Source organism: Telmatherina bonti, assembly GCF_933228915.1.
Source record: "Telmatherina bonti genome assembly, chromosome: 7".
Lineage (NCBI taxonomy): Eukaryota > Metazoa > Chordata > Actinopteri > Atheriniformes > Telmatherinidae > Telmatherina > Telmatherina bonti.
In genome coordinates this window covers 27,213,864-27,349,248 of record NC_136625.1, presented here as the reverse complement: position 1 = coordinate 27,349,248, position 135,385 = coordinate 27,213,864, and the positions used below count along the sequence as shown (strand labels likewise).

General features: G+C 38.2%; 1 protein-coding gene across 1 annotated transcript; it reads left to right on the top strand.

Moving 5' to 3' along the window:
* Positions 1-57,495: 57,495 nt before the first annotated feature.
* LOC306758511 (uncharacterized protein) lies at positions 57,496-129,857 on the top strand (the record flags this gene model as incomplete). Its single annotated transcript, XM_079243838.1, has 16 exons — positions 57,496-57,673; positions 77,529-77,615; positions 78,710-78,787; positions 81,689-81,928; positions 87,281-88,600; positions 112,821-113,188; positions 113,737-113,928; positions 116,068-116,182; positions 117,532-117,591; positions 118,595-118,848; positions 122,798-122,857; positions 127,194-127,286; positions 128,930-129,011; positions 129,120-129,229; positions 129,439-129,631; positions 129,823-129,857. 16 exons carry the CDS (start codon positions 57,496-57,498, stop codon positions 129,855-129,857), a joined length of 3,465 nt encoding a protein of 1,154 aa, XP_079099964.1.
* Between the last annotated feature and the right edge of the window lie 5,528 nt (positions 129,858-135,385).

Genomic DNA, 135,385 nt, shown 5'->3' with positions numbered 1-135,385 from the left:
ATTCTTGCCAGTTTTCGTCTTTGTTGAGCAAAACGTTTTCATTTGGCAGCTATGGCTATTTTGGATTAAATGGAGTTCGATGATAACATAGGTCCTTGTGCACAGCTGAGTCTCATCTTCACTGATCGTGTCCAGCCGCGCGCACGTGTGATAATGACGCATCGGCCACAGGTGAGTGTTCCGCGTATTATGTCGCCAAGGCCTCATTATGTTCCTCTCATGTTTGTATGCCTCCAAAGTCTCATTGCATCTGTTAGTCTGTCTCTTTATGAACGACAGTTTCAGAAAAAAGTGGTTTCCACAAATAAAGTCAAGTCCTTTTATAAGTTGTGATACGTGCAAACTCCATCGTCTCTAGATTAAAAATGACATGATATGGCTATTTGGTGGATACGCACAGCTTTGCATGTAACTTTCACTTTTGTTTTATATCGTCTATATAAAACGAAATAATAAAATGGAAATTCCCTAGAACCTCTGGTAAAGTTCAAGCTCTCTATTTATCAACTTTGCCTGCTGTGTAGCCTATACAGAGCCTATCTTACAACTTTTGTAATTCACGTTTGTGCTATTTTTTTCGTTTTGTTTGCAGGCCATTATCCTCTGTTATGGGCTTATATGCTGTATTTAGCAAAGTATAATAAATGGTGTGTCCAAATATTTTATTAAATTAATATTCCGCTCATTTAAATTAATTTATACTCTGTTTATAAATGTGTAGCGACATATGTGATAAGACTGTTTCTAAAAAGTAGCCCAATTCCAGCTGAGTAGTCTATATTAATAATAAAATAAAAATATATTAATAGATAGACTTGTGGTAGTAGAAATGTAGTATTAATATTACTACTCACCACACTGTTCGATGCACAGTTAAACATTTTCAGGGAGCATCTCGGTTTATCCAGATGTTCAACAACAGCAGGCAGGTTCTTTTCCTCTTCCCGATATTCCTCCGCCGCCCTCGCGGAGGCAAACTGCGCGTGAGATCGGCAGATGTTTGTCAGTGACTTGGTCCACTGCAATCCCGCTTGTCAGCTGCTCTTCCCTGCTTCTCGTTTGTGTGACTTTTACTTTATTTCCACTCTCCGCTTGTTGTAAGTGTGGACCTTGTTTAGTTTTGGAAGCCCAGCGCACCTCCCACTGTGCTGGACTGACCCGCCCTGCAACATCCAGTTCATATTTGTAGTGTGAAGATCGGATGATTGTTTTTGTGTTCATTCAGGCCTGCAGGGTGACTGCTGGCTGCAAAGGTGAAGGATCAAAGCGGAGTAAATTGGTGAAAAGTTTAAATCAGTTCAGGCTGAAATCAGCATGTAATGGACAAGATTCTCAGGGGCTCCAAAAGACAGATTTACTATCACCTTTAATGGGTGCGCTATTAAACATGACAAGTGAGATTTTGTGTGAAGTGTTTAATAGAATTTCTTTTCCAACACCCATCTGGAACCAGCCAATATTTAAATTAATAGTATATTTATAATCAACATGATTCAAATGATTAATTCATTCAATTTTCCTGTTTGTGTAAATGAACAAATTTTCACACTGATTTAAAAACATAAGACTGCTGGTCTCTTAAGATTTCATTAGTATGACACATGAAGTTCAGTCTGCAACTTTTTTTTTTTTTTAAACCACGGCCCCTAATTCAGCTCTGAAAGCAGGAAACTACTTTCATCAATGTACAGATATAAAGGCAGCAAACATTATAGGCATAAATTAACAGGATTTATTCTATTCTATGTTAAGTTCATTCCCACAACCCAGAAAGGTTGCAGAAAAAATCTGAAAAAGGCAACTTTTAGTAAGATTTTCCTGTGAGAGGCATTTACCTTAAGTGAGCCAGTCTGATTTTATCTCTATTATCTTTTTCCTTTCTTGCCATCAGGGACCTTATGAAAACAGCACAGGTCTTGTTGTGGGGGCTGAATAGTATTTATTTAGACATCCACACCATCTGAGCAAATTACAGTTGTTGATATAATCCTTTAAACTTGCCGAGAGTAGATTAAAACAACAGTTTCATGAATTTAATTACTTGAGGAATGATGAACTTTAATGTTTCGCCATTTGCTGAATAGTCTGTGCCATCGAATAATATGTAGTATATTTTATGCTTTTTCAGCTATCATTCAAGGTCTTCAAATCCCCCTCACTCTTCTTCCCTTCTCCTCCTCTCTCTGCATATACCTCCTCTTTGATCATCACCTTGTCAGACTTTAAGTGAAGATGATGGCAAACCAAAGACCGGGGTCAGAAAGCACAATTAAAAACATTCTCAAAGGGCACTTTGTGAATCGAGAGGCAAGAGGCTGGGGCAAAAATCCCTTTGGGTCTTTTCTGTGCATGTATGAAACCCAAAACTCATAAAAATACACTCAAACTGTGTCCTTCAGATGGAATTCAGCAGCCTGGATGTGTTGCAGATGGTTTAAGCTTTAATAAAAAATTTGAAGAAAAAAAAAATGGAAGACATGTTTTTATTAAGATGGAGCTAAAAACATTAGCGCTACAAAGTTGTCAAATTTAGAAATGTGGCTTTAAACAAGGTATAAGAAAAACTTATTAGAGTTATATGTTTATGTATCTTCCTATGATAATCTACTAGACCTATTAGAACTCCTCATTATACAGTCTTTAAATACCAGTATTTACAATAATTAGTTCATTTGAACGTATTACTTTAAGTCTCTCGTTGATTTATCATAATTTCTTACTGGTACTTTCACCAACTTGTCCAGGGCCAAAACTCAAGTTTTATTTAGCCTTGCCACACCACATAACTCTGGACCTACCCTGGAGGACCTGCCCCCCCAGTTTGGGAACCACTATTCCATGTTGGCTGCTATATGTGTTCATTGTGTTTGAGAAGTTATGTCTGTTTGCTTGTTCTGAGATACTTCATAAACATGTGGTTTTGGTGTCATCTTGGCTCGGTCACTCAGGATTTTCTTGCTTTTATCTCTGTGAGGTTTTAATCTGGTTAAATAAAAGGAAAAAATTCTCCAATACATAGTGCTTCCAGTTAACACAAAAACTTTCAAAAGATTTTCTGCCCTTTTTAGATCATTTTTAATAATTTGATATGAATCTCAAACAGTTTAGGCATCGTAGCATTAACTTTAAAAATATCTACCCAAACTAACTTGCTGTTGTCCAAGGATTAATAATAAACATTTTATGATTCATAAAGGGGATTGAAAGTAAAATAAACACACACAGAGCTCCTTGAAGTGAAATGAGAATAAGTCGTTCCTTTCTTGCACATGCCAGATCTCCCCACTGCAGAGCTTTCTAAAGCTGTCCTCTCAGCAGGGATGCAAAATTCAGGACAAAGCATCAGGTGGTTCTTCGTTTCACCAAGAGGTTGTATATAAAAAATCTTGACCTTTTCTTAACATCACTTACAGAACCTTTGTCACAATTCAATAAGTGGTCAATCAGTGCTGTTAGAAACAACAGTTGATTTACAGCTTAGAAAAAAAACATCCTCCTGAAGTGGTTTTATTTATACGGCTTGTCAGGTAATCAGACGAGATCAAGCCCTTTGTGTAGAGATCTTAATCGCATAAGTTCACCCATTTGATTGTTCAACAACGTCTTAAGATGGTGTGAGAGGGTAAATCGCTGTCACAGTGAGGAAAGCTGCTGCTGTACAATCATTTAATTCTTGAAATATTAATGAAAACGTTCCTCAGTCATGTGAAGGACTTCTCTGAGCAGTTTTTTTGCTCTAATGTAAATGTTAGAAAATATTCAGATATTTCAGACATAAAGGTTTAAACAATTTTTATAATAATTTTGTGGTCAAATAAAGATCTATTATTGGAAAAAAAAAAAAGTCAGTAAGGACAGGTTTGAGTCATTTTTTTCACCCTCTGAACTGCTTCTCATCGTGACGTCAGGGTTCGTGAGCAGTGGCAGTGTTTGTTACTGGGCTTGGTTTCCCTCGTCAACCAAAAACATCCCAGCATCTTACAAACACACAGCTGTTTTTGGATAAATGTAGCAGTTGCTTTTGGTTTGATCGTGACATGCTGCGGCTTATCTCGCTGTTTGGAAGTGCGACGGTGCGGGCGTGTCTGTGTGTGTTCGTGTGCAAGTGCCTTTGAGATCACTAAAGTTGATGTCAGGGACAGTCAGTGTTGAAAGATTGGACTTGGCTATGTGTGCACAATCTGCTGTGTGTGTGTGTGTGTGTGTGTGTGTGTGTGTGTGTGTTTGAGAAAGTAGGAAGGAGACCACCCTCTCTGCTGCTAATAAGGTTTCCATCGATGGCCTGACACTTGGACGGAAGTGATTGGATGTAGATGGAGGGACATGACTGGAAAGTGGTGGTCCTTTCACTCTGTACAGAGGAAAACTATACAGAAGGTCACAATTAGGGAAGGCAGTGTGTATGTGTGTGTATTGCTGTGGGGACTTAAACGGGATGTGTATTTGACTTTTTTTTTTTGTTAACAAAAGTGAATAAATGTATTTCATGATCTAAGGAATATTCCAATGTTACTACAGGTCATCCTGCTCGTTCCTTCACCTTCATTTACCACCACATTAAGGCATATCTGCACTGCCTTTGTAGCTGGCCTATTCTATTGTTAGTTGCTAACGTAAATTTGGCAGTTTGTACCCCTATGCTGCCAAATTCCAGTGTGCCATCAAGGTTAGTAGTGTAGTGTTGTGTGTGTGTGTGTGTGTGTGTGTGTGTGTGTGTGTGTGTGTGTGTGACTACAGACACCATGGTATGTGCAGAAATATATATGAACCTCTGTTATGATACATGGCATGAACTTAAGCACAAGAAAATATAACCCAGCATGTATGCATTAAAACACAGATTTTGATCTCAACTTGACAGAGGCAGGCCAAATAACATCTGGTCATCGTTTACTTATACAATATTCATCTTGTTGGCTCTTTTTTTATCCCCATTGCCTCATGTGTGATTGTGTGTGTGTATGTGTATGTGTATATGTGTGTGTGTGTGTGTGTGTATAAATAATATGTAATTCTTTAAAACGTTTCCATTGAAATAACATGCACTTTGTTTCTTTGAAGGCAAACTGTTGCATGTTTACTCTATAACCATTTTTTTTTTTTTTTTTTTTAATATCAGTTACATGTTGGTATTTCATGTCTGAGCAATGGAGTGCACAGACATGAAATAAAATATGGCTCCACACATTCATTCATTCATTCATTCATTTTCTGAACCGCTTATTCCAATTCAGGGTCGCGGGGAAGCTGGAGCCTATCCCAGCCGGCTTTGGGCGACAGGCAGGGTACACCCTGGACAGCTCGCCAGTCCATCGCAGGGCCACACAGAGAGACGAACAACCACTCATGCTCACACTCACTCCTAGGGGAAATTTAGAGTGACCAATTAACCTATCATGCATGTCTTTGGATGGTGGGAGGAAGCTGGAGTACCCGGAGAGAACCCACGCATACACGGGGAGAACATGCAAACTCCACACAGAAAGGCCACTGACCAAACCAGCCAAGGATCGAACCAGCGACCTTCTTGCTGTGAGGCCACAGTGCTAACCACTGCGCCACCGTGCAGCCCGGCTCCACACATTGATTTATGAATTTTGTATTCTTTTAAACAAAACCAGCCATTTGTTTTTGTTAGTAAATTACATTTTACACAATCAGGTGATACATATAAATCTAATATATACATGTGAGAGAAATTCGGAGATATTGGCCACAAGTTGTAAAATCCCAGAATTTTCCCATCAGTGACTGCAGCAACTGATTTGCATGTGAATCCTGTTGACAAAGAAGAAATGGCTCTCCCAATATAATTCTGAATTATCCAACTCAGGAAAGAAAGTGAATATCAATTAATCTTCTTATACCTATCTGGTGCTGTTTTCAGCGTTTTGTGAGGTTGATAAGGTTTATAATGAAGTAGGAAATTCCCATATTATCGTTCATGGTGATGCATCAGAGAATGCTGATGTTCAACACAACGCATCCATATCATTGTGATGAGGAGAAAGCCATAAGAAACTCAGCAGAAAAGGCATGAAATGTTTCTAACTCTTCTAACCTCTGTTTTATACAAGGGGCGAGTTGCATGTTTGCTGCAAGAAATGTTTGAAATTAGAAGTTTTTGGCATGTTTGGACTTTTTATAGAATTAATTCTGTCAGTTTTATTTCATATTTGCTATATTTTTTTTGATAGAGGAGTGACACAAAGTGTAACTTAAAATACTTCTGTTACTCTTGAAGCAAAAGGTGTGCTTTCTCTCTTATATGAAACCATGCACAACATGCAAGACATTTTTAATCACGTAAATTTATGACATGAAATTAGAGTATACAGCTACTGTAACTAACTAGCCAGTGAGCTCATTGTGTGTGTGTGTGTGTGTGTGTGTGTGTGTGTGTGTGTGTGTGTGTGTGTGTGTGTGTGTGTGTGTGTGTGCGCGTGTTACACATGGAAATTTGTGTTTTCAATCACCTTTTTCATCTCTGCTACAGCACCCGTTTCCACGACAGAAACAAAGTACAGCAGGATTTAGGAACTGTGTTGCAGTGACAACAAAGAATAAGGCAACAGGGCCGGGGTGGAACCAGAGGAGTTCTACATCTGCGATTCATTAGCATCACTGGCCAGTGACAGAGAGCTTGTATTCGGCCATGTGACACGAGGTGAGGCCTGTTGGAGGATAAGTCTGACACAAGGAAATGACATCATGAAAGCAAACGGATGTTTTCAGGACCTCGGGGAACAATCTTGTATTTTGTATTATAGTGTGGATGCAAAGACATTTTATTTTATTCAATTTCATAAGATGTTATACTTATACTGTACAGTAGATAATTATATCCCAAAGATTAGAGAAATGTTGGTTTTTACTCCAACATTTCTCCTTTAAAACAAAATTTCACTTCTTTGTAGTGACATTAGACCTCAAATGTGACTAACCTTGAACTATTCTGTTCAAAAATGCAAAGGTCTTTTCACATCCTTCTTTTTCCTTTTTCTTGATTAAATGATACAAAACAAAAACACGTCAAGACATTAGTTGGTTTTGACCCTTATTGAGTCATCAGGAGACAGTGGGATGATGGTGGAAATCAACCAATCAGCAAAACACTGAGGACGATGATGAAAGGTTATAAAAAATGTGAGCTCAGTTATGACAGGTTGTTAATGTCTTCTGCTCTGTTGCACATGTTGTATGTGTGTGATCTGCCGTCCAGGAAAACCTCCACTCAGCTGAGATGTTATCACAGTCAGTGGAGCTTGTCTTACCTGTCATCCACATCAGAACTCAGTGGAAATTTCTGCAGTAAGTGGAGGTTTCAAAGCATTACAGCAAAGGAAACTTTTTTTTTTTTTCAGAGGCTAATGTGTTCATGTGTTACTTGGATACAGTGTGTTCAGTCTTTGGGTATAAAATGGTTTATTGCAATACGAATAGTCTTTACAGCCATTCTGATGTTTTCTCTTAAATAAATACTCAAATGCATATGTGTAAAAGCCTGTAGTAAGACTGAAATTAACAATATTGTGGTGTAAAACATGCAAGCAGACTGGTTGTGCAGTTTGAGTATAATGGAAAACAGTTACACTTATCAACGTTTGTAATTTCATTGCTTTGATCTTTGAAAACTTGACTTGAAATACATTTTATTTATATATATATATATATATATATATATATATATATATATATATATATATATATATATATATATATATATATATATATATATATATATATATATAAAATTTTGCATAAACTTAACTGCATTTTCTAGGGGTGGCAGTGGCTCAGGTGGTATAGCTGCTCGTCTTGTAACCTGACGGTCGGTCCTGCTCCCCTACATCGCTGCAAGCCTTGAGGAGGATTGTTCTAAGTGCTGGTCCCAAGCCCAGATAAATGCAGAGGATTGCATCAGGAAGGGGGGGGTTGCGTAAAACTTGTGCCAATTAACCCGAGCGAGGTTGCTGTGGTGACCTCTTCAGAGGGACATAACAAGGGCACAAAAACTTCTCTAGATTTTCTAAGCATTTCATTCTGTTACATATATATTAACAGCTCTTTCAAAAGATATTAAATATTAATCTGAGAAGCATGTGAGCTTTGAGAAACCATGTCTGATAAAGAATGAATATTGCCTGTATAGATATACAGCGGAGGAGGATGGTCTCCACCAACAACTGTGCTTATTCTCATCTGCCATGCAATGAACTGCTTTTGTGGGTTATGGTGGTGCCACTTCAGATTTTGTCACATATCTCTTTGTTTTCTTGGTGATTGAATGATGAAGATAGCCCAAAAGAAGCGGACTATGATGCTGTTGCTGTGTTTTCAAGTTTCTTTTCATTTCACTCTCTGCTTAAGTATGATTTGTTGTACTCATGTTTATTGTTGTATTAAGGAGAAATAACACACAAGATTAAAGCTGATATGTTTTAAACAAGTTGTTGACTAGCAGCTAGGAACAAAAACTAAAGAAATGGATGCTTCATACTGAACCCTTTATAGGGCACTCAATGAAATGCCTTGAAGTTAGAAATTTTAAACTAAAATTGTCCTTCTGGTATGTACCAAGACCTCCATTCTGTTCCTACATTAACAAAAAAAAAAAGTAGTTTCCTGCTAAATATGAAAGAAAGAAAGTGATCAAAAACAGTCACTTGCCCCATAAAGGGTTAATAGTAAGCCTAATATCAGAATGCAGTTGACTTTGACCATTATGGCGCTGGTGCTATTGGTATATACCGTCCACAGATAACATCTGTGGCACAATAGCTGCGTTTCCATTCCCCATGAAACGGTGCAAAATCTAAATATTGGCATAAAAAAAAACTAGAGAAGGAAACACTTGATTTTCAGACATTGTCAATGTAGAAATATATCACTAAAGTGTGATAAACTTATTATTTTTCATATTTTACAAGTCGCATGGCTTGTTAAAGATGGCTTCTGGATGGTTTATTCAAACTTATGAGGACAGTGTTAACAGCAGTAATGGGAACTGAAATGGCAAAAGGCAAAATGTTTTGCATCTCCATCCACCTCAAAGTGGACTCCAACGGGATAAATATTTTACAGGATTTAAAGTTTATTTCTAAACACCATTTAATTTTTTTGCACTATATTCTTCTATTTTTGCACAACAATGCTGTTAAGAACTTGCATTATCCTAACTGCTTAATCTGATGAAGGGTCGCAGGGAAGCTGGAGCCTATCCCAGCAGTCTTTGGGCAGTCCAGTCCACCGCAGGGCCACACTTAATCATGGGCAAGTTAGAAGAATCAATCAACCTAACACACATGTCTTTGTACAGTTGTAGGAAGCCGGATTACTCTGAGAGAACCCAGTCATACACGGGGAGAACATGCAAACTCCATACAGAAAGGCCACTGTCCAAACCCCAGCCCAGCTGAGGATCAAACCAGCAACCTTCTTGCTGTGAGGCCACAGTGCGAATCACTATGCCACCGTGCAACGTGCTGTCAAGAACAGACTGAGTAAGAACAATTGTTACAGGGAGCTTATAGAACCCAGGTCAAGGCAAAGCATGATCTTGCAAAAAATTACTATTAATTTGACCATTTGTAATGCATGTCCTGTTCGCAAACATTAAAATGTATTAGCAACTGTTAAAACTAAAACATTCAATTTACCGCTCATACTCACCTCTCTTTCTCATCATATATTGACTATAGTTGTTTCATAATGTATTTTCATGTCAAATTCTTTCCATTAGGATAATTAAAGCTGGTAATCAAAGTGTGTAAAAATTGTAGGTGTTCAGAAAGGTATATTTCAGAAAGAACTACTGATGAAGACTTTTTTAGCACAATTTTAAAGATACAATCTTGCATTTGAATCCTTTTACAGCTCTCTGTACAGCCACTGCTTTACGGTGCAGTTTAACTGAAAACAATCTGCTCTTACACACGACACATGCCTACATGCCTCTTACACATGCCTCCCTGTGTTGGCGTTGGGTGGCCTAAGGATTTTCACCATAATTTGATACCTTTTTTTTACTTTCCACCCAATGTTAATCACTTTGTAAGAAAATTACATTTTCATGGTATATAATAACTTGATATATTATTTTTAAAAAAACAAAAAAAAAAAACTAAACCTCCAGAGGATTACTCTGCTTTCTGTTCAAAGCAGAAAGGCCTTACTCTGATGCTGATTGATGTGTCTTCAGCTTCAAAGCTCTGTCTGTCAGCTGACTGGCTAATAAACAATTTCCAAACTTATTTAGACTCTTTTGTTGGTGTTGATACAACACTTTAATCTCATTTCTGTATTCCTCCGCTGGTGCGCACAGATATACCACATTAAAGACGTTGTGCTGGTTACTCATCAGGCTATGTTGAAGGATCAACAGCAGATACTTCCTGCCTGCTGTGCCTTTATTCAATGCAACTGAACTCCATCACAGAGGCAAATGTAAAAGAAGAAAATTTAAACAACAAAAACAGTGCTGAGGTACTAAGATAAAAAGTATTGGAGAATCACAGATGCTGCACGTTCTGCTGGGATGCTCCTCTGTTAGAACTACATGGAGTAAGTGCTCTTTTGTGCCGATGGTGAAGTTAAAACTCCAAAAAGGTGCTTTTTACTGCCTGTGAGGGGTTAAATTTTTTTCTGTTAAAAATATAAGTCAATGGGCTGAAAGTCAGTAGCTTACAACAACAGCCGAAGAAAAAGAATACCTGCAACCTCAAGGTTTGGAAATTTATTTCAACATCACACGGGTTGAGAAAAAGGACCCTAATTAGGTTATTAAACCATCTTTCATTAGAAACTGTAGGATGTTAAAGGTGTAGTATGTAGGATTTTCAATATTTTCTATATAAATTAATAAAATAACTACAATCATGATTAGATAGTTTTTTGTTTTTTTTTTTTTTAACATGTAGGTTCCAGTCTGTCTATATTTGATGGGTTATTAAATTACAAGTTTAATGACAAATGACAACAAAAAGCACTTTTTTTTTTTTTTTTCTGGTAGGCAAACATTTAAGAAGGGTCTTTGTCATTAATTAAACTTGTAATTTAATAACACATCAAATATGGACAGACTGGAACTTACATGCTTAAAAAAACTAACTATGATTGTAGTTATTTTTTTAGTTAATTTATTTTGAAAATATTAAATCTTACATACTCCACCTTTAAATATAAACAAGTTTGATACAAGTAGACCGTTTTCAAATTGTGGTAAGTCTTTATGAATCCAGTATTTGCAACATCTCATTCCTGATCTAGTGGGCTTGTATTCAGTATGATGTGGAAATCACAGAAGCGGCTCTACACCACGGTCGTTTTCTACAAATCCGCCTGAGAAGCTGCTTGTGGAAATGTAAATATCCATCTGTCTCATGGGACTTCATCACGACCACCAGTAATCTGAGAATTCACAGTAAAAATGTAAGCTGTAGCTCAGGAGGAAGAGCAGTCGCTTTTCAACTGGAACTTGGGAGGTCAATACCAGGCTACCTCTGACTATGTGCCGAAGTGTCCTTGCACAAGACCCTGAGCTCCAAGTTCCCCCCGATGTCCTTATTGAGGTATTGATGGGTGAATGTGACGTGTGTCATTTATTTATTGTGCAGCTAAACATTTCATTTGAGGATGAAAATGTATCTGTAAACATAAATTACTGGAGAGAAGTGTTTCTTTAAATCACAATGCATAGATAAAGAAGAGAATCTTTGGCTTAAAGCAAACTATTGATTACAGCATGCTGTTGCTTCATGACCCCCCCCCCCCCCCGTCCCACCTGCACATGTTTAACATGGGTGTTACCTCTCACTTTAAGCATACAAATGGATTGTGTTTTGCAGGTATGAGAAGGTTGTCTACAGAAGGAATTTTGCAGACCTTGCCAGGAGATCATTATTCAAAATGGCTGCTGTTTGTTTTCATAATCTATCACCAGGTAAAATGACATTTCTGTTCATGGAAACAGTTTCAGCCACAACATTTATTTAAAGCAAAATATTTAACCTACCTGATGGAGGCGTTGAATTATTCCTCCACGGTTTTATCCTGATATCGTTATAAAAAATAAGCACGTAGCCTAAATAATAACTTGTAGAACTCGTCGATTTAGATGTTCAGTGGACGTTTTGTTGGATGGTTTTGTTCACATATTTATTTTTTAGTAGAAAAAGGATGTGATATTTTTCTTTGTCTCCGGCTCTGCTAAATGCAAGCGGGAGATCAAAGCGTCTGTCAGTTTGCCGACTGATGTCGCTAAAAACCCAAAGCTTCAAGTCAGTTCTGTTATAAGAAGGGTTTCATCACTTCATCCGCTGGAGCACGCACAGCAAGTCACTACACTTTATCAAATCATATCATAATCACAACAAACTCCTTTTTATCTAAAAGTGGACTTCAAAGGTGCAGTGGAAATATTTCTGTCTTTTATTCTCTGATTTGTTTCTGTCTGTCTTTACCTCATCTGTACTTTCTTCCTCTCTTAATCTTTTTCTACCCTCCAGTTTCCTTCCTCTTTTCTCTTTTTAGCTTCTTTCTTTCTATTTCATTCATATTGCTTCTTAACCCCATTTACCTCATAGCTTTACCCATTTCTCCCCCTCTCTGCCTTCCTCCTCCTATCTGTCCCTCCATCTCTCCCTCCTGCTCTCTTTGACATGTCTCAGGGTTTCCTGTCCTTTGTGAACCCTCCTCTCTGTCACATCTTGTTTGCCTCATTCTATCCTGTTTGAATCCAGTTCCCGCCCCCTTTTACGGCAGAGTCACGCCATTGGAGGAAACGGCTGAACAGTGGCTGCTGAGTGACGAGCTATTCTGGGTTGGATGTGGAGGTAAACATAGCGAGGTAATGGAGGTAAACGTCCGGCTGGTTGGCTGAGTGGTACACAATAAGCCAGCAGGTTCTGGCTGGGCAGTGAAACGGTGAGGACAGTGTAGTGGGCAAGAAAACCCACCCATTTTACACAAGGCATGCCACTTATCACACATGACTACAAAAGCTGGCACTTAGATGTTTCACTTTGTTCTGTCTCCAAAAGGGAAAATCTTATCTTGAGGTTTGATTTAATCTCTGAAACCTATTTTGGAATGAATACATACAAAATATTACATTTGAGAATATTTCTTCAAAGCAAAGTCTCAAATGTAAAAAAACACACGTAGTTGTATTTTTGTCATCAAATGATAAACGGCATCAAAAGAAACAAAAGAATCCCAAACTAGGTTCTGTATAAAAAGTGACAACTACCAAAGTGAATATTTCATTCATACACATTAAGCATATAATACACTCTCAAAAATAGAGGTACAAGATAAGGACATTTCTGTACCTATAGGTACATTTTAAAGAAATGTTCTCTCAAAAGTACAATACTGGTCTTTAAGAGACCAGAAGCACACCTTCAGAGTACGAAAAAGGGTTCAAAATTACATAAAGTACAAATTTGTATCATTTTAACCACAAGGGTACCTGCAGCATTGAAAAATGTTTGTTGTGACAAAAACTAGTGTTAGCAGCAGTGCTATGATTTTAATTAAAAAAAAAAAAAAAAAAATTTAAAGTTACCTCAAAAGAAATGTATTAATACCGGTTTAGACCCACAAAGGTGGAGAAAAAAAAACTATTGCGGCTGTAATGTTACAAACTAGAGCAGAGTTGAGTGATGACAGTAGTACTACTTAACAGTCATTTACTACACCAGACAATGAAGGTCAGATGCTGCAAATTAAGTGTATGGCTGGTCAGTATTGTGAGTTTTTGAAGATCATTTCTAGATTAAAGATAAGATAATATTGCTAAATGGCATGGACCAGGCCTAATGCTGTAAAAACCTAAAAAAAAACATGACTTGATAAGGTGAGGTTGAACTTGATAAGGTACAAAAATAGACCAGAACTGAAGGGTACAGAAATGTCTCTCAAAAGAGTACACCCCCAGCAACAAGCATTTGTACCTTTTTAGGTACAAGCTGGTACCTCTATTTTTGAATGTGTGTATATATAACATCATAATGTGAAACCTTTTGAACTTTCAAATAACCTTTAATGTTAAAACAGCAAACCATATACACTTGAATGTATTTTGTATTGATATTTAAAGAATAAAGCTAATATACATCAACACTTTTCAGTAAGCTGAGCATTTCAGGATTGTAAAGCACAAGGTGACAAGTCCTTAGAAAGATGTCCAAGTCTAAAATATAGCTGAGTAATCGTAAATTAAAGTGTTATGTTGAGACCATAAATCACTTGATAGATTTGACCTCTTGTTTTTATTAAGGTTATTGAGACAGATGGAATATGAGTGACTGTTGACAGAGATGATGGATGGCCCTGTGCTTGATGACTGATGAAGGGCATCGCTTTAATTCAGACTTCAGCTGGCAGACAAATGTTAAAATACTACTAGTCTGGAACGTCCTGCTGTAGACACACACTCATCCTGAAGATTAGGCATCAGTTAATTAAGCCTGTGTAGGAATGGATGAAGATAAATATATATTTATTCGGTAGCTAACATGCTACGATCAAATGGCTTTAAATGATAGAGATAAAAATCTATTCTGATCTCATTTTCAGCCACAATGCAGAATTAATAAAAATTATGATTTCACATCAGTCGTATTTATTTTTATCTACCTACCTGATTTTTATTCAATGACACTAACAGAGGGAATTTAAAGACTCAGATCATTTTTAGATTTGCATTTAAATGTTTTAAACAATCTGAAACCAGTTATCTTGATGTCATTCTTCCTTTTTTTCAGGCTTATCCTGAATCCATCTTTCATCCTGGTCTACAATGATGGTCTCAATCTGCAGGCTCAGACAGATGACAAGCCGCCACTTTTGCAAGGTAAATACGGGGCTTTGTGTTCGTGCGTTTTGTGTGTCAGTGGCAAACTCATTTGTGGTGTGGTGCATGAACACATTCGTGGCCACACAGAAAGGCATTACTCAGTGATTTATCTCCATCTTTATGCAGGGTATCTGTGTGTTATGGCTGGATGCTCTCAAAGACAAGGCGGAGTTGCTGGACATTCCACTGTGGATAGAAACAGATAACACTAAACTGCTCTGATGGAGGTGTTTTCAGTTCAAATTATTAAAATACAAAAAAAAAGTTGGAGGCAGCTCAAAGCATAAAAATATGCAAGTCAGAAAAAACATACTCTTATTTTCATATTTCAGTTAACATAAAAAATCCTCTTCCATACATATCCATTCACAAGGTATGTTTAGGTTCAAATCATTTGAATTTAATTCTTTACTTTAAATTAAACTGCAAACCTTCAATCTTGTAAACATGAAACATTATAAACTGTCTCAGACAAAAAGGAAAGAATCAAGTAAATCTATCTAAAATGCTTTAAAATGAATCTGACATCAATATCCTGTGTCTGACTGGAGGCGTTAGGCCAAATGGGGCACACACACACACAGGAAGTGTGTGAGGCCCTATCCGTCTGGCATAGTGCAAGATGATTCTCTGGTAGGAATTGGACCTCATGGTAATTTATTCACATTGTTGGCCAATACAAGCCAACTTCTAAAATTACTCTGTGCAATCCAGACATGGGACAAGTCTGTGATCCTTTACCCCAACACATGAGCCCACATGCTCAAACTTCACTTTAAATCTTCAGCCACACATCACTATTGTGGGAATCACAATAAGGGATAGTTCTGTGACACTTAATAATTTGGTTTTCGATACATGCTGCTAAAACCCTTAATTTCCTGTGCAGATTGTGAAGAAAAAAGGGCATAGATACATGCAAACTGTGGAGAAAACAAAGGTGCAATTCACTCTAGCTGCAAGTTTTTGGGTTCAGGTTCTGTCGTTTATAATATCTTATGCAAATATAATGGCTTTAATGTCTTTTCAGTTTGATCTGCTGCAGGCAGAATTTCTTGGAATTTCCGGGTGCATGTGAGAATCTTTGGTCGCAGTTAAAACATGAGTCGTGTCCGTGGGGTTTTTGGTTTTTGAGGTAAAAACCAATGAAAACAAACCAAAGACTATAAAGTCCTGGCACTGCATGAAAAACTACAAGCCCTTATTCAGCTTAACCACGGAACTGGCAGAAAGCTGCACCAGAAATATAATGAGGGCTCATCAAACAAAATAGCTGAATGTGCAACACAACATTGTCCAGGCTGGTTTCTTGTTTCGTTGTGGGTGTTTTTGTTTTTCTGTTATTTTTTTGGCTGGTAAAATCAGTGATTGAATTTTTTTTAACAATATTTTAACAGACCAGGTCAAAATAAAGTGGTTTATTCCTATCTATATTATCTTTTTACCTTTATCTGAGAAGACACAAGTCAACCTGTAAATTTCTTTTACAGAAAATTAAGACGTTTGATGGCAGGTTATTCTACGATGAGAGTAATGCATGGTTTCATTGAAGCATTTGAAACACAAACCAACAATTCCATGGAGAGGATTACAAGATTAGAGAGGCAGATAGAAATTATGACTACAGATATTGCTGCTGTCACTTCTGAAATTAAAACGCCACATCAGGTCCTGGGTTCAGGACGGAGTGGAGGAGGAAAGGAGGCCAGGGGAATGAGCTGGGGGAATGAGGGGAGATGGAGAGTAAAGGAAGTAAGGGGAGACCCCAGGACCTTGTTGAAGTGTTTATATAGTGGTGGTAGGATATCCTGCTACATGATGAAATCATTACCAAACTCTATATGTGTGTGTGGGTTTGTGTGTGTGTTGAGTGATCATGCCAAAGGTTAAAACTCTTAGTTAAATCAAAGTGAAGTCAGTGTGCTGCTGAGCTGGCCGCTGTCTATGCTGCGATCTGTGCAGAGCTTCAGGACAAACTGACGGTGTGATTGAACATGAAGCCAACATAACATCACTTTGTGCGATAATGTTAGTGTTTCCTTTTTATTGATTTTTGTGATTACATACAGTTATAATTGGGAAAATTTGATTCTTTAGGACAAAAACGGAAAAAGAAAATAAATTGTCGGCCTATGCCCCTCTTGACCTCATAACCCCCACACCTCTGTTTCCTGTTCCCTGAGTTATCATGAAGTCACAATGGATAAAATTATACGTGGGGGTTGATTTTATACTTTAATTTGAGTATTGCCAGCCTAAGAGCAATATTTTCTAAGTCATATTTTAATACTTTACAGGAAATTATCCACAGTGAATAAACAGAGTAACAAGAGTTGAGATGGGAAATATATATTACAGTATGGCCTAAAAATAAATTATATGACACTAACAATATTTATTCTATACTCCATATGAATCCCATCTTTTAAAACAATGCCAATATTGAAACTGGTGCTTCCATCAGGCAGGCTAGAAAATGTACAAGTGCAGGCGTCCACTCGGCTGATTGTGTTCAAATTACAGTTTTTTTACTAAAAGATCTGTAGATGTTATTGTACAGTATCTGAGGTTTCCACCATGTAAATTATTTTCATGCAGCATAAATCCACTTAGGCGTAGTGTATGCTCTGGGATAAATGTTTATAGGAGTGTTTGTTCAGCAGTAAATAGAGGTTTATGAAAGGAAGGAAAGGCTGATGCTTGATCAAAACATTTGAAGCACAAATTTATAAAAAAAAAAAAAAAAAAAAAAAAATGTTTACATACCTTATAGCGAGAGACATATTGCATACTTGAGAAAAATGTGCACTGAAATAGTAATCAAGCTGATTTTACAAGACATGGAGGTAGATAAAATGGGCCAACATCATCTGAGACCCAGCACCCCCTGCTCATGACACCTTCAAACTCCTCCCCTCTGGCAGACAATAGTTGCAATTAATCAGGATTAATCGCATGCTATGCGATGTTCACGTTCTTTTTAGGATTCATTTTAAAATCCTTTTATTTATTTTTAAGTCTTTAAATGACCTTGCCCCGCCTTACCTCTTGTACTCCCCTTTCCGTACGAGCAGGTCAGCAGATCAGCTGATCAGCTGTTCTTGGAGGTCCCGAGAACGAGGAGGAAGCTCAGAGGGGACAGGGCCTTTTCAGTGGCGGGACCAGCTCTGTGGAACTCTTTGCCACTGCAGGTCAGACAGGCTTCATCACTGTCCAGTTTTAAATCCCTTCTTAAGAACCACCTATTTTCACTGGCATTTTACCCAGAATGAGTTTGCTTTTATTGCTTTTATTATTTATTTGTTTCATTGTTTTTATATTTTATGGTTTTAAACTTTACAGTTTTACAGTTTTATGTTTTAATATGTTAATTATGTCATGTTTAGCACTTTGTTAGCAGTGGCTGTCAGAAAGTGTTTTATAAATAAGGTTGGCTTGGCTTATGCTCACAATGGCTTTTTCTTTTAAAGTTACTGCATTTTCTTTATATATGGAGTAACTTTTGGTTTGCTAAAATTAAACAATACCAGTCAAAATAGTTCTTGTAAATCTCATCTTAACTATTAATGTTATAAAATTGATAGTTATGATGGAAAAAGTAATAATTGCTGCCTTAGCAAAACATGTATCTAACCTAGTGTTGTACAAAATCTGATACTAACTCAAATACAAATGAAAGTGTCATTTTGAAAAATCTGATCAAACAGAAAAGTAAATCTATATTATCAAAATAATTAGTTTAGTCTGATGACTTGCTGTACTTTTCGGCTGTGGGGATGGGACGAGGGAGTTGTTTGACTCATGATGTGTCGGTGGACAGATGATGTCTGATGTCAAGGAATTAGTATTTATCGTTAGTTGTGTTATGGGACTTTAATATCTACATTTTTCTATTTTTTCTTCCAGGGGATGCAAAATTTGCAAAAATTAATATTTAATTTTTAAGCAAATTGGACGTTTTTGAACATATCAAGTTTGTATATTTGGATGATTAAACAGAAACGTTATGAAATCAGCAGCTTGAGTCCACATAGTGTTTTAATTTAACCAAAACAACAATGTTGAACATCCATGTTAAACAATAAAAGCTGTGACTAAAAATTCCGGACTGTGGTAGATCATCCGCTCTGGTTACATTACACTGGTTAACTCCATCAACTACTGCTGACACATGGAGGATGTCAGTGTGTCTCAGCACTTTCTGCAAAAATGACCAGCAGGAAAACCTCCACATCCTTCTCGTGCGCCTTTAATCTCCACTGTGAAACCATTTCCAGTGTAATATTAATGTGCAAACATTCAGATGTAAAAACACAGGAAATGGCATTAAATTCTGTGGCAACTCACAGTTAATACATCTTACACATGCAGACCGTGGTCTATGTAATCCAGCACAGATCGCCTTTCAGTACAGCTGCTCCAGAGCAAGAATATGTGTATTGGTGTACTTTGAGTGAATGCATTGCTTCATCTTTATTTTTGCTTGAAGGCATATGTCTGCTGGTGTGTGTAATGTAACTGATCCATGTGTTTCTCAGCATCTGCATTCATGTGTAAAACAAAAATGCTTTCAGTGTTAGGATTTTGATGTAATGGGGACATTAGGGGAAATAAGGGGGGGGGGGGAGGAAAAGCAATCTTGTTCAGAAAATTGTGTGAAAACAACATCAGACAAAAAACAATGTATATTTTATACCTTATTATTATTTATTTATGCAAAACCAGAAAACAAATGCAGAAGCAGTTTGTGAGGAACTTTTGCTTAGTTTGCTTCATAAGTTTGAGTTTATCAAGGTTTGTGGGCATTTGTCCTTATATGGTCCCTGTAGTTCAGTTTGATTGATGACTAAACTCTGACTTATTACAGCATTGTAAATTTTCTTTAATTAATATTCTTTTTCTCAGCTTGTTTAACCCCATTTCGAAAAAGTTGAGATGCTTTGTGAAATGTAAATAAAAAATTTGCAAATCTCATAAACCAATATGTTTTTATTCCCATTAGAACCCAAGAAACATACCAGATGTTGAAACTGAGACTTTTTCATGGAAAATAGCTCAATTTAAATGTAATGGCAGCAACACATTTAAAAAAGTTGGAAGTGGCAAGAAAACACTAAATATTAAGTGGCAAAAATAAAAAAAAACAACTGAAGGAACATTTTACAACCATTTATGTTATCTGAAAAGAAGTTGGTTGCATGACTTGCTATAGAAGGAATATTTTACTGAGACTGTTAGATGTAAAGCTGAGATGAGGCTTGTCACTCTCCAACCAACGGGACTTATAAATTGTGGAACAATTGTGCATGGGATAAGTTCAAAGGACAGAACTGGATGCTTATGATCTTTGCAGCAGGTGATGGTTTATTAAAATCAGGTATGACTCTGGAAATCATTGGATGGGCTCAGGAACAGCTTTTTATCATCAAACAGTTCAAATGCCTTCATGTCTGATAGTATGGGGTTACATTGGTATATGGCACGGACACGCATCTGTGAAGGCACAATTAATGTTAAAAGTGCGAGGGTTTTGGAGCAACGTATGCTTCAGGGTAGACCTTACATATGTCAATAATGTTATACCATATACTGCATCCCAACAAGACGGGTTCACAGGAGAAGACTCATTCATTCATTCATTCATTATCCTAACCGCTTAGTCTGATTAAGGGTCGCGGGGAAGCTGGAGCCTATCACAGCAGTCTTTAGGCAAAAGGCAGGGAACACCCTGGACAGCTCGCCAGTCCGTCGCAGGGCAGGAGAAAACTCCACTTGTTGAACTGGTCTACCTGGAGTCCAGACTTTTAACCAATCAAAAAATTTTGGACCATCATGACAAAAAAATCCAGGACTGTTAAGCAGCTACAATCTTTCATCAGACAAATAAATTGGAAATATTCCTCTCATAATATTCCCATAACTGGTCTCCTAATTTCCCAGGATGCATTTACAGACGGACCTTTAGAGTCAGTGTTAAAAGAGGAGGGGATGCTACACAATTCCAACTGTTTAAAGATGTGTTACTGCCTTCAAATTCAATGTGAGCAAAAATTTTACATGAAATGTAACAGTTTCAACATCTGGTATGTTGACATGTTCCATTTAAAAAAAAGAGAATGAAAGTCATTGCATGTTATTTTTATTCCCAAACAGCAACCCAGCTGTTTGGGAATTTGTTTCAGATTTTTTGTTGTATTTGGGATTGTTGCCTTTTTTGCAGAATGCAGTTAAAGCCAAGCTTCAGCTTTCAGGCAGATGGCCACACATTTGATCATAAATTTGGTGCAGAGAGGAGTTTGTTGTACACTTTGTTACTCTAATGAAATCAATATAAGAGATTAAAACAGGGGTTTGTGGTTATCTTGGTTGAACTTATTGTCCATTTTTCCACCCAAGCTAGTTTACAGCAGATTGCACAAGATGCCTAACAGGGCTGGCAGAGACAACCCTTACTAATGCAGATGCCGGGGTAGTGTTTTGTTTTATTTAGTATATATAATTAAACGCTATATTTCTGCATTTATTACCTCCTAAAAACACTAAACTGTCAGAAGTGGAATATATTGATTGTAACCTTGATGTGGAATCAAAAGATTGCATCGCTTATTTATACTTTTTTAAATAATTTTACTAAATACTGTGTAATTTGTAAGATAACACATTTAGTCTCTCATCAAATCAGCTTGAAACATTGAAAACAGTGTTTTTCTTGATCATCCATCACATGCAAAAGAGAGAAAGAAAGAAACACAAAGAAAATGCCTTTCCTGTGTCAGTATTTCTTTTACATAAAGTCTGCACATTTCATTGAAGGCATTACTAATGTTATCTTTCTGTTCCTGTCTAAAGTGAGTGTGTGGATGCACTCTCGCACATTGCACAAACAATAGCAGGCATACTCTTGTACATTTCCTCCATCTAGGAGGAAATTTTACATTGTCACCCTCACGTCTGTGTGTGCTGCGTGGGCTGGGGGGTAAAGCGATGCCAAGAGTGGAAAGGTGCTGAAAAGCAGAGACCTGCAGCTTATTGAACAATGAAGCCTACATTACCCACTCATACCAACATGGAGCTAAAGAGGAAACCGGAATGAATGGATTGATGGAAGAAGGAGATAATAAGGATCTGTGAGTAACGGGATGCGTTGGCAAGTGAGTGTTTTATGTTTGCACAAAGTCTGACAGACACAAGCAAACCACATTAATGCATCTTGTTCCTTTGTGGGTTCAAAATGTACATACAAGCAGAGTTATCAGCAGTTGAAGAATAAAATGTGAAAAATGTATTCAGTTAAATTTTCAGAAATTAATATGAAAAACTATACATTTTGATTAACAATGTCATAAAGCTGTGGAATATTTTAGCCATTACTGAGGCTTCAGAAACGGAGGCCTGTTTTTTTTTTTTTTTTTACTTCATCACCGAACCAATAAAGGCAGAAAGGGATTTGCAAAAAAGCCTCTTTAATGAGAAATACTTTTAAAACAAAAAGGACGCAACAAAACTTTGCTCAGTAACATAAAACAAATGGCAAGTTGAATATTATTTAATCTTTTATTCCTATAAAACCATTCATGAATAGTCAGCAATTATTTATGATTAATAAATCATGAACTGGACATATTGTAAACTAAAATTACTGATTACAAATATGTATGAAGTTATGTAAAAATGGAATAAAGAATAGCTTTGAATAGTACTGACTCTTCCCTCATCGGTGCTATTAGATGTGAACCAAATGAAAAATAACACAACATAATTAAGTACTTTTATTTGTTTTTATTAAGTTTATATATACCTCTGTTTAAGGGAAAAATAATTCTGAAGTCAAAAAAAAAAAAAAAAAAGCCATGATTTCATGGTCCCATGTACTAATGTACCATGTACAAAACTAAAGTTTTGTAACCTCATAAATCTGATATTTAGTCATTTGTTTGGCTTTTTTATTTAATGGACAATATAAAAAATGTTTTCATCGTTTTTACTGACCAGATTGGTTGCAGCAACACAGCAGCAGGTAAACAACTGTGTCAGAGAAATAACTGCGTTGTCTGAACACAGTTATAGTTTTAACAGCTGGGGGTTAAGTTACTAATAAAAGCTATACTGACCAAAACACATTCTCATTTTCTCACTCATGTCAGCTCTTTTCTTACTACCATAGTTTTTGCTCTGGGTGATTACCATTTTCTTATATTCACACAGTGGCATTGACAGAAACAGACAATTAATGCAGTGATGAATGATGGTAGTAGCTCTTTTGGGAGTAACACAACATAATTAATTAAGTACTTTTATTTGATTTTATTAAGTTTATATATACCTCTGTTTAAAGGAAAAATAATTCTGAAGTAAAAAAAAAAAAAAAAAAAAGCCATGATTTCATGGCCCCTTGTACTAATGTAATTGTCAAAAACCTGACTTTAAAAACCACCACATTTCTACACCAAAATGTCTTTTGTTATTTACACGTCCAAGTCCTTTAGTTTACTTGTCATTGTGCACATAGGGGAGGTATTACTGTAGTACCCTTCACAGAATACAAACTTCATCACGTCATCTTATTTTAGACAACTGTCTTTTCCTGAGACTAAACACGACCTTTACACACTCAAAGCTTTCTGGAGATAACTTTCACAAATCTTATAGCCATTTGTCACATTATCACTTAACATCCTACTTGGCAGAGTACACCATGAGCCATACGTTTATATTTAAGCCATTTAAAAGAAGAGGAGATAGTAAAATATGGTAAAGTTGTAATACCCCTTCTTGTCCACTGAGTGGTGCTGTATGTCCATACTATGTTAGGCCTGGTTTATGGACTCCATATTGCTGTTTCTAAGTTTTAAGTGTTTACTTCAGGAAATAATGCCATAATAGTATTAGCAACCTATTAGTCTGGGATTATCTGATGATCTTTTATTTTCCAAAGCTGTCTAACACAATTAATTTATTAATTTAGTTTATTAATTTAGTTTTTAGCAATTAGTTCATCTTGGTGTCATTTAATAGTTCTTAAGTCAAGGATCAACCCATTCAGGAATACCTTTCTTTTTAATAGCAATCTATAACATTTAAATATTGTTTTCTTCTCGTCTTTTTAGTTTTTTGTTGATCATCTGTATTGTATGTGCATACAAATGATCTATATATACATATGTACATGTGTAAAGTGCAAAGTGAATTTTAACTACTGCACAAAGCCACCAGATGGCCTCACTGGGACCACATGAAGCAATTTTTGTAATGGAGTCAGATGGCAACAGGAAAGAATGACCTCTCTCTCCTTCATACACTTGTGGTGGAGCAAACTGTCACTGAAAGAGTTCTGCAGAGTAATGAAAGTGTCATGGAGGGGATGGGAGATGTTGTCCATCATCAGCAGCAGTTTGGCTCCCTGCCTCCCTGCCTACTTCGCCGTCTTAAGGGTTAATATTTATATAATACATGTAGACATATATATAGACATATATAATATTTATAAAATATGACATGATGAGCTACTTGAACACGAAGTAGACGACACTAGACACGAGAGGCAAATGGAATGTTACTATGCAAGTAACCCTAGTGAGCAGGGGCTATATGAAGAGGCTGTGGGACAGATGGATATACGCACACACACACACACACATATATATATACATATATATATATGTGTATATATATATATATATATATATATATATATATATATATATATATATATATATATATATATATATATACACATGTGTGTGTGTATATATGTGTATATATTTATGTATATATATATGTACGGTAGTGGTATTGTCTTGTATTTGCTGTGTGAACATTACTTAGGAGAAATAATACTGGCAATAAGAATTGCACCTCTGACAGCAAATAGGTGATCAATGTTATAAATATTTTAACACAGACTGATAGGTTGAAGTATCACTACTAAATAGTGTACAAGTAATTAACTGAGTCCAGATTTTTCACAGAGATTTTATCTCTACATTATAATATTATACATCAATTTTAACGTTTTGTGTATAAGTTACAGGAGAATAGATAACCTTCTAGTGAGTCTTAGTTACAATATTTTGCTGGGAGGTGTTTCACTTTAAGATTTGATTTTATGTTATTTTGCCACTTATCAGATTTTCATTGTTTCAATGATTTTCTAGTGTTTTCATATGATTTTCTAAATATAAACAAATTAAATGAACATGTAGCTAGTGTACAGTTCTGTTGTGCCGTTGTTTTATTCATAAGTAAGATACTATAATACAATGTTATAATCACCATCCGTTTCCTCCTCTACATGATATCAAGCTACACACTAAGAGCAAGCTAGACATTGACTCACTGATCCACTCCACAAGGATCTACAGCAGGGAGATCAGAATGTCATCCAGACTGGAGGAATGTAGCTGAATGGTCACAGAGAGCAGAAAGGTAGTCTGCACGGACAGCATTGCACAACCAGAGGGCAGAATAGCAGATGCTGAGGAGCGCTAAACGTACTTTGGAATACCAGAAGGCAAATGGAAAACATGAAGAGGTCACAAGGAAATACAGTCAAATATCTGCAACAAGTAAGATAAATCCTGAGAAGTCAGCTTGATGGCAAGAATGAGATCGTAGCATTTAACAGCTCTGCCCTGCCAGCGATCTCAAACTGCTGGGATGATAAGCTGCCCAAAGGAGGAAGTTCAGACCATAGATATTAAAACACAACTGCTGCTATCAGAGGCTTTACACTAAACACAAGAGCAGGAGAGGCACACCAAGCAGGATTCCAGGTACAGGTTGTGCAAAAGGGCCCCTGAAACAGTTCAGTTCCTTACAACAGGGTACAACCTAACCTAGTAGTGTACAGAAACAGCTATGTAGAATATAGACTGGAAACCCTAGATCACAATGGGAAACACATCCCAAAGTGGTGGAGAGTGAAAGAGCTAAGATCCTAAGGGACCATCAGGTACAGACAGACAAAGTGATGGTGGGCACCCAAACTGGACACAGTGATCATGGATAAGAAGCCAAGGAAAGTTGGTGTGATCAAGGCAGCCAGTCCCAACTACGGCAACATCTGGAAAAGTAAACACACGATACTGGAGAAATATAAAGGTGTTTATAAAGAACAGGGGAAAGAGCCAATTCCTAGGAAAAGCTATGACACGGTGCAGGACCCTCAAACTCCCAGGCGTCTGCTAATAGACCCAAGCTTCAGATGAACAACTAATCTCACCCAGGGGACATCAGACAGATGGGTCACAGAAAAGTTCATATACATATGTACATGTGGACAAAATTGTTGGTGAATGAAAAAGAAAACTCAATGGTCACAGAAATAACTTGAATCTGAAAAAAACAATGAAAAATAAAAATTCTATTAAATCTAACCAATGAAAGTCAGACATTGCTTTTTAACCATGCTTGAACAAAATCATATAAAAAATAAACTCTTATCAGTACATATGTTTGAAACATCAGAAGATTAATGTCAAAAGGTCAGCTGCTCAAAAAAGTGCAGTTATGCATTATCAGCCACATCTAATGCTTTCTCCTAGTACCTCTCATCATTGTCATGCTATCCTTGCTCTCCTCACCCATATCTTGCCAATAGATTTCACTGTCTGTCTTACTTTCTTCTGCCTAAAACCCAGACACCCCCTGTGTAGCCTTGCCCCAAATCCCCCTTTACAACCTTAAAACTCTCTTCTACAAACCTCTTCCAAAGCTTAAACTCCTTCAGTGCTACAAATCATCAAAAACGCTAAACCTCAGTCTCTAATATGTTTTTCATGCCTCCACACTGTGGTTGTAAAATGGCCCTTAACTCTTCAAACTCTTCCAATGAATATTATTATTGACGAATAGACATAGGGGGATGCTACCAAACACCCACTGTTAAATGTCTGCCTTTGTTTTGAAATGATTTCAAGTGCAAGAAAGGGTTAACCTGGTATGTCCATTACTGTGTCAATCCCTCGGTTAAGCCTGAGCACTGCAGGGGTTGGCTTCTTATTTGGGTCATCAGATGGTTAAACAGTTAAACTCTTCTGGATTGGTGCAGGCTAAAAAGAAAGTGTGGTATCAATTCCAACAACTGGTCTATGTGGCCTAAATCCTGCACACACCCGCATGCAAGGGTGGTAGTTCAGGCTGTCTGCTGAACTACCACATTCGTCAACATTAACAGCTTTGATTACAAATAATTTAGATGTTATTACAAAATTTAAAAGAGGTCAAATACTTAAACTCTCTGTGAATATATAAAAGAATAGTACATCTGTACTTGTATATGTGTGCTAATAGGTTGTGACTGATAAATTTGTTTTACCAAGAGAAGCTTTTGGGATTTAAAGCTTGTGCATTTTAAACAAAGAGCTTAAAGCATACTGAGAAACAAGCGGGGGGATCATGTGATCATGTGGTATGCTTTTGGGTTATCTTGCTGATATGTATCTTCCCTCAGCCGTTTTTTTTCCCCCTAACATGACTAATGTTTTAGCATCCCTACAGAATTTTTGTGGCATTACCATGTCTGACTGTGGTTTCATCCACACACTGTTTGAAATTGGCAGACTAATAATTCAGTAGTTCTTTCATCAAAACAAACATTGTGGTTTGAGACTCAGTCAGGTACGACTGCTTCCCATTACCTGCTTCCTGGGGAGGATTGGTTTCTGCCTGGCAACTCAAACAGAAAGGTCTGGCAGGTGATGTGTGCTGCATTAATACTTACTCTATTCCTCTAAAAGTTTCTCCACAGAACACTAGGTTTCATTCTGGTTGTTGTGTGCACAGTATTCAGCCTCTCCTTTTTGTTTTTCCCTTTGCTCAGTTACTTGTTTATAAACTGAACAATGACTTCACATCATTTTGGCCTGCCATAATAAAGAACTTCACGGGGATCGATGAAAAAAGAATGAATTGAACTCGAGTTTGTTTTAAGATAAGTTTTAGATGGAGCAAAATGTGAGCTCTGCATATTTTGCATGAGTGCGTGTAAACCTAATAATGACACTGCACCCTGTGAACCTGTGGTTAGAACCAAACCCTCATGTTGCGGATGCAGTGTGCTTATTTACATCATGAGAACCAAATATGATAAATTTCTCCTCTAAAGACTTTCTATCTAACATTAACTTATAAATGATTCTCAGAAAGTTTTTCATTAAACATTACTTGGCCGTAACACACAAAACATCAGCAGAATATAATAAAACTCCAACAGGCCACAACTTCTGCATCCAGAGTGGGTCTTTGTGTAGTTTTACTCTGTCACTGTTAAGATAATAATCTTAAATCAAACACCTTAAACATTTTGCTGAATGACCCAGTTATTTAAACGTAACTAAATTAAACTTGAGCCTGGCAGATTTATCAAAAAACCTATTTTAAAATTTTTTTCATTAATATCAGTGGTTATTGGTGGACTGGTAACCTGTCCAGGGTGTACCCTACCACTCGCCTGATTGCTGGTATAGGCTCCAGCTTCCCTACAACCATTGATTGGACTAAGCGGTTTAGATAATAAATGAACAAATGAATGAATTGTTATTGAGAACCATTTGTTTTTATAATCACTTTTTATTTGTGATTTTTTGACGATACACTACAACTTTTAGTTTGCTGACACTCTTAAGTTTTAATGCATACTTATGAAGAAAATATAAACACATTTAGGACCTCAAAACTTAAATGCATGTTCACTTTTTAACAAAGAAAATAGCTTAAGTCTTTCTGTGTAAGATTTAACCTTTGAACTTCCAACTCTACAATTTGGTAGACCAAACGTTTTACTGACAATAACAAATCCTATTAAAAAATAAACAGCATATTTAAAATCACCTGAGCTATTTCTATCATTTGGTTTGAGTATTTACTGCCAAAAGTGTGTGTTGTTTTATTGCCGGTTGAGGTTTTGGTCATTTAACTGGTGTTGTTGTTACTACCACATTGTTACAATATTTCTAACTCAACCATTCGAAAAGAAAAGTTGATTGTCCAAATTTGTTCATACTGTCTTCTGGTTAAAATATTATACAAACCTACCTTTTGGTGAGACAGTTAGGAAAAGAAGTTTCTTGTTTACTTTGTTTGGACTACTTCTTGTATCCTTCCTCAGAAGAGTTGTATGATGTGTCTCATCGATTATTCTAAGTTTTGCAGGACAGCAGAAGATGATTGTGACCCCCTTCTGTTCATCAGACAGCCCAAATGGACAAGTTTATTCCTGATAATGGTCCTCAGGGATATGGCCATTCTGATCCAGAGGTGGAAATTGTTAGTTTGTGAGTAGGTGACTCCGTCTTCCTCCAAATTCATGATGTGGTTTTCTCCCTGCAAAGGTTGGCCACGGTTATGTTTTTATTGTTTTGAGGAAATTAAAAAATGTAAAGACACAGTACTCTATTTCTTTCTTTTTTTTATTTTTTTTTTTCTCATTGGTAAGGTTCATAAAGGAGTCATAACCTGGTCTGTTCATGTCTCCACTGTCCTTTCAGTGTTTTTTATAATTGTTTAAAAACTTTTTAAACCAAAAAATGTTTAAAAAGTGCTTGTTTTGACCATTAATTCACAACAAAACTTTTCTCGTGAGAATTCATGTGAGATTTTGATAAACATAGATGTTAGTATAAATAATGTTAATGAGGTGCACGCTGATTAATCACTGGAAGTCCAGTGCCAGAAGGGGGGGGGGCCCAGTATATTCGATTCTAAAAACATCCAATGCTAAAAACAACAGATAGTGATTGCAAGCTGACAGCAGCAGCTTTCTGAATTCAACCATATATGTTTGAGCAGGACTCAGACTGAGAATGAAGATACTGAGATGGTGGAAGGAGCACGTTTACAACAAACTGTCTCTGAATGGTAAAGTCATCATTTTAATGTCTGCTCATCTTGCTGTAAAGTCAGATAGCATGTTGCCAACAAGGCATGTCGTTCAGGCTAATACGTCTTAATTTTATTCTGTGTTGGACCATATTTTAAACTATGAATGTACTTTTTATAAAATCCGAAGTTGGAGATGTAAAAAATGAAGTATTGTTGACACCTGCATCATATCTCCCTACCAAACTTAAACTACACGCCACGCCGAACTTACCAGCAGCCAGATAAGCACACACACATTTTAACAACACGGAACCGCACAAAGCAGCACGTTTACTTTAAGTTTTATTTACAGTCAGTGCCTATCTTAATTAATTTGCCTATTTAGATATGCTATTTTAGCCAGGAGTCTGGAAATTGTTGTGATTTCCACATGAAAGATCTTTGGTTTATTTAGCCACTGTGCAGCTGTGTTACTGTACAGATAAATAGCATAAAATTAAATAAATCGTTTAAAAAAAGCGTCACGGTTTGGCTGCAACATCCTGATGAGGCTTCCTGCTGGCTGACCTATGACCTGTGTTTTATATATACAGCATCACCTACAGTCTTTTATGTTATTCTAATTATTGTTTCTGTTAAGCTGCACATGTTGAAATTTTGCAAATAGAAAGAAAACAGGGACACAGAAAGATATTACTTATTACTGTGCTTAGAAAATAAAATGTCTCTTTTTAATTTCTCAGGTGCTCAGATGGAAGGAGGAAGCTCCAAGCTCCCCCGTGTCTGATCCAGCATCCTAGCATGGAACCTGTCTGTTTAAATGCTTTTTCATTACAAAATGCAAGAAACATTTATAAGCAGGATTGTGTACATTTACCTAGCTTCTCTTCTTTACCCAAAAAATTCTGAAACACTTAATCCACAATAGCTGTAAAAGATTATATATGTTCTTGCCATTTTATATAACAAATAACTTTGTTGCAGTCACTTAGGACAAAAGCAATTGAATTAAAGTAAATATGGACAACTACAACTTTTCCATATACACATTTCTGCATCTGACGTTTGAATGTAAAATATAAAGCTGAAGGCAAACAAAAACAGCTCATTAAAACACAATGTCTTATTAGTGTACAGAAATAAAGTCAATGCTCATTTTTAATGTAATAGAATAAAGATATTTTATAACTCTTCATTGTTGATTCTATTAACACAGTAGCTGAGTTTTCTGGGTTAAATGTAGGTAAATTTGGTGTCTCGTGGTTCTGGAGCCACTGAGCAAGCCTCCAAAGAAATCTTCCTCTTCCTCCAGACTGAATTGAGGCTTCTTCAGGGATGGCTGTTAGGACCAGGAAAGGCTGGAACCATGGTATCATGAGATGTGCAGACTCCTACATCATCATCACTGCTGTCGCCTGGGTTTCTGTTCGGCACAGAACCAGATACTAAAAAAAAATCATGTAAATCATGTAACAAAGGGCAGAAATAAAAAGTTTGTGTTCTGGTTCAGTGATAAAATCTGAGGCTATTGGAAACGAAGAGGCAGTAAGATGTACCTTTTTTTTTTTTTTTTAAATACAAATACATATCCTCCCTGATGAAATTATGCCATCATCAGACTACATGATGGTCACCATGTTAGATTAAATGATAACAACTGCCATGTCGTGGTCGGACACCGGCATCATAACAAACCATCATAACAAACCAACCATTATGAATACTGTACTTACTGTGTGGTGCAGACATGGAAAAGAAAGAAATAGGGAAGTCTTTTACAAAGGCATATGAGGCAGAGCATAAGAAAATCAAACATGAGGCTCATTTGTGCACTGCAGGAGGTTAAACCTTTACGCTTGTCCTGTTAGCATTAGCATTAGCATTATTTGCATCAGGTTAAGTCACATCTCAGTCATGGCAAAAAATAACTTTGTGTCAGTAGCAAAACTTACCAACTGCATTTATCGTGAGCTGCTTAAGGTTGCAAATGTCCATCTTTCCAGCCGCAGCAGGGTTGATGGTTTTTTCAAACATTTTTCTCAAATGTTTGTTAAATGCACAAGCAGGCCCCAGCCGGCAGAGATTCCTGTACATTATCAGCAAAAAATAATGTAATCCATCTGTCCCTGGTAGCTTGGTCCGCTGATGCAGGGAGAGCAAAAACATTCTGGTGTTAGTTTTGGCAAAAGACAACCGAGCAGTGGACATGAGACAGGTGTTTCCACTTCTTCTCACAGCTTGTTGATAACTGCGACTGAGGCAGGCCCAGCAGGTGTAGGTATTTAAGCGTAGAAGAGGGGCGGGTTTATGCATTAGATGATGAAATCCCGGGGGGAAAAAAAAACAACGCGTTTGCAAGACTTCAGCCTTGTGAACAGTTTTGCTGCAAACAAAGTGCCCAGATGGAAAAACTAGACTGTCTTCAAAAGAAAGCCTTCAGGGGATGTTTCAGGTGTTTCCTTCCGGTCAACGCCAATACACGTTTTAACTTGAAAAAGGGCAATTTCCAGGTGATGACCCCTTTAAAGGGTTAAAGAACCTGGACCTCACGAAACCTTAACTTAGACCTAAGCCGTACTCAAAGAAGTATGGGTTTGGTAGTTCTTTTGACCAAAATCATCGTGTCATATAAGTAAAAGTACAACTAAAATAGGTGAACCATTGTCCACAACTAAAATGTGCATTTTTTATGGCTAAACATTCAATCAGATGAGTTATCCAATCGCAGGTTCTGCTCATCTTCACTATTACTTTGTCATTTAATCTAGTGCTTCAAACAAATTATCTGCACAAACTTGAGATGTTGCAGAAAAAAGCTGCATGTTTAACTTTGTGTTGTTAATTTAAAGCTAATGTTGTTTCTATGCATAGGCTCTTTCTTGGTTAAAATTTGAGGACACACTAAGTTAATCTCTTGGTCTTTCTCTATCATATATATACCAGGGCTCAACCCCCAATTTTATATTTAAAAATTTTACAGGTTAACAGGAAAAGCAGTTACATCACCATCCAGGCCACATTGGCTCTTCCCAGGCCAAGTTCATACATTATGCAGAAAACAGTTTTATACAGGGCCACTTCTTTGTGGAAAAAATTGCCATGTTCCTTGAAAACATGCACAAGTAAAATCATTTTTAAAATTAAGCTTAAAAAGCACTATTTTAACAACTTTTGTTGTTATCCTTGTGAATCACAATGTCATTTTCAGTGTTATTTTGTGTGTGGATTTATATTTACAAGTATCATAACAATAGTATTTTTTAATACATAGAGCCATTAAAAAAGTCTTTAAAAAAAAAAACAGTAATTGTATGTCAACAAATCCATAAACACAGTTCAAATGCATAACTTGCCATATTTCATCGAAAGTGATATTTTTGAATTTCTGAGAACAGTCATAATAGACAAAATAAGCAGCAGGTCTGAATTTGCAAAGAGGCCTTTTAAAACCTCAGGAAACTATGGACTTTAAAACAGGATTGATAGCAAATGACTGACTTTGCCTTTATTTTAGCCTGTCAAAAACTACTTTTTTATGAAGTATAAAGAATGACTAAATGTTCATCTGGAATCTGGCTGGAAAAAAACCTCCATAGTGGGTTTATGGAAGATGAGGTGGAGGATGTAAAGATAAGGATGTAAAAGTAAAAGGAATTATATTGCAAAAGCAGAGTGACTAGAAAGTAGATGGTGCAACAGATTGAATGCAGGTTAGACAGGAGCAGAGATGCTGATGATAGGAAAAGGGAGAGGGACGTGATTTAGGCTGGCAGAAACATTACATAACCCCCTATCAAACCAGGAGAGAAGAAGGGAGGGGAAATGTAAGAGAAGACAGACTGTGACGCAGTCCATGAATGAAAAGAAGTCATCTCTGAGTCTGAACATGATAAAGAGACGGTAACACACTCCTGTTTGAGTCACAAGGAGCTCCTTCAGCATGTGCCCCCAGAGAGGACTCAGACAATGTTCAGTTTTTAGTTGTGCACTTACTATGTGTGCAGCACAAGATTTACAAAAATAAGTGACTATATTGAACATTTGTTTTGCCACATTCAGAAAAAACTAGACTCGTGAGTAAATTACAGACATGATCCAGATGAAAGCTGTCAACTAAAAAGGGATACCTCTATGATGAACAGAACGATGAAGACCACTTTTAATGCTCGTTTACGGTACACAGAATGTGAGAGATTATGGACAAACCCTCCAAATCAAATGGGAGCCATAATCCTCGATAATCCTATAGAAACCTCTGCCTCTTCAGCAGCCATTCAGTCATCTGACTAGCAGCAGACAGTCATTCAGTTGGTCATCTGCACAACCTTTAACTTCATGTAGCATCAAACTAACAGCTGAACTGTAAATCTGCAGTCATGATTTTGGTCATTTCTCTGTGGCTGTGGGTGGTCCACAAGTGTCTTCAGAGGATGTCTCCCTTCTATCACACATTGATGAGAGACTTACAAGATCCTCTCGAAAATCTCACCAAGCTTTTGTCTTTAAAAATGATGCATGTGTCTCTGGAACATGTTTGTAACCTTGTGACTAAAGATTTGGAGGAACTTTCATTCATTTCAAGTATAACTTTATTTAATGTAGTCTGTGATCATAAGGCTGCTGCATACAGATTCTTGTTCGGGCAGCATCCAATTCCCAAATGCTACAGTATGTGGCCAGCATACATGGACTCATGTTCTTCCTGAATGCAGGTGGCCTTCAGCACCCTCTTCAGTGTCTTACAAAAAGGTGACTTGCTGATACATTGCACCATTCTGATACATATCACTTTAGTACTTTTCCTCGTTTTTGGAGCATTTTATATTAATTCCATGGGAGTTCATTACAATGTATTTCATACATCTACATATAAACTGAGTAAAATAAATAAATAAATAAATTATGTTTTTACAGCAGTACGTGAACGCATCACCATCCTTTCCTGCCTGCAGATTCAGAGGACTCCTTTCTCTTTTTCTCGCGGCTCCTGATTGGCTGAGCCGCTTTGAAAGGGGGCGGGGCTTCTGTCTGCGTCCTGGCACCAGTCTTCTCCGCAAGCAGCGAAAGGTGGAGAGATTTTCCCCATCACACACTTTCACTGTCTCTTACACGCACCCGCGTATACGCGCTCAGCGGACAAACGGGACGCATACAAACGGTGAGTTGCTCATTTTACAATTTTTTTTACTCGGATGTATTATTTGTCATTGCGTGACATAGAGGTTTTTCCGTTATCTTCGCGCTGCGACATTCTCGCGTGTTTTTATAAATGACTGCTATATTCGTGTCATATTGTGCGAGATTTAGGTCTCGCGCTGCAGTGGTATTGGTGTGGGCCTATATTTGGCTTTATTATAACGTCAGACTCGTTCATAGACATTTTCTGTTCCTGGTGCTTCCCATCACAATGGAAGAGGATAGTGGGCGTGTGGCGAGGAAGAAAGGGGGGGGGGGGGGGGGGGGGGTTCTGTGTCTCACGCAGAGATCCGTGGATTCATGTCTCTTTGTTATGGTGGTGATGCCGCAGTCGGGATGGTACACCCTTCATCCTGAAAAACCAACCACCACGTTGTAGTGAAACATTCCTGCTTTGGTTCAGAGCATCCTGCAGGAATCACTTGAATGCATAAACTATAAAACATGTAATGTTCTGCAACACTTGCTCTGCTTTAATATTCCTAAATGGGACTACATTAAGCTTAAGATTATATACAGTGTGTGTATACAGTGTGTGTATAAGGACTATGTAATAGACAGTAACATGTCCAGCAAAGTCTAAACCGGTTATATGAAGTTTTTATTTGATTTTATCTATTCATCTTTTACTGATGTTACAACAGTTGTAGGAATAGTCTGATGTTCTATTGGGAGTAAGCCAGCTATCATACAATAATACCCCCCTCCCCAGTCTACACACACATGCACACAACCGCAGATAGAATCAGACTGCATCCTCTGTGGATTAGTGGGCCTACATTATGTGTTGCCTTTTCTCCTCCTATTCACTCTTTTCCTTTTGTCTTACTGTGTGTTGCACATGTGGACTTGTGGTCCGTTGTGTATTGTAATGTAATGGTACTCAGATGACCAAAGAGTCATTGATGATTCGCCCCAAATTGGAATAATTTTGGAAAGCTAAGGTCTTAATTGGATTCTTAAAGTAGAAATAGTTGTAAAGTTTGTTCTGTAAGCAGTTGATGTAGCGTGAGTTTGATTGAGGTCCTTGAAGCCTCAACACGTGGCTGCAGTGTTATGTAAAAGTGGACATATTTCTCACTTCATGCCATTCAGACATGCTCGGTATCTTTATAAACTGTCTGTAGATTTCCTGATGGTGTTATCATCATGCTTCTCTCTGCATCCATACACATGCTATACATCATATCTAATTATTTCTTCATCCTTTGGACGACTGCAAGATGGACAGCTCATTAACATTATTCTCAATTTATCAGTGTAATTGTGTTTATAGAAGCACAATTACAGGGGATGTTTCATATTTCTTGTTTAGTCCGACAATTAGTGATAGTAAAGCAATCACTTAAGTGAATTATTGACTATCACGGTTTATTTTATTAAGTTTGCCAAATAAATGACTCCTGTGGCTGAAAATGGTTTAGGACAGTTTCAAAGCTTCAAAACGAGCTATGGAGTCTGAAGGCTTGAGGAAGAAAAGCCCTGTTAACTTTAATTGTGTGACATAGTTGATGACTCTAATTAAGTAATGCATGAAAAAGATATCTAATTATTCCACACACAAGAAATCCTGCAACCTGTGCAGTACATTTCCAAATATATCAGACTAAATGAACATTAGAACAAAGGGCTTGTTGGTGTTGCAGTGGGACAGTGCTGACCTTAAACTTTATATGGTACAGCTGGGCGTAGGAAAAAATCTCCTGTTCCCATCATGTGATCTTATATGAGAACACTGCATATTCTTTCAACCCACACTGACATGACAAAGATAAGATCACAGGGTTATGATATGAAAAAAAATCTTTTAAGGATGACTTATTTCTGTTTGACTTAAAACAGTTGAGTCATTCATGAAAATAGTTAAATAAAATACAGAATTCAGTCAAATGCAATAGGTATTTACAATATGTTGTTCAATATAAAAACAGCTTTTACTAAATGTAGTGGAGAAGAAATATGTCCAAAGTCATTTAAAAATGTTGTAATAACATATATTTTCTCTGCAAAGCAGTTCCAGCTCTGTTGTTAACAATGCTTCAAGACACTACAGAACTTTTGCCATTTTTTCCCGTCACATGCCTCCAATCGATGACTAATTTGACATCCATCTTGCATCCTATCTGACCTGTTAGCTCTCTCCAGCCAGCAAAACAGGATTTTACAATGACTCTTATTTTGTCTCTTTCTCTCTTTTAATCTTTTTGCATTTCTTTGCTGAATCAGCAATGTTGCTTTTTCAAAACAGCCAGTTCCATATTATACCATGAAGCCAAACATCATGTCGTGCCCAGGTTGAGAAAGTTGTATTTTTTTTCAGCAATGCGATGTGACTCGCCAGTGACCGCTCCGAAAATGCGCTTAATGAATTTTGGTGCGCCATCAAAACTAGGGCTGTGATGATGTGCTTATGTCCTGATTCAATTCGATTCCCGTCATTTGGGTGCTGATTCAATTTAAATTGCGATTCTCATAATTCTTCGATATTGCTGATTTTTGTAGAAAATAAAAACAAAAAAAATGTATTAAACTTTTTTTTTTGCTCGTCATTTTTCTTGGCTTCAGTTAAGAAAAAACAACACAGTAGCGAGACCATCATTCTGCTGCTTTAATGCCCAAAAAAACATGTAAAAAGATCAGTAAAAACAATAAAAATGACAAAAGTTTTGTAATGGATTATTTTTATTTATTTGAAAAGAAAAATCCAAATTTGTTTTGTTGAGAAAATCAACTTTTTTGTTAAAAAAAAATTGACATCTTAAAATTGTGAAGCAAAACATCTCAATATTTGATTTTTCAATTAGATTTTCCCACCCCTAATCAAAATGGGTCAAAAACACATATTTTAAAAGTCAAAAAGTTACGTTGTGTGTTTTTGAAGCCCTGATGTACTTACATGAATTCCCCTAACATCGGATGAATTAAGTTTTATGTAGTTTTCATATCTTCATGGAACATTGTTGAATACTTTCAGAAACACATTATCATAACTTATAAAGAGTAACCCCATCAATTAGATATGTAAAGATTAGCTGGAATATTGATACTATAATCATTTGATTCATGATGGATCTGGTACTGTTCAAGGTGTTATTTTCTGCAACTACTTGATATTATTTAACCCATAATGAGAAAATCTGATTTTAGGTATGCTTATAAAAAAAAAAAAGTCAAACTTTGAAATCTTTTCTGTACAAGAAAGACAAAATCACTCAACAACATGCTTGTTTAATATCAGGTCCTTATCACTTTCTCCTGGCACCCAAATTATAAAGCATGGTAGTGGTAGTGTCGTGCTAAGATAGTGTATCTCAGAAGGAGCTCAATTTAGAGAATTTCTAATGAGATTAACATAAATCTAGTTTGGATCTCATTTAGAAATAGTTTTATTTGCCCTGTTATATTTGTTCCACTAAAGCAGATAGGCTAAAATAAAATCACTCTATCCTGATGAATGAATGGAAATGTGAACATTTTTAGTGTTGATAAAAACATAAAGTAGTAATTCTTCAATTAGGATATTCCATGGTGTCTACCAGCTGTGTTAGGTAGAGACCCTTCCAGTGAATTCTTCTTCCTCGCTGGATTTAAAACTGTCTGCAGATAGCAGTTATATTTAGTGTTAGATATAGAGATATTGCAACCAACCAAACACCTCTTCCACCCACCCTTTCCTTCTTGGGGTGTAGGAAAAGTTGCAGCAGCTGAAAAATGCCAAAGCCCACTGTTCAGCAAATATGTGATTAGTCTTTTCTGGACTACTGAAATGACACAGGAGTACAACCTGATGAAGGGGCTTTTGGTAAACTCCATAGATGTTTTTTTCTACCTTTATTGACTTTTAGTACAGAATTAATCATGTAAATGAGTTTCGACTAAAATATAAGCGCATGTTAGAGACAGTCTGTTGAACATTGTGAATGTAATTGTAGCAGGAGGTGGTGTGAATGCTCGCATCTTTGACTTGGATGGAGACAACTTCTGTGACCTTTATTCATTTGCTCATAGATGAACGCACTCAAAGCAAATGTTGAGTTCAGTCTTTTGACCAGAATCTGAAAGGTGATGGATTATGAAAGCTGTTATAATGCACAACTACTACGATGCCATAATTTCTGTCTGAGGGATTGATGAAATTACAAGCCAGGCCTCCTCTGAGTTTACAGCAGCCAAGCAGGCAGGACGTCAGCAGCCATTTAACCAGTCAACACTTTCATCATGGAGCAAATTATTAGCTAATAGCAATGGTGGAAGCTCAGTCCCCAACACATCCATGTGCTCAAGGCTTTGGGCAACACAGTGGACCCTATGTTTTTTTTGTGATGGAAAACTTCTTGAATGGCTGCTCTGCCATCATTGGTGGGTAGGTGCATGAGTGGGAATTTGTGAGTCATCCAGGCAGAAGATGTACAGTAGATATTTAACTGAACAGTGGTAGAGAGCCTCAAGGGAATGTCAAAGCCTTAATAGTAAACTGGGCTATGTAAGATTATATAACACCCTAGAAGTTATATTTTAGTGTTTCTGTCCAGGTTACATGAGGGCTGTTATAGCAGTTGTGGGGAAAACTTCCAGCAATAACAGAAAAAGACATGGAATACAGTGTACATTTGATCTTTTTTGACAAAGCTGTGACCTTTTTCATAGCCCTCAATAAAGAGGGATGAAACAGATGGCAGTACAAAAGATTATGACATCTAACGGATGATCAATATTGCATGATAAAGTACAGTATGTACAGCTTACTGAGCTGCTATTAACGACTTGAGTATATACTATAATGATTGTCATGGTTTGATCCAAGCCTGTAAATTAAGATTTCATGCTCAGTGGTAATCCCAGTGATTAAAACCCACTGGTTTAGTATCTGGAAACCAACAAGCAAAGCCATACATATATTTGGATAGCAAGTACTACTGGGTAGTTAATGGATTCAAGTAATATATTTCAAGCTGCTGTCAATGAGTGCTCTGTCCATTATACTTTTTGACTTAAGCTCTGCAGGTCAGGCTCTTGACAAATGATCAGATGTAAGTGTGAGGACGCCATCAGTGACAAATTCAAAGGGAAAAGATTACTTTCATGATGGTGGTATGTCTTGGAAGTCATTATCTCACCCCTGCTTGGTTATAAAAACACAGTAGGTTTACTTTATTCATGCTGTCTAGTTTTTTTTGCGCGTCTGAGTGTGTGACAGTCGTTAAATTAGCTTCACACTGTGCTAATGAAAACATCGACACAACTTGTTACACCAGCCGCTCTCTCGTCTTTAGAAACACTGTCAGTGTGTTCAATAAGCAATAGTAGTTTTGATCCATGATTTATGACAGTAGAGGGTTACTTACGTAAGGGCTGAGTTATCCATTAAATGCCATTTTTGTACATTCAGTGTCTGAAATCTCTGAAATATTTGTGAGAAACAAAAGAGTTGGAGCGTCATCCTGCACATCGGCTGTTAATTTACCAGCTAAAATGAATAGCTGTCTTTTTATTATGTTATCTTCCATGTTTCATACCTCAGTTTGGTCGTGTGGAGGCGATCTGTTGAACTGGTTGATCTTGAAAAACACCCTGCTTGACTTATGGTTACCAAGGTGATCTCTTTTGGTTAAATTTTAACCACCTTTGAAAAAATGAAAAATCTGTTTTAAAGTCATGTTTCACAGCTTACACACTACTATAACAGAGCAGGTTGGATGTGGCAGAAATATTCTCTGTATCCCGTCATCATAACAAGTATGGCCAGGATTGTTTTCAAAGTTTACCACAGGTTTAAGCTTTAATAAAAAAAAACATCTGTTCAATAAATTATCCAAAAATATACCAGATTTGGTAGTATTTACTAGATGTAGCCAGCTGGTTGTAGCTTACACAGCGACAGCTGGTTAACATATATATTTTCATTTATCATACATTTACATAACATGTGAACCTTTACATTGTCCTGTTACCTCCATCAAGCATTACGTCATCACAGTTTGTCCCATTGTGCTGATCATGTCCAAGATGTCCACGTGTATGGTTACCATTCAGCTATACCTATAGCTGAAGTTGACACTGTGCAGTGCCTAGCCAGTTGCCTAAGGGATGATGTATGCTAGCAGTTTAAAAAAAAAACAAACAAAAGAAATACACAGGACCATTGTCACGGTAACAGATTAGCAATGAGTTTGCAGGCTTATAAAATCCATTTAATTTTCTTACAGATTTTGTTTGATTTTTTTTTTTAAACAAAATTCTGTTTTCTATGTTTCTCTTTCTGAATTCTGTCTTATTCAGTAACCTCAATATTTCCAGGGAGGACGTGTCTAATTATGGATGTATACAATTTGAACAATTCAATAGGAAAATGTTATTTTCTTAAAGATGCTATTACTGTAGCTCCAAAGGCCTTGATGAAAGTGGTAAGACAGTAAAGGGGTTGGGAGACAGACAAGGTGTCCTGCAGCATAGAACTTACATTGACTAGTTGTAGTCTCTCTTGTCTATGTGAAGTAGTTGAGCTTAGCACCATTAACCTTTTTTTTTTATAGAAATTATTACTTAGATTTTTAATATACAGCAGTTTTTCTGTATAGTTTAGTGGACATGGACTGATACTATCGTCTCGCATGGATTTTCTTCAGGACAGCCTCCAGCTGCAGCTCTGACACTCAGGGTAAGTGAGTCACCAAAAACGGAGGCAGCTTGTCCTGTTTTTTTTACACACACTAGAATCTTCCTTTTTTTGAACAACTTCAGTGTTTCTGTCGGTCTCTTAGCCGTCGCTGACTCTCCTGGGAGATTTGAGTCCAACAAATACAGGTAATGTCAGACAGCAAGGAAGCTACAGTGATTTGGCTCAGTAGGGAAAGCAGAAAATTCAGCTCCATATCAGCAAATTCCATAATGTAACGCATTTCATTAACTGCTCCCTTTTATTGTAAAATGTCATGATTCCATACATGTTTTTATGTATTGCTGACATAATAGGTCCATAAAAAATAAATGGCACGCTCAAAGGTTTGCAAGAAAAGATACCCATCAGACGCCACTTTATTGGAAATCGGCTCTGTTATCATTACAGACCCACTTTAACTGAAGCGAATGGATATAGTGTTTTATCAAACTACAATGTTTACCAGGCAAAGTGGAACACTGTATTGAGCCAGCTGACTTGCACCATTACAATACCGGACCACATCATGGAGAAACTGGATTTGATAAGGATAACTTGGATGACAAGTTTGCCAAAGTTGCAGAAAAAGTTTTCAGTCTAATATATGTGATACCAGATGCTGTGCATATAACAGGGGTTTTGTGTCCAAAGTGAAGTGCTGCTCATCCAAAGGGTTTTCACGGTGTTAAAATCTCAAACCGGATACCGATACGAAGGATGTTGCTTGAGTCACTATACTATTTTCTAGGGAAGGGGGAAAACAAACTTTTTCAGAGCACCACAAAACTAACAACACAACCCAAAAGAAACAGTTATATATGTATATAGATAAATATATATATCTATATATAGATATATATGAAAGGGCTGCATGGTGGCGTAGTTGCTAGCACTGTGGCCTCACAGCAGGAAGATTTCCGGTTTGATCCTCAGCTGGGGGGAGGCTCAAACGGTGGTCTTTCTTTTTGTTTTCATGTTCTCCCCTTGTATGTGTGGGTTTTCTCTGGGTACGCCGGCTTCCTCCCACCGTCCAAAGACCTGCATGTTTGGCTAAATGGTAATCTAAACTGTGATTGAGTGTGAGTGGTTGTTTGTCTCTTTGTGTTAGCCCTGTGGTGGACTGGCGACCTGTCCAGGGTGTACCCTGCCTATCGCCCAAAAATTGCTGGGATAGGCTCCATCTCCCCCGCGACCCTTAAACGGACAAAGCTGTACGGATAATGAATGAATAAAGGATATATAAGAAAATACATTAACATTGGAAAATTAATGCATTATTTTAAAACTCTCTTAAGATGATCAACATCTCAATAAAATTATTACACCTGTTCAAAAAAATACACAAAAAAAAAAGCCATCAACCAAAAGTTACTGTTTTTATCAACATAAACATCCTTATCTGTATAATACTTGAGAAGAGATCAAGTGCACAGTAGAACAAACTAGTCAAGATGATCAACGCGTCAATAAAACCCTTTTGAATTTCCATTTTGAAGAAGCCTGAGAATAAATTTCACACCAGACAGGAACCTGGTCCTTCTGTATGTTTGGTGATTTGGTGCTGTGTGTCTAATAAAACACACCACAGTTATGTACAATGTGTGAAGCATTAATTTCTCACACATTATAATATTTTTCCATGCAAAGTTCTGAATATATGGGAAATTTTAGCTTTAAGTCAATCCAAACAAAGAGAAATTCCACAATTGCTACGTTTACATGGGAGTTTTAATTCCTTTTTAATTCTGAATAAAAGTTAATTCCACTTTAAACTGATGAAAAATGACCATGTAAACACTTAATTCCTAATGCAAATTTCTATTCGGAACCAAACTTAATTCCGATGTAAGTGGCTGGTTTATTCGCAGTTTAATTCTGAACTATTTAATTCCTCTGTCATGTAAACCTTACATCCGCTCAAAGTTAATTCCGGTTGTTCTGCGCATGCTCTTTACCTTGTCCTGTCCCGATGACGCGCGTTGTTTTGCCACCCGTGTTTGGTGGTCTATCTTTCTTCTCCTTCTCAGTGGCTGCAAAAAGTGAAGTAGTATGCTCGTGTTGAGCTGCTACTGCAAATTTATAATAAAAATAGTAGCGAAACTGGTACTTATTATGTAGTTTTTACAAGTTACGACTGAAAAGACAAGAAGCAGGGAGCGAACTTTGTTTATTTCCGGTATAGGTCATACGTCACGTGCACCCTCTGTCCAATCAGAACCCTTCCCAACCCGCTGCTCTAAAGTGGAATTAATTAAGGACGAGTTTCAGGCAAACGTTCATTCGGAATTATTTTCATGTAAACTCGTAGGACAATGTGTTAATTCCAAATTATTTAATTCCAAATTATTAATTCCAAATTAAAAAACAACATGTACCCATAGCCAGTGACTTTAAAGCTTGAACCGACCTGACTGTATATTAGAGGTTGGTTGAGTTGACTGAACAGAAACTTCAGAGGAAACAACAAAGGTCATCCTCTCCTGCAGTGTGAAAAGGCTGAGATTCGGATCAGACACGACATTGTGTGGCACTGCAGGGCAGGGAGGTTGGTAAATATTGTTTCTTTATATTTCTCATCTTCTTCATCTTCCGCTTCCTGAAACCTTCATCAGCGTGGGGTCGCAATTTTAAACAAGCAAAGGTCATCTCTGTCCTGCTGATTGTAGGGCGGAGATTGAGATCCGACCTGACATCAGACAGTACAGCAGCGTGAAGGATGGGGTAAGCACAAAATGGCCCCTCTATTGACTTCTTTAACGCATTCAAGTGTACTCCGCTCAGGAAGGCAGCATAGGAGATGTTTCTTTTTTTTTTGCTAATAATTTGGAGTAGACTCACAGTTTACCTTGTCATGAATCATAAAATGCTGTGTTGCTGTTAAACACCTTTAAGCTAAACTGAATTCACCAAGTTAAGCTTCTGGATGAACAGTTATTAATGAACTTTACCTAAAACTAACATTAATTTTCTGTAGAGTGAACCCACATATGTCACATCTGGTAAATATTTTATGTTCTTCAAGACTAAAAGTAGCAACATCCTTTACTGCCTCTCAACCTTTTTGATCGCTATTTAGCTTTGCACGCAGTTACTCTACTTCATGTCTCTTCATTAATCTTTCTCTGCGTGTAATTTGAATATTTAATTACCCGAATGAGGTGTCAGGAGCGCAGTTACCAGCCACATATGAGACACACAACCACAAAACAGTAAAAATATGTTTCAAATGTTCAGGAAGAAAACTCAGTGAGTTTGAAAGTAAAATATCAGCTGCAGTTGTCATTTTACGTCAGTTCTTTCATCACCCTCATAGACTCTAGTGATTTTTCTGCATTTCATCTCCGCTGTGCAATCTTGACTTTCTTGATCATTTGAGGAGAAATACACACATCAAACAGCCTAGTTTGACAGATTTGCGTTGTTAGTAATCAGGCTGGTTGATGTGCTGGCTGTCTGCTGCTTTCTCACACATACTGATGCTGTAGATGTGCATTCTTGTGTGTGTGTGTCTGTGTGCGCGGTTGCCCAGTGTGTTGTCAGCAGTAATCTAAACTGCTGCTCATCAGAGACACGTTGTGCATGTATGTGTGTGTGGGTGTGTCGGGGCCTGTGCCCGTCAAGAATGAGACAGCGAGGAGCTGCTGAGTCACCATGGTGACTGGCTGGGCTGCCATGACAGGATTCTGTTAACATGATAGATGCTGTGAATCTTAGGATGCAAACTGAGATGTAAATTTTGTACTTATTCTCATTTTCTTATTGTTTTATTAGTAAAACAATTTATTTCTTGCTGAGTTATTGTTGGAGAATTATTCACAACCTTTTTATCACATTTTTTCCCTGACATCTGGGGAGCATCTTTGTTGAAGCAGCTTTTTTGCCACATGTAGACAGAAGAATAGCAAGAGGACTTTTCCCGTAAGATGTAGGTTTGACTGACATGATGATTACAGTCAGAGTGGATGTTTGTGAACCAGTTAATGGACTCCACATATTTCAGCTGTCTAGATTGTTATGACCTAAGTGAATTAGGCTATTTATTTTCCTCTGACTCTGTCAAACTTTGATGTTGACCAACGCACTGAAAGTGTACAGTCACAATTTTGAAACGCATTCTTATTTCCCATGAAAGCACACAGATGAACTTGACAGTGACTGTACCATCTGAGCGTGGGTGATGCAGAAATAGTTTCTTGGGCTGTTCTGTTGAAACTGCACCAGACATCTTCATAATGTGTCAGTAATTATCAGGATTTCATCACAGTACAGTGCAGTGGGTTAAGATGAAGGTAGATATGTGAAACAACAGAATTGGACATGCTGAGTTATTTAGTAGGGGTGTGTACATATGATTACAAACTAAAAAGGGCTTTAAAGTCTTTGTTTACCTGAGAAGAACTGTACAGTTCATTGTTTAAGTTTGTAGTTTGATCATAATGCTTGGTTCTCAAAAACAGAGGTCATCACTTGATTTTAAGTAAACCAATGAACCCCCAGTTAGGATAAACACTGCAGTGATTCATATATTTTAGCTGAAAACAAGCTGATTAAATCTAGCTAATGCAGTGAGTAGCTTTATATGCCACACTTCTTCTTTCTACATACCTTCTACATATCTTTGGTCTGTAATATGCAGAAATGACCTTTAGTGTTCTGATTAGGTGCATATTGTTGGTTTTTTTTTTTTTTGTTTGGTTTTTTTTTTGTTTTTTTTATCTTGATTGCACTTTAACAACGAAAGAAATGGAAAATATTTTTTACTCTACAGTGAGCAGTTTGAGAAGAAAGTACAGTAGCTGCAAACTTATTAGAGCTTTAAAATCATACATTTATTTCACACTGTTAATGTCTGTTCTTATATTTATTAAATTTTCCATCGTATAAGTTAGGGCTGCACGATTCTGGATAAAATGAGGATCACGATTTTTTTCCTTAGAACTGAGGTCACGATTCTCTCACAGTTTTTTTTCCAATATAAATATTTATTGCACGTATACCGGCACATCAACTTTGCAACAGCTGAGAGTGAACATAAAAACAATAAATGTCTCTCTTGTCTTCTCTTACACACACAACCTTTGAATAATTTTAGTAGTAACATTTTTAAACAATATTTTTTCTGTGCATAAGGTGATGAGAGGTAGGTATGTTTCTTAAAACATAAACCACAGGAGGGTTGGACATGAAGCTAGAAATTTCACATAGCAGTCCTTTGTTTAAATTTGATATTCTGACATTTAACAATGGAGGACAAAAGTGATTTATGCGATGTGGGTCTAAAGGTATTCAAAATCTACTTTTTTTTGCTGTGTTAGCCTATTTCAATGGCAAAATTTAAAAAAAGAAACTTTTAAAAAAACAACAGAAAACAGTTTATTCATAGTACTAAACATATTTAGGGTGGTTTTGACTCACCTTTTGTTTCATCCACATCATTTTTCCTCTCTCCTACAAGGTCCATTACATTATATGCATATGGCCAACTATGCAAATTAGGCTATAATGTCATGAAGCGACTCTTAGAACAGCCAATAGCTACTTTCTTTACTTTGGACCAGCAAAGTGACCCAAAAAAGACACTTTGGCAGAGTTAGTTTAGTTGTTGTTTGCATAACTTTTTAAACTACTTACTGGACAGACAGTTTAAACTGGACATTAACAATCTAAATGGACCAAACAGAGACTAAAGAAATTATGGTAGTTTACATCCCACTCTGTAAGCCAGTGTGGGATGAGCGGTGGATTTGCACATGCATTATTCATTGTGACTGTGCACGTGGACTTGTGCAGGTGTCCCCTATGCTCCTCTGACCAGCTGTGAGTGCTTTATGACAGGGAGAGACTCCCGCTGCTTGTTCATGACAGTCACTGCTAAACAATATGTGCTTTCAAGTCAATCGCCAAAACACCAGAAACGTCTCTAATAACTCCAGTAAAAGTTGCTAGATTTGTCGCTAGTCGCTTTTAACAAAAAAAGTAGGCAGATTTAGCGAGAAAGTCGCCAAGTTTTGTCCTACCAGCCGGCAGCTGCGTCACGTGGTATAAGGATCCCCGTTGTCATTTTTTGAGGGATAAAGAGGAGGCGCTTGTTTTTATGCACGAGATATCCTAGTTCGAAATGCGGTACATTTGTGGGGTTTTTTTTGTTTTGTTTTGTTTTTTTTAATCGTCGTCATTTGAAAATGAGGTCGTATACGAGTATGAATCAAAATTGCGATTTCTTTTTAACGATTAATTGTGCAGCTCTACCATAAGTTGTGATGTATTAATGATGTTCTGACTTTGATTTATATAAAAATGTGTTTTTCTCCTCTGTGTAGTATTGAAAATAGTATCAAGTATTGAGCACCATCCTTAGTATTTGTATCCAGTTTCAAATTTTAGTATTGTGACAACCCTAATGGCGTCTAATTTTTTTGGAATGTGTGGGGGTTATTAAGTTGGTTGCCCTTTGCAACTTCACTGCTACATATAAATAAACATTACACTTTTAACCTGTAAAATGTATCCCCTAAAGATTTTTTTCCAGATAGGACTGACAGGCTGTTATTGCATCCAGATATTGTCCATGCCTTTTAGTCTTTCCATTACACATATATGGAAAAACTGATACTCAGAAATCTGGTGATGTTGATTGAACAACTGTCCAAAATACAGCTTCACATGTATCCATTACTTATGAGTCTATTATCATTTCCAGCAAGATTTCTTCTGTTTTAACATTTCTTGGTAACTACAGTCATTGTTAAAAAAAAACACAATATAATCTACAGCTAGAGCTTCTCTGCAGTTTCATCCTTGCAGTCTGTATGATGCTGTTTTTTCTGATGTGTCATTAAACCAGTGCAGACACCGTTCACCTGTAAATAACGGATGCAATTTAGTCTTTAACCTAATGTCCACTCATTTTACACAATCCAAATAATCAGTCCTTCTTCACTTTGTGTCTTCAAGAGATAATGAAACACTCTTGACATTATGTACATCATTCCCAGCATTAGTTCACTTTCACTATCTGTTATCTTATTCTGGTCTTTCTCTCTGAACTGAGGATGAACTTATTCGTTGACTGGAAAACCAAACAGAAATTTACACTGCTGTGCACTTGCTGTTCTTCAGTAAACTAATGGCTAAGCAGAGAGCTGAGTGTGGCTGCAGCAAAGATGTGCTTCTCGATCTGTCAAGGCAAGAGGCTTGATGCATACTATGCAGACATGATTACACTAAACAAGAACAAAAGAGTTGCTATTGTTTTGCATAACACTGTCCTGACTGCATCAGAATGACAGATAATTTGGCCAGGCTGACCCACACCACTAATAATATATTCACTAAAACCGCAGCATAAAGAAGAATATGTGATTAAAATGAATAGAATTTGTCAAAAGTAGTTGCACATGGGGTCTTCGTGGTGATTACGTTATTTCTGAGGCGAACAGAGATTTATGAATGGAGATGGAAATGATTCTTGCTTCATTTTCAGCCACCAACAAGCACCATGAATGCAAGAAGGGGTTGCTCCCCAGGGCTGCTGACCTCTCTGTTCACTGCTGTTACATCATTAGTACAGGCTTTGATATTGTACTGTGAGTCATCAGTGAGCTGAATTGACCTGCAGCCGAGCTGTTAAGCTATCTTGCATCCCACTGAGGAGTAAAACAGCTGTTTTTCGCTGTGTGGTGAGGGCTGGTAATGACTTCTGTTCTTTGAGTCCCAAATTCAACCTCATATTCTGTCAAGCTTGCCATTATGTTCTGGATTTATTTGTTACAGTGTGGTTGTTACAGACTTTTACTACCTTGTCAATAACTGCTAATTTTACCAATTTAACCTGCTTTTATGTGTTGTCCTTAGTAAAACACTATATACATATTACATTCAGGTCTGAAGTAATTCTATTCAGTTATACATACAGTAGCCAAATCAACAGACTGTCAAAAACATTCAGAGGAATATTATTAATTGAAAAGTATGTTGTGTTTGTAAAGGACAGGAAACCATATGCTTGTCTGATCAGAACCCTTAATGTTATAAAAGCATGATCCAGATGACAAAGCAGTTATAATAAAACACTGCTGGCCAATTAGCATTTTATTTTGAAAAATCTTTTGTGCAGACGTGTTATGCAGCTTATTTTGAAAAGTCTTTGTTTTTCCTGCCCTATGGTGGAGGTGACCTTGTACCAGAACCATCCTGGCAGTTCAACTCTGCAGCTCGAATGTCTTGAAACAGCTTAGGTTACCTGTCTATTCATTCATTCATTCATTCATCTATTCATTCATTCATTCATCTATTCATTCATTCATTATTTCATGTCAACAGACATGCTGTTTTCTGGCTCAACAGTAGCAGTGGTGCAGATAATCATCCAGAGTACATGGTAATACAAAGTGTAACTGCAATCAAGCTGTCCAGCTAAAACTAATGTGCTCTCAGAATAATCAGGATTTCCTGTGTCTTTTGGCATCTCCTTCCACAAGGTGTTTGAAAAAAAGAAAGATTTTGTTCACTGTTTTTAAACAGATTCATAAGAGAAAACCACTTTTCACTAACCATTGTTGCTTTGGCCAGTAAAAACACTGAACCCATTTTAGCCCTGTAAAGCCAAATGTATCATATTTGATGCATATAGTTCCTGAAGCATTTCCCATTACTTTATTGTAGAAACTTTACTCAAAACCCTGTTGTGCACTGTATGATACTGGTCTCATGTTTTGCCTCTACCTGTCCCGGTAGAGGCAAAACAGAGGGCATAACATACCAAAATATATATTTATATTTACTTAAAACCAAAAATCCATGAAGTGTTAAGGATTTTGAATAAACAAATGAAGGTTATGACTTGATTGCTTAGTTTTACATCAGTAATGATGTTAATATAACTATTTCACTGTTAAATAGAGCTTAGAGGGCTTAAAATAGCATTTTTAGATATTCTTATTACCATTTTTACTATTTACATTTTTAAGTTACCACATACAGGAACTTCTACTTTTTTATACAAAAGATACAAAAATAAATCCGTTAATTCCTACTCATAACAAAAAAAAAAGAGTATCCACAGGAAAACCGGTAATGCTAACTTGTGCAGAAAGAAGAACTAATAGGTTGATGGTGTTCAATTGAAGTGATTTATTATCCCTATGACCAATAATATCATCCACCCAGTCTTCTTTGTATTGTGATGAAACAACGACATGTTTAGTCTGTGTGCGTGTGTGTACAGGATGAACACTGCCAGTGTTGTGGAAGATGAGACGATTATGTAGATGGATTTAAACGAGCAGAGGTAGCGGATGCTGGAGCAGGGGATTGTGGGTACAAAGATAGTTTTTAATCTTTTGTAGTGCAACAGCTGTCTTACCAGCAGCAGCACCATCATCATCATTACCATCATCTCCAATTTTCTTCCATAATTTTTCTTATTATTCACATAAATACACATCCAGCCAGCCATTTACGAGGTCTGTGCAGCATTATTATTGCACATTTATACATGTGTCAAGGTAAAGTGTGGTTTGTAAATGAAACTGTCACGGTCAGAGACCGGGGTGGAGGGGTGGACCCAAAAGCAGAACGCACAGATGTAGAGGTAAATGAAGTATTTATTTAGTAACCAGTTCCTGTTGGTCTGGTCCAGGGCCAGGGATGAACATCTCAGATAACTGGAGTTCTGGTGAGAGTGGAGGTTACTGGGGTGTGATCTCTGGTTGTGGTGGGTGGTCTTGGTTTGAGGCAGGGCGAGCAGGCACAAGAGGTTGGTGAAGTTTGGCTGAGGAGGCAAAGAAAAACAAAAATGAAATCTTGAGCTATGAGTTAAAGGATAAGGACTAGAACTGGCCTGATTACCATGCAGTAAAGAGAGACAATCTGGCGAAGACTGGAGCTCCAGCTTGTCCTTAAATAGCAGGCTGTCCTAGCAGGACAATCAACCCGGAACATGGGCTCCAGGTGGTAGCAGTTGAAGCTCCAGACTCCGCCCCGAGTTCCCAAGGCAACCTGCACAAACTCAAATAGTAAACCATGACAGAAACTAAGAGTTGTTCATCTTCTCAAACAAATTGATTGTATCTCTATTAATTTGTTCTGAATATTCAACACTTGATCACAGGCATTTGAGTTGAATGGGAAAACTCTATTAACCACATGCAGCCTTGTGCTCCATTGTGTAAAGATGGAACTTACATAAGGAGGAGTTCTCTCCTGGATGTAAGAGGGAACCAATAAAGATATTAGAGAAATCTCTTCAGCTTAGTTATTTCAGAACATTTGCTGCGGCATTTTCTGATCAGCTGGGGGAGTTTCGATGAGACAGCCCAACAATAATGAATCGTAGAAGTGCAATCTAGAGATAACAGTTTGATCTGTGGCCTTTCTGTGTGGAATTGGCATGTTCTCCCCATGTATACATGGGTTCTCTCCAGCTTCCTCCACTGTTCAAAGCCATGCATATTAGGTAATTGCTTACTTTTAAGTTGCCCCTAGGAGTGATTTTGAGCACGAGTGGTTGTTGTGTGTCTCTCTGTGTTGGCCCTGTAAAGGACTGGCGACCGGTCCAGGATGTGTCTGCCTCTCGCCCCTCAGGCAGGTGTACTGTAAAAAAATTGCCCTACCTAACAGTTGATCAGGACAATAAAGGGTAAATAAATATATACTTTTTATGCACAGGGAATCACTCATGAATATGAGTCCCACCAATGAATAAGAATGTAAACCTTTTGTAAACAACTGATGCCATGTTTAGACAAAAAATTGTATTCACACATTCAAGACGGATTACGTTTTTTCCTTAAAACTCAGCGTCCAGACTTGTTCGATGAACAGTGACATCTATCGTGTGCATTTCTTGAGCCGCTGCTGCCCAGCAGCATCCTGAGGCTCCGAATCCACACTATAAAACTTTTACATCCAGGATGCAACATGATGTTTCGCTTCACGGGATAATAAGGAACTGGCTGTTTTGAACACGCAACGCTGCTGATTCAGCAAAGAAATACAAGATGATTCAAAGAGAGACTGGGACAAAACCAAAGTAATTGTAAGATTGTCTTTTCCTAACTGGAGAGAGCTTATAGGTCAGGTAGGATGCAGGATGGATGCCGAATAGCTGTCGATAAGTGGCACATGACGGGGAAAACGTCAAACGTTTCTGACCTTAAAACTTAGTGCTTCTGATTTGTCTTTGATAGAATTTCAAAATTCAATATGTACATTGCCCTGCAGTGTCCTGCTTCTGACTGTACTTAGCAACTTTGTGTTACAGTCCAGAGCATCATATGACAACTGTGTCTTGCTTTATGATACCATGTAACACACCAGCAGCTGGATATAAACATAGTAGCTGTTTTGGAGGTGCACCTAACCAGTTCAGCATTAAGACTAAAGAAGACATAATAATAAGGCAACAATCAATGTTGGGCTGGCTTTTAATCACTGGAGACAGTTCAGAGAAGAGACAGGATGCAAGACAGATGCTGAATTATCCTTTATGAGGGGGTACCAAAGTGGAAACATTTACCAAAGTTCTGTTGTAAATCTGTGCAACTTGATATGGAGTCATTTTTACATAATGATTTTACAATTGTGTGCCATTAATTTTATAAGGAAGCCCATGCTGACCTTGTTAGACCTGTTGATAAGCATTTTTTTCTTATATATTATGTAGGGCTGCAACTAACGATTATTTTAATAGTCGACTAATCTGTAAATCATTTTTTTGACGAGTAAATAAGTCACAATTTTTTCTGTCACGCCCACCATCTGTGCTGTTGGTTGATGCAGCTCTTTTAACAGGCTCCAGTTTGTTTCACCCCACTCTCTTCATTTGCATCATATAAATGTCACTCTGATTCCCAGGTAGTCAGAACATAACGTCCTTTAGTAAGTTAAAAGAATCACCCCTGAACTAGTTCAATATTAAATTTAAGCTTAATAGCTTACTACTAATTTATTTTGAAACATTCAGACTTTATTAGCTATAGTGTCATATCCAAGCTGTAGAGAATTTACCTCAAAAGGAAAACTAAATAAATAAGATATTTTAACATCTTAATTTTTGCAGAATTGCATTGAAATGATTATTTACATTTTTAAAAAGACCTGTATTGTAAGGTAAACAAGGGCCAGAATCCATTAAAAAATTCCTGAATCCAAATGGTGGTCAGGATCACCACCAAAATTAAACCATTTCTTCCTTTTCACATTTCCAACAACTCCTGAAAATTTCATGAGAATATATCCATAACTTTTTGAATTATCTTGAACACAAACAAAGATAAACGCCAGTAAAAACATGAGCTCTTTGAGAGAGGTAACAACGGCACATCACCACTTGATTATGCTTTGCCATCTGACATGCTGGAAACCATGACTCCGGGTCGCTTTTGTTTCAGATGCTCATGCGTGACTGTCGTGCTGCCGTGGTATGCCAACTCTGAGTAGCAGACGACACATTTCACCTGTTTGACACATTGTTTAGCGTGAAATATCCCCAAATTTTGGAAATAGGTTGCGCCGCCGTCAGTTTGTTTTACTTAGTTTAAATAAACAGCTGCACAAAATGACAATACTGCCCCCAGCGCTTCCTGTGCTGCTTTGCATCATTTACTTGGTGTTTAGAGTTCTGATACTCAATTATACTCCAACTCAATCTGTTGGTTTCCTTATATAGGCTATTATGAATTGGCTTTCATTATGTTTTCTTCTCTGTCTGTAAAGCGTCTTGAGATGGCATTGCCATGATTTGACGTTATATATAAATAAAGTTGAATTGAATTGAATTGAATTATACTGTCTGAAAAGCCTTGGTTGGTAAATGGCGTTAAGTTGCCTGGTGCAGCATTTTATTAGCAAAGCCGGCACCGGCATTTATAACACGACGCATCGACAATGAAATCTTACATAGATGAATTTTCATTGTCGACGTCGACTTTGTCAACAAATCGTTTCAGCCTATTTAACTTAGATACTAATAAGGCTTTTTGTATAACTATGAAATTTTGGTGGTTTGTCATTTTCCTACCTAAATCCCCAATTTAACAGAATAGCGTTTGTGTTGAGAGCGATTAGCTTGTATATGGTAACTTGTGTAAAGTAATTATATCAAGTAATTAAATCCATTGATGTGGTTAAAACTGTTAAAATATGAAACACACTGACAGGCGGTATGAGTGGGAAACAAAACAAAACAAAAAACAAATTAACCTCAATTCCATGCCCCTGAATGTTCAGGCTTTTAAAGGGATGAATATTGAGCAATAATCCATAAAGACAGCAATGGATGGTTAAATGGTTACCATTTAGGATCGGCTCATTTCTGTTTTGGAATGTTGGCATTATTGAGTGCCTCCTGCAAATGTGTATCACCATGTGATAGAGAGACAAAAACTGTACTTAGTGAGATTAATAACTTGATTGTTTTTATGCTACTAACTAAAAGTGTTCTTAGTGAGTTCACTAGAGAAAGGAGAAACCAAGAAGGAGAAACCAAGAAATACACACTTAAAGTTGAGCAATAAAAGATTAAATGGAAGTGAAATGGTTGAAGTAACAAAAATCCAAAATGCGAGCAGAAGTCGTGTGAGGTGTCCACTGTACGGTGCCCTCCCCCTGAAACAATGGCCCATAGTTCTACTCAAGGCTGGTTAACACTCTACTGTATGTCCTCATTCTGGCCTCTTGCCATAATGTGTGTGTGGGTTACATTTGCAAGACAATGACAGCTTGTTTCCTAGGAGTACGGATGGAGGGATAAACAGAGGCAGAGGACAGAAAAAAAAGACGTTTGCTGAAGGGTCAATTTGTTGGAATAAAGTGTGTAGCAGGTGTAATGCAGAAGACTCAGAATCTGGTTAAAGACGTGAAAATGAGATGCAATTCAGATGATTTACACTTAAAACTGATGCTTCATTTTTGTTATTTCATATTAGTGTAGTAACACTAACAAAATTAGTGAATTTTGTGTCCCTTATTTATTTTTTTATTTATTACCATAGTCTATCTTAATTTTATTGTTATTCCAGCTTCCTCTGTAGTAGATCAGATCCTATCAGTCCTTATTTGTAATTAAATGTTGCTGACATCATATTGCGGTTGTATTTTAGGAGTTTTATAGTCTGTTTCTGCATGGAAAGATATTTATCTGTATCATTCTCAGCCCTGGCATTTTATCAGCAGATGTCAACATGTCTTCCACAGCAACCCACTGTTGGTTAGGCTTTGTCTGCTGTTAAAATGCTGTTTTGTTGAAACTGGACAATTTTCATTATCTTCCTTACTTCACTTCATCACAAAACAGATCTTTGTTCACTTTGTAATATTTTCTTTATTTTCAAAGCAGGCCACAGCTATAGCACTAACACAACCAAGAGTAGCCCACAGCTCAGCATGTTCCACATATTTCTGATACTGCCACCAAGTGGCAGCTAAATGCTACAACGCCTATATATATACATTTACAACGCAGAACGCCTAAAGTTCAAGTTAAATCAGTGGAACTTAAAGCTGGGGTAGGTAATCTTGCTCAGAGACGTTTTTATTTTACTCTGGGTGAAGTGGTTCCTTGTCCTGATAGTAGTCTATACATTTTGGTAGTCATGAAGAATAAGAAATATAGTTAGACCCCTCAGTTTACTGTAAATCTGTAAAAACATTCGGACCGAAATGGAGTTGTTCATTTTTTATAGTTTGTAAGCTTCTTCTCCTGGCCCCCCTCATCCCCCTCATCCCCGCAGCGCATACCTGATTCCACACCCTGCATAAAAATTGCGTGTTGAGATGAAAATACAAAAGTAGTGAAGAAGAAACGTGGAAGGCAAACATGGCTGAGAAAATGCAGGAAGGATTTCTCCGACCCGGCTTGGTTTATTTGCCTCCTCCCACTAAACAGCCAAGAAAGAGAAAATCATTGGTGGAAAAGACTGCAAATAGAAAAGCCTTGGATCACGCAAGGAGCAAAACCAGAGGGGGAGGAGCCAAGACAGGGTGCCACTTTCAAATCTTGCTAGCTCCCCAACATTACCTACCCCAGCTTTAGGGCACTTTGACTTTTAAAGTTTGTGGCCTTTAACTAGTATGTATTTTACAGCAGGGCAAAGGGCCGCACAGTACAATACATTGCATTCCTTTCATGACGTTATCTTGGTAATGCAAACTGTGTGAACCTTTTCTTTTAGAATTCTACATCTTATCATCATCAGAAGTTCTGCAGGTGTGTCTGAATGAGCCATTTTATTTAGGGGAAATGAAAAACTGGTTTTAATAGCACTAAAGAGTCAAGGAAGAACACAAGTAGAAAATAAACTGTGCAGAACTGCAGTCACAGTTATAATGACTTGAGCCTTATATCAGCTGTCTATTTCTAAACAGACTCATACACAAGGATACTGCTTTGTCTTGCTGTTTTTCTTGAGTGTTTTTTTTTCTTTTAAAAAAAGAAGAAAAACAAATTTGCAAGAGATAGTTGAGGTTGAATTTATGATATTTGATTAAAATTATTTTTTGCAATGTTTAAATTCAAAATTAGAACAAGTGTTTGTAGCCGGGGGCTTGGATATTGGTCAATGAGTGATGGATGAGCATCTGAGTGTTCATGATATTACAGAAAGAAGAAAAGAAACCGTAATACCTTTAGGAATTTCTTTTCAGTGTGAAATCATTCAGGATGTGTTTTTAGTCTGACTCAGAGGGAGTAAAACAGTGAAGACATAGAAACACTAAGGATGAAATGTGTTTCCATAACCATTTCTTACAGGATTTAGAGCTGGGATTTCTCAACGAATTGTGTAAGGTGGTTCACCTGAATTGACACATTTTAGAAAAGTGTGAAGTGGTCAGGGACACATAAAAAGTGTTGACTTCAGTGTGACATACCAAACGGGGTGCTAACGGAAGGGAAGAAAAATAGCTAAAAGCAAAGAATAATAAAAGTAATGTTGTCCCTTTCCTCTCCAGCAATAGGACTATGGACTTCACCCTGCGAGATGCTCTAGGTGGGGGTGGAGGTGGGGCCCCAGCAGAGGCCCTGCTGAAGAGAGACTTTGTGGCCTCATTGGAGAAAGAGAGCTATGATGACAAGGTGGGAGAGACAGTCTCAAAGACTGACTACAGGCCCTTAGTGGATGGAAAAGACACCAAGAGCGGTAAGTGACCCCAAGCATTTATGGAAAGATGTGAAGATAAGCCGTGCAGGTTTGCTAATGTGATTCTGTGCCTTGTGTGGCACTTCCTTCTATATGACAAAACTCAGACTGAGGTGGCTGATAGGCAGTCCAGATATTTTTAATCCCCAAACTTTTTTCTAAAAAGTCTGTTGGTCGAAAACCCCCACACATTTGAGATCCCAACACCACATGCAGGGACTTGGAGGATAACTGTACAACAACTGTTGTGCAACATCTTTCATTGGGTAATCATTCGAAGTTTACATTTAAGATTAAGATTAGTAAGGTGTTCAAAATTTACAACCAGGTTAAACTTTCTGTAAAGTCTTCTGTCATCTGAGCTTTAAATACTTTAGAAATCAATAATTATATTATTAGTGTGTCCCTGCGATGGACTGGCGAGCTGTTCAGGGTGTACCCTGCCTTCGCCCATAGACAGTTGGGATAGGCTCCAGCTTCCCCATGACCCTGAATGGATTAAGCAGTTTAGAAAATGAATGATGAATGAATGATGAATCAATAATTATATAGCTAAAAACATAATGGGGTTTCATAAATCTCATAAAAAGAACCATTAAGTGTTTCCATGTAGGAGAGATGCCCCTGGAGGTCAAAAGCTCAAAACTGAAGTTGCAGAAGCAAAAATATCCCCTGCTTGCCCTTAAAAGACTGAGCCTTCCAACCAAATTAGACTATCCTTAATTCAATTTGATGCCATCTTTTATTAGATGCTTCCATCTTGATGGAAAAACAAAACATTAACATGCCATACCCTAAAAGTATACTGCAGGCTTTCAGTGGAACGTTTCATTTCAACCAAACTCCTCCAAAACCCCCAGAGAACATCACACGGCTGAATTACAGGCTCTGTTGAATGGCTCATGACAAGTAAACTGAACCGCTTGTGCAAAACTGTCCCTCAGCTTATAATTATTTTGACACCTTCTTGTTTTAAAGATGATAGATCTTTTCAGATCTCCCATCCCAGGAGCTGCAGACAAATATCAGCTGTGTGAAGGCCGAGGGCTGTCAGAGAAGTGAGATTGTACAGATAATGTCGTGTGAAAGCTGTGGAAAGGTTGATGATGTCAGTAGGTTAGATAGCAGGCAGACAGATAGAATGTCACCCCTTTGCCCTTCCTGGAAAAGAGCCGAGTTTGGGTTTCTTTTGCAGTGCCATCTAGAGGTGAAGCTACAGAATACAACTATATGAACACTGCCTGAGTGAATAGGAGAAATTAGTATTGCTGCTATTATTATTATTATTATTATTATTATTATTTATTATTATTTATTTATAAGCCTAGAGTGAGTATTTGGTTGGTGCATACTGTGGAAACATAGTACAGACCTTAATCCTGTTTCAGCATGAATACTTACAGGAGTACATTAATAGGGAACAAATGTACAGTCATCCATCCTTTTACACCATTGTACACTCATGAAATCAGTCATAAATGGCGGATTGTATTTCTACTAATAGATCACCCAAATTCTTCCATAGTGGCACTTTAACAAAATGTGAAGGCAGCACAAGTATATGCTACTTAGAATATTTTCTGATTCCCTTCTCACAGCAAGGCAAATACCTACAATACTCAAATTTATTTGTGTTACAAAAAAAAAAAACACTGGCAGTGCAAGAAAATAAGAAAAAAACTCAAGGTATGCTTTCTCTTCCCGAGGAGAACAATCCTGTGACACAAGAGAAAAAGGTTGAGCGGGGAAGTTAAGACTGATGCAATACAGAGAAAAGGATAACTGCAGTGTTTTGAGGAAGAAAAGATTGAATGATGGCAAGTAAGGAAGTTGTCTAAGGCAGAGATTTAAATAGAGCAGACACAAAAGCCCTGTAGACACAGACATGGATTATCATAGCCAATAGAGCAGAGGTTGCCAACTCTGGTCGTCAAGAGCCGCAGTCCTGCAAGTAAGAGTGTCCCTGGTCTCCAGGGGTCTTCCCTGGTAATTAAGTCAGATGTGTGTCAGGATAAAAAAACTCCTTACCTTAACCCTACAAAACTAAAGCAGCAGCTAATAGTACCAGTTTTTTGAGTGATTTTTGCATAAAGAAAAGCTTTATACTTTAAGATAGATGACCAAGATATGTTTACATTGTCCATGAACGCAACATATCGACCAGCCTACTGCATAATTGTGTGGCATTAAGACTTGAAATGCTGGAGTTGGTACACATTAACAGCAGGGATGATGAAAGCTATGACTGTTGCTTTATCAGAGTATTTATCTGATACTGAAATTATTGCCCTTCTGGGATTAAAAAGGTTTCCTGAATTAGCATCTGAATGAATCTGTTTATTTGGAGTTATATGCAAGTATAACCGTAGTCTGCTGACATGAGTAAACTTGTTGCTCCCTCATTCCTCCAGAGAAGTTTCATGCAGATTTTAGGGTTTAAATTTTCTTGTTAATTTCTTATTAACTTGTTTTATACAAATGAAAAAAAATATTAAGGCAAGGCAAGTTTATTTGTATAGCACCTTTCATGTACAAGACAATTCAAAGTGCTTTACATGAAACATTAAACACATTACAGAAAAAAAAGCATACAAGAAAATACAAATAGCAAAATCGCAATAAAATCATAAATTATATTAAAATAATTAATCTCAAAACATTTAATTAACATTCAAGACTGACAGCTTTAGCATTCAAACAATACTTTTAAGATTATAAAATCAGAATTATTACTTGATTTATTTAGATGTAAACAGATTTGTTACAGCTGAAAGTAATCTTGCTTGGGACAAAAGCTGAGGACTGATCCTCTCACAGACTTTCACCAGTCTGATTCTGTGTAACAACTAAAAAATGTTGTTGCAATTAAGTGGTATTAAATTTTAAAATATGCAGCCTTAATTAGCCATTCTCTTCCTATTACTGAGACGGATCATGTTAATAATTGATGTTGTTTTCAGCACTGTAGGGTATAGCGATCATGTTTGGCCCCTCAGCTGATTTCTGATCAGCTGAAAGTAAGACATTATGCGATTCTGATATGAGTCCAGTAATGATCCAGGAAGTCTTGTCATAATTAGAGACAAAACATGTTGATCTATTCCTGTTCCGTTTATGTGAGCTTTCATAGATTCTCCCAGTTGCTTTAAAGTGTAATTTTCACAGACCCTTTTTAGACTTGAATAAACTGAAGGACTGTGTCACTTTCTTGATCCTTCAGGCTTTTTTTCTCTTTCTTTTTGTGTCTGCTCCAATCCTCCCTTCAGCCTCCATCACTTCCTGTTATTGTTTGAGGTGTCAGCCCAAAGATAGAGCTGCTGTGGCCTCTTCACTATCACACACAATTAGCACCCAGTCTTTGTCACAGTTTGGTCCACTGAGTTGAATATTAGCCCGTCCAGTTGTTTGACATCCAAAAGTCCAAGGTTTTATAGAGCCAGTATTAAGCAGCAGCACTAATCCTTGACATGAAAAGGCATGTATAGTTGTATTTAGTCTTTTTGATCACCCAAAGCACACATTCACCCATATATTCATACATGTCCCAACCATGTACACTCACATTGCCGAATGGATCGGGGAGTATAAGGCTCAGTTTGTGGTCGCAAACAGTTTTACACGAGACCCTCGGAAGCACCAACTGTTCCATGTTGGTGATATTTACTGTAAAGATAAAACATTAACACCTAATTACATAACATTACTATTTGTGCTTCTTCTCCATTTTAGAACTAATAATGAAACCTGTCATTTAGGGCTGCAACTAAGGATTATTTTAATAGTCGACTAATCTGTAAATAAGTTTTTCGATTAGTCAATTTGTCACGATTATTTCTGTCACACCCACCATCTGTGCTTCCAGTTGACGCAGCTCTTTTTTTTTGGTGTTTAGAGTTCTTATACTGTCTGAAAAGCCGTGGTTGGTAAATGACGTTAAGTTGCCTGGCGCAGCGTTTTATTAGCATTTATGCGTTTTATAACACGATGCGTCGACAATTGAATCTCACGTTGATGAATTTTCATTGTCGACGTCGACTTTGTCGACAAATCGTTGCAGCCTTACTATCATTGGCTTTTTGTGTGTGTGTAATTTAGTGTGTTTGTGTGTGAGTGCATTGACTCAGATGGCCAGAAGACTCAGTTTACCAGCAATGAAATCATGCACAAGTTGCACATAGTTTATCATTGTTAATGGTGAAATTATTTGTCTTTTAATTTGAATGTTGATTTTGCATATTGAATAACTCCTGTTACTGTGAGATTGATCTACCTTTTTGTATTTCAGCTACATTAGTGTCAAAGCGTGATCCTATCCCCACATAAATGTTTAAAAAAAAAAGAAAAGAGAAACAATGTTTTTCACAGTCTCTGACTCAGTTAGGACGTTGGCATTTTGTATTTCTGTCGCTTGTCCATAAATTGCTGTTCATCACAAGCTTAATTTGTTTCCCAGTTTACAGTATATCATTGTCTTTTATTGACATCACTGATATACAGTCAGTGTTAGCCAACAGGCTAATTTTCAACTGTTATAACAACAAAATGGCAAGAATTGAAACGCATATGAAAGAAAATGGAAATAAACAGGAAAAAATGGTTATAAGACCTGGAATAATAGCAACTAAGGTCAAACCTATTCTACCAAAAATACAAATAAGTGACAATTGACATGATGACTTAAAGTTGGGATAGGTAATGTTGGGGAGCTAGCAAGATCTGAAAGTGACACCCTGTCTTGGCTCCTCCCTGTCTAGTGTTGCTCTTTGCGTGATCCAAGGCTTTTTTCGTCCCTCCGCCAAAGAAGTCATGTTTTTACCAGCGAGATAACTCAAAGAGTTAGGGACGGATTTCAATTAAATTTTTGCGAGTTGTTGAAAATGTGAAAACGAAGAACAGTTTTAATATAAGTGGTGATCCGGATCACTGTTTGGATCCAGGAATTTTTTTAATGCAGTACTGGAGGTTTGCCCTCTCCGAGTACTTTTTCTAGTTTGCAGCTTTTTCCACCAACAATTTTCTCTTTCTCGGCTGTTTAGCAGGAGGAAGCAAATAAACTGAGTCTAGTCATGAAAAATCCCTCCTGCATTTTCTCAGCCGTGAAGAAGTTCAAGAAACAAGAAATTAACTTCAATTTGGCCCGAACGTTTTGATTGGTCAGAGTTTTTACAGATTTACAGTAAACTGAGGGGTCTAGCTATATTTCTTATTATTCATGATTACAAAATGTATAAACTACTGTCAGGGCGAGGAACCACTTCACCCAGAGTAAAAAAAAAAGGTCTCTGAGCAAGATTACCTACATCAACTTTAACATAAAATGTCCCCATTTATTATAAATATCAGAAATATTGACACATAATAGTTATTTTAATCATGGAATAGAAATAAACAACTTGCCATTAGAATCATATGATCAAATTGTAACATTGAACTCAGGAATATTGTACATTTTGTTAAACCAAACTGGACTGTAAATACAAGAGAAACTGGGGTGGGATGAATAAAACTGTCTCGCTAACTTCTGTAGAGCTGAATCTTTGGTTATGTCAACATGAAGACAGGTTTTTTAACTGAAGTTTTTATAATTGGACATTTCATCCACAGGGAACTGCCATTTTAGGAGCCTGAAAATGCACATTTTCCTAAAATTTTTAGTTTTACATATTTCAAACTGGATCCTAAAGGATTAAATGTGAAAATAGCACCATTTTGTTTCAATTTTTTAGAACCCTTATGTGCATCGTTCCTGAATCAATGATGCCCTAACCCAACTTCTGCCTTACTCTGAATGCACAAACTCTGCCAAGAGCTACAACAATGGCAGAACAGTGTTGCATTCATGCTGCAGAAGTTACTGTGACCTGAAGCCGAATTTTCCTTCGTCAGTTCACACAACTGTCTACTTTTTAGCCTGATTCTCTTACATTTTCTTTGTCACAAAACTTTATGCTCCATGTCTTATTCTCTGATTTTGGTACATTTCTATGGCAGGATGAGCACATATCCGTGACCTGAGTTCATGGCAGCAGCTTAGCTTCAGTAAATCCTTCATTGTTATCCAAACTAAAAATTCATCCAAACTTTGTTTCCGATTGCTGCTGTTTGAACAAAACCTGTAAGTCACACAGTCTGGTTTTGTTCTGTTCTTTGTATGTGGCAAAAAATCTGTTTAGTGCTACTAATCACCACTCATTAAATTCATGTTGTCCAAAATGCATTATGCTAATGAGGTTGCATATGGACAATGAGTGAATTCCTGAGAAAGATGAGAGGGATGATTGTTGTGAGTGCTGATAAACATGTGGCATATCGGCTTAAGCTGCATGCTTTTTTTTCCCTTTAATCCTTTATGATAAACCCCTGGCGTGCTGCATCATCTCACACATCTCACCCCTGACATGCCCATGCACAGCTGGTATGATAAAGATGAACTAAAACAGACACATCCTCCGGCTGCAGGGTGTCTTTGAGTCCCTCATGTTGTCAAGATATAAATATATTTTCACAGTCACACTATGAGAGTTCCACTCGCTATAAGGGATATCAAGAAAGTCCCCTAAATGTATGTGATCAAATTTTGAGGTAAAGGGTCAATAGAAGTTCTTGTTGAGAGTTAAAGGAAATCTTCAGAAATGAAATGTTAGTGAATTTTGTCTGATCTTTGCAGTAATCAAAGCATGGCTGTGTGTTTATTTATTTTTATTTTTTTTTAACCTGTCCTGTCCAGCATCTCAGCATACAGAACAGCAATCTGTGTGCCATCTTTTTGCCAGACAGATTTGCTCTGTCAAGGGAAGCATCTCATGAAAATAGCTGCCCTTGATAATCTCAATATTTTTATTATTATGAATATTTATTTATTTATTTATTTATTTATTTATTTATTTTTTCCTTTTATCATTTTGCAATCATCGTCAGTCTTGATATGGCCGAGCTGGACCTGGCAGGGAAAGAGGAAAAAAAGAGGAAATGAAAGGAGGAAAAAGAGGGAGAGAAAAGAAAGGCGTGTCTAAGCTGCTAAAGTTACAGTATTTGCAAAACAATATAAAGTACTGAAAAAATACAACAAAACATAAGTAGGATAGTGAAAATATTCAAAAACAGACAAAAAAAAAGAAAAATAAAAGTAAAAAAAGTAAATGAATTAATAAAATAACAATTACAATACCAACTGTTATTAAACATACCTACAGAGAGTCATCAGCAACATTTAGTAGGAAGCAGGACCACGACCCGAGGTGTAGGGGAGGAAGCCAAGGTCCCCAGGGCCCAGCAAGCCCACCATGCACAGGGCCCGGGAAGGCAAAGCAGAGAGAGCCTCTGTCCGGCGAGCCCAGAGCAGTGGAAGCCTCCAGGCAGGCGCCACCCGGCGCGACGAGGCAGGGGCACCGGGTAGCACAGGGCGACGACAAGCCGGCCCGGCGGGAGCCGGGTGCCGAAGCGCAGGCCGCACAGAGAGCCGGCAGCCCACAGGCCCCAGGACCACCCGTACCCCCGGCAGAGCCCTGGCCAAGACCCAGCGGGCCCCGCCTGCCCAGAGCAAAACCATTGCGGGCCGGCGCCACCACGATACCAGGGGCGGGATCCCCAAGGACAAGGACACGTCCGTAGACCATCCCCCCAACAATCCCTCCCCACAACCCTCCCGCTGCATCCCCACCCCTCTCCCTCCCAAGCCCTACCGTCCCCAACACTGCCCCCCTCCCTCCCTCCCACACACCCCCTCCCATTCGACCCCCCCTCTCCCTCCCAGTCCCCCCCCAGCGACAGCCGGCGCCGGAGGACTGCAGGCCCCAGACCTGAACTCTCCACATTCACACACCCACACACACACACACTTATGCAGCCAACCAGAGACCCTGCCGGCCCCCTCATGCGGCCCAGGCATTGCCCAGGACAGAGGGTCCCCCGCAGAGCCCCGTCCCCAACCCCCAGGCCAGCACCAGGCCCGCACCCCGAGTGCTCCCCAATAAGAGGGGGCATAGGAAGACCCCTGCCCCCCCCCACCCGCCCGCCTTTATAGTGTGTGCATGGGTGGGTCGTGGTTGTAGTGCCAATAAAAAAAAGGGGTGGCCGTGGGGTGGTGGGACCAGCTGCTGCCAGACAGCCAGACCCACCCTCCTCAGCCTTCCCTTGTTTATGTGAGTGTCTGTGTGTGTGTTAAGTGTGTGTGCTGTTTGTGTAAATGTAATAGTGTCTTAGTTGTGAGTAAAATCGAGGGGAGAAAGACCCCAATGGGAGGGGATGGGCAAGGGCCACCGCTGCTCCTGTCTACCCCCCATGGCCAAGGCGCCTGTCTCCTCGAAACCCTAAATGTATATTGGTGTCTATGTTGCAATTAAAATTTAGTGGGGCAGGTGGCTGCCGGGGTCCATCGGAAAATGCCCCTTAGGGTTCCCGGGACCACCGACTTCCCCCGCCCCACCGTGCCCTATATGCTGTATGTATGATGTGGTGGAAGAGGAGGGGGGCATGGGGAGGGGCACAACCAGGGGAGAAGGACTCCACCCCTGGGCGACCGACTCCTAAACTGGCCGCAGTAGGTGCCCCCACCTCACCGGGACAGCCCCAGGGCAGAAGGGCAAGTCCCAGCCCGCCAGGCGTTGCAGGAAGCAGCACCCTGGTCGCCCCCCCATTCCCGGCGGCCCAGCGCCAGAACTCCAGGGGCCGGAGAGTCCCCGGTTCCCACCCAGACATCCATCCAGGTCCGGGGCCCGGTGCCACCAGCAACGCCAAGACTGCCGCCGACGGGAGGAGACAGAGCCAGAGGGAGGATCCCCTCCGCCATGGACCCTATTACTACCCCTCCCATTCCCAACCATCCCCCTCCCTCCCACGCCCCCACCCCCGTCCACCCCCTCCTCTGCTGCCAACCCCCTCCTAAACCGCCATAGGGCTACAAGGATAATGTGTGTGTTGTTGGGGTCCATGTTGATGTCACTAAGGTTCCCCAGTAAGCAAAGCTTGGGGCATGCAGGAATGCTGCATCTGAGCCATGTTGATAATTCCACACAAACCTTGTTCCAAAAATTTTGAACAGGTGCACAGAGCCATAGAGCATGTAAATAATTATCTGCTGCGTTACATGTGCACTGTGTGCAGATCTCTGAGTGATTTAGACCCATCTTGAACATTCTTGGTCCTGTGTAATGTGTTCTATGAAGAATTTTGTATTGGATGAGTTGTAGATTTGAACTGTCTGTCATATTAAAAGCATTTAGACATATTTGCAGCCAAGAAGGTTGACTGAGACTGATAGATAGGTCTGCCTCCCATTTGGAAGTTGGCAAGGAATTTGAATCATCTATTTTTGACATCGACCTGTATATTTTTGAAAGTAACTTTGGGCTACAAAGTTCCATAAATTCTGCTACTGTGGGAGGAAGTTCCAAGTCTATTTGATGAAGGAGGAATTTCGTAAGTATAATGGATTTGAGTTGCTGATATTCTAGAAATCTGCTACTATTAATTCCATATTGTGAAGATAGATTGTCAAAAGATAAAATTCTTCTGTTATGGATAATATGCTCTAAATAATTAATTCCTTTATTAATCCATTGTTTAAAGTTGATCATATTTTTATTTAGGAGAATGTCAGGGTTGTTCCAGATAGATGTGAGTTTACATGGGATTATTGATGAATTGGTTTTTTTAAGAAATTCCCACCAAGCTGTCAGAGAGGTGCTAATGTTGACGCTTTTGAAGCACTTTAACTTTTTTACACTGAAGCTGAAGAATGGAAGATTAGAGATTTCCACATTGTCACAGAATGTTTGTTCTCAGTCTATCCATGGTTCATCTAATGGACTCGGTTTAAGCCATTTTAAGATATATTGCAGCCTATTTGCTAAGAAATAATGTTGAAAGTTAGGCAAGTCTAAGCCTCCCTGATCTTTAGGTTTTTGTAACGTTTTTAAACTAATCCAGGGTGGTTTATTCTTCCAGAGAAATTGGGAAGTGTATGATTCTAGTGATTTGAACCAGGTGGAGGGAGGTTTCATAGGAATCATGGAGAACAGGTAGTTGATTTTGGGTAGAATCATCATTTTTATCGTAGCAACTCTCCCCATAAGTGAAATGGGGAGTGACTTCCAGCGAGTGAGATCGTCTTCTATTGTCTTAAGAAGGTTAGTGTAATTACATTTTATCAGTTCTGAGAGCCTGGGGGGAATATTTATGCCTAAGTATCTAATGTTACCTGATTGTAAGTTAGTGTTGGGTGAATTTCGAAATCTGCAGTTAATTGGTAGGACTGTGCTCTTAGACCAATTAATGGAGTAGTCAGATAGTGATGAGAATTTATTAATTAGTGAGATTGTTTCAGATAATGATGTTTGTGAGTTTTGGAGGAATAGTAAAATATCATCGGCATAAAGGCTTATTTTATGAATTATATTTTTGGACTGGATGCCCTTTATAATTTGATTCTGTGGAATTCTGTTTCCAGGTTATTGATGGTAGAGTAATCTATTATATTGATTAGCCTGCGCATGTTAACAGAGGAATATCTGCCTCTTATAAAGCCTGTTTGATCAGGGTGTATAATGAGTGGAGTTACTTTCTCTAATCTTGCAGCTAAAGCTTTGCAGATTATTTTAAGGTCTGCATTTATCAGTGATATGGGTCTGTAGTTAGATGAAAGTGTGGAGTCTTTGCCTGGTTTTAACAGTACAATGATGCCGACAGAGTTCATGTTTTGGGGTAAGTAGCCATTTTCCTTTATTTGTGTCACTATTTTGAAAAATGTAGGGGCCAGTATTGTCCAGGATACTTGATAGAACTCTGCTGGGAAGCCATCCGGTCCTGGGGCTTTTTTACATGGCATATGTTTGAGGGCTTCATGTAGCTCCTCTGCTGTAAGGGGGGAATCTAAGGCTGTAACGTGTTCCTGCTGTAGTCCTGGGAGGTCTATGTTATTAAGAAACTGATTAATGTCATTATCTGATGGATCTAATTGGGATGTATACAGATTTTTATAGAAGTCTCTAAAAATGCTATTTATTGTGTCTGGGTCATGTATGATATTACCCGCTGTGTGTTTAGATGTGTGAGAAAACAAGAAATAGACTATTATAGTTGACTATAGTATTTAGACCCATTGGCTGCATCCTGTAAACCATATGGTATATATGCAGACTGGCTTTGCAACAGGGCTCCTCAGATGTGTGATCTCCTACGTCAAACACACACTACAAAATCAGATGTGATAAGATTCTGTCAGGATCAGAAAAACTTTATTAGTCCTTGGAGGAAGATTGAATTGGTGTAGCAACAACAACAAATTACTAGACATTTTGTGAATTTTTACAGTTTCCATCTTATTTGCATTGGGATACACAGCCAACAAGCCATTAAATTCCAGACATATCTCACATAGATTTGATCTGAAAGGAGGTTTTTGTAATGAGAGGATCACTATGAAGCTATTGCGGACAATAAATGTATTGTATTCCTTTTACAAGCCGCAGGAATTACCTGAGATCACAGACAGATGTCTCTACTGTTTGTATTAACTGTGCTGATTTGATAGTGATAAGACTTTATTATCTATCAATTATAATATTTTGGTATAATTAGCCTTCATTCAGAGAATTTGGTTTTACACTGTAGCTGTAAACCTACTGTCCCAGAAGTCCTGGTACAGCAGTGGCATATTTCTATAGATCATTTATCAAAGCTTAATTTATTCAGTTTCTTTTTCCCTTTTTGTTTTTGCAAGTTTACTTCCTCTAAGAAAAACATATTCTTTCAAAAAGCTTCCATTGACCTTGGATTTCAAATAGTTTTGCTTTTCTCTGAGTAAGAGTGAAACTCAGTGTATTGTGGGCTCATGTAGCTGCACACTGGAGGTAAAGTTTCTGCAGTCTGGTTGTGTTACCGTCAAGCTGGGATGGAGCTGTGTTTGCTGAGGGATGATAACGCATTCCTACTGTGTGTGTGTGTGTGTGTGTGTGTGTGTGTGTGTGTGTGTGTGTGCGTGAGTGTATGCATGTGTGTTGAAGGTAGAGGGAGACCTCTCTGTTTTGACAAATTGTGCTGTGGTGTGCGTGTATGTGCTACAAGACACTGCAGTCACATGTGACTGCAGTACAGTGAAGCATCAGTGCCAGCAGCAGTTCTGGTGAGGTCATCACACACACATAACACACACACACACACACACACACACACACACACCTTGGCTGTCACTGTAATTAGAGTGAATGTATGTGCTGAGTTCAGCATATATGTTTAAGTAAATATGATGCAAGTGAAGCTTTTTTTAGCACTTGTGTAGCAGATGGACAAGCTGACATCTGGACAGATGTGACTCTTAGTGAGACAAAGAGCAACTTCTTACCTGTACCTGGCTTTGCTGTTAAAAACCTCAAGTAGGAATTTATTTGAACTTGAACTTATATGAGGAGCGTAAAAGCAATGATTAATGTCTTAAAAATGACATAATGACATGTTAATTTATATGGTATATTTAAAACGCTTTGAAAGAAGAAGAAAGAAGAAACTCTCAGAAAGATGTGCCAACAGTCTGGCCAGATGTAGGAAAGGGGTGTGTTGGAGAACTCAGAGGAGAGGCAGAGAAGCTCAGAGGAACCACAGTTTCTTCAGTCTGCCAGTAATGTAACAGAGTGAGCATAATTAATTCAGTGGTCATGGGATGACACAACTATTACAGAGCATCTAGAGTGTGTTGTAGTAGTGTTACTGTCTTTCATGAAGCTGTCTATACCCAGAGAAAATATGAATTCATTTTCCCATCCTCTGTTTTTGTTTGTTTGTTTATTCCCCTAGCTCTGCTATGATGCCATAAACAGGGAGAAGTTTGATTGGTTGTTAGGTACCTAACTTTAAATCCTAGTTATGTCATTTCTGACTGCTAACTGGTCAAGAACATTAATTGCCTTTTCTCATCTTTACTCTCAACTCTGTCCATTCTTATCTTCATCATCTCTTCACCTTTTCATCCCTCTGCTCGCTCAACACTTTCTCTCTGTCCCCCCCGCACAAATGCTTCTGTCTCTCTGGAGATGGGGACAGCTGTTATTGAAAACTGGGGATGCTGCTGTCTTTGGCATGAAGAGGAAGAGTTGGCAGATTACATGTGACATTATCAAAACAACGTGCGGCAGAAAGGACAAGGACAGGCGAAGGGCAGTGTTGCAGCCAATCATAATATGCCATTGCTTTGTAATGCTTTTTATATTAGTTTAATGATTAATTAGGTTTATTCTATACATGATAAACAAATTACGAATGGTTATATATACAGTATGAGACTACTAATATAAGAGGAGTCCATGCCGACCTTGTCACAGGAACTATAGCTGACCCAGTAAATTTATGGCATCAGCAGTTTAGCTCAGAGGTTGACTGTCATCATCTGGAAGCTGTACTCTGTGAACCAAAGTTCATCTGGGTTCATTCTTGGTGGCTGGTTTTGCCTTCACTCTTGTATGGGGTTGTTCATTGTTGCAAGAAGTGCCTTTCCACAAGAACTAAACTCACCCAGCGGCACGATGCAGCAGACAGTGCTGTGCTGTCCTCTGACACTCTTACAGGATATGTTTATGTTAGAGGCTACAGTATCTACCCACTTAAAGGGATATTCCCATTAATTGTGTGTAGAAGACAAACATAGCCACTTCATCCTCTTGTCGAAATATGATCACTTCTGTCACGATGAGTGGTGGAGGTGTGGACCCAAATGCAGGACGGGAGGCAGGAATGCAGAATGTAGTCGGTTTATTCCAAGAACTGAAGCAAGACAACACAGGTGGCATGAAAACACACAAATCTAACATGTGACTAACAAAATGAACCAGCAATGGGGAACAGAAACTAAAGGGTAGGAGTACTGAAACGCAGAGCAAGAAACAGGTGAGATGGATAAAACTAATGAGACCAGGTGAATCTAATTAACAGGAACAAAGGCTAAACAAGAAACAAGACACAAGGGAACTAAACAGGGAAAACTACAAAATAAGCAGGAAACCAGGAACTAAAGAAAACAGTAAACATCACATCATGACAACTTTTGGCTCCAAATTGTGATGTTACAGTGGTTACAACCATTTTTTATACACAGTGTTCTTTTCCTTTTCACATTGATTCTTTATTCATGCCTTAGTTTGATTAATTCTAAGCCTCTGAGATTTGTTGCCTGTCCTCAACTTCTCCTTCTTGGTCCTTCATTTGGGTCCACTTTTACCATAACTCTGCTGCTTTTATGCTCATCTTCTTCTCATCTTTGGATTGGAATAATGACTGAACTTGGTCCAGACAGGCTTTCCCCTAGTTTTTTTTTTGTTTGGTTTTTTTTTTTTTTTTTTAAAACCTGATTTCGAGCGGCTGTAGCTCAGGAGGAAGAGCAGTTGTCCTTCGACTGGAAAGTTGGGGGATCGATTCCAGGCTTCCCCTAACAGGCCGAAGTGTCCTAGGGCAAGACACTGAACCCCAAGCTGCCCCCCGATGTGCCTATCGGGGTATGAGTGTGTTGGATGAGTGTGTGCGTGAATGGGTGAATGTGACAAGTTGTGTAAAGCGCTTTGAGTGGTCTGCATGACTAGAAAAGCGCTATAGAAGTACAAGTCCATTTACCATTTACCAATAATTGCTGAGCACTGCAGTGGTTTGGCGAGCTGTCCAGGGTGTACTCTGCCTTTCGCCCAAAGACTGCTTGGTTAGGCTCCAGCTTTCCGCGACCCTTCATCGTACTAAGCGGTAAGGATAATGAATGAATGATAATAATCGCTGAACCTAAGTTTAACAGGAGAGGTAAACTAATATGAACACTGAACCCCTCAAAAGACTGCAGTGCAAGATCTCCTGAGGGATAATGTGACTGGCACAGTGAGAAGCCCTTCAGACTATATTTCCTCAAACTGCACAAAGAGGGTTATTTTTATGGCGGTTCCCCTCTTACATGTTTTGAGATGTTTCTGCTACAAAGAAGTTTGAAAGCGCTTCCAGCCCAGTGATGCAGAAATGACAAAAAAAAAAAAAAAAGCCTGGGAAATAAAGAGAGGGTGTTTGACTTTTAGACTTGATGCTGGTTGCTGTCCTCAGAGGACCGTCTGAGATTTGGCAATGTCTGCACGCACATACTGTCGCTGTGTGCATGTGAGTGCAGATGTAAAACAGGGAGAGAACAGAGGGAAAGGGAAAAAATTAAACATAAACGTGCATGAAGACCATATTTGTTAATCCATGAAGTATTCTGCATGTATGTTCACCATGTGCATAACTATAAGCAGAAAATGTGCCACTCTTCTTTACAAATCAAAGAAAATTTTGTTCCTGAACTATGATTTTTGTTGACAAGCATCAACTAAGTGGACAAAAGTGTGTATACACTCAGCACTTTGAGAAGTTCTTATACATTTACTTGACTTTAATTTTACTTCTTTGAGGTGACATTAACACATTTTCTAAAAAGTCAGGGTTGATTTTGGTCCCATTTTAGTTATTGTTCTTTAAGTAATTAAGAAATTTAAGTTCAGCCTCACATGCCTTCTGATTACCGGCCCTTACTACATTTTCCTAGATCCTCCTGCCCCAGACAGGATGGATATAACCTGTCTTCCCCTCATTATCCTCATGTGTTGCACACGTGTTTCCTTGTATTTATGCCTTCACTCTGTATTTTTGTGTGTAGTGTTCCTCCCTATGCTGTTGATATTTATTAAAAACGTCTTATCCATTGTTAGCTCAGTCTGACAGCTTATTTATTTGCAGCTGTCCCAGTATCAGCATTAGCAGCAAGCTGCTCACGCTAATGTTTGTTAAGCTAAATGCTTAAGCAAATATTTACTGAGCTAAATGCTAATGGTAATGTCTGCTAGCTAAGTACTCTAGCTATCATTGGCTAGGCTAAGTGCTTCATCTATTGTCATATAAGCTAGCCGCTCAAGCTAATGTTAGCCACCTGGACATGCAGCATGAGCTTTAGGCTCAGTATTTTGAACACAAATGTGTTGGTATCTCTTTAATTCTGAATAGCATTTTATATGCCCATAATTAGCATTTGTAGTTATGAAACAAGCCTTCTTGTTTTCCACAGCAATAGTAAATCCACCTTTTTAGCACATTGTAGTTTGCTAACACAGGGTGCTAGTACATCCCCGAGGCTTTACACAACTGACAATGAATGTCACCTTTCATGCTAAGCTAAATGTGTCTTTTGTAAAATCTGCAGTTTAACAAGCGTTTTGCAGATTAAAAACATGTTGCTATGTCACTATGTCCCTGCAACAAACTCAAACTTGTCAGGTAAAGAGTAGATGGAATAAAGGAAAGGATTTATAGAAAAAGTATTAAGCCTAAAACTCTGTGTAAGCACTCTCCGCATTTGTGAGACAGGAGATGCAACAGAAATTAGTCAAATGCTTAGATAATTTTTCAGGTATCTCCTATTCTTTAGTTAATCAGTAAATATAATGTACTTTAAAACTTTAGAGACAGAAATATTCTGCTTGGCCTATTTTGATAGGCACTGAGTGAAAAGCATGACAGTGCTAATGGAAAACAGACACAACTCTGCAGGACAGACTGGAATCTGAACAGTGACTGACACAGAGGAGAACCAGACAGACAGAGAAAAGAATCCTGCGCTGTTCTTTCTACGATGACTCTGCAATATGCACATACTCTGGCTAGCTCTCACCAGCACACCCTGATGAAATCCAGTGTGTCTAAACTTATTGCTAATGCATACGTTAGGAATTATTTAGGATGTATTCACCAGCACAGTCATACTGGCTTCATGCCAATAATATGGGGCCTCATTACTCCTGAATGAACTTGAGTTTTTAAATGTTTTTCAGCCTAAAATACTACCTGTCTATGTTAAGATGTACAGAGACCTGTCATGAGGTAGTGTCTAAACTGAAACAATTGATTTACTGTTTAAAAATTCAGTGGTAGATTAGGTTTTAGACAGGATTCTGCTCTAATCCATGATAATTCAGGACCATGGACAGATACATTGTGGCAATGGCGGTAAAGCAGTAATGATCACTGCTACACAATTAAATGACACAGTTCTGAACTGATTTAATTATTGAAGGCAAAGATTTAACAAGGTGTGGAAAATATTACCCCAATTTGACACGATAGCCACACAGAGTTCCTGCAGATTCATCGGTTTCACATCCACGATGAGAATCTCCAGTTCTGCCACATCCCAAAGGTGCTCTGGTGGATTTAGATCTGGTGTCTGTGGAGGTCATTGGAATACTGTGTCATGTTCAAGAAACCGGGAAGTGATTTGAGTTTTGTGAAATGCTGTGTTCCCTGTGATGGAGTGGCGACCTGTCCAGGGTGTACCCTGCCTCTTGCCTGATGATTGCTGGGATAGGGCCTCAGCTTCCTCTGACCCTTATGTAGACTAAGCGGTAAAGAAAATGGATGGATGGACGGATGGATGGAAATGCTCCATTACTCTGCTGATAGAAGCCATGAGAAGATGGGTTCACTGTTTTCGTAAAGGGATGGATACGGTCAGATAGGCTGTAGTGTTACAACCATGCTCATTTGCAACCCAGTAAGTGTGTAAAGAACATCACACTAAAGGATGAATCCATAATTTAGACCAGGCAATGTTTTTTTTTTTTATCCATTGTTGTTCAATTTTGGTGAGTCTGTGTGAATTTTAGCCTCAGTTCCCCATTAGTTGCTGGCAGGAATGACACCTGGTGGGGTCTTTTGCTGCTGTGGCTGCTGTTTTTAAAATTTGATGTGTTGTTCATTCAAAGACAATATTCTGCTTATCTTTGTTGTAACCTGCGGTCATTTGAATCACTGTTGTCCGTCTGTTATGACCAACCAGTCTACCCCATCTCCTCTGACCTCTGGCATCAGCAGGGCATTTAAGTCCAGACAAGTGCTGGCCAAAGGTTTTTTTTCTCCTTTTCAGATTATTCTCTGTAAACCTTGGAGATAGTTTTGTGTGAAAATTCATGTAAATGATCAATTTCTGAAATATTCCAGCCTAGGGCTGGGCGATATGTCCAAAATTTCATATCCGGATATAGCTCACTTTTTTTTTTAATCCCCATAATGACATACATAATTATATAAAAAAAAAAAAAAACTGTAATTTTGTGTATTTCATTTTTTCATTTTCTGAACCCGCTTAATCCAAGTAAGGGTCGCAGGGTAATTTTGTGTCAGTCATCACTTATTTGTCAGATGTGCTAGGCAACGGCAGCAGTGACCTCCTTCCCTCTGGGGGAACTATGGCCGTATGGCGTTTCATGGGTAAATACCTGTTGCAGCGTTTGGGTATCCTGTTCTGAAACACGTCTGCTACCATCTTTCTCGATGTTTGTTTATATATTGCAGGGTTACTACATGCTGTAAAACGCATCTTGACATAAAATACTGGAGTAAAGCACCTTACCATGGCGTAAATGATAGAGCTTCATATGAAATGATAGACTTTTTCTATCATCCAAATGATAAATATTGTCATATCGCCCAGCCCTACTCCAGCCTGTGTGGTACCAACCACCATGACATGTTTAAAGCATGTTGAAGCCCCTTTCTTCATCATTTTGAATTTCAGCAATTAGCTTATATGTGCATTTAAATACAATGATTGCTTGATTAGTTCTGTTAAAAAGCTGTTCAAGAAGTAATATATATTACGTGACCACGGACCAGGGCTGATCTCCAGTTTTTCAAAAAAGAAACATATTTTTATTTTACATTTCAATATGATCATATTTCTGTCTTTACATGTACCAGGTACATGTTGCGCTATATCACTCTAGCAGTGTATTAATTGATAACTAATACTGCCACTGTATAATCATAATAATTCAATTGTTTTGTATTCTATATTTATAAATATGGCTAAATACGGTTCTTGCTCTTACGACACATCGCTTCTGAAAGTGAAACATCTGTGTATGTACTCAACATAAATTTGATGTGCTTCTGTGATTGCACCCCGTGATGAGTTTTCCAATTTATTATTTAGTTGATAGCATTTTTTTTTATTGTTCTGATAATGATGTAATTCAAAGTGAGTTTTATTTCCCTGCTGCACTCCTGTTGTTGATGGAGGCAGTGGAGCAAATCCTCCTCTCAGTCTGGTTAAGAGATCTTCTTATCCTTTCAATTTATTTTATTATGCAGCACATAAAAGATCAAAGAAACCTCCTCCTCCACCAACGACGCCGCCTCTCAGACCGTTCTGATTATTTACAGTATTTGTCAGTGTTGTATGTCCCTGTGAGTTTGTTAAATGTGTTCTGGTAAGTGTGCTTCTGCAGTCGGTGCATATGCATCGATCCTCTAAGACACATCCACCAACAGCAAGTGTTGCCAGGGGAACCACAGATGCTGTCGTTTTTCTTTTTGCGTTACCATGGTGATAGCCCCTTTGGCGACGTGTTGTGTCTGCTTGCCTCATTGTCAGAAGATGTAACACGCACACACTCACTGTCTGAGGAAGCTGGTTTGGGGGGAAGCAGCACCTGTTTGATGAGCTGACAGAGCAGAGTGACAGACAGACAGATTCAGCTGCAGGAATTAGTCTGTCTCACTCACTACGTAAAGAGTTTTTAAAGAAATCTTTCTGCGTGTGCTTCGTTAGGAAATGTGGGTCATTCAGCAAGAGTAGCACTTACATATTATATTTGTTCTTGTGTGAAAATGTGCTGAATATGACAAAGATGGATGTATGACGGCATGAAAGGAGGGATCTCCTGTTTATTAAATGTCACAAAGTATTCAGAAAATTTGATTAATTAAAAAAAATATCACTGTTACATATAAGATGTCCTTATAACAGGTAATTACTGAAAAATAGAAAGTGTAAGAATGACAATGCATTTTTTTTTATCTCCTTCAGGTCCTGGAATGATGTCATCTATGATGTCGTCTGGTGCTCGCCAAGACCCGCCAGGACAGCCTGCCTTCGGCTCTGACTACCTGTCTGGTGAGGGTTAAAGGAGTGCAAAACATGCAGCGTTTACTCAAGGCATCAGCCAAGCACGGATTTTCTTTCTCTTGAGGATTGTGTTGATAAATGTGATTCCTAGAAAGATGCAAAGAAAATTTTACATTTAAATATATGAGGAAATTGGACTGTGACACCCAAAATGTAACTCTTAGTCAAATATGGGGAAGATGCTGACAGTTTGGTCTAATTAAATGAGAACTTTGTCTAATTATTACATTGTTACATCTATTCCTCCTCATCCTGGATGTGATGTTGACCTTTGCTAATGTTATTTTAATGTAAGTGAGAGCCTTTATTGGTTCAACTTAAAGTGAAATGAAGCTTTACTCATCTGAAAGGTTACTCGTAGGAGACTGTGTCCTAAAGGAACTGCCTTATTTTGTTCTGTGAAATCACCTGCTTGGGTTGCTATAGCTCCAGTGCAGCTCAACAAATAAATACTGCCTTATCAAACACAAGTTAAATATACATTTGACTTCTGTGCCAGATAGTCTCTCTAGCTGTATTTACTCAGGTGTGAGGACTGTTAAATGAATTTGGAGCATTTTGTTTGCATTGTGTGCATTTTTCCTTACTGGTATGTGTTAAACAGGAGGAACAGCAAGGAGAGCATCAATGGTTGTTTTTGAAAATCTGAAATTATTGAAGTTTGGGGGAAAAATGTAAAAAATTCTGTAGCTAGTTTATTCTACAAACATATCCTTTACTGCATAGATTACTATTATTATTATTGTTGCCCAAGCTCATTTTTGGGCAAAATGCATGGAACCTCAGACATTGTTTTAGTTTTTGCTGCATGCACATACACCTGCAGCTTCCTTCCCCTCATTCCAACATATCAGAATCAGCGCTGAACAGATGGAGTGATTGTCTACACAGACCTGCTGATTTGCGTTGCCCTGTTTGACATTTTCTTTGCCCATTTGTCGCTATGTTCCATCCTGTTGTTTTTTTTTATGCTGCTTATTACATTCAGCTTTATCTTCTGCAACCCCCAGTCAATTTCCTCATCTTTTTGACCCTCTGCCCCTGCTATCCTTTTACCATTTCTGCTTGTCTCTGTCTCTCAGGTCCTATGATGGGTGGGATGACAGGCCAATGGAGCCTGAACAAGACAAAGGACAGCAGCATGCCAGACTCATTTCTAGGTCTACTTTACTCTTTCAGCTATTGTGTCATTTTAACATTTAACTCCAAGCATAGTTCTACAATATTCCACTTCCATTCTACTTTGTATTTGGATCTAAAAATGTTGCACGTTGAAGAAATAATTCATATATTATATACATATAAGTTAGAACCCAGCTGGATGTAAATATTAGATATTTTTAGGTAACATTTAAATTAATAAGATTGTTTTGTGCAACTAAAAAAAAACAGGAAAGTTAATAATAAAAACTACAGAAAAAAGATGTTGCAAGCTGCTGCTTTGTAGTTGTTCAGCCTTGTTTTGCAATCCTCTGATATATACTGCTCCAGACTCACGGCTGCCATATGTACATATGTATGTGGGTCACTGCATTAGCAGCTTTATCCTTGTCCCAGAATTGCTGTTATTCTGAATACTCCCACCATTTTGTTTTCTTTTGTTTTCTGCTTTCAAGGCTGATATGAGCAATCTCTTTTTGTTGTTTTTTTCTTTTTTTAATTTGATACATCACAAACGGCTAATAATGCAAAATCAACTATGTGATCATGGATCTGATGTGTGCTGAATCAAGCTGTCCTGCTCTGTTTCCTGCTAACAGCTGCATTGATGTTACAATTTGCTCTTTTATTTATTAATCTCTAACATCTAACAAAAGAAAAATCAAGGGTATTTTTTTGTAATGAAAATTATTTCCAGATTTCCAAACATCGGTGATGAAAAAATGTTTGTGTGAGGAAGTCATGAAACAGCCCAAAACAAGTTAAAATCATAGACAATGTGAAACAGTAATAGCTGGAAAATATATGTTCAGGATGTACAAGCTGAGTCAGTACAGTATATTAAATTCACTTTTTGAAATGTAATTTCAGGCCATATGAACCTCAGATTGATCGTGTTTTATTTTATCAGTTTCATGTAATTTCATGTACAAGCATGTTTGTATTTCTGGCCTGTAACTAGACCCCTCACCAAAGAAGCTGAATGTAGTTCACTGCTCCTAATGAGGAAAAAAAAAAGGTACAGCATCTCCAATCTGTCATTAAATGCACAAGAAAATCATTGAACTATTTGGAAATGTAATGCTCCTAAAATAAAAGAAAAAAAGGAAGAGGAGAGAAAGTATGAATGCCTTTTTCACTCTACAAATGCTGTGGATTCCTTTTATTTAACAAGAGGCAAGGGCGACAAACACAGCAATGCAAAGTTACATTCACAAAAAGTGCATGTAACTTTAAACTCTGCTGCATCTCTTATGAGCCATCATAACATTGGATTGGTTTTCCAAATCCTCAGTGGAAGAGACTGAAGCTGTATGAAATGGGCTAAAGACTAAATAGAAGACACAAAAAACATACTTTGCCATGCTTTGGGATCATGTAGCAACACATTATTCCTTCAATGCAATGTATTTTCCTGGGACTTTAAGACAAGACAAAACCATATTCAGCAGATATTACCAAGGCATGACAAAGGAAGAAAAGGCAGTGAGTACTGAACTTGCCTGTGTTGCATCATTACCTGTCTACAGTGGATGATGTTTGGAGAATTTTGAACTACGCCCCTAAAAAGAAAGAAAGAAAGTAAAAAAGAAAAATGCAAAAACGATGACCCTGAACTGCTTTACACCTCAGGACGTGTTTGCAGAAAGAGAGATGCAAAATTAAACCTGAGCTCTTTTAACACAACAATAACTCAATCCCAGGATGTATTTTAAATCCAGCAGCACAAAGCAGCACAATGCAGGCCTGAAATGCATCATGCAATGGATTTGTCAAAGTAAATCAATTTTCTCTTTTTGGGCTGTCGTTTCTTTTTAGGTGTTGTCACTAAAGGCAACTGTGTTTTAGTGTGTTTTAGTGTGTGTGTGTTTAAGTGGCTACATTAAACAGGCACCAGGCAGATTATTAGTGTAGTGGCTGAAGCAATACTATTGTTTAAACATAATATAGAAAAAGTAATACACCTGGGATGAGAGCAGGTGGTGCCCGAGCTCTTTAGATGTAAAAATAAACCACTTTTATACCTTTCTATTTTTCTTTTTTCTTTTTTTTTTTTTACATGTGTCAAACAGTTATTGCTGGTTTTTTTTTTTAGTTTTGTTCCAGAATGGGACATAAAACGTACTGAGCAGCAGTTTGGGTTTCAGAGTTACTATTATTATCTTTATTTTCCCTGTTGCTTGTGCAGTTCAATATAAATTAATGGGAGCAAAGATGACAGATTGAATGACAGATATATTTGGATTTGACTTCACAAAATCTGAATGACATCTTACCTCAATTATCGAGATATAAACTCCATGTGGAACGGTAGTCTGATAGTTGTTTGTAAATCTGCATCGATTGATTTACAATTGACTTGAAATAAGTAGCCATGACATCATATGGCAGTTGCTTAGTAACAATATTGAATATTAAGTAGTGTATATTGCAAAAATCCCAGAAACAAGTGGTTGTTTTACCGGCCAATGCTGATGCAGACACTGAAGACACAACAGTATAAGTCTGCTGTCTTTTTGTTCCTATAACTCAAACGCTCCAGTAATATAGTTTATTTACAGATTTGGCTTCAAAATGTATTTTTAGTTGCTTACAGCATGTTATTTTTTGAAAACATCCCTTAATAAGACACTGTAACATAAAAAGTTATTTGTAGCAGAGCTAGCAATGTTTGAAATATAAACCCTTAAACACAGCAAGCCGCATAATGGGAACATTTTATGTATTTATGGAAATTTGATTTTCCTCATTTTATTCACATTTTGTGAAAAAAATATCTTGCGCTGCGTGGAAGGACATGGAGAAGAACACATGAAGTGGCAGCAGCATTGTGTTCAGCTTTCATTGTGTTCAACATTTATCTGTAGTTGATGTATCTCTTTCTCCCATCTCTTCATCAGGCTTCTCTCCATCTGGGATGGGGGGGACCATGGGGTCCAGCCTGCCACCATTTCAGACCAGTATGAGCTCTGTCCTTGGGCAGACTGGAATGAGTCCAGCTATGGACACCCAGAAGAGTTCAGGCCTATTTGGTGTGGAAAACAAAACTACCAGTAACGTCAGTGGGAGCAGTCCGTTTAAAACCAGTGATCCGTTTTCTTCCAGTGGCCCAGGAATCCACTCCATGGATCACTCTGCAGGTATCAGACAGTGGGTTTTTTTGCATGTGGCACCATTGAGGTGGGTGGGTTTCAGAAGAATGAGTAGAAAGGAGGAAAATGTAATAGGTTGAATCATCAGCGCTAACTCTAAAGCTATATCTTACATTTCCATGATGAAAACGATGGTCTGCAGTTTGTATGGCAGTTGAGGCAGGAGATGGGTCAAACCCTGATTACACCGGACACATTTTAACAGCAGAGGGCAGTCTTTTCTAATTGTTTTCACTAGAACAGTCCCAGCTCTAGTTTCCTCATGGTTTTACACTCTGCCTCTTGTGATCTGTTTGTATACCGACAAACTGGATCAACAGACAGATGGGAGCCCGTGACAACTTTGAATAACAAAGTGTGAGGTGGAGGGCACCCCACACTTTTATATGTTTATTATTCACTGCAGACTGAGAGGAAAGCAATTCTCAGTGGGAGAGTTAGTGTTCAGTGAGTTGTTGCCGGGTGCCTTTTATCATGAATAGTTAACACTCATAATCAATTGCTGCTTGAATGGTAAGAGTTAAACATTAGCTCATTTTGGGTGTTGCCAAGCAACAAAAACCAAACCCATGGGTGCAATACGTCATCATTTGTGGAGTCTTTAATCATGTGAAATAGGGCCTGAAGTCTCATATATGGAAACCGAACAGACTTATTTCATAATTTATGTCTAACAAGTTGTTCAGCCAAAATTTTTATAATCAGGATGTTAAAACAGTGAGCGGTAAATAACAATGCACAACTCTGAAACCCTCTGTTGAACCTTGAAATGATTCCAACTCTCCATTTTAGGTTGTACTTATTAAATATTTAGCCAGCGTTTTATATTTTTAGCTCAGATCGCCTCTGTTTTGTTGCTGGATTAAAGATGGCTCTGCTAGCTCAGAGCCAGCAGATAGCTTAGCTGGCACAATTTGCAGATCTGAAGATATAAACTGCATACGATGTCGACATCATTCATGTAAGAACTAGAGATGACCTCAGGAAAGCATATGTTCGCTTATTTTTGAAGCCACTTATGGCTGCTGTAACTAGCGCTCATTCCACCCAGTCTTTTAGAAATGACCCTAAAAATAACTTGCTACTGCCCATGAAATTTTCATGGAAAAGCTTGTTGTGATATAAGCACATGCTTCTATTTTATTCCCACTTTCACATAACATACCTGCAGACAGTCTGTTAAATCCTGTTGTATAATTTAGATGAAAACAATCTAGAATGAAACGTAAGCTTTAGATAAGCAAATCCAATTTTTGCCCTCGGCAAACATCTTTTTATGCCAGCATACAGTGGTGCGTCAGCCATGTAGTTACAGTTAATGCTGCACACAGGGGGAATACACACGATACTAAACTTATTGCATATATTTGGTGCTCATGGATGTTAAATGTCAGACCATTTTCCCAGAATAAAATTCCTTTTCCATTTTTTCATCAGAAATATAGAAATGATTTCATGTGAGGATGTTTAATTGTAGTTATCCAACAAAAATTCCACCCGATTTCAGAAATATTACAATCAGAACATCATACAACCTACTGTGCTACACTGTATTACAAGTTGTAAAGTATTGCTGCACACCTGTTAGTTTACAGCAGATCTTTTGACTTGTTAATAATTCCATCACCACTGTTTCATTTTTTCTAGATAATAATTACGTTAGGTTTGACATCAACACCAACGATGTTTAGGCATCTTTAAGATGCAGCTGGATCTTCCTGCATTTTATATGAACACACAGAAAGATATTTTTAGTTAATTCATGTGTGCAGGCAGTATATAGGAAGTTTAGATTCATGATGATTAATTTCTCACCACTTCCACCCGTCTCACGTCATTTAGTGTCAGAAAAAAACACCAAATCAGACATTAAGTCATTAATATTCTGGAAATAAGTGTGCAGATGGATCCGATAGTTTAAAAGAAATTATTACACAGACGCTTCAGTGTTAAAGTTTTAAAAATGAAGACTATAAAGTATAACTGGAACAATTTGAGAAAGATGCCACCAGACACTCCTCTGATTTAACAGATTTCTGCAGGAAGTTGATGAAGGTTTTACCAAACACACTGTATCCCCTCGTCTGAGCTTGAGGCTTAGAGTGGAGACCTTTTACCACTTATTCTGTCTGTGGAGGTGGAAGCGTCATTCTGCACACACCCTCAATATGAACCTTTTTTCTGCAAAATTCACGCTTCCCTCTCATTCTGCGTTTTTGCATTAGCAGTTTGTTTCAGCAACCATTGCTTCAACATTAATGTATTTCTCGGCAGTTTGCCGGAGTCCAGATTTAGAAGTACTCCTATTAAATACCTTATCACATTAAATATAGATGATAATACCTCCTTTAGCTGTTTATAGCAGGGAGAGCTCTGGGTGGCAGGGAGAAAATAGCAACTTCAATCAGTTTAAAAATGCAGGGCTAGGTGCCAGATTTAAAGGGGAATGCATGGTCTTCTAGATCCATTAACATACCGTGATGTAAGACTGACTAAAAGGCAAGTTGGAGGCAGGACGATAAGAAACTGAGAAGGAAAAATATTTTAGTCGGGGCAAAGAACAAATGTGTGAGTCGAGGCAGTTGTTTAGTTTCCAGGAGTTTAGTATAAATCTTTATGTCTCATGTTCATTTGTGTCTGTTTTTCATCTTTCTATCTCTGACTGTGATCTGAGAAAGTGCTTGTCAGTAAAAGAAAAAAACAAAACAAAAGAAAAAGGGCTTCAGAGGAAAATAAACCACTCCTGACTTTGATGACTTCACCCCTCCCCCCCCCCCCCCCCAAACAAGAAAAGATAGTTACCGCAAAGGAATAAGGGGACAGTTTCAGTGCAAGCTGTGTATTTATGTTTGTTAAAGCTTGTTTATGTCATCCTATGATTCTGTATCACATTTAGTGTGATATGTCATCTGCGTGTGTACACATGGAAAGTCATTGCTGTGATTTTACAGACATGCATGCATTTGATTTGATCATGCATGCTACATCCTGTATGATAGCTTGATTTATTTCAGTTGCTTCAAAGCTTTTTTGCTCCCAATGTGCTTGTTTTTCATTGTTGTGTGTTCCGATAACTTCTTGAGAGCCTGGATGACAGTAATGATGTGCTATTGAAAGAGAAACGCGGCATACATGTATTGTTCAGATAAACTAAAGCGCAGTTCAACCAGACTCCATGATTGATTTTTAGAACTGAAACTTGACATGATATGATTAATGGATTTTTCTGCTTTATTTCTTCTCATGTTACTTAATTTTGTGATCACAGAATGATTTATGTCAAAAAGAGATCTTGAATAAGCATTTGCTTTAAAAGTCTAAATATCTCAGCCACAGTCTCTAGTGGTCATTTAAAGTTTCTATAATATACCAAATTTTTATGTGCTGTTATAATGTAAAATGATTGTCTTAAATGTATCGTAAAATACATAGTTATATACACGTAACCCAGCAGTCGTTAGTGATGTCTCAAGGGAGTGTAAAAGAAATAAAATATATTACATTTTTCACCCAAATTCCAAGAAAGCTGAGACTCTGAGAGTTGAGATAATTCAGCAATGCAATGTTATACAAATCTCATAAACCCCGGTTTTATTTTGAGTAAAACAAAAACATGTCAGAGGTTGAAACTGAGATGTTTTAGCACTTCATGGACAATATTAGCTCATTTTAAATTTAATCTTTACATCTGAGAGGCTCTACCTCTCTGAAATGGTCCTTTTGAACCCAGGCATGTTACTGACCTGTTGTTAAATAAGCTAATTAGTAGTTAAAGTGCTCCTCCAGTTGGTTTCATTTGTGCCAATAATTTTCCAGCCTTTTGCTGCTCCTGCTCCAACCTGTTTGACATGTGTCGCTGCTGCCAAATTCAAAGTGAGCTAATGTTTTTCTTGAAAGGTAAAATGTGCAACATTTGACATGATGTTTATGTTCTGCCTAAAATTAAATATGCATTTATGAGATTTACAAACAATTGCATTTTTGGTTTTATTTCCATTTTTATCAAGTGTTGCACCTTTCTAGAATAGGGGTTGTATTTATAAAAGTAGGCACCATCACATACAACAGTTTTCTTTTTATCAGATGTTTAAAAGGTTGTGAGAAAAGAGGTGAAAAGCAGTCAGACTATGGTTACCATCTCTAGGGGCACCCAGGAAAGAAAAGTTAAAATTATGTTTTTTCATCATTACTTATCTTATTCTGGTAAAAAAATTAGTGCAAAAAACAATGTTATATTTAGGGTCCTCGCCATACAAAGTATGGCAGGGCCCTATTGTTATTGTAATGTTTATTATTATTATTACTTTTATTATAGTATCTTCTGCAGTACCAGCTTACTGTTCATGCTTTGCAATTCATATGCTCCACAGCAGTGTTTTCAGACTTGTTCTCCACAAAGAATAACATGATGCAAGACAGAAAACGTGTTATTTTGAAATTAGTCTCTTCAGAATAATTTACTCCTCACAAGTTACCATCACTCTTTCCAATGGCTTCTCACATATAAATGAATAAATTAAAAAAATATATATATTGTTATCTAGTCAGACAGTCTCATAAAAGTCTGCAGGCAAAGTAAAAACACCTTTCCCGTATATTAGATGAGCTTTGCTCATTTAATAACCATCTATTGGAGTACCGCTAAGTTGACAACAACTGTGACATTATGTTCAATAAGCACAGACTGGCACTGAAATATCCTACATAAATTCTCTATTGTCACAACCATCACTTTAAACCTCCTCTAATGCAGCATAAATCCTGTTTAAGTCAGGTGATGAGGGCTGGTTTTGCCACGTTTTTGAGGAAAAAAGAAAAGCATACGTAACTTGGACAATTCTGAATAATGTCCTGACCTTGCTGCTGTTACCTTATGGGGAAAAACAGTCATGACCTACAAAGCTTTGAGTCATGCTGCTTTGGTCTTAAAGACTCATATTTTAACGTTCAGGATTACCAAGAAAACCGTAGAACGAGAAACATTTGGAGACTGTACCAATGCGGAAGCTGTGACGTGCAGCTGACTGCATGTTAACCAATCACGTGTATTTGCCCACAACTATCTGCATCACGTATATTACAAAAATAGGTATGGACTGGTGTACATAGAGCTGTGCACTTGTGTTCAGGTCACCTATGATGCTTCAATAGGTATGCTGCTGGTTACAGTTTTGAGATCAAATAGTTACTGCCAAGAGACTGTCAACAAGTCAGAAAAAATTATACTAAAATACCAAACCCAAGTATAGTAACCACAATCTGATGGCTTTTTAGCTCGTGTTTATCTGACACAGTATGTGATTGGTTCCTCCTCTTATAAAAACCTCCCCCCCTCGGCAGCTCCCGTCCTCTCTCCCAGCGGCTCAGTGGACGACAGCAGTGCCACATCTTCCAACTCCGAACCCCTCAGCCCCGAGAGAGTGGGGCCGGGGGGCGAGGCTAGCAAGCAGCGACGGCGGAAGAAGAAGAGGAAGGGCCGCGATGAGGTCTACAACTTCTTGGATAACCAGGAGAATAACCTCGACCAGTCGGACAAGCATGGGATGCAGGATAAAGGCGGAAGGGAGACGGAGGAGGACGGAGATGAGGAGGAGAACTGGGAGTGGGAGATCAGAGAGAGTGGAGGAGGGGGTAGGGTGAAAGGCAGGAAGACTAAGAGTCGGGCAAGACTTCCAGAAGAGTGGGGCGCACCCCAACAGCCCATCTCTCCTACACCGGCTTCAGTTGCTCCTAAATGGGCTACAGCTGTTGACGCTGGCCTTACTGATCCTAGAGCTTCAAACTCCAGTCCCAGCCCTGCTTTCCCCTCTGCCCCTGAACAAATACCCACAAGTTTCACCAACTCTTCCCATGTTAGCCTTGTATCAGACTCGTCTCCACGTGCCTATGAACCCATGTGTGTAGATGACTTCCCTGTGTCTGGTAAAGATGGGCAAAAGGCAAATGAAGAGAAAGTTCCAACCAAACTTGAGTCTAACATGAGCTCAGCCACCAGTGCTGCCAGCAAGGGCAGTTTAACTGGCGATGTTAGCAGAAGTCTAGCACTTATGTCCGGGGATAATCTTAGCCCAGTCTCCCAGACTTTCTCTTTCCTCGATTCAGTCCTCCAGACTCCTCCGGGCTCCACCCCAGACTCGCAAACCACCACCCCTATCACCAACACCCCCACCATTGCCAGTACTTCCCTGACTAAGCCCATCCTGTCAGAGCCCACCATCCCTGCTTCAAAAGTCCATTCTGTTTTTAACCCTGCAAAGAGCATTCCAGACTTTCCTCCAGCTTTCACCTCCCCATCACCCTTAGCTCCTTCTGTAACTGCAGTTGGATCAGCTCTCAATGTTGATGCTAAGCCTTTTGTCCCCTCAGCATCACTCATGGCCTCCACAGCTGCCACGGTTGCTAGCACAGCAGCTACAGCCTTTCCTGGAACCACTGCTCCTGCAACCATTACCACCTCAGCCACCCCCCTTAGTTCTTCCTTAGCTCTCTCTAAGAATGAAGCTACCCCCTCGTCATCATCAGACCCTCCTATTAAAGGTGTAACCACGTCACTTAGCTCAGCCACACCCACTTCTTCCATCACCCAAGCAGCCCCTCCCTCTCTCCCTGCACACTCAGAGCACCGGGAGTCCTCGTCGCCACAGCTCCCCCCACTGGAAGGTTGGTGAACTACAGGGAAGATTGTAAATAACATGGGGCTGGTTTGAAAAGAAGTGATTGTAAGCTATGATAGCAGGAAGTCCTGTTTGTCTTCTTGTATGCATGGCTCTGCCTGTGGATTGAGCACCAGATCTGCTTGGTGCGCCATCCTTTTTTCTTTGTAAATGTTTAATAATAACGGCCCGACAGTTCAAATCCAGAGCAGTGTGTTTTAATCAGTCTGTAAGAGATTTGTGTTAATTACAGATTTGCGGACATTTTAAAAACAGCAATCCTGACAATTACCAGATAAAAAAAAGAAACAAACAAAACATTTGTGTTAAATATACCACTCCTCCCTAATGCGGGCATGAGTGTGGGACACAAATGTACTCTGTAGGTCGGGCCATCTATTAACAAAGCCGCAAGGGTAAACTGTTAACTTGTCTAATTTCATTTCCTTCTGCCTGCCTCTCTGTATCAGTTGCCATGATCTTAACAACTATATTATCTGTCCTGCTGCTTCTGATAGCTCCTCTGTCTCTGCTTGCTCCACTGTCTACTGTTTCATCTGATTATCAGCTGCCTGCATAACCTCCCGCTATCTCTTTTTTGGTGTATAGCAGCATTCACATAACCTGGGTTCCTGCATGGCAAAATCAGTTTGTTGTTGCCTTTTTCAGCTTCATTAAGTCCTAGATGTTTTAGTTGGTAATCTTTTGCACATTGACAAATGGAAGTAGTAATGGAGAGCTTAATGCTGACATGCCTGTAACTGGGACCATTGAAAAATGTGTTAGAAATTGGTTTATCAATTATGTAAAGCGGTTACCCCCTTTTTTTTTTTTTTATACCTGTGGAGCTTTTTAAGTTTGGTAATGTATATTTTACATTCTCTGTATTAACAAATTTAGTCATTTAAAGATAATTTCTCCCATGAATCTTCTGTCGCACATTAGATTTTAACAGCTAATCTGGAGCCTTACAATTTATGTAACTTGTGTTTGTGTTAGTAAGAGAGAGATGGAGTCAGTGCAAAAGTCTGCGTGCTACATGTTCCTCCACTTTCAGCCATACATCATACCTTAATCTGCAGTGAGGCATTTACCCGCCAAGCAGCAGCCGTCTGTGAATGCAGTTCATATTTAGGGCAAGTAAAAAAAAAAAAAAGCCGAATCCCAAAATTTGGAGGAATAGTTGTTGTTTCATCTGCTATAATTATTTATTATCAAAATTATATGAATTCAGGTTAGAAAATCTGATCTGTTGTTATAAGGAATTTTTACAAAATCCCATTACCAGCATTTGCTCCGGCTGATCTCTTTCCGAAGCTAACCAGCAGCATTAAATGTAACAGTTTAATGTTAAGATGAACGTATTCTAATGCTTCTTCCTCTGTGCTTTTATAGAACTCAATCCTGAGCTATATGACCACATCCCATAGCTGTCAAATGAAAATCTACTTTCCAACGTGATTCTCTGACCATGCTTGACTCTGAGTTACGACTTTAAATCTGATTTAAATCTTTCTGAAAGACTGACATAACAGCACTCTTATGACCTCAGCTCAAGCTGTAATAGAGACACATCCCTATGTAGTGATAAATCTTTAACTTCCAGGAACTCTTACTTGTATATTCCAAGAAACACTGTACTTCATTTAGTTTTTGTGATAGAAGTGCTAAGAATGGTGCATTAATGAAGTGTGTTAGGCTTTTTGAACTTACTGAAATTGAATCTGAAGTGACCAGAGATTGTTCTTTATTCTCTCCCCCCATTCCCTCTTGTGTTAATGCCACCGACAACGTGTCCTTCATCTACAGGTAAGACAAGCTTTCCTCTTTTTAGCATTTTATGTATAACTGAAACAATTTGGGGTCATTTTAATCTGAATAAACAAGTGTGAAAACAAAGTTAATTTGACTACATTTTCTGGGAAAAAAAAGAGTAAAAGATGAGCTAAGACATTTTTTAAGAAAGCTCTGCTGGCTACCAAAATTTTACCCCATAAGCCAATATAGTTTTTCTTGGCATCTCAATAAACAGAATGAGATTCTTCACTTGATTTAACTGAGATTAGAAATCACCTTGTAGACATAATCTAATGTAACACAATATATTACTATTGTTTCCTCAAGCCAGTGTCTTCTTACTCCTCTATGGTCATCAGAAATATAATATGAGTTATTTTTTATATTAACGATAGGGTTTAATCATAAATAGTTCCAGCCTGAATGTCTCAGAAGCTCAGACGTTTAGCAGTAACTTGTTAATATTGTGCTGTATGAAAGAAGGGAACTTTTATATACTGTTTGCAGGGTTTTCAGGACTGAGTTGCCATTTTGGGTGTACACGCAGCAGCAGCTCTGGTTCTTTAATCTTGGTTTTATTCATATTTTCTGGCAAGTAATGAAACTTATCATGTGTCTATCAAGTTGTAGCTGCAGTGGCTTCATGACCAGTACAAAAAAAGCAAGTTAACCAGCAGAATTCCTTCCATTTCATCTGCCTTGGATAAGCAAATCACAGAGAATAGTGGACTTCAGTAGAAACTTTACCAGGTGATGTGGTTCTGTCTGACCGTAGCTTGGATATAAAGGAGAGTTTTGGCGTTTTGTGTCAGAAGTTGGCAGACAGTGTCAGCTGTATAAATGGGATGATAAACAAACAGGTGTGGTGGTACAGCTGAGAAAACATGTAGAAAGAGTTACTGGCTGTGAACAAAGTCAGTATATGATTTTCCATGAAACCAATAGTCCTGCATGACACCTCCATGTGCAGATGTGAGCGTCACTTTCCTCGAATAGATTGTGATATTTGTCGTTCGCAGATCACAAGTCTCAGTGTTGTTCTGTCAGACATTCTTTACTGTTTATTCTTTTCAGACATTTCAGGGTAAAGCTGCCATCAGATCCAATACTGTACATTTTACTTACCACATTTTTTTCTGCAGTTGTTAAAACATTATGCAGATTAAAATTTGTTTTATGTTTTGGAAAATATATTAGTTTTAAAAATTGAATAAAAAGTCAAATATCACTAAGATATGAGATAATAATCACTGTATGTGTGTAGAATTGCATGTCTGCTTTTGCTTTGCTGCAAAGATCACTGGATGTTGTGTGGCTCTAACATCATTTTGTTGTTATTAATATGACATAAAAGTGGTTGGTTGCTTGCTAGAGGAAAAAGATTGCATGTGAAAATCATGAAGCACTGTTTTTAAAAATGTGTAGATGAAAAGGTTAACTGCACTTGAAATGTTAAGTGTTCAGTGTTGTATTCTTCTTTATTATTGTTATTTTCTTACATTTTTTAATATCTTTTATAATGCAGAGATAGTCTTGCAGTATAAACTGAGCATTAGCCCAAAGTAATAGTTATTCCCATCACTTTTCTCTCATCCATGCTCATTTTTGTGGCTGCCTACTCTTGGTATTTGCCAACAGAATGTATTAATGCATCATGAAATTTTAATCAAACTTTCATTTTCAGTAGCACATCTTTGTTACCAGCATTTTCCCCTTATGTCCAGGGATTATTTCACATTGAGAGTTATGGATGTTTTACTTTTTAAACACTCGATGATTCTTTCAGTGAATGAGCTCTAAATCTGCAGATCAGCAAATAACAGACAAACACAGCTTTAGGATGACCAGTGGATATAGTGAAGCAAAGCCATAATTAGATTTTCTCCTTTTTTTCTTCATAAATGCCTTAATAAGACAAGAATTTAAACTTCCAATAGTAAATACCTGTAATTCATCACATACAGGTCCCCTTAGTGTTGTTGATCACGGCATAGGTTACATTATTTATTTAGGTCATTTGCAATATCTCTTTCAATTTAATAAACTCAAGTAGAAGTTTGTCAACATTTCAAACAAAAAACAGCAGTGACCAGAAAATTGAGGAAATTTTTTATTCCGACACGATGTGTGCCAATTTGTGATTAATGTTATCACGGTGTGTGTTTTTTACCTGTTTTAATTTGAATAATCAACATGGTCTTAACGCAAACATTTATGTGTTGCCATAAATGTAGCTGCTGGTGGTTGTTGGAAGCCAAAAGTATGAAAATTAGAGTGCTTTTGCTGTCAAATCAGCATAAGAATTAGTGAAGTGTGTCATTCCATCTTTTCTCTCTTGTCGTTCACTTGTCCTTATTTACAAGCCTGAAACGCTTACTTTTCTCACACACATATAATATTAATGTCTGACTTTCTTCCCACATTTTCACCATATGTACATTGCCTATAAAATGAAGAGAAAAATTGTCATGTCTTCTGTGTGGTCTTTATTTAGTCACAGAAACTCAGTACACGTGCATGAGAAATGGGGAAGGGCAGCCATCTTTTTTCAAGATCCACTGACCTGGTTTTGTCCTTGCGAGCGAGCAAGTGAGACTGAGTCTAAGTGGATTCTATGAACTGAAATAACCACAGAGGACCCAAGTGTGTTGCGGTTGGCAGTGTAAGGTAGCAGAAAGATAATCTTGACGCAGTGTGTGTCAGTGGAAACGCACAACGGGAGCTTGCAGTCTCAGCCCTGCTTGTTGGCACCATCAGGTGTCTGATCAAGGAACTGCATTTGTAGCAATAAACGTGGTTGCTTGGGGAACAATAGGATTGCTGGGGTTTAATAATTTACTGTCTTATTGATTAATTAAGTATTTAATTTTGATGATAATATGCCCTGGCACACTGTGTTTGTTTTGAGTTATGTGTTGGAGCTCGTCAGTATATTTAAAACCACTTCTCTCTTAGTTACATTAGAATCTGGGAAAATTTACCTAATTTTTCTAATCAGTTTGGATTGTTTGTTTAGAAAAAAAACATCTTTATGAGTCAGAAATGATCACTGATCACATATTCTGAAGAATATTGTACAAAGCCTAGTAGTATAGTAAAAGCAATGAAAGCAGGCAGATAAATCCCCCTTTGTACAGTGTTAACAAAACTTCAAACAGTACTTGGATGCACATTTATAATTGTACACCAAAAAATACTGTTTCCTGCAGCCAACTGTAGAATGCAACACTTCTTTACTTTACTGCGGCTTTGTTTTTCCTGCACAGACAGAGAGGACATTGGATAGACGCTCACCTGTCTTCAGATCTCAACTGTAGAATGTATGAGTGCTAAGAACCAAGCAGTCAGTGCACGCATATTTCTGAGAGCACAGGCCTAGTAGATAACAGCTTTCTATGTTTGAGGAAGTGAATTATTAAATAATGTAAACAACAGTCTCATCAAGTTATTTGTACGGACAGATTTCACATGTAATTCGCAGCACATTCTGAGTACATCCCTGCCCCCCGTCTGGCTTCCTCTCCTAGAAAAACCAGTTTATCTTCACTGGCCTGATTAAGCAACATCACCGTTCCACATCGACTACGCTGAAGCTCAAAATTTAGAAGGGAGCTTTGTGTTAGACACATATTTGGTCTGTGGTCAATAACATTAAATGAATCCTAAATATTTCCAGTGATGTACTGGAACTGATGGACTCTTGTGATGTGTTATTTGGAGAATCTCTGAAAGTTCTTCATATATCAAGCTTTTCTGACACAAAACATACACTTCAATATGGAGACAAGATAAAGCAACCAGATTTTTTCTTTTTGGTCTTTAGAATATAATCACAGATGAAATACGTCTTTTATCATCTCTTATTTCTCATATTGAATTTGCATGTTGAGCTTTCGAACTAAACCCAAACCACGGAAACCCAGATTCCAGTCAAGGCTAATAGCAAGAACTGGGCTTTGGAGACAGTTTGGGGAATTATTTTTCCTTCTTGTCCTCCTTTTCCACCCCATCGTATTGCCTCCCTCCTTTCACCCCAATTTCTTTCCTAAGATGAACATCCGGCTCTTCTCTCTGCTGCCTCATTTCTTTATTCCGTTTTACCTTTCTCTGTTTCCCTTCATCATTAAACATCTTTAGCCTTCCTGTCTTCTTCCTTCCATCTTCCTCATTCTCTATGTGGACCTTCCCTCTCTTTGTCCTTTTCTTTTTCTCTTTTAACCCTCCTTTGGTTGCTCTACCCTCCCTCTACCCCACCTCCTTCTCTTTGGCCTTTCTGTCTCCTCCGCCAGTCACGTCTTCCCCTCTCTTGCCGAGACTCCCCGTGTTGCTGCCGCACCGCAATAATCACCACATCGATGATTTGGGTTTGGATGTGGGAATGTTGGCGGTGGTGGAGAAGGGCGTTGTCAGGGAGATGTGGGTGGCGGTTGCCATAGAAACAAACAGACTCTGCAAGTGAAGGTTGGAGAGATGGGGAATGGGTAGACAGGGTGTGATAAGCAGTGGCTCGAAAACTAAAAATAGGCACGCTGTGACAAGATCCTCCCCCTCCTTCTCCCCTCTCCCCCTCCCCACACCTCCACCACCATCACCCTTGCTCACTTCCTCCCTCTGCCTAGCACCATAGGCAACCAGCTAAAGTGTCTCCTCTCTCTCTGTTTCCTCCATCTCCAGCTGATGCTCTACATGACCTTCAAAAGAAGGACCTGTTATTTTTCCCTGCATACAAAACAGGAAAACGAAGAGAGTTAATAGTCTTTGCTGCTTTTTTTTGACAATAGGATTCTACAAGGTCTTTTTTTTTTAGCATTTGCAGTGTTTCTGTGTTTTTATATTTGTGGCTAGACAGCCTCTATTGTCCAACTTCTTGGTTGCAAAAGTTTATGTCGAGTATTTCCCACTTTCAGTGGCAGAAGTGTATTTAACAGCCTCAAATCTCAAATCATTAAACCTCTGAAATGTAATTCATTCTGTCTTACATTAGCATATTGATGAAAAGAGAGATTGGAAGTGACTGGAAAGGTGGAGAAAGGAATCAAATGTGAGCATACTGCTATCATTTCTCCTTGAGGATCTACAGCCCAGTTTTGAGACATTATCTTATCTAGCTTTCTTCGAGACTTTGTCCATAAAGCCGTAAAAAACAAAATTATATAAGAATACATTACAGTAAAAGAAATCTGATGAATGTGAGGAAAGGAAGCTATTGAAGTCTGAACAATGGATAGCTAAAGCATGACGAGCAGTGTGCTGCAGAGGCCACATGTGCATCAATGTGGGAGCTAATTGCATCTATCAGCCATGCTTACAGCACTACGACGTTTTACTTTCTAAAGACACGAGAGGCTTTGAGCTGCATATAGTGGCATCAGTGCGAACACAATCGCAGTGATTAGCATTTACTATTTAACATATTGGGTCGATTCGGTCCAGGCTGTGATCAGCATGTCTCCTGTGCTACCCAGTCCAGTTTGATCTAGTTTTGGACCTACAGGACGATTTTGTGGATATTCTGAGATGTTTAAGTAAAAACCATAAACATCAACAATGTGATTGTACCTGACAGAAGGCCATCTTGTGGCCACATTTCATTCAAATAGATTTAAGGGGTTTGAGTCAGAATCACTGACAAACAATGCAGTTACTTCTCATTTTTTGTTTACATGCAGGTAGGATTGATTTACTTTGGTCTTTTTCTGTGTTTTACCAACAGGAAGTAAAGAAAAAATATGACTGATTGAGTTTTTAACACATTTTTAGATACACATTATTTATTAAATATTGATCATAGGGGCCATTTGCTCTCTCTGTGGATAATTATACTACCATAAAATCACAGCAATTAAAATGTACTGTCCCTTCGTGATATCTAAATTGATCCAGAGTCTGGTTCCAGGCGCTCGTCAGCTGATTAATAAGTCTACCTGCATGCGGAGATAAAAAGAGGAAAATGACAACAGAAAAAGCAACGGCGTATCTCCCATGCATGAACTTTGGTACAGCTGTGCAGGTTCTTGTGTTTTATGTCTCCCAGGTGGGTGTGGAGGAGCTGCAGGAGGAGAAAACTATGTTAGACAAATACAGTAAACGTGGTGAAACTGATGCCTGAACCTGACAGTTCTGACATTTACGATTTTATGTAGTAAACTCTAAATTGGCCATTTGTTTAAAAAAAATTGGAAATCAGAGTTGGCAGGGAAGCAGCTGTGCGTTTTTAATTAAAAATCTTTAGTTATGTTTTTTTATATGATGTGAGGTTATGCTCTCTTCTTGTGTCACAACCGGGACTGAACCTGATTTTTGCTTTTAAAACTGCAGCGTTACATTTGTGCAAACCCAAACCATTTGAGATACACCTTTTATTTTAACACTACAAAAATGGTCATAACTATGTGAACATCTTATAAATAGTTTTATACTCAGTGTTGGCAAGAGAAAGTATATGAACATAATGTACTTAAACTGACAATGGCAACAATTTGTATCCTTTGGTGCACACTTATTTAAAAAAACATGATGAAGTTGATGACAGGTTGAACCCTCTTTGGAAGGCGATGCCTCCACTGAGTGCCTCCTATAAGTTTAGCTCACAATCTAACTTGTGTTATTCACCCATTAAAGCATTTTCCCTGTTGCTAGTAGCAATGGTTTAGTGTCCCACTATGGACTTTGTGCGCCATGATATGCAGGTGGTAGACTTGGGAAAGGCGATATTAAACAGCTCAAGCTTCTTTTGACTAATTATTGTTCTAAACCTAATAATTATTTTCTTGTTCATGGGATAACTAATATAACTTGACAAATCAGATGGAGTATTAAACGTCACTGCCACAGGCTTTCAGATATGTCAGCAAAGAAAAGAAAGACCGCCTTCATATCAGCATCACACAATGTTGTTTGATCCATTAGCACATCGAAATGATTGTTGTGTGGGAACAAAATGACAGAATAAATGGATTAGTCCTCTCATTACATTAACTTTTAAATGTTCACATAGCCACTTCTGAGCCTGACCCAATGCTTAAACAGAAGTACTGCTTGGATTTCTTGCATAATAACCATCCTGTCCAAGTCTCTTGAAACTAAACAACAGTCTAATGTCTTCCTTTTCTCTCTCTCTGGCTCACTGTTCCTCCGTGGTTACAGTAGACAAATTGTTTTTGGAGGATTATGTAATAACGCTCATTCATTCTCAGTCAGGCTTGACAAGCTGCTGCTCTTGTTTTTTTGGCACAGGCCTCGGGTGTGTTTGGAGGGCGAAGTGAGGTTTGTGCGAGACACTGAGGGAGACATGTTGTAATTTCGTTGAAGCATTGTTTTCTCTCTAGAAATGGTGTTTAAGATGGACAGTTGACATCTATAGCTGGCTTGGTGATGCTTCCTGCCTCTGTTTAACTTCCTGCCCCTGTCTTCTGAGAGCATTAAATGCTTTGTCCTCTATTTTACATTGGCAAAATCTCGATATTGTTCTAAAAATAGAACTGGGATTTGCTTAATTGTTTTTGCCAGGACTTCTGACCATTTTACCAGGTCATGGTATATTGACCCTCTACTGTAAGAAATTAGTAGTAAGCTATGACGATTAAATATAATAGTTTTATTCGTCTTGTATTATCCAGGCGCTCAGGTCTTTACACTTGCATATGACTCCTGCGTACATCACACTGACTGACGATAAACGACATACACAGCTGATAAAACACAGCTGATGTCACGAACATAATGAGATCAGTGGTGCATATTTTAAGATTAAACATTTTTTGAACATGACGTTGGTCCTTCAGAAAGGTTGCATCTTGCTTAAAGCAGCCAGAAGAATCTACTATAAATCCTGTCAAGAGAGAATACTGGATTCCACATGGTTGCATACCTTGAAGGCAGTTTAAGATCTCTGCAGAGCACAAAGTGTTCATGATACAAGTGCCACGCAGAATGCCGTGTTGGAAACTTCTGTAAAATCCCTAGAAAATAGCTGAATGTTCCATTTGGACTGCTGTAGTGTGCAGCTTTGGGTAAATATGATACCAGTAGTAGGCGTCTCTTGAAGTCTTTCTCACACACACTTAGGTTTTCGTTAAGACCTGGAAGTCTGTGCTTTGCAAAGAGGAGTTGATAGAAGAGACACATTAAGAAGGATGAAGCAGTTTGCCGTCAGAAGAGTCTTAATCCATTTTGCAAAGCTGCAGTAAAATCCCAAGCAGTGTCAGGGATTACTGCACCATTCATAAAAAACACACATTCAGTCTTTTTAGGATGAAGGTGGCATGGTTTCCCAGTTATCCTTATTTAGACAATAAATAGACTGTAAAAGGGGCATCATGGCTTCACAATCTTCGGGAATCGTATTGTGTTGACTTCACAGTAATTTAAGCATTTTCTATAAATAAATGCCTTGCCTTAAATCTGTCCTATGTGTTGAAAATGTTGTGACTCCACTGGGACACTCAAAGCAGTAATGAACGCACCACTGCTATAATAAGAACAATAACTGCATGAACATGGCTAATATTTACATTTTTGAAGCTCAAGTTGGAGTCTTTATTAACATTTTAAATCTAGCCCACGTGGTGTCACTTTTTTCATTTGACCAAATCCATAGGGTTCTTCCCTAAACCTCAGTTGCACATTGATGTGACATCCCTAAATTTGGGCTTTTGTGGATCAAACACACTGTAAGTGTACTTGTTTCTATTTGAAGCAACAAGTTTCTGACCCTGAAACTTTGCGCTTCTGACTCATTTTGATGGCACACTGACATTCATTTTGCACTGTGGAGCCATCATTCCCCAGGAGGACCCAGAAAAACTCCACAGCTTTGTTTTCTGCCAATGAGTATCATGTGACACCTGTTTCATTGCTTCACATGCTAGTAGCTAGATATTTACACACTGTCCATTTTGGACGCACCAAGGCTGATTCAGCAAAGAAACCTAAGACGATATTTTTGAAGGAAGTGAGAAAAAAGAAAATAAGACAGTGACAAAGTAGGATATGGCAAGAGACAGGATGCAAGATGGAAGCTGAATTAACCTTTGTTGGGGGTAACAAAGTGTGAAAATCTGCCAGAGTTCAGCTGTCCCGCTTTATATTTCAGTCTGAGTGGAGCCATCTGTATGTCCACAAAGGCCAAGTCCCTCTGTGTGTATTGACCCTAAAAGGGCTTTTTCAGTATTTACCGTGAGATGCAAAGGATTTAGTTGAAAGGCTCTGGAGATTTTCTTCCAATGTTCAGAACAGGGCGAGACACCTAACCCTCACACTTATCTGGTCATTAATGAGAGATTGTAGAGACAAATGGCATTGCATTGATTGCATTTATATAAATGAAGAATGGTATCTTTCAGTGTGGTCTAAAACAAAAAGTCCAATCAGACTCAGGATGATTACAGTTTTCAGCTACGTCTCGCTAATCTCTCCTAGTGCCTCTCACGATGTATCAACATGTGAAAGTGGCTGTCAAATAGCAGCTGAGCAACTGTGACAACCACTGATCTGTTAGTGTGCATGTGTGTTTACCACTGTGGATGTGCATGCACAAGCTTGTGTTTTCCATGTGTTTGCCTGTGCACATTTGTCACTAGGGGCTTGATGCTGAAATTTTGCTCCAGCGAATGAGGGAATATTCCGGGCTATCATGTGATGTGTGATGTCAGAGAGAGAGAGAGAGGGAGAGAAAGAGAGAGCAGGGTGCAATTTAGCCCCACAGCTGATCCATGCAGCACTCAGAGAGAGGCTGAGACGACCAGACACACACACATACACACACATGCTGTAAGCACACATGCACTTTATACAGGCACATGCGCCTTACATCAACGCGGTTACACACAGACAACTGCAAAGCATCTCTTTGATAAAGGAAAAGAATCATTGCCTCCTCTTCTTAAGCTCACAGGATTTTGGATGCTGAGGACATATCCTGGACAAATGTAAAAGGACATTTACTGGAGACAGACAAGATCCCGAGACGAGAAAGAGAAACTGTGGATAGAGAAAGAGGAAGCAAGGCATAAGAGTAAATAAGAAGGATAAGAAGATACTTACAGGAGACCAAGCCAGAAAAAAGATCAATACAAGAAAGCTAGCAACAGCGTGTGAGGATGTCCTTCCTTTCTGGCTCACCCTGGCAGCAGCCTGGCATCATTAGTGGGAGCAGTGGGTATGGACAACCGTCCAGTGGACATCAGCAGCCGCAGCATCAACAACAGCAACAGCAACACAAACCTTCCACTTCTCTCTCTGGTGCCAACATCCCAGCGGTCCTGGCCTCCTCTTCTCTGTCGCCCTCCGGTCCGGCCTCTGCCCGACATAGTGACTGGCATTGCCAAGGCCAGATGGCACCAGGGGGGGTGGCTGCTGCAGCACAGGCAGGGTCCAGAATAACTTTGATGGAAGATGAGGTGAAATTAGAGCAGGGCAGGACAGATGTGACATCATCTGGGGGGATGGCTGAAGTACCTGGGATGCAGAGCTTTAATATGCCCACGCTGAAGATTGAGGATCAGGGTTCCATTGGCGGGAGCCCAAAGGAGGATGGACATAGGTATGGAGGGGCTGGTGGCACATTAGGAAGTGCAGGACAAAGCCCCAGCAGCCCCTTGTCCTACTCTTCACCTTCTTCTTCATCACCCTCTCCTTCTCTCTCACCTGGGAAATTATTTCCAAATTCTGTCCTAGAACCCAAATATACGTCAAGCCCCATCCTCGGACAAAGTAATCTGCAGCAAAAAAGTACAGGCAACAAAGATGGATATCACATTAAGGAAACTCCAGTGACTGTCCAAGACCAGGGCTTCCTGTCTGCTTCAAAACAGGCCTCAGGACCAGAGGGGGGAAACACACTGAGCACTTCCCTCACTGGAAGTGGCACTTCTAGTCCAGGACTTGAAAAGGATGATAAGATAACATCTGAGTGCCCACTTGGAAATAAGAAAGAAGACTCCATCGAAATTAAATTCGGAAATCCAATTGTCAAGACATACTTAGGAAAACAAGTGGTTGATGCACCTTCCCCTGCTGCTTCTGACCTAATGGGGAGTAAAGTTGGTGGGACTGTACCTGCAGCTTCGCCCAGCAGAGTTGCAATAGGTGCCATGGTGAGTGGCGCTGAGGAGAACGGGTTTGAGAGACAAAACCAAAGCCATAAGGAAAAGGAGAGAACAACTCTGTGTAGTGTACCCAACAGTAGCATCACAGAAAGTAGAGTCGCTTCGCCCAACATGTCGCAGAATTTAAATCGCAATGAGGATGGGAGAGTGGGATCGTGTGCCACATTAAACAGAGACACCAAAACAACCAGCGGCAGTGAACTTCCTCAGCGGACTGCGGTGAGACGTGCAATGTCTGACTGTTCACATCTGTCAGTTCCCATGGTAATGGCCGGAGTATACCCCACTGGTATGGGAGGTTCACAGGCGATGGCACCCAACGTGCCAAATTTTGCCCTGGTGGGAACAGCCTGTCCACCCAGGGCGCCTTACCCACACGTAGCTGTCCGACGCTCGCTTACGGTCACGGACGGCACAGAAGCAGCTGCAGCAATGGCAACAATGTTCTCATCCCCATTAATGGCATCACCTGTACTGCCATCATCGCCACCTCCTAAGAGACATCATGAAAGTTGCGAAACCAGTTTTTTACTCCCTGTTCCACTACCTGTAGGAACATCGGCTATCGGCACAAAAGATAGTACACTAAACACAACGGGTAAGCCTTTCATCTTCTGTGTGAATGTCTATTGATACAAATCAGAAATTAGACTGTTTGTCTCTTTTGCAGCATAATTGCCTCTTAGATGTCTGATTTGAACTTCCTCTTCTTGAAGTAAAATAATGCTTTCACTTGTTGATGCCAAGACAATGGTGTATTCCATTTTAAAATGGGGATGTCACCTGTCTCAGTGCCTAGCGAACTGCCTCCCTGCATCCACAAAAGGCTAAGATCATTGCAGCTGCATATGTACAAAAACAAGTAAAAGGCATATTTGCTCCCAGCAGATAGCTACTTCCACCATCGTCCTGTGCAATGAAACCCATTAGTGGCATGATAATAGGGAACCTTTAGGCTAAGTTATCACATTATCATTGTTTTTCTGTGGTATCTATTAAAGGCTCATAGCTGTGATATGTTTTGTGAGTAGGGATATGCAGCTAAACGACCACTATGGCTTGCTGTGTTGTCTTTGTCTGTGTTAAATCATGTATTAAATTTCTGCTGCTCTGTACAAAAAACATGATCAAACCAAAGAATTGAATTGATATTAGGATTTGCCACCTTTCATGCAGCTGTTCCTTCATTTTCCTGAGGGCTTATGTGGCAAGTAAATGTCATCATTATACAGCTAAGCTCATGAGTGCTTGCATTTCTTTTTTGGTCTTTTCTGCCATTACATTCCACCTGAGCACACATTATTACTGCTCAGCTGCATTTGGCCAAATATAGGTTGGTTATATCTTCATTTACAACACTGTCTGAAAAAGTGGTGTTTTTTAGATTTGAAGACTGACTTTGCACTTCCAGACTTGATAGGAGACATTTTTACACATAATGTCCATTTAGTTGCATTTGGTTTGGTCTGCAGCTGTTGAGCATGCATACATGAGTGAAACTGTCGGAGTGGTCACTGCATTTAGCCCTGTTGTGTAATCTACATGAGCAGCTTACTGGCAAACCAAAGTGTGCACTTACAATATGCTGTGATGATGGTCTGAGTTTGAAATGTGCACAGGTATATACACAGCATAAACACTGAATGCGAAAAATATTTTTGCTGATCATTTTCTACCATAATATCAATATTTAGCTTGTTTTAGTACTTGGATTTTAGGTTTTCCTGTAATCATTTAGTAGTGCTTTAGTAATTGTAGCATTGATTTCTGTTATCTAACAAGAATCATTTAGCTGCTGCGGTAACAACCAGGATCAACAACTTTTTCCAAATTTAGTGTCTGCTTTTGATCACCAGGCTTCCAAATCCATGACTTAAAAGAGGTATAATTGGTAAACTTGTACTGTTTTTATTTTAGTTTTGTCACACTAAGATTCTTAATTTGCTTTATTTCTAATGAGAAGTGCAGCGGTGTATCTGACTGAGCCATTGTTTGTTAAATTTGCACATTTTCCAAATTTTTCATCTTTAATGTTGTTGCTTTGATAAAATAAACAAAAACAGGCAGAAAGACAAACAAGTGAGGGTTTAAAATGCGAAAATGTTTTTATCATCAGCATCATCATCATAACAACCTACATTATACCTGCTACAGAACCAGCGTCCAAACCTGGGATGTTCCTTTTTTCAGAAGGTTGCTAACAAAAGCCTGGTCTCCTCCTGGGGGAAACAATGTCTGAGTCTGTTTTTGGCTCCGCTTAATTTGTTTTTAGCATTTCAACAAATGAGTTTAGGTCAACAAGTCTTCAATTCTACTATCTACAAGGTTAAAGTGATTACTATTTCATTGTCTAAGAGGATTTATCAACGTAAATCAACAAAGTAAATAAGCTCTACAGGCCTAACGTCATCACTGTAGTTCATTTCTTCTGGTGAATTTCACACACATTTTTCATTCCATTTGATTTCCCTTTCATGATTGTTTGGACTAATTTTAAGGTGCTCGTCAGAAGTTAGGGATGGAAACAACATATTAGGAGTGTAGGAGGCGGGTGGACTGTGTTATCCATCCACCCAGCAGCGTGTTCTGTTTTTCAGTCTGCAGTCAACAGGAAAGCTGGGACATTGATTAGACATTGACTGTGACTGTACTCATTCAAATATAGAGCAGCTATTTCTAGCTTCTTATCTGTGTGTGCATGAATTCACACTGTTACATGTGTGTGCGTGTGTAGGTGAAGATCTTCCACTGACGTGAATCGTACAGATTTTAAAGACGCACGCCTACAGAGATGCACTCACAGTAGACAGCATGTCTGCTCGCTAAGACGTTCTTTCATTCAACAATGAAACAGGCCGACAGCTGCACCTTACATACTTATATACATGTAATGATGCAACAGGATCATGAGACGGTGGTGATACACACCCAGCCGATTTTACAGCACTTATCCTTACTTTTTGGTATTTGAAACAATATCCCTTAGAGACCAATAAAGCAGCAATCGGTGACATCTTTAACAGTCAACTGATGGTATTGAGTTTTAGCTTGTGTCCTGCTGGTAGCTTGTAAATATATGAAGAGGGAAGGTGAACATCACCAGGTACATGTAAGGAAAGGAGGTCAACAGGTGTATAAGGGGCTCACAGTGCTAATGTTCCAACTGTAACTCAAATTCAGGGGAAATGAACCATTTAATATATTATTAATATTTTGAGAGTTCACCCCAATCTAAACTATACAGCACTTTTGAGACATTATTACATGTTAATTATTTTCCAGCTGACTGTAGAATAACTATTTCCTTTATACCTATACCTATATAATATACCTGCATTTACTGGTTATAGTTTAAAGCGATAACCACTTAATATGGTTGTCAAGATACTACTATGTAAAACTTGATACTTAATACGTTTACACTCCTTAAATTTAATAACAATTAATAATACTAAAGATTGAGCACAATACTTAATGCTATTTTTGAAACTACAGGGAGTGAAGGGGAGACCCTTTTTTTTATCACAAGTCAGAACACCACGGAAATAACACAAACCAATACAATAAAATATATATTAATCAATATAAGAGACATTAACATTAAAACATAAATGCAATATTTTACAGCTCTCTTAGTTTGCACACATACAACCTTCTAACACTGTTTGCTCACTGTTGGACAAAAATTACAAAACTAAAGAAAATGTTTAAAAATTCAACCACTAGTTAGTGTACTTATTAACATAAGTGTCCATATTCACCATACTTGAGAACAGATCAAGTAAAGAGTAGAACAAACAAACTAGTTATGAGGATTAGCATCTCAATAAAACAGTGTTTTAAATTTGCATTTTGAAAAAGCCTGAGGATAAAGTTTACACAACATATCATGCAGGAATCTGGTACACATGTCGTCAGCAGCAGCCCTGTGAAGCTGCTGTCTGTCTGGTGGTTTGGTGTGTTTCCATTGTTCTGGGCAGAGTTTGTTGTGTTTGTGCATGTTTGGGTCTGGCTGGTCTCAACCTCAGCCTGGGACAAGACAGATATATAATGATTGTCAGGTATGAGTTTTGGAACATTTCAGAGATGGCATGACCTTATTTTGGAAATTCAGTGTTTTTGAGATAAAATCCAAATCTCTTAGTATCAATTAGTTTTTGACAATTGTTTTTACAACACCACCTCTTTAATGAGCTAATTCGTCACACTACAATAATTTTGCAATGGAGCCAAACAAACCTTTATTAAAATATGATCCAAATTCAAAATGTACGTAATGGTCATCTGATTTTTATGTTACATAATAATAAGACGTTGTCAGTGCAGGTAAGACTTATATTATATTCCTAAGATTTTCAAGGAAATCTGAATATATAATGGTACAGTAAACACTGAATTTCATGGATGTTACCAGCAAGCTTAACTTGATGCAGCAGGTAACATTGGTTAGTTCTGCATTTTCTGGGATCCAAGAAACACACATTTTTTTTATTAATGTGGAGCAGTTAGCGAGCTAGCTGCTTATCCAAGGCTAACATTAGACATACACAGGTATATACATAATCACAGTTACAGAAAATGATTTATGATTTTAGATCTGGTCGAAAACTCTTGTGCTTGAAATGGATGAAAAACATAACTAAACAATTTTCAGTTCTCAGATTAGTAACACACCTGTTGTAGGCTGTCTAACACAAGTTGCTACCCTGCATATATTGCATTCCTTCATATCTGGAAATGTACCCTATTCACATTTAAGGATTATAACTTTAGCAGAAGCTCTTCAAAAATGAAGCTTTCATTTAAAGCTAAAGCTTGATAGTCGTCACGCTAGCTATCAGAAGCGAGTGCAGTCAACACCCTAAAACCAAGTCTGTGTGAATGTGAAGCAGAACAGAAAAAAACTGCCAGTGTGTTTATTCGTATGTTGCCTGCCTGAAGAAAAATATTATTCCACCAGCTCCATGTCTGTGTCTGTTAGTCATGCTCTGTGTAACATGGAAGCCAACTCTGTCTCTTTCTGTCTCTGTCACAGAAAAATACACCAGGACACGCAGCCGGCTGCCAGCAGCTGTGTATTGTAGCATGGTATTAGACAGATTATGTGTTTTGAGCTTGTGGTTTCGTGTTGAATGCTGCTGATGGCGGATGAAGTCATGAAACGATAAAAACTTGCATTGCGTGGCACACTAATTTGGAACGGTATAAAATGTTTTTCTTATGTATTTATCTCTGTTGTGGCTTTGTGATGTGTAAGGCACTTTGGTCAGCCTCGTTGCTGTGGTAAATATGCTTTATTTAAAAAAAAAAAAAAAAAAAAAAGGGTTTAGGGTAAGATTAAAGCCCTGACTGTGTTTAGATTCATCATTTATGCACAGCTTGCTGGAAATCCCAGGCAGCATATTCTTTTTTTTGGAACAAAATCTTTCTTATATTGCTTATGTGAAGCTTACAGAAATAATGTTTTTTTCTTGGGAATCATACAGATTCTCTTTTTTGTGAGGTTTTGAGTATTTTTAACATAATTACTGTTTGCTAAACGATCATTTGGGTGTCTTTTTAGAATTTTGATCTTATGTTCATAGTTGGTCATCATTTCTATGAATTATGCTAACATAATACTTCACAGAACATAGCAGTCACTTAAAAGTCTAAGAAACATGAACAGGTTTTTTATCATAAAGTATGAGAGTAATGGTGTCCATCTTATCTTTCCCTCAGTTCAGACACTTCTGCCCTTTGTGATTGCTGTTATGTAGCAAAACAAAGTAGATGTACAACTTAAAATGTGTTTGTGGTTAAGTTGTTGTGTTGTAGTTGATGTTGTTGCCAAGTTTGAAGAAGAAGAAAAAACCTGTGCTTGTATTCCATTTATTTTAACCAAACAGATTCAGCCAAACATAATTTTTTTGTTTTTTGTTTTTTTTGGTTTTTTTTACTGCCTGAAATTTAATAAGTTCTCACAATTATAACAATGATTTTTCTGTAACTAACAGGGTTGATTTTCACAAACTCAGAAGGAGGCTGATAGATCAGAATTGATTTTGAAATGCATATTTATTAAATATCTTCATCTAAAAAAAAAATGCTGAATAATATTCAAAAGCTGTTTCTGTGTATATGCTTTATATTGCTGCTCTTCCTGAAGCTTCACAATGCAGATGGCCGGATCCATTCTGTCATCAAAACCACTTTGTAGTTCCTTTTCTGCATATAAATGGAAAAAAGATAATAAGTATGCATATTTCCTCTGTTGGACATCACCAAAAAACTACAGGAGATCTTAAACATTAATATTCATTAAGCCGGTAGGTGCCACTGAGAGGCTGTAAGAAGCAGCTCCAGAAAGTTATGAATCTGTATTATCATCATCTTGACATTGCAGAGCTGACTCTGTTACAGCAAGTAGACAAACAAATTCCACATGACAACGACTGCAGCTGAGCATACTCGCTGCTTTCTGTTGAATGTCTGACCAGGTGAGCTGCTTAAATGCAATTTATTTGCTGATTAGACCTAACCTGTGTCTGATCTGTTATTTATTCTCTAGCCTGAGCTGGTTTGCAGCCACTGCCTAAAATAACATAACGAAATGTACGTTGGGTAATGGCAGCTAAAGTCCCCCTGCTATGTGTGTTTTCTGCTTAATCGCCAGAGAAATCCCAACAAAGCTCAGCATCAAGCAAAGTAACATACATTTTTGAAGAGACAGCGCAGTTATCAGACAGAAACCTCAGCACAGAGGGAGAGGAAGGGACACAGCTTAGCGTGGCAAAGCCTGTCCAGTGTTATGGTTATGTAAGAGATGTCTTGGTTGCAACAAAGAGCCCCAGTCTCTTTCTGCCTCCCCTCTTCCTAACCCCTCAGCCAGCTGTCTGTCCTCAACCATCAGCCTCAACAACCCTGCAACCATTCTCCTTTGCTTGTGTTTCCCTGTGTCCCCTTTAACTTTACGCTCTCAGTTTTGTCTTTACTCATCCCATGAGTCAGTTATTAGCAACACTGACTCTGCTACTCAGTTTGATCCAGAGCATTTTCTGTGGAGGGTGAAGGTCCGTTGAAGGGTTTTTTTTATAATCTTTGCAGAGACATAGGAGCTAAAAACCAAGGATGCAAGCTTTAAATAAAAAAGTCTGATTGTTATCGTTGTGCACACATTTGTAAATCCATTGAAACATATGATGTCTCACTGTTGTACACAGTATCTGTCCTGGGACTAATCCAGGTTTTCCTGGAATGTGAGGTCTTCTTCACTGCACCACACAGACACAAAGCCATCTAACCACAACTAAAAGCTGCCTTAATTAATATAAATAAGAACAAACGTGAGCAAGTAGCACAACCCTTAAAGCTCTAGTTCTTCATTCCATTCAGGTGTTGATAAAACTTGCCATATATCAGCAGCACCATCTTACATTCCTCCATTTGCACTCAGATCACAGGACACAAGCCTCATCCTGGGGATTAATAAGCTCTCCACTGGTGGCAGAGCCCTCGCGATCTGAGCCCCACTATGAAATAATTTATGATGCTCAGAAAGTCAAACATCTCTAAATAAAGGCAGTTAAATCTTTATATGTCCTGCTGCTCGCTACGAATGTGAAATGTGTGCCTTTCAATGGCAATATAACTTTAAAAACATGAAAATATGTAGAAGAAATACATTCTGTGACTGCACAAATATGTCACATGTATTTAACATTTTTATGATTATTTGTTATCGTTATAAAATATGTTGGTTTATTGTTGCTTATATGTGTTCACATTCTTCATATAATACAGTTTTCTAAGTATCATGTGCATATTTTTGCTCAGTTTTCAGCTTCATTGAATTTTGCCACCCTGTAAGCAGAAGAAAATGGACCTGAAAAGAAAAATTAAAGTGCTTTTTGCAAACGTCTGTTCATGAGTGCAAAGCAGAAAGACTCGTGCAAGACTCTAAAGTTGCAGATGTAGATTTTTGGCCACAGGTGATGGCACAAACGGGATTGTCTATTTTAATGCACTGGATGTGACTACCTGTGTGACAAGATGAATGTGATAAAGTTAAAAACATTATCCAATAAAACGATATTACTCAGTCTGAAGCAGCAGGTGCTACGGACTCGGACTCAAACTGGCGCTTTCACCTCCCACCGGCTGTTATTGGCGATTGCTAACCTCGCTTTCTTCCAGCTGGTCCTGATTCTGGGGTGGGAGCGTCTGATGTCTGCATTAGGAGGCTCGCCATGGAATCCCAGAACCCAAGCAGCATTGAAAGGCGAGCAACTGATAATAGCAGCGAGTGAAGACGACAGTGACGTTTTGCAGAAAGAGTCTGCAGCACTTGCTGCTGGAAGCTCGAACTCAGTAATATCAGTTCATCACATTGTTTTGACTCGAAGGTAGCGGCATCATTGCCTTATCCACTCCTCTTTAAGAGCATTCAGCGGTGCAGAAAGACAGGGAGCCATCTGCTCTCAGATTGGACAGACTGATTTATCATCATTCTTCCAAATGTGAATACAGGCTGAAATTCCAGATCTGCACAGTCCTGCACACAGGGTTTTCCTTTGCATTAGTGTTGGGCAATACTGCAAATTTTGGTATCAGTCGGATTGATTGTATTGTTGATATTGATACTTTTTGCTTAATATTTCACAATCATGTAATGACTTTTCCTTTAATTATTGATCATGATGATGATCATACTCTAACATACTACAGATTTTTGTCAAAAGAACTCACTTTTTTTTTCTTTCTTAAATTTAATTTTAAATTTAATCTTTTTTGGCTGTAAAGAGTATTAAATAACATCAAGAAATTTAACTACACATTAAAAATAACTACATTATTTCCTTTAATCTCACGCATTTGTTATAGAAAAATAAAGTCAGCAGTGTAATTTAGCTGCAAGAAAGCAAAATCTACCATGGCTGGCTCCTATTTACATTGTTTGGCTATGATCCCACAAAAGCCTCTGCATGTTAAATAACAGTCTCTCATCATGCTTGTATCAAATGATACTTATACCAGCCTTGGTACCAATACTATCAATATTTGAATTGATCTGCCCAACCCTACTTTGCATCCGTTAACAGACATTTTCTACACGTTCTCAAACTTGAATTTCTCTGGCAGATTTTTTTTTTTTTTGTTTGTTTGTTTGTTTTACGATGTAAAAAGCTTGATTTAAAAATACTAACTCTAAGTATTGTGTAAACCTTCATTTACATCTGCAAATCTTTATGGCTTTACATTCAGCCCATAGATTACCCCATTGACGTGAATTTTGAGGTTAGTGTCACCATAGTGAGCACTTACATAAGGATATGCAATAGAATAAATGGGTTGGTCTGTTTACCAACCAGACCCAGAATCATCTGCCGCCACGACCTACATAGTCTTCCACTTGGATGTTCAAATCTATAAATAACAAAGTGATTTAATGTAATGGATTTTTTTTTTTTTTTTTGGTAACTTTGCTCAGAGCTGAATGCACCATGTTGCTCTTGCGCTTGTTTATTTCATACATTAAAACATTTAGTTCTTTGCAAACATTCACATGATTAAAAAAAAAACATGAAATATCTTAAAATCTAAACAAACAAGAAGGTATGATGTCATATAATCATGTCACAAGGCCTGTGCTGTGACATGTATGACCTTACATTTAATATTGTGGAAATACTTACAGATACAGTTTGCCTGAAAGAACAGAACAATTTGGCTTAGGTAAAGTACTTATTAAAGTAACATGTACAGAAATTTGCTTTTATTTGTACATTTTTGTACATATTTTACAAATTGTACATATTTTATTTGTTTATTTATTTGTAAATTAGTATGACTCTATATTTTATCTTTTAATAATTAGCCTAATTTTATTTAAACATAACATAAAATTTTGATCATGCCTGGGAGATAACGTTACATAATCTTTAGTTAGTTAACGGTAGTTCACGTTACCTGGTTACATGAGCACAGACGTTCGTAGAAGTGCTAACTGTCACAAATATGTCACACTTATTTAACATTTTTCATTGATTTTCATGATGATTTATTTAATCATTAACAATATGTTGGTTTAGTGGTAATATATGTTCATATACTTTGTATGATGGGACTGGGTGACATGTTAATAGTAAATGTCGTGGTTAAAGTGTTCAGAATATCAGATCAGCTTAAATAATATCCTTATAAGACAGAGTGTCATTGAACATGTGAGAGGCGCAGAGGTCACAAACCTGTCAATCAATATAGTAAGCTATGACGCATTTTATCTGAGATCTGTGATTGGCTGGAGGTGGAGGAGGATGATTTTACTCAGCGTTTCGTAGACTGAAGATGGAGAGTCGGTACAGAGCGGATTTTAGAGCTTTAAGCATCTGCATGTGGAGCTTTTGGGATTTTTTTTGTTTTGTTTGTTTTTCTCAAAGATCTTTGCAATTCTCACTTTGGGAATTATGATTACCTCGGTTATGATTATGTTTATTTTTCATTTGACAGATTGGTGCCTTGTGTGAGGCATGTGATTGAAGTGGTTGATCTGGCATGTGTTCTTAATCAAGATTGTTTTAAATGACTCAGACCTGCTAGTTTTCATGATTGGAAGTTTAGGATTTGCGTGTCCAAGGGTGCGAGCTAATTCTCTCTGCATTCAACAACTGTGCTTTGAATACAATGTAGAGCACTTACTGTACATCGCTCAACAATTTCTGATTATTTTAATCATATTTTTTGTTTTTTTTAAGAATAAACCATCATAATATTTGTGCCTAAATATAAAGTTTAATTACAATTGTTTAAACTTTGTAAAATATCAAATGAATTATTGCTACACATAAAATGGTGATAAATGCACAGTTACATCTCACACGAACCTAAGGTTCACCAAGAATTCAAATCTAAGACTGACCTGGCAAAGAAGACAACATCACACATCATTAAAAAAAAGAAAAATTACAATAGTAAAGTAAATTATGGTCATAAATTATCAATAATTAAGCAATTTTGTCAGGTCAGTTTTAAAGTGCAATAGTTGAAATTGGTAGTTTGATTTGAGTATGAAGATGCAATTAGTAAAGCAATGATTGAAAACACAGGCACAGTTAAGACAGCACACAAGAAGGAAAAGCTTGAAACGAAATGAGCTCTTCTAACATCTGTCTTTAGGAAATCATTAAGCAGTGAAGCCATTTAATTTGTTTGCTTATTTTAAGAACACTAATCAGAATTGAACCTTTTTGACCTGCCTTTTAATACACAGTTTCTTCACTTATTTATTAGATGTGGTTTTGCCAAAATTGGTATTTAACGAAGACAAAATTCTTCATTTTGCAGTGAAATCTGATAATAAGGACAAGCAGGAGAAGGCTGACATCATCTCCAGCAAGACAGACAAGATCGACACCTTTGACAAAAAAGATGAGCAGCAGCAGAAGAAGGACCTCAGCCCTGACACAAACCAGAAGTCGGAGAAGATCCTCAAAAATGAGGAAAAGATAGAGAAGATGAACACAGAGAAAAATGACAAGACCAGCGAGAAGGCGGAGAAGGTCGACAAGCCGGAGAAGATCAACAAAGGAGAAAAGAAGGAAGAGGAGAAGAAGCCAGCTGAGAAAAAGGAGGAGAAGGGAGGGAAAGGCACGGCCAAATCTCCTACAGGCAACGGCGGCAAGACGCTGCCAAGTCCTGACAGCAAGAACAAGGTGAATCTCTCTCTCACACACGCACACACATACACACACACACACACACACACATACACACATTTCCCTGTATGCAGTTCGGTGCAGCCAAGGTGGAAGGGCATCCAGAGGTTGAAATGGTCTTGTAACCCCGAGGTCATCACATCTCAAAGCTTCTGCTGCCGCCTGCTTTGGTAAAACTTCACAACATTATTTCATCTGCGTTGACGAATATCAACACAGACGCTTGTGTGTTTGTGGAGCTACAGTGTGCACGCATGTGTCAAACATCTGAGACCTGATTGCCATTTCATGTGCTACCTGTGGACCTCTCACTTAATTTCACTCCTCATAAGCTCTACAAGGTGGTTATAAATTGCTACTTAAATTGGATCATTTCTGACCCATTTTGCGATTGCCATATGGTTGCTGCCTGTGCTGCCATGGCACGCTCACATTGCTGTAATTTCATTGCTGCAGTTTCTTTCAATCTCCGTCCTACTTTTTCTCTCACTCTTTCTTTTGTTATTGCTTCTTTTCACTGCTTCTTTAAATACCATTTCCACCAGCCTGATGTGGGTTCAACCAAACCAAACTCAGCCAAATCGCGCCCATCCACCCTCTCCACCAATGATGAGGCCAACTCGGCCAAACGCCCCTCCCCCACCACAGCCAATAAAAAAAGCCCTGCGCCCAAGTCGACCACGCCCACTACAGCCAAGAGGTCACCAACAGCAGCTAGTTCCAACAAGGCTGCTAAGGTAAGTTTATACAATTATATTCAATTAAATGAGGGATGTTTTTTGTTTGTTTTTCTTTACTATATAAGAAATCAGTTATAGAAATATTACCAAACCAAATTGTATCTTCTGTGGCATTCACTTAGATGAATTCATTACACTGTGTGTGGAGCTGCTGGTTAGAAGCACTATTCCTCTAAGTATTTAATCACAGGTCCTTAAGGAGCTGGCTTCCTTAAGGACCTGTGATGCATTTCTAAAAGCTGATTATCCAGCCATTCTGTATTCTATTTTTTGTAGCGCTGATAAGTGAATTTCAACTATTAATTTTATTCGTTTCAAGAAAATAATCAAATATCTCTAAAATGCAATAAAAATTTCAACCTGTAATTGGTTCATTTATAATAGATTGGGGTTGAGCGTTGCACTGCCTAATTTAGTCAAGGACAAAGTGTTTATGATAGCATATGTTTCCAAAAATCCCCAAGATACATCATTGCATCTGGTGAACTTTCACACATATGAAAGTCATCAATGCCATAGACACTGATACTCAACCATGCTATCGCTGTTTCCTGACAGTAATCCTGGACATTTCCCTCAATTTAAGCATGTAGAACCAGATTTTTTTAATCCCAAAAGAACCTGAAAGATGGACTCATTCACTCAAATGAAAAGTGTGTTCTGATTTTCTGTCAGTTGCTGATAAGCTTACAATATTATGCTGTAGAAATGTTGCAATAACTAAGGTCAGTCCAACTATGCATGAGGATTTTTTTTTTAATCTTTATTGTCTTTATTAACTTTATCACATTTACCATAGGGTTGGGGTGAGGTTCATTGGTTTGAATATGCTTTTTTTTTATACCCAATCCTGGCCCTCTCACTCCAATTAGTCTGCCATATAAAAAATTCTCATGAATCTTGTGACTTGTTGCTTGTATATCTTATTAACTCTTTGCTTCTGTGCAATTTCTTTTAGTATGTTGCTTCATTGAATCTTTGATTTTCATATGTTCAAAAGAGAATAAGGTTTTACCAGCGAAAATGGTAAAGATCATTTCTTTGGATGCATATGTTAAATAAGCCATTCAAATAAATAAACCATTAAACATTTTACTGTTTACATTTTATTGTATTTAAAAAATATCACAGTTTTCTAAAAAGAAGGGCTGTTTTTTTTAATTAAATTTTCAGAAATTGCCTACTACAATTCATTATTTAATTCTTTATGACATTTAAACTAAATACAGTACAATCTTTCCAATAAAGAAAACATTTAAAACTACAGAGGCACAGTGTTAACTGCTTTTCTCCTAAAATTGATTAATTTAATAGATTACGTCACCATGTTTACCATTAATCTGTTTTTTGGATTTAATTGCATAAATGATCATTTAAGGGACTTTTGGAAAAGTATGAAGTTGTATTTATGAGCAGAAATGGACAACCATATTGCAAAGCATAGGTAAACATTTAAAGCAGATGAGGAGGAAATTCCCTCCTCTGTTTAAGACGCATCAATGAGACTTTGCAGGATGATGTGACAGGTGGAAGTCTTGATCAGTGGTTCTCTACCAGCAACATTTTATCAATGTGAAATGTATATCAGGACTCTTTATAGCACTAATGTCTTAGTAACAGGTAATAAGTACAGCCATGTCGCCACAGCATAAAATTAAACATAATGCATCCTGTTAAACTTGTCGAGCTTGAACTCCCATGGACATAAGTAGCTGGAATGTGGTGCGCATAGAGTCTCACAGACCGAGACTCATAAAAGATGTTTACTTTTTCTGCACAAATCTCTTGCCTAATAAAAGTCTGAAATCCCTCATGGTCCTGTTGGACTTCGGACATCTCAGGCATCTCTCTTTCTCTAATCAAATTTTCAATCTCACAATATTAAAAGCGCAGCATCTTTCCTGTCTGTCCCGGTTTTCAGGAACTTATTTTATCCATCTTTAATCTTTGGTTTTACCTCAGCTTCTGTCATGATTGCTTGATTTGCCTCTTATTGCTCCAGATCCCACAATAGCATACCTTCATGCACACAGCAGTGGACATATGGAGACTTAAATGCAAGAATGCACATTAATGCTCATGCTCTTAATCACAAAAGCAATGACCAAATCTCCTAACCTCTGTTTTGATTTCCAGACTCCAGAAAATGGTACAACAGAGAAACGCTCATCTGCACCAAAGGCCACGCCCACCCCTCGTTCAACTGCCAACAAGAATGGCTCATCCACTGCAGCCACAAACAAAACTGCAGGTACATGCACATCATATCTCTCCTGGTATGTCTGCACTGCCTTTGCCTACCCCCTTGTACCTGTCTGTCTGATATGAAGATCCTATTCATCCACTTGCAACATCTTTTACCACAAAACTTCTACCCCAAAAAGTAGCTGGAACATTGACTGGTACCGGCACTTTTCCAGGCTGGAAGCTAAGTGAATTACTGCCTTATGTTGCACTTTATCAGAGTCAAGTGCTGGCTTTTGAAGACATTTTTATCTCCACATCAAAACAGTATCTCACCTCTGGAAGAGAGGGAGCGATGAGTCAACCTGTGAGTTCTTTGTCAAACAGACTTTTAGGTGTTTACACCAGCTTCGCCCCCTCAGAGAACATGATTCATTCACTCACTTCCCAGCTATCTGTGTTACGCCCCACAAGGCTCAGATTTCCTTTTAGACGCATGAGCAAATATTGCTCTTTAATTGTTGGCAGCAGTTTTGTCCAGTTCTATAAAGCATCTGTCACATATTATTATAGTTAGGAATAGTTCTCCCCCAGATTTAAAGTATAAACACAGCTGATCTCCCTTCACACTTAAGTTAATATTCTCTAAGAAGTTCTTAAATTTGAGGACATTTGGCGTCATATGTCGGCACACCATTGAAGATGAGACCAATATTCAGTCTCTTTAGACATTTACAGACTCATGAAACATCTGGCCCTTCAGCTGCTACATGCTTGCAAGTATTTTTGGAAGTTTCTGACCAGCCTTTTTAGTTCTAATTGGGTTATCATTACTGATGACATATTTAAGAAAAGTGAATGCTTTGTGTTTTATACAGAATGCTAGGCTATGGTTTTATTTACTGCAGAGCCACATTTCACGTGTTTTGCAAAAGCTTTTAGAATTGTAATCTGCAAAGTAACTGTTGAGGTTTAATAAATGCAGCTGATATGATTTAGTTGAATAAGTGCTGCTGGAAATAAAAAAAAAAACTGATGGAAACAAACTTAATGATGTGGTGAAATAAAGGCAAGTGTGAACAAAAGTGCAATACTAAATGAAGGGGCTAAAAGAGACTCAAAATGTGTTGTAGTTATTTTAGTTTTTATCAAAAATGTGGAAAATACATGCAACAATCTTTTAGAAGCTCTGTCATATAAAATATGCAGAACTTTACAAGTCAAACCATTAATTTATGATCATAGCTCAACAATAGAAATTAATCTGAGTCAAAAACGCCACACAATATGAGGTTAACTAATGCACCTGCCCGTGAGTTAAAAGTGTAGCTGCTCCTCTTTGATATGCACAGCGTGTTTAAAAATCGCAGGAGAAGTCACTGTCATGATTTTATTGTCCTTTCTTTCTGCTCACAGCAAACAAGAATGATAAAACTGAGAACAAAACAGGAGAGCCCAAGAAACCCAAGACTACAGGTAAGGATAACAGTCAATGGCATAATACCTAATTCAGTTTGGTTCTGTTTTCATCAGCCATTCATTATAAACGCAAAAGCTGCATTAGACTTTCAGTTTTATTTTATTATTGACATTATTACATTTGACATTATTAGATCATAATAACAAGACCGTGTTAAGTTCACAGGGTTAATAACTTTACTTCAGTGACAGAACAACAAGTTATTATTTAAGCTTTTGTGTCTCAGTTAACATCAGCAGTTTTCTCGAGCCGTGGTAATATCGAACAAAGATTATAATAATGTTACTTAAGCTTTTGTCATACTGTGCCAGAACCAAAAAGCAAACTCAGACTACAGTTGGAAAACTAAAGGTGGGCTTATTTCAGAGGCAAATGTGTAAGTTCAACACAGCAGAGGGTGGAGAAATCTGGAGCTCACAGGTTTCACCTGGGAGTTCTGCAAGGGACGACAGTCAGAGTTAGGATTCGTCCCAGCAGGGAGCCATAATGGTTTGGAAAATTTTATTCAGTTAGTTGGACTGCCTAAGATTTTTTTAAAGCAGAGTTGCAGAGGAGGTATCTGGGGAACAGGCGGTAATTTGGGGACAGGTGCTCACAGGTGGAGGATAGACAGGTGAAAAGGTGGTTGAGTGGATTAATTCAGCCGCAGGTCTCCCGAGGTGACAAAAAGTGGAGCAATCTTGAGTCAACTGTGAGAAAAACAAAGGGAGATCTATTTATGGAACAGTCTGAAAAGACTAATCTGGACTGCTAAACATTCACCACAGCAGCAAAGGCGTATTTCTGCTGAAGGAGGGCAGGTGTGGAGGATTGACTTGAGCTGCACAGCCGTCGCCCAACAACAGATTGCAGTAGAACTCCGTCTGTGACTGAAAACAATTAGGTTAATAAGAAATAAGTTTTTTTTTTGGCCAAGCCACTTTATGGCAATTTCCAATTTCACAAGAGATCATTCAAACTTTGTTCCAAACAGATGTTTTGTTTTTTTCCTCTCTGTAGCTCGTCCTCGTCCGGTCTCCACCACAACTCCTGCTACCCCAGCTGCCACCACTAACGGTGAAGGCACCTCTCATCGCCGCCGGGTCATCACCAAACCCCCCGTGCCGAAGCAGACCCCAATGGAGAAGAAATCAGCGGCTCCCCGTCCTCCCCGGACCCCCCGACCCATCAATGCCCCGACACCAGACCTGAAGAACGTTCGCTCCAAGATCGGATCCATTGACAACATCAAGTATCAGCCTGGCGGAGGAAAGGTAAGACAAGAGACGTCTCTGAAGAATTCAGAACCAAGTTGTACCTGTTAGGATTCCTGAAATGCAGCACAGTAATTGTCTTGTATGTGCAGATTATTTGACACTTGATGGTCAGTAATTCAGAGAGCTGCTGTGAGATCTACATAGTAATGACATGTTGGACACAGATAGCTTCCTCCGTAGCAGGGTCACACCAGCTGTCATATTGAATAATAGCCAATCTCTTCTTGAGAAATCCTCCATTCAAGCGTATTTAGGAAAAATGAAGCACAATAGTTTGGTAAAGAAGTATCCCTGTTAGGTTGTAGTTTTTGTTCTCCGATATCAAGAAACTGGTGAATCAAAAAAAATTCTTTAGATAATAAAGAAAAGAGAGAAACTAAGGCAAAAAAAATGTATATATTTAATGTTGTCATATATAGTCAGAGATTCCTGAAAATGATGTAAAAAAAATATTTCCTTTTTTTTTTTTTTTAGGTTTTTTTTTGTGATATTAAGACCAACAAAGTAATCTAGATCCAAAACCTTAACTAAAAATGGGAGGGGAAGTTAGGATGGTATGGAAAAACACAACTTAAAAAGTAATGATCTTAAAAAATTCTTGCATTTCAGGCCTTCAACACATTGAAAAGAAACTGTGACTCGGGCAATTTAAGGTCATACATGAGGTCGAAAAAGATAACTATGTAATTTCAAAGAGGGGTTTGAATTATGTTTTATGCATGAGGAAGTTTTCTAAGAGCAAAGACGTCCAGGGGAGTTTGTCAACAAATATGTGAGAAAATCTTATAAATGTTTGAAAACAACATCCCCAAAAGAGACATTAGGAGTTCTTTGCAATATTTTGCTTTTCAGTTCACAATATCGTAAAATTATTCAAGGAATCATTTTAGCCTTGTCCAGAGGCAGAGTCATTTTTCTGAGTTTGTAGGGATCTGGGATGGCCCATCACACAGTGGAAATTTTTTTTTTTATCATTTTCAGACTAGTCATTGTTCCAGAAAGTATTTTAAATGGATCCTGTGTGCTGATTTAAAAAAGACAAATGCAAAACCCCTCTGCACAAATTACAAAGACATGGCTTCTGTTAAAATCATGCAGATGCCAGACAAGCCTGCCTGTATGCCTGAAAATGACCTTTTTCATTCTGCCGTGTGTTGCAGGGTTGAAATGCCAAAATAAATTTATAATAACAAATACAATTAAGTTTATAAGAAAGAAAACATAGTATAACTTGGGTTTCCACTATCTGCAATGCAATAAAATTCAAAGTAAATCTTTTGTATTCATTTATCCTACAAATTTTGGGTTTCTGTTCAAAAATGCTTTTTTGAGTTTTTACAGTAACATAAAAAAAGTTGATGTAGTGACATCTTGTTGTACAAACAGTCAAATTTACCCTGCTTTGCTTAGTGCATGGAAGAAGTTATTGTCGGGGAAAAAGCCTGAATTGTGTGTTTGTGCTTGGTTTTTCTCTTCTGTACTATTGTATCAACAAGATGATATAACATGGGGGTGATCATTAATCGTTAGCTATGGCTTGATTTTAATTTGGTGTGAAAATTCACCAGTTATTAAATGAAAACACTTTAACTATAGTCTGTGTTGCCATTTAGAAAACTGAGTAACCAAAAAGCTCAGCATCTTTAATGAGCTGTAGCTTACATACGTTAACCTTTTTCTCCAAAATGCCAGTCTAATGCTTCAGATTTGTCCATTACAAAACATACACACATCCATTAACTCATTTAATTTTATTTTCCCCGCATTTTTGTAAGAACCAGGAAAGTCTACATTTTTTCATCCCTTTTAATTTCTTCTAAATGTATTCAAAATACTTGAAATAATTTACAATTTTGCATTTAAAATAAACTGTGCATGCCCTGTCAAATAAAACAAAACAATGTGTTTTCAATTGTTTATTCAGTGGAACATGAGCTCACACAGCACTTTTCATGTGTTGAAGAGATGGCCACTTACACATCTCTCTGATTACATCTTTCCCTTTTCTGGCCTTCATTGACCACTATTGTTTCATCTTTTTTCTTGTTCCCTTTGTCTGTCCGTTAGCTTCAACATGCAGCATTCTCAGTATTCGTGACTGTCTAATGCTGCCATGCAAATGATCTTTCTCACACGCCTGTCACCCTCTGTCTCCTTCCCTGCTAGACTGTTACATAGAAACAGTGAAAGCAACTAAAGAGTGTACCTGTACTTCCTTTCAATGTGATAACATCCCCAACATGTCACTTCTCACAAGTTAGACAGTGACTGTGTGATCCTTCTCTGTCTCCTCCATGTTTGTGACAGTGTGTCTTTGGGAGAGGATTGCGCTGTCGCTTTGAATCACAGACATGATCCTCTGTTTGCTCGCCCTGTCTTGTGATAATATGTCAGTCCAGTTTATCGTCTGACCGTTTCTACGGCGTTGTTTGTCAGAGTCAAACTTTCACTAGACTGCAGTTGTTAAGCTTCAAATGGAAGGAGTTAGATTGTGTTAATGACAGCATTGTATGCGTATGTGTATTTGTGAATGTGTGTCCGTATGTAGACTTAAAATTGTTTTGCTCTAAATTTGCGGAAATTTAGCTAGTTTAGCTAATTGCTTTTTAATAGATACTTTTTATAGGGTCCACATCTGTCTTTTAATGCAGTTGGGGTTAATGTTTTAGCATTTAGGGGAAAACTAGACCTTTAAATAGCCCCAAAGCAAACACAATAAAAGAAATTCATGTTTAAATTTTAGGTTCAGTTTTTCAGTATTTAAGACAAACACACATTTTGTTAAAAAAAAACAAAAATTATTGCATATCCAGACACATTATAAAAATGTGTTTCCTCTATGCTGCATGTTGTACCTTCATGTTGGAACATGAACCCAGGAGGAACAGGACAGTCAGCAGAGGGTGTTGTTCAGCTAATTGCACTTGGCAATATATATATATATATATATATATATATATACACACATGTGTGTGTGCATATATATATATATCTCATATACATCTCAAACTATTTGTGCTGGTTCAGGCAGGGTGCACAGTTCACAAGCTATTTAAAATTTGTCATATTCAGTATAGGTTCTCACAGGTATCATCTCCACTCCGTATTCAAACAGAAGAACAGCATGTCTGCTCCTTTTTTTTATCTACACCCAGCTTCGCATTTTTCCTCCTCGGTAAGATGAGTAAAAGTAAAATGTTTCAACAAAAGAAAAATCAACGGGGAGTATTTTCAGCTGTCTGCATCAAATACTATAATAATAGTGCTGTATTCACTTAGGCAGATTTACTATGTTTTTTCTAGAACTGTCATCTTGTTTCTACTTACAAATTTGTTCTGTTGCATGTTTTAATAATTTCCTTAATTTCTATAATTATCCCTTTCCATCCAGCAGGACCTAAGTGGTTTTCCATCCTTAGTGTAGGATTGTGACTGGTGTATTTATGAATAATATGTAATTTGTTGTCGTCTCAAACAATTACGTTGACACTGTGTTGATATTTGTCTTGTTTTTTTGTCACTCAATGCAAATCTTAACACAACCATTGTCCTGTTTTCCAAAGTGTTCCATCTGCTGTTGTTTCCTACCATTTTAATAGTTGCTACCATCCATCTGATACAATGAGCCTAATCCTCTCACTCACTTAGGCCAAATCTGGTTTTTAATTAGTCCTACTAATTATTTAGTTTTTCATCTCTCAACAGATTTGGCTAATGCAGACTATTCATGTGCTTCTATTTGATCCATACCATTTTATTTAGTTATTTATTTTTTGGTTTTATTTTTTTCATGCAATCTTCTATTTTGATTTGTTGTAAGAGCCCATGCACCCATCTGATTAATGGGTTCATGATCCCACCCGTCAACCTGCTCCTCCACCCAGTTGTGCTGTGGCATGTGGTTGGTTGGAGGTTGTATTGACCAGGGGGCTGGTTATCTCCTCAGGTCTCCTCCACCTCGAACAACAAGGCATCAGACCCCTCCACACCTGCCGCCAAGGCCAGAGTGAGTCCTTGCCACCTCACACACAAATACTCAATCCTCTCTACATTCACCCCATACACCACCCATTCAATATCCAGCCAGGATGCATCACACTGTGCTGTTTGTACTGTCAGATTAACATGACTATTAGTCCATACATTAGTGTTGCAGTAGTTTATTTATACCTTTAATAAATAAATGGTTATTAGTAATTAGCCATTGTCTTGACCATATGTGAATGTTCAAAAATTAGCTCACAGTGTCCAAGATTACAAATATGCTCATCGATTTTTAGTTCAGCATTGTCAATATAAAAGTTTCGTTGTGATAACACAAATATTAATCTTCCTAATATAATGGTAACATCAGTAGAGAATAAAAATTCCAAGATATTTAGCTTTGCTACTAACTAACATCTAACTTTGCTAGGCTAACATTAGCCATTAGCTTTCTTTTTTTGTCCTTTTACAAATAAAAAAAGGGAGAAGGTATTAACAGAAAGTTTAAACAGCTATGGTCTACATTAAAGTTGTCCACTTGCATGTAGCCTTTCTCCAAACCATAATAAAGTTTAGAAAAATTACTTTTTTTAAGATATCAGTAAGCTCTAACATATGAGATAAGAGCTGCTTATTAGAAGTAAGTGTTTATTAATGCAACTTGAACTGGCCAGGCTTTACAACTAAACTGAAGCATTTTACAGATTGTATAAACTTTGTTTAAAGATGGTTTATTTCCTTTCTAAATTGCTCCACATTTGGAAAAAAAGAAAAAAAAAAAAGCTTTAGTAGGATGAGCAGTGTTGTGTGTGGGTTGCATCTAAATAAAATCTGCCCAAACTTTGCTGATTTCAAACAGCTTGTTCTGCTGTCAACTCTAGTTTAGTGTCGTTTGTAGGATTGGAGAATTGAAATCTGAAGGAACAAAACACATTGTGATAATCCAGCAATTTGTTCATTTTACAAACAGTTCAGAAGCTTATTTTTTAAAAAAAAAACATCAAACCCAAGTTTCCTCCCATTTTGTGTTTGGTTTAGTTTGGGTAGAAACAGAATCAGGATTTCCAGCTTGACTGAATACTTTTTTATTTAACATGATTGCTAACAAAAACTAAATACTTCTTTTATTTAACATGATTACTAACAAAAACTGCTGCTAATTGTCTTAATTATTAGCTTTTCTCAGCAATCATGTTGGAATTTTTCATTGCAACCTTAAAGAAGTGTTTCAAATTCATTTTTTTCTTTTCCACTTTCACACATCCTTATTTCCTCATAATACATCCAAGTAAACCGCATCGTCTTTTTAAGCCGACCAGTATCATTATTCACACCTCTGTGTACGCTTTCCAAATGACAGCCTAAGTGGCCCTCTCTGTTTGATGTTGCTTCTTGTACAGAGTTCCAGCTGTGTTCCTGTGCTGTCCTAACCTTGACCCAAAGTTGCCACTGGTTTTAGTTCAGCTATGAATGAATAGTCTCTCAATGCATTTTACACCATTCCTGATGCTATTATGCACACCATAGAAAAACACTGTTTGGCTTGATGTTAGTCTGTGTTTTCACTGAGCCATTTCCTTCAACCCCCCAAATTATTGGTCAGAAAGACAGTGAAGGTTACAGAAGTACTAAAAATAACCCTGTAGTACATTCTACATGGTGGTTTTGTTCTGCTGTAGTGTGCTCTTTGTTCACTAAACATAACATTTACAGGATAGCAGAGTTGTGCTTATGCATAAGCTGTGTAAAAAGATACCAAGTCTTTCAACTTGTTGCACCTTATAAAACAATGGTGTGGTGTTTTTTTCATGCTTGCAGTAATGCACCAAATATTGTCAACACACTCCATTGCCCCTTAAGCTTGCTAGCTACAATCTGAGTCATTCTTCAGGGTTATTTAGGAGACATAGTGAACCAGAATTGCACAGCGACTAGATCTGTCCTCTCGAAATCAATTAGGATGTTGACGATGTGCTATTAGAAAGGAAAAATACAGAGAGGAAAATTGTGTTTATAGGCTGCTGCTCTTTCTGTGTGTGGTGTGTGTGTGTGTGTGTGTCCTCACGTGTTAAGTGTTTGTGCGCTAACTGCTCAGTGAGTCATCCACTGCTGGTGCCACCTGCGTCATCATGCCATAATCAACCAGGAGAAGGAGACTTAAGACAGACACAAAGAGACGACAAGAAGGCTTCTAATGTCTGCTGCAGGGTTTTTTTTTAATTTGTTTTTAATTGTACAACCACAAAGGAGAGCTGATAACAAAACTGCATAGGATTTATCTTTTTATCTTTATACAAGCTAAATAGGAGGACACTAGTGGTTCGTCAGTGGGTGGACTACAATAACATAAGACTTTGATTCTGGGAAATTAGACATTAAATTAGTCAGTAGGAGAGACGACTTTAGACGTGTTTTTTGTTTTTCAAACATGAATAGCTTGGACTCTGCAAACTAAGTTTACATTTACTTAATTACATTTAGCTTCCAGAAACTTTATTTCAACTTTTTTTTTTTTTTTTTTTTTAATATTAGTGGATATTTAAATGCACCACGGAGGAAAAGACATGGATTCCTCCTTATTTCCAACACTGCTATTTTTCATTATAAACCATTCCTGTGCTTAGTGAATACAAGTCTATTCAATTTCAGCATCTATTTAAGCAGATTTTTCTGAAAATTATCAAGGAGTAAAGAATGTTCTTTTTTTCTATGTGGGTCTTCAATTGTTTTTGTTGTCTTTACTGGCCAAATACAGACCAATTGATTGTGTGACATTGAACTAAATCTGGATTCTCAATGTCTTCATCGACTTTCACGTTATTAGAAATGCCCTCTTCTTTGACTTTCCAGTGTTTCCATGGAATATTGATTTCAGTGTGAGTTTTGGCTCAATATCTCAGGCAGAGACAATGGTAATGATTTAAAAAAAAAAAAAAAAAAAAAAGCTGTTCAAATCAATCGACATTTGTTCATATTTTAGCTGAGTGACAACCTTTGTGACTGTAACATGAGGACAGGACCTCATGTGGCCTTTTATGGCCACATGAGGTCCTGGCCAAATGGGACTCATTTGCTTTTAAGGCTGTCTCTAAAAGCAAATGAGTCCCAGAAGACCCCCAAGCAGAAACAATCAGCTTTCCAGTAGAGACAAACTTCCAGTCAGAGCCTCCAGTCTGGTCTAAAACATGTTTTGGCATTTGTGGAGAATTTTTCTCCTACAGATAGATGTGCATTCCACAGTGCTTTTATTGGGAGCTAATGTTATGAATTATATGAACAAGGCTGCTTGAAGTGATGGGTAAGTGTTGTGTCCACTGCTTAATGGACATGTAGTGTACTCAAGTCTCATCCCACTCCCATTTGTCAAGGTACCAAGCTGATACTTGATAAGTATTTATTGATCATCTTCAGGCTTCATAAATGTGTTTACAAACCACATCGTGTTGGCTGAATCAGTCTTTATAAAACATCATTAATTATTCTCCACTTAATCCTCATATCTGTTTATTGTACTCACGGTAATTTGTTTTTCTTTTATGTTTCATCCTTTGCTACAACTAGAAGACTCTAGTCAACAGTATAAACACTTTCAGATCCAAAGCCTTTTGTGAAAACATTTCATAAAGCTTTGTGTTATTTAGACATTTGATTTTAAAATTTCTCTGTGACAACACAGACATCCTGACAAACCACATCATGATCATGTACTTACAGATGTACTTTTCATAGAGAAGCTGCAGGGCAGAGAAAAATACTTCTTTTTCATGTGAAATGATTTACTTTATTAAACAAATTTCGAGACTTTTATTTACTTGCAATTTCCCCTGTGAGCCGCATGTGTTAACACCATATCACTGACTGGTTTTTAGATTATTATTTTGCATGCATTCTGTCTCATCTTCCACTGTTTGTCATGTGCTGTTTTAATGGTAGCTGATGCTGTTTATGGAAGCACTCTGTTGTTACCAAATCAATATCGTCATATTTTTACACTTTCACATACGCTTTGCAAGGATAAGCAGCTAAGAATCCATCTAATTAATGCTTGTAATTTAGAGTTGCTTTGTTGTGTAATGTCCTTAATGCATTGTTTTATCAGTACCGTGTACTGAGCATCCTGTAGGACTGACTAAACTAATGCAGAGGGAATTAATTGAATTGAATAACAGACTTACTTCCATACTTACAGTACGACGCTACTCTGTTTTCTGAAGCTGCCAGCTGATCTGCTCTTTTCTGCTGCTCTTGTGTGCCTTTCTATTCTACATCTTTTCTTTCTTTTCCACTTGTTCTCCTTATTTCTTTTTTTCTGTCTTTCTTTCTTTTTCTCGTCTGTGTGTCTGCTTGCCCGTCTTTAGGTTCAGATAGTGCACAACAAGCTGGACTTCAGCCACGTCACCTCTCGCTGTGGCTCCAAGGACAATATCAAACATGTCCCTGGAGGTGGCAATGTAAGTACTGCTGCAGGTGGAAGCAGACTCCAGTTAGGGTGGACACAAATTGCTTCTCCGTTTTGTCTTTACGTACCATCTATAAGTTGCAATTTGTGTTCCTGGAGGCCAGAATATGTTCCAAGCATGTACATTTGGTTCACCATTTATGGGTGGTTATGCTATTTAGCCTTATTTGACTGCGTGCCAGCACAAAATACAAAATGGCTGCTCTGTACTTTAAAAAAAACAAAAAACTAATTTGGGCAATTTCCTACATGTCAGTAAAAAATCTGACATTTGTAAATCGAAATTTGAGCATCCATCTGGTCTGCAAGTAATTACAGCTCAACCATAAAGTCTTCCCTTCCTGTATCAAACATTTACATGATTGCTTCCAAGTAACTGGAAATGAACGCATCAGTTAACACACCAGTTGCTTGCACTGTTTGCACTTTTGGTTGATTTCACTTTAAATGAATTGACCACAAGTTATGGTATCCACCCCTCCTGATGTTGTTTCCATCTGCTCTTAACACCTGCACTATCATATTCCATCTCTTGGTTGCTCTCACAAGCACCAGTTTGCCATCTCAGTTCAGTTAATTACATGACAAAGGTATATTTAGAACAGCTCACATTTAAATAGATCATTTGATTTGCTTCTCTTAAAACTCAAGAAACCAGTGAAATCCAGTGAGTGGATGATAATGCTCTAAGTTTTAAAAGACTAACTGTCTTAGTGTGTCAACAAATGCAATTCTGCAATTATATTTCCTCTTTTGACTTTGTCATTACCAAATAGAAAAGCTATTATTTCACACCAATTGTCCTTATGCAATACACACAGCATAGTGTGTATTGCAGTTTTACATGAGCTCAGGATGGTTATGTGACTGCTCCCAAGAACTGGAATCTCACATCTGCCTTGCTCCCTGCTGTACCTTTTCTTATCTCGGCTATTGTTATTAACAAGTAGCAAACTTAATGTCCTTTCTATATTGATTACAGTATGGTTATTTTCTGTTGTTTGACAAGTAAATATGAAACCAAAACATAACAAGTTAAAACAAAACAAAATAGGATTAGAGTAAGTTTTTTTGTTTGTTTTGTTTTATGCAGTGTCTTTTTTCCTCTCTTTCTCTCTGTGTGTATGTGTATATATATATATATATATATATATATATATTATATATATATATATATATATTTCTGTATATAGAATATGTCAAAGATCTGGTCAGGCAGGTATTACAATTAAAAGTGGTTTGTGCAGTGATGGACAAAGTCAGCTCATCATCATCTTGTGTCAAATATGTAAACTGGACTGACCGTAGCTCGCACTGTCAGCCAGGTCATTAGTTCTTATTAATCTGGGAAAGTTGCTGGCAAGCTACTCAGTCTTAGAAACACACACTAATGGTGTGACCATGGTCTATTAGTCTGTTCTAACTACATGAATGGAGCATCATTAACCAGCCTAACAAAACCAAAACAGGATGTTCAGTGACAGCAGACCAGGACAAAGTAATGGATCAACATTGTCTGAAAACATTTGTTGTGTTATACTGCATAATGCTGCAGAGTGGATGCTGAAACCAAACATGGCTCACACTGTATGTGTTATACTAACAGGCAACATTATGACCTCTACTCTTTCTCAGGTGCAAATCCTGAATAAGAAAGTTGATGTGAGCAAGGTGACATCCAAATGTGGCTCCAAGGACAACATCAAACACAAGCCAGGTTCAATTTTAAACTTAGATTCTCCCCTGTTTTTCCTCTCATCAAACTTATATTCCTCTGTGTTATTTACCCTAATGTTCTTTTTTTTTTTTTTTTTTTTCACTCCAGGGGGTGGTGACGTGAAGATCGAGTCCCACAAGCTGAACATTAAGGCTAAGTCTAAGATTGGATCCCTGGACAACATGGGGCCCGGCAGTGGGCAGACCAACGGACACAAGGTCACACTTAAACACAATCAGTATCATTTTTACTAACAGTTACAGTCTGTGGTTCTGCTGACTCACTGTGCTGTTACTGGCCAACACCACTAGATGGTGTGGAAGCTCGAGAGTTAAACATATGGAAAACTTTCCTTTTTCCTTTTTTTTTTTTCTTCTTTTTGTCCACCCTTCTGTGTGTCCTTGCTCTTGTCTATATTTGGCTGCAGGAGGAGAAAACAGAGGAGAAGACATCTCCACACCCAAGTGACACTCCAACAACAGGACCAGCAGGTGTTGCTAAGGCAACAGCACCAGGAGGTGTTGCTAAGGAGAATGGCATGAAGGAAGCTGTGCCCTCTCCTTTTGGGGGAGACGGACTTAGGGAGCCTCTTAGCATAGACAAACGCATCACTGAGACAAGTGGGTGTAAAATACACACACAAACACACAGCTATTATTGTAACATCACTGAAGGGCTAATTTGTTATACTTGCACAAGCATGCAGCATAAACATCTAAAGTTTCTTTGAGCTGAATATAGTCCCTACCCAGCTCTGTGTACCTACATTAACTCATTTATAATGAACATGAGTGACTGCTTTTTACCACAGTGTCTGCAGCAGTGGTAAAAATAGCCATCAAATGAAATTATGAAGAGACCTACAGAGCAAAGATTAACTAGCCTTACTGGATAAATTCATCTTTTGCACTGTAGCAGACCTTCAGACTGGGAGTTCAGAGGGGCTGCAGCCTGTTTTCTCCTAATGATGTTGTCAAACTCAGTCTAATTGATGGATGGCTGTAGAGCTAATACTACAAAAATATAACAAACAAGAATCCTTTGTCTTTGTAATTTAAGTGAACCTTCACCAGACAGAAACGGCCGATCAGGGATAAACCTTCGTGTGAAATTCAAACCTTTCTCATAATAGTTTTCCCTCCTTTGTTTTATCAGGTTTTCTGAGTTTAGTATTTTTTTCTCCACAGACTGAGTCCCAGCGACCTGCAGACTTTGGCGGGACACGCATGGCGCTCACTTACCTGCCTATCAACTGACCAACCAACTTACCACGGCGCAGTCACTTCCCCCTGGCCCCGCCCTTCATCACGCCCACCGCAGCACCGAACCGACCGTTCTCCTCTCAGTGTTTCTGTGGGGTCCGCCTGCCAGCTTCCTGCTACCAACCCTGACCTCTGAACCTGTCGATGCCCCTGGCTTGACTTTCGGCCCTGTTAACTACAGAGAAGACCATTTGGTGTTTGTCTGTGTATCTCTGTGTGGGGTCCCACCAGCTTCTTATCTGATATAATACCCTTACTAGCACTGATTTAGATTACCTCAGCCCTAAACCCCAAGTATAAGCGCCCCGACAAAAAAAATAAATAAAATAAACCCAATATTGCACATAGACAGTATAATCATTTTTTTCATAGCTTGTTCAAGCTATGTTAGTTACTGTAACACTGAAATGAAGCTTTGTTCTGGTCCCTGCAATTGGCCTTCACATTACAAATCACTTTATATTTTCCAACTTTGTTGGCCAACCTATGTCTCTTCTCGTCCCGCCTTTCACTTCCAGTACATTAGATATCAGCAAACCATGTCATGTCATTATTACCATCATCTCACAGCTCATGTCACAGTATTTCACTACAGTTTTCAAAGTATTATTACACTAGTTTGTCCAGTCAATATTCTCCATAGTAGTGCTATTTGTTCTTTTAAAGTCTGCACAGTTATAATCCAAATGTTTGGAGTTTGTAGCGATGGATGCAGAGAACACAGACTTAATCTGTACTGTTAATTGAGAAGTCGGTAAGCAAAAGATCTGCGCAAGAGTTTCTTGAGCGTCAGATAATTCCTGTGTCTTTTTGTCAGCTGTACACAATGTCACCCCATCATTACTCTGGCGAGAAAATAGAAAACATAATTTAATTATGTCATTAGTGCGAGATAATCATCAACTTATCAGAAGAGGAGAAGTAGATGAACTCTGACGCTCCTCTGGCTCAAAAAGGATTTGGCATCGAAGATCAGTATTTGACCGCCAAGTCACTAACTGGAGAGTGCACGAGTTGAACATGGAGGAATTACCTATAACAGAAACGTTTAACACTTTATGATAAACTCAGAGTTTGATCTGCCACTACTGCACCTTTAAGTCCCTGCTCATGAAGGGAATCGGACAAGAGATAATGTCTGAAGGAATTGTTGGCAACAGTGACAAAAGCTCAATCATACCAACACATTAAACGTCATCAATTCAGGGAGAGTAAACAACATACAGACAAAAACATGCATTAGTGAAAATATCACTTTGCATCAAGTTCAGCTAATTTGTGCTAAGAGCATGATGTCGTTGCAGAGTTTATTAAAGGAACAGTAACTGGTGTTTACTATAAAAAAGGTTTTCATAGCTTATTATGTTGCAACTTTTATTTAATCTTCCAGCATTGGAATAAAAACTGTTTAAGAGGAGGCAGAAATCAGTGTTAGGAATTGTGCTAGAAGACCTGCTAGCTTAACATGTAAGCAGCCCCTCTTCTCAGAAAGTATTATGTACAATCATCAGTACAAAATATAAGAACTGAATGAATGTCACAGAACTGACAAAAAAAGAGACTCGGAAAGGTTTCGTCATGACCAACATTACCATGCTTTCTCCTGCAGTATACTATAGTTTGAATATATGGTTTTATGTCATGTTATACATAAGTCTAAGTATTTTCCTTATTTGGGAATATAAAGTATATAACTTTAGCCACAGTATATTTAACCTTTGTTTCCTGTTTACATTTGCAGGAAGTGAATCTGTAACCCTTTGACTTCAGTCAGGTTGTAGCTCAATTCCATAAACTAATGTGGATGCATCCGCTCTGCAGGCTTAATTTGCTTTGTGTTGACAAAAATATTATGAAGTCACCATAAAAACAACATTAAATCAGTGCAGTTTTATAACACTTGACCTTAGTCTGTAAATATTCCCACACACTCCAAAATGTCACCTTTTGCATGACATAAACCCCGGTCCTCTCCTGTTTCCATACATGCAGTCCTGTTGTACAACACAAATCTGTCAACATTAAAGGCTTTCATAATTAATTCATTCCAGTCATACACCTGCACGCCCTGTAAGGGACTCCAGCAGTCACCCTTAGACGTGTCTTGAATTTACATTTAACAGAGGCAGATCGATAGCACCTTCTGTTACACACCTGTGGTACTGCAGAGTACGGTGGGCCTGCAGAGTCTGAACCCACTCTGATACCCCATGTTTCCTCTCAAACATACAGTACATAAGCACACATATGATAGGAAAGCACACACGCTTGATGGTGTGTACATACACATACACAAAAAGTAGGATACACACAAATCAGCACACTAAAATAAAAAAAAAGGATGCTGGCAATGAAAGAATTCGGCCATACTACACTGTAACCGACTCTTCGTGTTTTATTGGTCAGCACTTATACTCAATAATGTGAGCTGTGTTGGTGTGTTCTTCCGGACATAGTCAATGTCTAACATTTTCCTTTTACACTCAGCCATTCCCGTCTCTTCTGTGTCTCTTTATCCTTCCTACACTAGTTCTCTGACAGCAATACAGCAATCTTAGTATGGAAGGCCTCCAGTTACCTGAGCATAAACAGGATGTCCAGACAGACAGAGATGGACAGACAACCACTAAAGTCAACTGAAAGGTTTTTGAGAGGAGTGAGTTCACCAGCAGGGAGGGCTATCAATTTAAGAGAATAATGTTACATTCATGGCAAACCTGAAGTTGGAACTTCTTTGCAACTTTACGGTAATATAGTGATTCACTTATACTAGACTTTGTCTTGTAGATCAAACCTACGAGAAAACCTACCAAGTCACTTGTAGTGGGCTCTTAGGTTAGCAGATGTTATCTGCCTCTCTGTCTGGTACATAATTTACCCAACATCTGTAGTGTAAATAGATGGGAGTAAATAGCTTATGAAATGTCTTGTGTTTCTTTTTTTTTCTTCTTCTTTTTTACGTTTTTGAGTAGCATTTTTTGTTTCTTTTATATAGGATATCACTGATTATGTGAAAATATATATCAAACGCATGCATTTCTTGAATGTTTAAAAAAAAGAAAAAAAAAAAAATCCTACTATACTGGACAGCAGGAACTGCCCAGCTCCAAAATGCCATGAATGCAGCAGTATTTAAGTGAAGAACGGCCACAGAATATGTGTGTTTGGACCACCCAGTGGCGTTTCAATGAATCTTTCTAAGACATAATCTCCTTTTATAAAACAGCAATTCACTTTTAACTCTCTTTTAATCTACTTCTGAATAGGAATAAGATTGATGGCTACCATTTTTATTCATTTCCCACATTTGTTAAGCGTAACTGAAGAGTTATAGTATAGGTGTTCAAGTTAAGAGATGGCGTGTATATATAGGCTGTTCAGTCTTGGATTAATTTAACTTTAGACTCTACCCAACACTGTGATGTGGCTTTGATTTAGACCAAAATTTAGACCAAAACAGTTGCGATGAATCAGACCAGTAATACAAACAGCGAAAGTCCCTTCCTGCTAGCTGTGCATTAAAGGCTGAGATGGTCTCTGCTGAAAACACTGAGGGATTTTCAATGCATCTGTGGCGTGCTGCCGTTGTTGTCAGATGTGTGAAGTGTTACTACTGCATCCATCCTGTAGAGAGCGCTGCTTAGCCTCTGGAACACTGATAGTCTGGCTCTCTGACCTTTAACAAAAGCTGACTTAGATACCTTTACATCTTCATTAGAGCAGTCACAATATAGCTCCATACTGTCTTCATTTAAACTAGAACTATAATATTGTGTCTGGAACACTTAATACTGTCCAAATTATATGAAACATGTACAATTCCCCTCAAACCTCAAAAGTCTTGTGCACTTTGAACACGGTCTTGTTCATTTCTTGATGCACTCCAGTGACATAACTGTACTCAAGTTGCTTCACTGTATATTGGTAAAACCTTGTCAGCTGTGTACTGTGCGTGTGTGCTTCTGGGAACAAAAACAAGTTCTGTTAGTTAGATAAACTTATGATAATAAAAGAGCAAGTGATCAAATAGTCAACAATTAAGCATAGCTAACTAAAAGCACCATCTAAACATATTTAATATTGTACTGTTCCCTCCAAACCATGCCCATAAGTTGCCTGAAAGTAACACACGTCACATGACACATGCGTGGATAATATGTGAAAACAATAATGTGAACTTTTTTGCAAGAACAAAGGTATGAAAGCACTTTGACAGATGTAAGCATTGGATTATGTATAGGCAAATAGGAGCAAGTTGTTGCCTTTTCTGTGTAAGAATCACATTGTGAGAGAGTGGCCGTGTGAGGGGGTGAGCTGCTGTGTATCTTTGGTGAACACGTTGGTGCCCCTTTAGCGTTGTGGATTTTAGCGGAACTTTGGTCATCTGTGTTGTGCTTTTGGCTTTGGCGGTTGAACACTCAACTCTCCAGTCTCCCTTTGTGTTGTTCTCCTAAACGTTAACTGGTTGCTACGTTCTGCCCAAGCTGCAACACCTCATTGTGTCATTTTTATATTTTAAATGAGTTTATAAAGCATCCAAAAAGACTTGGACTTGGAGTCAAACATAGGCCAAATGCGCTGAGGTGCACAGGCATTTGAACATGGTTGAATTACCCTGAACCCAGGAACATTTATGGTTCTGACTATAGTTGGTCAGTTTCACTGAACTTTGAGTTGCTATTGTTAATGTTTGATTACAAAGATGATGTATGGTTGAACAAATTGAATCAATTAGAGGAAAACTATTAAAGATTTTTTAAATATTGCATGTTTTGTTTCCATGACAACTGAAGAAAGTTAGCCAGACTTATTAGGAAGTAGCAAAAGTCAAACTTTCATGCTATATGTGAATCTGCCAGTTCTAGTTTATAACTTCTTTCCTGCTTTCAAGACTCAACCTGCTGGAGTTGTGCAAAGATTGCAGAGTGCATTCAGTGAATGAGCATATTGATGATATTGGGATTAAAGTGAGGGCAACATTGTTTCCATTGCACCACATTTTAAAGTTATCACAACACTAAATGTACTCAATTTCAATCGACAGATTTATAATACAACAAAAAATACCCACATAGTACCGTTTTTTTTGTTGTAGTTGACCAGATACTGAAA